The 141,413-nt window shown below is 34.5% G+C and overlaps 15 protein-coding genes, 1 non-coding gene and 2 pseudogenes across 22 annotated transcripts; 10 read left to right on the top strand and 8 right to left on the bottom strand.

Moving 5' to 3' along the window:
- Positions 1 to 17,710: 17,710 nt before the first annotated feature.
- LOC146919861 (methyl jasmonate esterase 1-like) lies at positions 17,711 to 20,581 on the bottom strand. Its single transcript, XM_085713261.1, has 3 exons — positions 20,195 to 20,581; positions 18,240 to 18,374; positions 17,711 to 18,101 (listed from the first exon to the last, which is right to left on the bottom strand). The coding sequence occupies exons 1-3, from the start codon at positions 20,552 to 20,554 to the stop codon at positions 17,814 to 17,816; spliced, it is 783 nt and encodes a 260-aa protein (XP_085569387.1). The 5' UTR covers positions 20,555 to 20,581; the 3' UTR covers positions 17,711 to 17,813.
- A 10,747-nt stretch (positions 20,582 to 31,328) lies between these two features.
- Positions 31,329 to 32,424, top strand: LOC146919862 (uncharacterized; annotated as a pseudogene).
- A 947-nt stretch (positions 32,425 to 33,371) lies between these two features.
- On the top strand, positions 33,372 to 35,640 carry LOC146919863 (norfluorocurarine synthase 1-like). Of its 2 annotated transcripts, XM_085713264.1 has the most exons (3): positions 33,388 to 33,848; positions 34,954 to 35,079; positions 35,188 to 35,640. In XM_085713264.1, exons 1-3 carry the CDS (start codon positions 33,468 to 33,470, stop codon positions 35,470 to 35,472), a joined length of 792 nt encoding a protein of 263 aa, XP_085569390.1. In that variant the 5' UTR covers positions 33,388 to 33,467; the 3' UTR covers positions 35,473 to 35,640. The 2 variants fall into 2 exon arrangements, with proteins under 2 accessions (XP_085569391.1, XP_085569390.1); XM_085713265.1 differs by lacking the exon at positions 34,954 to 35,079 and having other exon boundaries at positions 33,372 to 33,848.
- A 2,066-nt stretch (positions 35,641 to 37,706) lies between these two features.
- Positions 37,707 to 39,594, top strand: LOC146919864 (polyneuridine aldehyde esterase-like). Its single transcript, XM_085713263.1, has 3 exons — positions 37,707 to 38,091; positions 38,695 to 38,820; positions 39,179 to 39,594. The coding sequence occupies exons 1-3, from the start codon at positions 37,711 to 37,713 to the stop codon at positions 39,470 to 39,472; spliced, it is 801 nt and encodes a 266-aa protein (XP_085569389.1). The 5' UTR covers positions 37,707 to 37,710; the 3' UTR covers positions 39,473 to 39,594.
- On the bottom strand, positions 38,366 to 38,447 carry TRNAS-UGA (transfer RNA serine (anticodon UGA)). Its single transcript has one exon. It is a non-coding gene; the product is annotated as a tRNA-Ser (tRNA).
- Positions 39,595 to 42,566: 2,972 nt separating the features above from the next.
- LOC146919866 (Pentatricopeptide repeat (PPR) superfamily protein) lies at positions 42,567 to 45,034 on the top strand. Its single transcript, XM_085713262.1, has one exon. It carries the CDS (start codon positions 42,680 to 42,682, stop codon positions 44,843 to 44,845), a length of 2,166 nt encoding a protein of 721 aa, XP_085569388.1. The 5' UTR covers positions 42,567 to 42,679; the 3' UTR covers positions 44,846 to 45,034.
- A 3,228-nt stretch (positions 45,035 to 48,262) lies between these two features.
- LOC146919867 (hydroxyproline-rich glycoprotein family protein) lies at positions 48,263 to 54,743 on the bottom strand. 2 transcript variants are annotated; one of them, XR_015011619.1, is made up of 7 exons: positions 54,214 to 54,743; positions 53,997 to 54,111; positions 52,430 to 52,897; positions 50,909 to 51,437; positions 50,622 to 50,835; positions 48,958 to 48,992; positions 48,263 to 48,791 (listed from the first exon to the last, which is right to left on the bottom strand). XR_015011619.1 is itself a non-coding variant. In XM_085713266.1 (6 exons), exons 1-6 carry the CDS (start codon positions 54,495 to 54,497, stop codon positions 48,753 to 48,755), a joined length of 1,470 nt encoding a protein of 489 aa, XP_085569392.1. In that variant the 5' UTR covers positions 54,498 to 54,743; the 3' UTR covers positions 48,263 to 48,752. The 2 variants fall into 2 exon arrangements, 1 of the variants encoding a protein (XP_085569392.1); XM_085713266.1 differs by lacking the exon at positions 50,622 to 50,835.
- Positions 54,744 to 59,873: 5,130 nt separating this feature from the next.
- Positions 59,874 to 64,269, top strand: LOC146919868 (uncharacterized). The gene is made up of 5 exons (XM_085713247.1): positions 59,874 to 60,307; positions 60,433 to 60,666; positions 62,737 to 62,820; positions 63,256 to 63,385; positions 63,477 to 64,269. The coding sequence occupies exons 1-5, from the start codon at positions 60,036 to 60,038 to the stop codon at positions 64,008 to 64,010; spliced, it is 1,254 nt and encodes a 417-aa protein (XP_085569373.1). The 5' UTR covers positions 59,874 to 60,035; the 3' UTR covers positions 64,011 to 64,269.
- A 2,043-nt stretch (positions 64,270 to 66,312) lies between these two features.
- Positions 66,313 to 71,087, top strand: LOC146919869 (uncharacterized). The gene is made up of 5 exons (XM_085713248.1): positions 66,313 to 66,806; positions 66,932 to 67,165; positions 69,642 to 69,725; positions 70,150 to 70,279; positions 70,364 to 71,087. The coding sequence occupies exons 1-5, from the start codon at positions 66,535 to 66,537 to the stop codon at positions 70,892 to 70,894; spliced, it is 1,251 nt and encodes a 416-aa protein (XP_085569374.1). The 5' UTR covers positions 66,313 to 66,534; the 3' UTR covers positions 70,895 to 71,087.
- A 2,963-nt stretch (positions 71,088 to 74,050) lies between these two features.
- On the top strand, positions 74,051 to 76,237 carry LOC146919870 (cytochrome P450 CYP82D47-like). Its single transcript, XM_085713269.1, has 2 exons — positions 74,051 to 75,068; positions 75,445 to 76,237. The coding sequence occupies exons 1-2, from the start codon at positions 74,127 to 74,129 to the stop codon at positions 76,072 to 76,074; spliced, it is 1,572 nt and encodes a 523-aa protein (XP_085569395.1). The 5' UTR covers positions 74,051 to 74,126; the 3' UTR covers positions 76,075 to 76,237.
- Positions 76,238 to 76,464: 227 nt separating this feature from the next.
- On the bottom strand, positions 76,465 to 83,150 carry XLG1 (extra-large G-protein 1). Of its 4 annotated transcripts, none has more exons than XR_015011621.1 (9): positions 81,852 to 83,150; positions 81,611 to 81,748; positions 81,389 to 81,493; positions 81,116 to 81,301; positions 80,177 to 80,354; positions 78,215 to 78,456; positions 77,911 to 78,074; positions 76,753 to 77,492; positions 76,465 to 76,591 (listed from the first exon to the last, which is right to left on the bottom strand). XR_015011621.1 is itself a non-coding variant. In XM_085713268.1 (8 exons), the coding sequence occupies exons 1-8, from the start codon at positions 82,965 to 82,967 to the stop codon at positions 76,901 to 76,903; spliced, it is 2,721 nt and encodes a 906-aa protein (XP_085569394.1). In that variant the 5' UTR covers positions 82,968 to 83,150; the 3' UTR covers positions 76,626 to 76,900. The 4 variants fall into 4 exon arrangements, 2 of the variants coding, with proteins under 2 accessions (XP_085569394.1, XP_085569393.1); XR_015011620.1 differs by having other exon boundaries at positions 76,753 to 77,495; XM_085713268.1 differs by lacking the exon at positions 76,465 to 76,591 and having other exon boundaries at positions 76,626 to 77,492.
- A 6,335-nt stretch (positions 83,151 to 89,485) lies between these two features.
- On the bottom strand, positions 89,486 to 91,617 carry LOC146919872 (protein JINGUBANG pseudogene; annotated as a pseudogene). The gene has a single exon (XR_015011616.1). The product of XR_015011616.1 is annotated as a protein JINGUBANG pseudogene (transcript).
- Positions 91,618 to 95,521: 3,904 nt separating this feature from the next.
- LOC146919873 (UDP-N-acetylmuramoyl-L-alanyl-D-glutamate-2, 6-diaminopimelate ligase) lies at positions 95,522 to 97,757 on the bottom strand. Its single transcript, XM_085713270.1, has 5 exons — positions 97,653 to 97,757; positions 97,463 to 97,515; positions 96,125 to 96,325; positions 95,957 to 96,040; positions 95,522 to 95,855 (listed from the first exon to the last, which is right to left on the bottom strand). Exons 1-5 carry the CDS (start codon positions 97,698 to 97,700, stop codon positions 95,687 to 95,689), a joined length of 555 nt encoding a protein of 184 aa, XP_085569396.1. The 5' UTR covers positions 97,701 to 97,757; the 3' UTR covers positions 95,522 to 95,686.
- Positions 97,758 to 101,615: 3,858 nt separating this feature from the next.
- LOC146919874 (wall-associated receptor kinase-like 14) lies at positions 101,616 to 106,764 on the top strand. Its single transcript, XM_085713271.1, has 4 exons — positions 101,616 to 101,881; positions 102,150 to 102,947; positions 105,056 to 105,130; positions 105,231 to 106,764. Exons 2-4 carry the CDS (start codon positions 102,209 to 102,211, stop codon positions 106,520 to 106,522), a joined length of 2,106 nt encoding a protein of 701 aa, XP_085569397.1. The 5' UTR covers positions 101,616 to 101,881; positions 102,150 to 102,208; the 3' UTR covers positions 106,523 to 106,764.
- A 444-nt stretch (positions 106,765 to 107,208) lies between these two features.
- Positions 107,209 to 110,312, bottom strand: HCF164 (Thioredoxin superfamily protein). Its single transcript, XM_085713272.1, has 4 exons — positions 110,062 to 110,312; positions 109,716 to 109,934; positions 107,910 to 108,013; positions 107,209 to 107,765 (listed from the first exon to the last, which is right to left on the bottom strand). The coding sequence occupies exons 1-4, from the start codon at positions 110,239 to 110,241 to the stop codon at positions 107,483 to 107,485; spliced, it is 786 nt and encodes a 261-aa protein (XP_085569398.1). The 5' UTR covers positions 110,242 to 110,312; the 3' UTR covers positions 107,209 to 107,482.
- A 1,179-nt stretch (positions 110,313 to 111,491) lies between these two features.
- YCF37 (homolog of Synechocystis YCF37) lies at positions 111,492 to 112,177 on the bottom strand. The gene has a single exon (XM_085713273.1). The coding sequence runs from the start codon at positions 112,130 to 112,132 to the stop codon at positions 111,647 to 111,649; it is 486 nt and encodes a 161-aa protein (XP_085569399.1). The 5' UTR covers positions 112,133 to 112,177; the 3' UTR covers positions 111,492 to 111,646.
- A 10,292-nt stretch (positions 112,178 to 122,469) lies between these two features.
- On the top strand, positions 122,470 to 126,185 carry LOC146919877 (Tetratricopeptide repeat (TPR)-like superfamily protein). Its single transcript, XM_085713274.1, has 6 exons — positions 122,470 to 122,813; positions 123,782 to 124,038; positions 124,741 to 124,938; positions 125,033 to 125,123; positions 125,317 to 125,539; positions 125,620 to 126,185. Exons 1-6 carry the CDS (start codon positions 122,539 to 122,541, stop codon positions 125,938 to 125,940), a joined length of 1,365 nt encoding a protein of 454 aa, XP_085569400.1. The 5' UTR covers positions 122,470 to 122,538; the 3' UTR covers positions 125,941 to 126,185.
- Positions 126,186 to 130,630: 4,445 nt separating this feature from the next.
- On the top strand, positions 130,631 to 132,181 carry LOC146919878 (uncharacterized). The gene is made up of 3 exons (XM_085711074.1): positions 130,631 to 130,701; positions 130,797 to 131,040; positions 131,132 to 132,181. The coding sequence occupies exons 1-3, from the start codon at positions 130,631 to 130,633 to the stop codon at positions 132,179 to 132,181; spliced, it is 1,365 nt and encodes a 454-aa protein (XP_085567200.1).
- The last annotated feature ends 9,232 nt before the right edge of the window (positions 132,182 to 141,413 follow it).

Below are 141,413 nucleotides of genomic sequence, written 5' to 3' on the forward strand. Positions count from 1 at the left end.
CAAAAAGAAAAACAACAATAGTCAAATAACTGCATCACAAGGTGGAATATTCTAAACAAGCATATAGATATGTCCACTAAGCATGGAAATCGAAAGAAGAAGAAAAAAATTAGGCTTGTACACCTTAAGCCACTACTAAGAATGGAGTTTCACCCTATCAACCATCTAAGTGTTAGATGACTCTTTTATTGTGAAAAACCTGAAGGTTATGCTCCTTCCAAATTAGTTGAAGACAAATGCAAATATCTTTCAAAAAAGATGGACACCATCCAACTGAGAAGCATGCAAACTAATATCTGATGGAAGCGCGCTTGAACCACCAAAACCTTTCTAAAGATCTCTAGGAGATCCAGTCCCATGTTGTCATCACTTCGCCTTGTCCCAAGACTCGTGCTTGGGGGGCTGTGAACCGTCATAATATTCCTAAAGGCTTAGAAGCCCTCCAGAAAGGCTCTAAGACCTCCAGAAGGGCTCAGGCGCCCTCAATAAGGGCTCTTGAGACCTTGGCGCTCTCGCCTTGAGGCACCGCCCTTCTAAGCTTCTAGAAACCTCTAGAAACCACCTAAAATACACAAATACCCCTGTTGCTTGAGAACCAAGCAACCGAAACCCAAGCCCATAGCAGGCTATAAATACTACTCTTGAGAGCATTCTCAAGGCATCCAATAATCAGTCTAAACCCTAGAATCCTAGTATTCCTTACCGTACTTTTTGCAAGTACAGTTGGCGCCGTCTGTGGGAAAAGGTAAAACTAACCTTGACCACGTTTTTGAATCACAAATCGTGATTTGTAAACCCTAAACACGAAATCTGAATCGCATCCTTCATCGCGATTTGGAAACCCCTTTTTTCTCACTTTCTCAATCGCCACGATGACCGATCACGACGCCATCTTGGTGATGAAGATCCAAAGTTAACTTTGCTGGATATCGCCGCTGGAAACCTCAATCGATTTCATCAATAGAAATCAGCTGAAGGGGCTGCACTCAAAGAACAGGTACTGCTGCCGCCGCTAGAAAGAAAGCCGCAAGTTCAATCCCAAGGCGTAAAACTCAAAAATCAGATAAGTTTTCCCTCATGCTTGTCGATTTCAAAGGACTGGTATCATGATTATCGTTTTTTAATGTTTGAAAAAACTTCATAATTAGTATGCATCGATTTCATTATTATCCTAGTACTATTATTTGTTATTTAATTGTCTATCGGTTTATTCAGATATACAGTAGAAGATGTTTTTGTATATAGTTTTACTATAGACTTATCTATTTTTTCTTGATTCCATAAGTCCACCTGTTTATTGGAATAAGGAATTGCTTGTTCTCCCCACAAAATTCAACACCTGTTAATAAGCTTATATTTGACCAAACTTAAATATGTTTTAGAACAATTAGTTGGCGTGTCATGGTTACGAAGAATGTGGATCATCCCAGCATTATATTATAAAAAGAATGCATAAATAAAGTTATGTGACTTAACTCTCTCAATCCCTTTTACGACTTTTATTGCAAGAAATATGCATATGACATGAATCCATGTACACCAGTTAATATTTAATTACGCCGCCAACCATGTAGCATTTTCAGGATATTCCATAACTAATTGATATGGCTCTTACAATATTTATAGGACTAATATTTTCCTTCATCTAGCTAGGATCTGCTGGCCAAACACGCAAGGATACTGGAACAGGATCATGCAAAAATGGGGGAAATACATACATTGGATCTATTTAGCTATGAAAGATCCAACCAACAACCACACCAGGAAGGAGATCAATTCATCACCATCACAGATCCTTGTGAGCAACAACGCCATGGATAACGGTTACAGGAAAACAGGAGACTATCGTCATTCAATTTCAAAGGATCGGCCAAATTTGGAGCTTCACAAAACGCCCCTGAACCTAGTGGCGATCTGGAAAAGATGATGGCCTAAGGAGATCAAACCAACATCAGGCCTCAAATTCTAGGCGACGACATACTCGAAGCGATTCTCCCACCTTGGAGCAATTCTCTTTCAAAGGAATATCAGGTTCTATATTTGTTAAGAAAATATATTATTTGGATAAAATTTATTGCCTAATATTTTTTAAGAAAATATATTTTGTGAAAATATGCTATTTGATTTGAAGAAAATTTATTGTCCAATATACTTCAAGGAAATATACAATCAGTTTTACCAACATCCAGTTCACAAGATAAATGACAAAGCCGCGTCCACGACAACAACAACAAGCAATAATGGGGAATGGGCGGTTAGTTCCAATTTAATAAGAAGTAGGCGAGTTAGTAATCTAATACGAAGTAGGCGAGTTAGTAAATTGATGAGAAGTAGGCGAGCTAGTCCTAGTTTGATAGGAAAAGAAATAGAATCACAAACTATGATTATATTATAAAACAAATTCTCGTTAGGAAAATCGTTGAAACTGCTCTAGGTACCCCGTGGCAGAAAGTAAAGTGTAGTATTGTTAAAAGGTCACATATGAGGGATTCTGGCAAGGAAAGCCTTGGTATTTAAGAGGTTCAAGGACCCACCTCTCTTTCCTGGGAACCCCTTCTATGCACCATTTACTTTGCAAACTGAACTAACTGCTTAGTAGATACATAGATAATGGAGTAATAGACCCAGATTAGACAAAATCGCCCACGTTAGAAGAATAGGATGGAAGAACTAATTTCCAGCTTTATAGGACAAATTGGAGATAGTATAACAAAACTAATCAGTTTCAAGATGAGCATAAAAACAAGAAAATGAATTGGGGGAGTTAGTTCAAATCTAAGAAGGGAATAAGTGGGTTTTCGATTTAAGAGAAGCGACAAAAGTTGAATTGAGATTTAATAAGAAGAAAGAAAAATATTAAGAGCAAGTTGTGGAGTGAGAAAAGCGAAAGAAGAATAGGAAGAGGAGTAAGAAATATGGGCGAGCCAATAAGAGACGAATAGTTAGTTCTCATTAAGTATGATTGCATATGAATATGAGCGAGTTAAATAGTTAGTTCTCATTAAGTATGATTGCATATGATTAAAGGCTCCTTTATTTATGATATTGATTTCTTTGGAAGTATGGAAGAATTGTTATATTTCAGATAAATAAAGCTTGGGAGACAAAACAAGCCCGCCAAAGGCATGATTAATGAAAGGAAAGAACTCGCCAAATAACACGCCAAAGTGAAAAGTAGAAAGAATTAATCCCACCATTTAGAACTCGAAGATGAAACATGGAGTTATTCTAACCTTTCTCGACCTTTGAGATTTGTTTTGCAGGTTTCTAACACTACTTTCTAAAAAATACTCTGCAATTTTCTGTTTGTTATTTTGTTCAGGTGCTACTACAATATCCACGGAATTCTACAAATCAATTAATATCCACGAAAATTCAACAAATAAAATCGCCCAACAAACAAAAATGAAGATGATCCAAAGGATCCGCGAGCCCCACAACGCCAACCTTGATAAAGGCTCTGGCTGGGTCGACACAACAACTCGCCTAACCTTCCATCAGAGTTGGAAGTGTAAAATAAAAGTCTTCCCTCAGAGTGGGAAGCAAAAGTCCTCCTTCAGAGTAGGAGGCGCCTTCCATCAGAGTTGGAAGTGTAAAATAAAAAGTCTTCCCTCAGAGTGGGAAGCAAAAGTCCTCCTTCAGAGTAGGAGGCGCCTTCCATCAGAGTTGGAAGTGTAAAATAAAAAGTCTTCCCTCAGAGTGGGAAGCAAAAGTCCTCCTTCAGAGTAGGAGGCGCCTTCCATCAGAGTTGGAAGTGTAAAATAAAAAGTCTTCCCTCAGAGTGGGAAGCAAAAGTCCTCCTTCAGAGTAGGAGGCGCCTTCCATCAGAGTTGGAAGTGTAAAATAAAAAGTCTTCCCTCAGAGTGGGAATCAAAAGTCTTCCCTCAGAGTGGGAAGCGCCTTCCATCAGAGTTGGAAGTGTAAACTAATAAATCGGACAGCCCGCCATCAGGGTTTCTCTTGAAAACAAAAAATAAACGCCGAAGGAATAAACGCCAGGCGTCTCGACATGATCGCCGAAGTGCTTATGTCAACATTTTAGGACGCCGAAAGGTACCAGTTGATTGATAAAGATTTAATCGGATCTACAAAAGAGACGTAGTCGCTGAAACGCTCACTTTTAAAGAAACGACTCCCGCATCCCATCAACAATCAACCAAAAGCACCAACATGCAGAATGAAATCAAAGCAACGTATAAAATCATAAAATTACTTGACATTCGTGGAAAATCAAGCCACAGAAGAAAGGGATACCGCATCAAACATAGCTTGAATAAATATACAAAGTCACAAACACCAAACAAATGAAGATTAACCGACAAAAGTCGCCAGGACATCACGCCAAATGTTGAGAATCTGAGCTCACACAGTCACCGGAGCATACGAGAAAATAAGCACGACAAAATTCAAATTGTTGCAAATCGCCAAAGCATCAAAAGTAATAAAATCGTTTATGTAAATCTCCAAAAACGAATTCAGCAAACAAAACCGACGCAAATTTAATGAGGAATCGCCATAAAAAAGTAAACTCGTCACAACGATACAAACCACTTCGCCTTGTTCCAAGACTCGTGCTTGGGGGGCTGTGAGTGATCAACCTATAAAAACAATTCGAATAGATACTCCATGGAGGTCTATAAAGAAAACGTAAAATCACCCTAGGGGGTTTCTCCAAGTTCGGACGACAACGCCCAAAGGAAAAAGCATTAAGAAATTCAAACACTTCGCCTTGTCCCAAGACTCGTGCTTGGGGGGCTGTGAACCACCAAAACCTTTCTAAAGATCTCTAGGAGATCCAGTCCCATGTTGTCATCACTTCGCCTTGTCCCAAGACTCATGCTTGGGGGGCTGTGAACCGTCATAATATTCCTAAAGGCTTAGAAGCCCTCCAGAAAGGCTCTAAGACCTCCAGAAGGGCTCAGGCGCCCTCAATAAGGGCTCTTGAGACCTTGGCGCTCTCGCCTTGAGGCACCGCCCTTCTAAGCTTCTAGATACCTCTAGAAACCACCTAAAATACACAAATACCCCTGTTGCTTGGGAACCAAGCAACCGAAACCCAAGCCCATAGCAGGCTATAAATACTACTCTTGAGAGCATTCTCAAGGCATCCAATAATCAGTCTAAACCCTAGAATCCGAGTATTCCTTACCGTACTTTTTGCAAGTACAGTACGGTAAGGAATACTAGGATTCTAGGGTTTAGACTGATTATTGGATGCCTTGAGAATGCTCTCAAGAGTAGTATTTATAGCCTGCTATGGGCTTGGGTTTCGGTTGCTTGGTTCCCAAGCAACAGGGGTATTTGTGTATTTTAGGTGGTTTCTAGAGGTTTCTAGAAGCTTAGAAGGGCGGTGCCTCAAGGCGAGAGCGCCAAGGTCTCAAGAGCCCTTATTGAGGGAGCCTGAGCCCTTCTGGAGGTCTTAGAGCCTTTCTGGAGGGCTTCTAAGCCTTTAGGAATATTATGACGGTTCACAGCCCCCCAAGCACGAGTCTTGGGACAAGGCGAAGTGATGACAACATGGGACTGGATCTCCTAGAGATCTTTAGAAAGGTTTTGGTGGTTCACAGCCCCCCAAGCACGAGTCTTGGGACAAGGCGAAGTGTTTGAATTTCTTAATGCTTTTTCCTTTGGGCGTTGTCGTCCGAACTTGGAGAAACCCCCTAGGGTGATTTTACGTTTTCTTTATAGACCACCATGGGGTATCTATTCGAATTGTTTTTATAGGTTGATCACTCACAGCCCCCCAAGCACGAGTCTTGGAACAAGGCGAAGTGGTTTGTATCGTTGTGACGAGTTTACTTTTTTATGGCGATTCCTCATTAAATTTGCGTCGGTTTTGTTTGCTGAATTCGTTTTTGGAGATTTACATAAACGATTTTATTACTTTTGATGCTTCGGCGATTTGCAACAATTTGAATTTTGTCGTGCTTATTTTCTCGTATGCTCCGGTGACTGTGTGAGCTCAGATTCTCAACATTTGGCGTGATGTCCTGGCGACTTTTGTCGGTTGATCTTCATTTGTTTGGTGTTTGTGACTTTGTATATTTATTCAAGCTATGTTTGATGCGGTATCCCTTTCTTCTGTGGCTTGATTTTCCACGAATGTCAAGTAATTTTATGATTTTATACGTTGCTTTGATTTCATTCTGCATGTTGGTGTTTTTGGTTGATTGTTGATGGGATGCGGGAGTCGTTTCTTTAAAAGTGAGCGTTTCAGCGACTACGTCTCTTTTGTAGATCCGATTAAATCTTTATCAATCAACTGGTACCTTTCGGAGTCCTAAAATGTTGACATAAGCACTTCGGCGATCATGTCGAGACGCCTGGCGTTTATTCCTTCGGCGTTTATTTTTTGTTTTCAAGAGAAACCCTGATGGTGGGCTGTCCGATTTATTAGTTTACACTTCCAACTCTGATGGAAGGCGCTTCCCACTCTGAGGGAAGACTTTTGATTCCCACTCTGAGGGAAGACTTTTTATTTTACACTTCCAACTCTGATGGAAGGCGCCTCCTACTCTGAAGGAGGACTTTTGCTTCCCACTCTGAGGGAAGACTTTTTATTTTACACTTCCAACTTTGATGGAAGGCGCCTCCTACTCTGAAGGAGGACTTTTGCTTCCCACTCTGAGGGAAGACTTTTTATTTTACACTTCCAACTTTGATGGAAGGCGCCTCCTACTCTGAAGGAGGACTTTTGCTTCCCACTCTGAGGGAAGACTTTTTATTTTACACTTCCAACTCTGATGGAAGGCGCCTCCTACTCTGAAGGAGGACTTTTGCTTCCCACTCTGAGGGAAGACTTTTTATTTTACACTTCCAACTCTGATGGAAGGCGCCTCCTACTCTGAAGGAGGACTTTTGCTTCCCACTCTGAGGGAAGACTTTTTATTTTACACTTCCAACTCTGATGGAAGGCGCCTCCTACTCTGAAGGAGGACTTTTGCTTCCCACTCTGAGGGAAGACTTTTTATTTTACACTTCCAACTCTGATGGAAGACGCCTCCTACTCTGAAGGAGGACTTTTGCTTCCCACTCTGAGGGAAGACTTTTATTTTACACTTCCAACTCTGATGGAAGGTTAGGCGAGTTGTTGTGTCGACCCAGCCAGAGCCTTTATCAAGGTTGGCGTTGTGGGGCTCGCGGATCCTTTGGATCATCTTCATTTTTGTTTGTTGGGCGATTTTATTTGTTGAATTTTCGTGGATATTAATTGATTTGTAGAATTCCGTGGATATTGTAGTAGCGCCTGAACAAAATAACAAACAGAAAATTGCAGAGTATTTTTTAGAAAGTAGTGTTAGAAACCTGCAAAACAAATCTCAAAGGTCGAGAAAGGTTAGAATAACTCCATGTTTCATCTTCGAGTTCTAAATGGTGGGATTAATTCTTTCTACTTTTCACTTTGGCGTGTTATTTGGCGAGTTCTTTCCTTTCATTAATCATGCCTTTGGCGGGCTTGTTTTGTCTCCCAAGCTTTATTTATCTGAAATATAACAATTCTTCCATACTTCCAAAGAAATCAATATCATAAATAAAGGAGCCTTTAATCATATGCAATCATACTTAATGAGAACTAACTATTTAACTCGCTCATATTCATATGCAATCATACTTAATGAGAACTAACTATTCGTCTCTTATTGGCTCGCCCATATTTCTTACTCCTCTTCCTATTCTTCTTTCGCTTTTCTCACTCCACAACTTGCTCTTAATATTTTTCTTTCTTCTTATTAAATCTCAATTCAACTTTTGTCGCTTCTCTTAAATCGAAAACCCACTTATTCCCTTCTTAGATTTGAACTAACTCCCCCAATTCATTTTCTTGTTTTTATGCTCATCTTGAAACTGATTAGTTTTGTTATACTATCTCCAATTTGTCCTATAAAGCTGGAAATTAGTTCTTCCATCCTATTCTTCTAACGTGGGCGATTTTGTCTAATCTGGGTCTATTACTCCATTATCTATGTATCTACTAAGCAGTTAGTTCAGTTTGCAAAGTAAATGGTGCATAGAAGGGGTTCCCAGGAAAGAGAGGTGGGTCCTTGAACCTCTTAAATACCAAGGCTTTCCTTGCCAGAATCCCTCATATGTGACCTTTTAACAATACTACACTTTACTTTCTGCCACGGGGTACCTAGAGCAGTTTCAACGATTTTCCTAACGAGAATTTGTTTTATAATATAATCATAGTTTGTGATTCTATTTCTTTTCCTATCAAACTAGGACTAGCTCGCCTACTTCTCATCAATTTACTAACTCGCCTACTTCGTATTAGATTACTAACTCGCCTACTTCTTATTAAATTGGAACTAACCGCCCATTCCCCATTATTGCTTGTTGTTGTTGTTGTCGTGGACGTGGCTTTGTCATTTATCTTGTGAACTGGATGTTGGTAAAACTGATTGTATATTTCCTTGAAGTATATTGGACAATAAATTTTCTTCAAATCAAATAGCATATTTTCACAAAATATATTTTCTTAAAAAATATTAGGCAATAAATTTTATCCAAATAATATATTTTCTTAACAAATATAGAACCTGATATTCCTTTGAAAGAGAGTTGCTCCAAGGTGGGAGAATCGCTTCGAGTATGTCGTCGCCTAGAATTTGAGGCCTGATGTTGGTTTGATCTCCTTAGGCCATCATCTTTTCCAGATCGCCACTAGGTTCAGGGGCGTTTTGTGAAGCTCCAAATTTGGCCGATCCTTTGAAATTGAATGACGATAGTCTCCTGTTTTCCTGTAACCGTTGTCCATGGCGTTGTTGCTCACAAGGATCTGTGATGGTGATGAATTGATCTCCTTCCTGGTGTGGTTGTTGGTTGGATCTTTCATAGCTAAATAGATCCAATGTATGTATTTCCCCCATTTTTGCATGATCCTGTTCCAGTATCCTTGCGTGTTTGGCCAGCAGATCCTAGCTAGATGAAGGAAAATATTAGTCCTATAAATATTGTAAGAGCCATATCAATTAGTTATGGAATATCCTGAAAATGCTACATGGTTGGCGGCGTAATTAAATATTAACTGGTGTACATGGATTCATGTCATATGCATATTTCTTGCCATAAAAGTCGTAAAAGGGATTGAGAGAGTTAAGTCACATAACTTTATTTATGCATTCTTTTTATAATATAATGCTGGGATGATCCACATTCTTCGTAACCATGACACGCCAACTAATTGTTCTAAAACATATTTAAGTTTGGTCAAATATAAGCTTATTAACAGGTGTTGAATTTTGTGGGGAGAACAAGCAATTCCTTATTCCATTAAACAGGTGGACTTATGGAATCAAGAAAAAATAGATAAGTCTATAGTAAAACTATATACAAAAACATCTTCTACTGTATATCTGAATAAACCGATAGACAATTAAATAACAAATAATAGTACTAGGATAATAATGAAATCGATGCATACTAATTATGAAGTTTTTTCAAACATTAAAAAACGATAATCATGATACCAGTCCTTTGAAATCGACAAGCATGAGGGAAAACTTATCTGATTTTTGAGTTTTACGCCTTGGGATTGAACTTGCGGCTTTCTTTCTAGCGGCGGCAGCAGTACCTGTTCTTTGAGTGCAGCCCCTTCAGCTGATTTCTATTGATGAAATCGATTGAGGTTTCCAGCGGCGATATCCAGCAAAGTTAACTTTGGATCTTCATCACCAAGATGGCGTCGTGATCGGTCATCGTGGCGATTGAGAAAGTGAGAAAAAAGGGGTTTCCAAATCGCGATGAAGGATGCGATTCAGATTTCGTGTTTAGGGTTTCCAAATCACGATTTGTGATTCAAAAACGTGGTCAAGGTTAGTTTTACCTTTTCCCACAGACGGCGCCAACTGTACTTGCAAAAAGTACGGTAAGGAATACTAGGATTCTAGGGTTTAGACTGATTATTGGATGCCTTGAGAATGCTCTCAAGAGTAGTATTTATAGCCTGCTATGGGCTTGGGTTTCGGTTGCTTGGTTCCCAAGCAACAGGGGTATTTGTGTATTTTAGGTGGTTTCTAGAGGTTTCTAGAAGCTTAGAAGGGCGGTGCCTCAAGGCGAGAGCACCAAGGTCTCAAGAGCCCTTATTGAGGGCGCTTGAGCCCTTCTGGAGGTCTTAGAGCCTTTCTGGAGGGCTTCTAAGCCTTTAGGAATATTATGACGGTTCACAGCCCCCCAAGCACGAGTCTTGGGACAAGGCGAAGTGATGACAACATGGGACTGGATCTCCTAGAGATCTTTAGAAAGGTTTTGGTGGTTCAAGCGCGCTTCCATCAGATATTAGTTTGCATGCTTCTCAGTTGGATGGTGTCCATCTTTTTTGAAAGATATTTGCATTTGTCTTCAACTAATTTGGAAGGAGCATAACCTTCAGGTTTTTCACAATAAAAGAGTCATCTAACACTTAGATGGTTGATAGGGTGAAACTCCATTCTTGGTAGTGGCTTAAGGTGTACAAGCCTAATTTTTTTCTTCTTCTTTCGATTTCCATGCTTAGTGGACATATCTATATGCTTGTTTAGAATATTCCACCTTGTGATGCAGTTATTTGACTATTGTTGTTTTTCTTTTTGTTCTCTGTTTTCTTGACACTTTATATTGATTCCTTATTAGACACGTCTTATGCTTAACTTCAACTTCTTTTTTTATTTATGTATTGTTTTTGGCTTCTAAAAAAACATATACACACAAATGGTATGTCCACATTATCATCAGCACTGCCAATTTTTAGAAAAAAAAACTAGTAGAGCATGGAAAAATTGTATTCCACATGTTTGCGGTGTAACTCCCACCTCCAATTTATCTCTTTTGGATAGGGTACATATTTTTTTTTGAAGGATTTTGGACAGGGTACATAAACGTAACTTTCGCATGAATGCGATGGTGGTAGCTTGTGTTACATGTATGATACTCTCTCCGTCCCGCAATAGATGACCCATTTGAAAATGTGCAATTTTGACCTAACTTACTTTGACCGTATTTTTCTACTAATATACAAAGATAAATAATATTATAAGATGTCGTTAGATTCGTCTCGATGAGTATTTTCAAAATATCAAAATTTCATAATTTTTTCTAATATATTATTCAAGATATTTAAGCTCAAAGTTATGCATTGACATGCGTAATAAGGTCAACTGTGTCAAGTATTATGGGACGGAGGGAGTACAGAAAAGGAAAAACTGACAGGTCTACCCTACGTGTTCATCTTTTTTTTTTTTTTGTCGTAATAGAGAAATTAACCTTGCCATTTTCAGGTTCCTTTCAAGCTTTTTGAGTGAAAATTTTTACCTTTATTTTGTAGGTATATATTTGATTTTTTTTTATTTTTAATTTTTATCTTTTTGTATATAGTTCTGATGACCTTGCAATGCAATGATTATCTGATTGTACAATTCGATCCAATTAATTTAACAAATTGAACATATTCACTCTTAAACTCCACTTATGTATGAAATACATTTAAATATAGTGAACCACCAAAACCCTCCTACAGACTTAATGACCTCCAGAAGGGTCCGACCCCATGTTGGCATCACTTCGCCTTGTCCAAAGACTCGTGCTTGGGGGCTGTGAACTGTCATAATATCCCTAAAGACTTAGAATCCCTCCAGAAAGGCTCTGAGACCTCCAGGAAGGCTCTAAGACCTCTAGAAGGGCTCAAGCGTCCTCCAGAAGGGCTCCTGAGACTCTGGTGCGCTCGCCTTAAGGCACCGCCCTTTTAAGCTTCTAGAAACCTCTAGAAACCGCCTAAAATACACAAATACCCCTGTTGCTTGGAAACCAAGCAACCGAAACTCAAGCCCATAACAGGCTATAAATACTACTCTTGAGAGCATTCTTAAGGCATCTAATCATCAGTTTAAACCCTAGTATACGATTCTTAACCCTAGAATCCCTTACCGTACTTTTGCAAGTACATATAGTAATTGGATTTAAAGCAGTAAAGCACTGAAACTGCATGCCACCAATTTCCGGTCACAACATATCATTTCCAATTAATGTAGAGGTTTTGGTTGAAATTAAACAATGGAATCAATACATAGTGATTCGTAAAAAAAATTGACATGTAGCTTATTTAGGGAGATTTTGGAAGTAAATGATTTTTTTTTGGTCCATGATCCACGATGACGGCTAATAGAATTTAGACATGCATATACATGTAACAAATATATTGTTGCAACAAAATATATAGTTTTTTTTTTCTAACAAAATAATAGACATATAGTTGCATTTTGTCAAAAAAAAATAAAACAGACATATAGTTGCAAATAAAATATTGTAAAAACAAAGGACAAACCATTTTCAAGGAAATTGACATACGTGTAGTTCACTTAATCATTATTTTAATATTGTTAATAAGTGGGATTTGGTTTGGATTTGTTTATTTATGAAAACTAAATCTATTCACACCACATTTGTTTCTTTGTTTTGATATCATATTGGTAATGACTAGCAAAGAATAATCTTAGTGGGATGTGAGTAAGTAATTGAATACAAATAAATGAGTGAATGTGTGGTTCCTACACATAAATTAAGCTGCCAAAATTGTTCTCTCTAAAATGACCATTTTACTTTCGACAACAGTTAATTGTCGTTCCAACTGTAGTTTAGTGTTGTTCATATCATTCAGTTGTTTGAAAAATTGAAAAGAATATTTAAAACTAAAATTTTTCAAACTAGATTCTTTGGATTAAATTTTGTCACAATTTGGTGTGAATATTTTTGGTAGATATTTTAGAGTTGTTTTGTGTAGAATCTGAGCAAAATCTTATAAAGATTTCTATCTAGTGGGACTAGTGTTTTTTCAATAAGGACCCGTTCAACTTAATTCAATCACCTTACAATTAAGTCCAGTTTGATGGCTTGCTGAAGAAAAAAATTCCAGTCAGATGGGATAGATTGTGGAGAAATTCCTAGGTGGTCTAGGACCAAGAAATTTTCTTTGGTCACAACCAAAGAAAGAAGAGAGAGAAGAGAAAAGAGAGAGAAAATGGAAAGTATTTATTTATTTGTGAAGAGAGAGAGAAGGCAAAAACTCTATGTGTGACCAAACCAAATTTCTTGGTCCTGGTTCACACAAGAGTTTCTCTAGATTGTGACCATCTATCTCACGATACCTTTGCCATTAACTCATTACGTGCCCAAGTTTGTTTCGTCGGTTAAATTCAATGTAAGTCTATCCAAAGTCCAAACTCGTGGACAGCAACATTGGTATCATTGAATAACCTTAACACCCTCGGACCTCACTTATAATAAATAAATCAACAATTATTCACAAAGATTTAAGGTGTTTCCTCATCATTAACCAAAAGTAGTCATAATCATCATAAATCATAATTAGACGCAGCAGAATCACAATTAAAAACAACATAAAGTTATGATCTCAAAATCTCATATACATTGTCTTAAGAACTCTATGGTTCCTCAAAACAGAAATCAACAGATAAAATAAATCTCTGACACATAATTAGAGCACTGCCACTAAGACTTCAAAAGCATAATGATACACGTAGCTTGGATGAGCATGCTGAAAGAAAGTCAAAACGCATTGTCCTAACACATAAGCATAAAAAGGAGGATAAACATCAGGCCGTCCTCGGATACTCACGCCGATCAAGCGTCCTCAACATGTATGTCTACACCACGAGGATGCAGACGACCAAAAAGTCATTTGAGGGTAATAAGCATTCTCACCATTCTCATATATAAATTGCATTCTCATATGATATGTCCTCTCTCTCTCTCTCTCTCTCTCTCTCTCTCTATATATATATATATATATATATATATATATATATATAATCTCATTCAATAAATTACAAAAATGCAACGATTCTCAAATCAACATCATAAGACATAGCAAGTATTCACATCATCTATTTATCACCAAGTCGTTTATGCAAGAACATTCCAAGTTAAATCATTCATGTTATGCTAACTCATTTAATCAAAAATCAAGTTACATGCTCACATACATCCTTATTAATCCAACATGTTATTTCTATGTCAATCATCACAATATTTCAAACATAACAACATCGTTTCACTTGGAAAAAAAAATCTATTTCATTCTAAGCCATTTTCACGTTTCAAGTTCATTCCATTTCGTCTCTAAAATCACATAACCAATTCAATCCTAAGCTGGCATTAAACACATATCAATTAACTATATTCATTATTCATACAATCTCAGTCACTATTACTTTCATAGATATTTCATAGTTCATTGTAAAAGTTATACTGAAATTTCATAAAAAAACGCAGCATGACCCACGTGTATTATTTTGATCATAACTCAAGTTTTAGATGTCAGAATAGAGTCAAACAAAAAGGCAAAGAAATATAACATCCATATCTACAACTTTCATGAAGACACTTAAGGTTGAATCGATTCACATAATATGTGGAACTTGAGGTCAACCATATGGAAAAGACACCACCGCAGCCGGTGAATAGGATATTCATTAGAGCATCCGTGATGAAAAAACTTATTTTTAGGTACTTATAAATGCATATCACGCATACAGATAATTTATTTATAATCTTTTAATAGTAATATTTAATAAATACTCATCTCTCCAACTAACGTCTCATACAAATTTCTTAAACGAAACTCATTAATTATCTATCAATAACTTAATAAAATTGCATTTCAGTATTTCAATCTCAATCTATCTATTGTTACGCACTCAAAATTATTTTTCTCCAATGAAATACCTTATAGGTACCAAGTCTTAAACATGGGAGATCCTCTCATTGATGATGGTCTTGTAATGCTTTGCTTTGCGGCAAAACATTGCGACATCATCTTTAGAGTATACACATTTTCAACCATTTATTGTTTGTTTTATTCTAGTCATGAGAGCTGAACTACAACTAGACTTTTTTTTTTATTAAGAAGAATATAGGATTACAGGGAGAAATTAATTTCTCGAGTTTATGACAATCTTAACATATATTTGAGAAATTTCTTGTTTTGATTTACTAAGTTATTTTCATTTGTGCACATCCCTAACGTAGCGGTTAACACCGCTCAAACAACTCAAAATTGATAGATAGATTAGATAAATAGATTGAGGAATAATTTAGAGATGTAGGTTTTAATAATTTACTGACTAATTTGAAAAATTATGCTAACGAATAAGTCTAATAGGTGCATACATTCTATCGGGTAAAGATCCTCTCCATTTATAACTTTTTCATTTGTAGCAATTTGGAGAGAGATAGCCACAAAAAAATAAGTGGTGGGTCCTATCACTAAGTGGATCCCACCATCATTATTTTTTATGTGTCTATCCCACCTTTTTTATCGCTCATCTATCACATTATCCACACTTTTCTCATCAATTTTTCGTGTCAAAATGCACTTTTTCACCCATGTGTATAATATGTTTGTTGAAATTTTTCAACCAAACGTTTTTTTAGGAGCATTTTGAATTTTAGATTTTCAAAACTTTTTTGTATTGTGTAGAGACTAGGAACAATTTTGCATTTTTCAATGACTTCTACTCAAATATGAGGTCTCAATAGTCCATTTCGAAGGTTCCATTGTTGCTCATATGGTGCAGAAGGGAGTAAGGGTGTTTCTCATTTTGTGCCTCATCTTAAGTCGCTACACCTTTGTACTGACGAACATAAAAGTACACCGAGGAAAGTCCTTGAGAGTGATTGGAGTTTGCTTATGGATTTGGAGGTGACTTTGAGGGTGGCTTAGCAATGAATGTGTATGAGTTTCATGTCATAAGTCGTGCATGTCATCATTCTGATGATACAATTTATGTTACTGCTGAGATAAAGGGGGTTGGAAGTCACATTGTACATAGTTTAAAACCATCGAGAAAAGACTTTGATACTATTGATGTAAAGGAGGGGCTGGTTTTGGATGCAAGGTTGTTAGAGGAAGTCCTCTAAGTACATATCTTGATTTTGAAGAGTATTTCTCATAGTTGTCATCTTGCATTCTCTCATGCATTAAAAGATGTTCTTTATCAGGTGGTTGATGATCCGACATCTATAGCCCCTAGATTCGGTTGTTATTGTTTCCTATTTGCACATAACGTGTGTTCAAGCCTTAGGCTAGGTAAGATCGCAATTTTGGGAAATGACAGTCCTTCAATAACATCACATTTTGGTTTGTTTGGCTAGATGGAGAGAAACTGACAGTCACACCAAGTTGGTTGATAATGTGTTGAGCGGGTCTAGAAATGATGGCATGGTGAATGAAGGGGATTATTTTGAGGAGAAAGACAAAAAGATGGACAATGCCTTCATAGTCTTACCAATGTGAACTTCACATAAGTTTTGTAGGTGTTTTGTCATCTGGGGTATCCCCATATAATGAAGATACCACGGAAATTTTTGGGCTAAAGACGCTATATGTCACCGCCTTTTGTGTCGACCACTATGTTTTCTAAAGCTCCCCGTGTGGTTGATGTTGAGACTGTTCTCAAGAGTGCATTAAATTGTTCCCTTAAGAGACATCTTGTGGTATAGATGGTTTACAGACCCATCACTTATTAGACGTGTTGTGTGGAGAAGAGCCAGTTGTGTCAAGAGATCTTTTATGTGTCATCACTTCAGTGGTTAACTTATGGCTAGAAGGAAGATGTCCATTGAGTTTGATATAATTTGTAGCTTATGTGCCCTTGACAGCGTTGCTAAAGCCTGGCGGTGGAATACACCCTATTGTAGTAGGTAGCATTTGGAGGCATCTGATATCCAAGGTTTCTATGAAAGAAGTTGATAAACATATGACAAAATATCTCAATGACTTTCAATTTGTTGTTCGGGTTTCAGGTGGTAAATAGGCAATTTTTGCACATTGCCAACAAGATGTTGAGCCATCAACATGGATATGGTTTTGTGACTATGCTCATAATAGATTTATCGAATGTTTTAACTTGGTAGACAAGTCAATACCTTGGTGATGGACATATCATGTCAGCCACTAGAGTGTAACAAGACAACCCGTTAGGGCCACTCCTTTTTACTCTTGTGTTACACCCTCTTATTCATCAGATCAAAGATAGTTGCAAGTTTCTTCTTCATGTTTGGTATCTTGATGAAGTGACTCTTGTAGGAGATTCAAATGAGGTGGCTAAAACACTAAACATCATTCGGGAATCTAAGCCAGAATTGGACCTTGAACTGAATATTCGTAAGACTGAAAACTTTTGACCTTCAAGTGATGGTAATAAGAATCATGGGGGTTTGTTCCCTTCGGACATTGGGAGGCCGACTTTGGGGGTGAAATTTCTCGGAGGAGTAGTTAGCTGAGATAGAGGTTTTATTAGAGGTTGACCATGAAGAGAGCTTCCAAGGCTGTTGATTTAATGTATCTTCTTCCACAACTAAGAGATCCTCGTTGTGAGCTTCTTCTACTTCGATCATGCATGAGTTTCACCACACTTTTCTTTGGCATAATAAAGACGTGCCAACTGATTTACATGGAGGAAGCGACTGTGTTATTTGATAGGGAGTTGTGTGGAACGGTTGAGGACATTGTGGTTGGTGGGGGTTCTTTATTTGGGACCTTTAATGGAGGTTGACTTCTTTACCTATTAAATTTGAGGGATTGAGTTTTTCCTCATACGCTTTTGTTATGACCATAAGATAGAAGACAATTTTTGGGTGTTTGCATGCAACATATTCTCATAATTTTCTTCAGACTATCCTTATTATTGATTGGGTATTGAAAAAGGGTGATAACTTAGAGACAAAATTGTAAGTTTGTTGTTTACCGAAGTTCTTGAGTGATGGTACATTGATATTTCAGTTTATTCTAAATTGAAATCAACAAGCATATTAATTTGCTAATAATATGCCCCCGCAATTTCTTGAAGATACGCAAAAAGCTCTTTCGGTTTGGAGAACATGGCCATGTGATCAGCATCAACAATCACTCTGACATCATTAGCAGGGTTTCTTTCAATCATTGATAGCTGAAAATCATGTTTTAACACTTTGTCTTGTTGGCATACAATGTAGACTTTTGCAACAGTTCCATAGTTGTTTTGTGTGACACTTGTTTTCTCTCCTAATAGTTCTTGATCAGCAAAGCTACGAACAGGCCTTATTAAAGACATTGCAAGGGACAAGTCCTGGTTCATATATAACCATTTCAAAAAAATATATATAAGTATCATTTTTTTTTTTTAAAGGAAGTATCATATTTATTTCCCAAAGAATTTAAAAGTATATTGTAAGCATTTTTTGTGTGTCAACATAAGCCAGTATACCTCAGGTGGAGATAGTTGATACAACTTGGTTGCTAAGAATTGTGGTCCAAATAACATGGAACCATTTGGTTTATCATTAGGGCTATCATCAAACATAATCTTTGTGTCCAAGCTGGAATCCAATCTTTGTTGATACTGCAATTTGCAAAATGAAGTTATAGAACAGTAATTGATGAAGAAGAAAAAAATGGTTACTTAATTTTTTTATAGGCTAGTTTTTTTTTATCCTTTTCCAAAATTTGATTTTCTGTTTCTTTCTAAAGTTTTGATTTTAAAATTAGGGGTTATGATGTTAATTTTTTGAACTTTGCTATTTTTTCATGTGTTTGGACTTTGGATACTTTAACCCTTATATAATTTAAGGAAAGGACAAAACCACTCTTTATCTTAATTTTAAATTTCAAGTTAGAAATTTATCTATTTTTTTAAAAAAAATTCAATGTAATCTCTCTTGATCTAATCGTCAATTTCAATGCTACTGTGTGCAAAATTATTTCTGCTTTTGATTAAGATGAATTTCAGATCCCACTCCTATTTGTTTATTAGTGATCGCTTAGAAAAATCGAATACTTGCTAGCTAGCTTTGTACTAGTAAGTTTCAAGACTGGAGTTGGGTTGGGAATAGGCTGTAGAGAATTAGGTTTTTAAAGCCTAATTCTGGTTGTGTCAAAAAATTTCAAGCCAATGAAAGATTTGTTCTCTGTCATATATTTATTTTTAAGTCTAATTTTGACATTCTTGAAAGTTTTTTTGTGAAGGGACATTCTTGAAAGTTGTATGTAACTTTTTTTTTTTTTGAATAAAAGTTGTATGTAACTTGTTAGCTCATTTAAAAATCTATTTTATATGAATATGGTTAAATAAGTAATATAACATACCTTTAAGGATTAAATAAGTGTTTTTAGTTTCTCTAAAAAATTCTTTAAACAATAGTCTTTTAAATATTTTAAGTGAGTAAATTTAGTCCCAGCTATTAAAGCTTTCACATGTGTTATTGTATAGGGATAAAAAAAAGTCTTTTAAATATTTTGAGTGAGTAAATTTAGTCCCAGCTATTAAAGCTTTCACATGTGTTATTGTATAGGGATAAAAAAAATTATGTTAAAAGTCAATTTTTTTTATCCATGCAGTTAAATTTTTAGCTCCTATAAACATACCATCTTTTTATTTTTACTCGTTAGTCATGTTTAACTTATTTTAATAACGAATACCAAATTTGATAAAAAAAAATTTTGGATATAACTGTTCGAAGAAAAAGTTTAGAAAGACTGAAAACCAAAGATTGTATACTTACGGAGCTTAAAAACTTATTTAATTATGTCTTTAAATATACTAACAAGCTGAAAGATCAATGAAATTATGTTGCTTTTGTATATTTGACATGATGTTTTAAAATATTTAACATATATCACATTTCTTTTTTGGCTAACCTATTATAATTATGATCTTTTACCATCAAGAGGTGTCCCAAGGTATTCATATAGCTTACCCTTTGTATCCGTCATGAGACTAATTCTCGAATCGGCAATGAGACATCTAGTTTTTCTATTTATCAAAGCTGAGCTACCTCAACATATCATATTTCGATTCTAGTTTATAACGATGTACTTTAATTCTGACCTGATTTGAAGTTGGCATAGACTATATCATAAACCTCTATCGGTCGGTTTGGTTAATTCCTATCCATAATCTTTATTGTATTTTAGCTAAGGAGCATTCTTTAGATTACTAAAAAAATGAAAATTGTAAAAAGAATTATTTATACTCCCAGCTAGATTATTTTTGAAACTTTTATTTTTTAGTCTTATTCACTTGATTAGCCACATATGCTACGTTATTATGACTTATGTCTTATTCACTAGATTAGCCACATATGTATGCATCATGCTTATGTTCCCAAATTTGATGATAGCTATGAAATATGGGAAAAACACAAAACAGCAATAATTTAGTACCTCTTGGAGAAGAGTCAAGAAGCTTAGATCAGGAGAAGGCATGAAAGCTGCAACAAATACAGCAGCTGCAATTTTGTTAGGAAATAATTCCATGGCCACAGATATACACATCCCACCTAAGCTATGACCCACTAGGATAACTCTCTGGTCTTGTGGCAGTGACCTTAGAAATTCAATCAACGGTTCACAATAATCTGTGACAGAATCCAGCTCATGCACTTGCTTTGGATGGATTCCAGAAGCAGCCATGTCTAGGGTTGTGACTTCGTGTCCAGCAGATTTCAACAGAGCAATAATCTTGTACCAACACCATGCCCCATGGCAAGCTCCATGAACCAACACGAAATGTCTTGTATCCATCTAACTTTCCTAGTCCCTCCTGCTATGTTTATGTTATGTTGCCTTTTGCACATATTTATAATATAAAATAAAATAAAATATAACAGGGGACGTCGCTATCAAATTGAAGGTCTGCTCTAATATTAAAAATAGATACGTAATATAAGTGAGAAGATTCATAAATTCATTTAAAAATTTGCGATAAAAATATAATGTCTTGTTCAGCTATATGATTCTTGACACAGTGTAGAGGATTTCCTAGACTCCACTCATAATCCAACAATATACAATGATGATAACAATAATAATCTGGTCCATCGAAACTTCTTGATTCATCCGCAATTTTCTTGTGTAGTGGCTTCTGTGCTATTTTCCTCTTCTAGAAAAAACATTATACAAGTTATAATTGCTCTCCCCTAAAAAGAAAAGGTTATAATGATATTATTATTATTATTGATCATTATATTCAAAGTCTATGTTATTATCATGTTACATTTGTAATTAAAATTTTCCATCCACATCTTTTGATTAATATATAGTTTTGGAGTACTCTTTTTCTTTGTTATAGATAGGATCATTTACTCATTTATATGGATACTGTGACGATTTTTCTACCAGTTTAATGATTAATAGTTTTATGATTTAATCTAATTCTTCTTTTCATAAAAGAGATTAGCTAAAAAAATATATTTACACAAATGGTCCCTTCATAGAAATCCGATAAAATGGAAACGATACCAAGAAAATTAGCATAACCTTACCCAAAGATGACACGTACAAATCTAAAAATTGATTATTCAAATCTATTTATCAATAAGTACTCAGGATTTATTTTTCAAAAAAGCATAAAATTAGTTAATGCTTTGGATCCGTAGCCGGCATGCCGCTTGCCCACCTCGCTACAGATGAGACATTAACAACGACAATGCTGTAACAAAGCAGCCATGTATAAATATAAAAAAAAAATGGTTAAATATATTTTTTTTTCCTATAAAATGATGATTTTCTAAGTGTAATTTATACTTCATTTTATTGTTTTTAGTCTTTAAAAAAAACTTATGCATGTTGTTAAATCAACATGTATTTTTGAAAGATTTTTTTTAAGTATGCTTAGAATATTGTAAAAAGTTCATCCATAAAGAATGAGCTCAAAATTTGATTATGTCCAGATTTTTCATTACTTTTATTTTGATTTTTTTACGTTTCAAAAATTATATTTAATTCATCTCATATTAAAAAATTCTTAATTTTTAGTAATTGAACTTTTTATAATGTTTCAAACTTGTTTGAAAAAATTCAAGAGAATAAAGATAACTAAACAATTTAGTTTTTTTTTTTTTGACAAACTAAACAATTTAGTTTTAACAGGTAGTAAAATTACAAACATGAAAATATTGTAGGGACTGGAAAAACAATAAAAATTAAATAACGATTAAACTTTGAAAGTTTCAATTTTAGGGAGTAAGAACATATTTAACCATATAAAAATTGAAATAGGAGATTTCGATTTTTATTTTTTCGACTAAAAACAATTATATTCATTGATTTAAATCGGTAGAGTGCATCAAAATCAAACACAAATGCAACATCACTAAAAACAAAAATGATGACTTTGCGAGCAAACTCACAATATCTGAGTTAATAACATATAAAACGACAAAATGTTTTACACATAATGTGACAAAATTAAAATGACTGGAATATCATGTCTCTGAATCTGCAACGTTGACGACCAAGTCAATTGATTGAAATTGATTTCTCAATCTGAACCAAACGAACACCATATCAAGATAGAAAAACAACCAACACCACACCAATACGGCGAACAAAGCAATGCCGCATTTATACAACGAAATCACAAAACAAAACCTAGATTTGTGTGAAAATCACTTATTTAGATTAATAGAGAAAAGAAAAAAAATATATGAAGATGAGTGATTTCGAGTCAAAAAATAACCCAAAACCACCATCTCAATGAAGAAAATGGAAGAAAGATGAACAAAACTTGGGCCGACTATTTTTTGGAGAGATACTAAATGAAAGAGAGATTTCTATTTTATGAGTCTCGCTAACCGGTGTCTCTAGGGCAATGATTAAGGAATCTATAAATATAAAATTTGTCTAGAAAATACATTTTAACTTTTGATTAAGTAATAAAGATGATTCCACATCACAATACTTATTTAAGAAAAACTAAAATTTAAGTCGCAATATAGTATAGAAGATGTAAGATACTAAAAATAATTGTAACTTATTTTTGTCACAAAAGATGAAGGAGAACACATCTTTTAATTTTTGCTTTAGAATTGTTCACTCTTGAGTAAAAAAGAAACATGTACCGTTACTTGATCATTTAAAAAAAATTGTTGAAAGAAGATCATTTCAAACTTAGGATTTTGTTTTTGAACATAATAATAATAATAATAATAATAATAATAATAATAATAATAATAATAATAATAATAATAATAATAATAATAATAATAATAATAATAATAATAATAATAATAATAATAACAATAACAATATTGCATAGTTTTTTTTTTCTTCTTTAACGTGGTAATAGATAATAGATACTTGAAGTAAAGTGACCATATTTTTGTATCAAGCATGAATTTGCTAGATGTTAAAAGTTTAAAATATATATGTATTGCAATAGTCTCACTCGTTGAAAATGACGGAAACAAATATACACAATGAATCATAAAAGTTTGAGAAATTTACTATTCTTTTTCTGCTACACATACATTCCTCCCAAAATGAAATTTCACACGCCCATTTACATAAGGGGTTGTACATACGACGTCTATATAAGTAACATAATCTATTTAAGTATAAGTAACATATATAACCGCTTTTTATCATTGTGGAATTGAAAGGTTGACACTCAAAGTAAGCACACAATAAAATATTAAAAGAGTCCCTAAAAAAAATAAAACATGAAAAGGGGCGCTCCATTTCATCTTTGATAACAACTTTTATAGGGGAAGGCAGAATGGGCATAGAAATGATCCTGCAAGAATGGCATTTGTACAATTACAAAGTGTAACCGAGACATATGAAATGAAAGGCAGTTATTTTGTAACATACAATGACAAAGCATGTCAACTAATATGTAACGAAATTACATAAGGGATGTGGGAGGGCGAAATTGGAAAGAGGTGGCCAAAATTAGAGGGCGAAATAGTCATTTTAGATAATTAGGGTTGAGAATAGGGTTTGCACACTATTCTCCATTTTTTTAGATAGATAGATAGGTATTTTGTCACTTTTGGAACATTTTCCTCGCACAGTAGAAACTCTTTGAATTAATACTCGGTAAATTAATAAACTCTCTAAAATAATAAATTTGTCCGGTCCCGACTTGGGCCAATGTAAAAAATTGAAAAACTCGATAAAATAATAAGATAATAATTTTTCGGGAGATCCCTTTATAATTTTCGGTCCCAAGAAAATCATAAATTAATAATTCATAGAAACTGAAAAAAATATATTAAGAATACATTGAACACATTTGTTCCTCTTGTTTACATTTACTGTACTTCAAAAGTCATTATTGATTTCCAATGCATATGAACACAGTAGTTACTAATTTATGTTGAGTCACAAGGTTCGCTGCAACGTAATTCTAAGAGGCATAGACTAATTTGCCTTTTTGTTTAGTATGTACAATATAATTACTTAAAAATTCTTTAAATTAATAATTATTAATTTATCGATAAATTAATAACTCTCTAAATTAATAAATTTCTCCGGTCCTGACATTATTAATTTATAGGGTTTTAACTGTATTTTTATTGAAACACATCGGGGAGCGATTGCGATTGTGCGATTGCAACTTGGTGCCGTAATCATATTTCTCTCCTAGGATTTCAATTTCCTAGTGAGAAGTCTCTCTCCTTTTGTGAGAAGTTTATCGTATTTCTGCTCTTTCTTTCTGTTACAGTGACAAAAGCGATTGCGATACAGGAAAGCGATATCACCTCAAATTCCAATCGGTGTCGTAATCTTGCGATTGTGCGATTGCAACTTAGAGACAAAAGCGATTGCGATACAGGAAAGTGATATCATCTCAAATTCCAATCGGTGTCGTACTCGTTTTCTCTCCATGGAGCATCTCAGAATTGAAGGTGAAGAGGAGGAACTGGAAATTCAATTCGACGAGAGTCAAGCATCGATTGAAGCCGTTGAAGGGTCGTATGTTCTGGTAGGACGCTTTCTCACAGACCGCCCTGTCCGATCCTATATGATGAAGGAAAAGATCGCTGAATTTTGGCGCCCAGTTTGTCAGATGTCAATTAAGGAGGTCGACCCTAATCTCTACTTCTTCCAATTTTTCCATCCTCGAGACATGGAACGCGTTCTCAAAAAAGGACCGTGGTCTTTCGATGGTCACACCCTTATCCTATGGCTTCTGCAACAAGGGAACACGCCACAATCTGTCCCTCTCAATCACATCCCTTTCTGGGTACAAGTTCATGATGTTCCGGCTGGCTGTATGTCTCAAACAGCAGGTAAACAACTTGGGAATTTTATTGGTGAATATATGGAGTATGATGAGAAGAAAAATTCCAATTTCCTTGCCACTTATATGAGTATCCGAGTGTTGATTGATGTCCGTAAACCTTTGGCGAGATTCAAGAAGATCAAGATTAAGGGTGGTTCACATGAAGTCCGATTCAAATACGAGCGATTAGGATCTTTCTGTTATTATTGCGGTTTGCTCCGACATACGGATGAATTCTGCAGTAGCCTATTTGCACAACCTAATGACGATGGTTCTCGTATGTGGAGTTCTGACCTGCGAGTTCCAATGAAGAAAAATGGCAACAGAGGTTCTAGTTCTAAGTGGTTGCGGAAGGATGGTGGTACGGTTAGAGCTGCTGGTCCATCAGTGTCACAAAATACAAGAACTGCTACACATGTTTCAGGTACTGAAGGAGGCAGTCAACAACATTCAAAGGCTCCACCAATTGTCAATAAATTAGGGGCAACAATCTCTCTTGCTGAAGCTTTTGCAAATCCCTCTACTCTATTCCCTCGATTGCCAAACAAAACAAATATGGCAGTTACAAATCCAGCAGTAAATGATACAGAACTAATGGAGGAAGAATTAGATGGCACATCAAATAAGAGATCTAGGAGCGCTGATACACAAATAAAAAATACAACACTACATGCATTAGATGACTGTGTTATTACACCGTCGGACAAAGCATGTATGGAGGACGTACATCGCACTGAACAGCAGCAGAACACACAACATTTTTTATCGGCAGAGTCTGGTTCCCAGGCCTGCCGGACGAAATGAGTATCTTATGTTGGAACTGCCGAGGTCTGGGACATCCTAAGGCAATTCCTAGTCTTAAAGACCTTATCCGTGTCTATAAACCGGATATTTTTTTCCTTATTGAAACTTTATCGCATTCTAATAAAATAAGAGAAGTTTGTTATTTGCTTGGCTATGATTCCTATTTTACTGTTGATAGGGACGGTCGTAGTGGCGGCCTTGCTGTTATTTGGAAGTCCTCTATTCAATGTAATATTATCAATTATTCATCTAATTTCATTAATTTGCAAGTTTATGACTCAGACAGAGGCAATTGGCGCCTGACCTCTTTCTGGGGCTATTCTAATAATGCTCAGCGTCGACAATCTTGGAATCTCCTTCGAGATCTTGCTGCTATGTCCACGGACCCTTGGTGTATCATAGGCGATTTTAATGATCTCCTTACGAGTGATGAAAAACGAGGGGGATCCGAGAGACCAACTTGGCTTTATAATGGTTTTCGTTCAGCAGTCAATGATTGTAACTTGCATGACCTTCCTTTAGAAGGATATCCTTTTACCTGGTTCAAAAGTCTTGGAACCCCTCGCGCCTTAGAAGAAAGACTTGATAGAGCGTTTCATACATCCTCCTGGCTCACTTTATTCCCGAATGCAAGATTAATTAACCTTGTTGCGGCAACTTCAGATCATTCACCTATCCTTCCAAAACTGGATCCAGAGAGTTATATTCATTCGAAACGTAGCTTCCGCTTTGAAAATTCATGGCTCCTTGATCAAAGTCTCTCTGATATGGTTGACGAGAACTGGCACTACTATCCAGCTAATAATGTTTTACAAAAATTAAAGTATTGTGTTGATGATATGGAAGCATGGAGCAAAGCCAATACTCCAAATTTTCGTCACGAGGCAAACAAATTGCGGAACGAGCTTGCTGCCATTCGAAGTACTAATGATCACACAATTGATGCATCTATTACTAACATCCAAAACAAGCTTTCTTGTGTCTTGTTGCAGGAAGATATTTATTGGAAACAGCGATCCAAAGTCTTTTGGCTCAAGGATGGGGACAAGAATAGTAAGTTTTTTCATGCATCAGCCACTGCGAGACGCAAGAGAAATACTATAAAAAAGTTGCGGGATGCTCATGATAGGTATGTCGAAGATCAAGCTGGTCTGTGTAGCATTGCCCAAGACTATTTTTGTAATCTCTACACACCTAGTGACGGAGATCATTCACCAATTATTGCAACTATCCATCAATGCCTGTCTCATCAAGACAATATGACTCTAACGGCTCCCTTTAAGGAAGAGGAATTCAAACAAGCTATTTTTTCTATGCACCCTGACAAATCTCCAGGTCCTGATGGTCTTAACCCAGGCTTCTTTCAAAAATTCTGGCCTCTTATTGGTAGGGAGATTTTTGAAGCTTGTTGCTCATGGCTTGATGAAGGTAGCTTTCCTCCTAAATTAAATGATACTAACATTGCTTTAATTACAAAAGTAGATAATCCAGAGCGCATGAAGGACCTTCGTCCCATTTCACTTTGCAATGTCATTTACAAGATTCTTTCAAAAGTGCTTGCCAATCGGCTCAAACAAATTCTCCACAAGTGCATCTCTGATACTCAAGCCGCTTTTGTCCCGGGTAGAGATATTCTCGATAATGCTCTCACTGCTTTTGAAGTACTACACTATATGAAATGTAAGACTAGAGGTAAAGAAGGAAACATTGCTTTAAAGCTTGATGTTAGTAAAGCCTTTGACAGGGTCAAGTGGAGTTATTTACAAGCGGTAATGGAAAAGATGGGGTTTTCAAATACCTGGATTAACTGGATTATGCAATGTGTCTCCTCTGTCAATTATCATGCGCTTGTCAACAATGATCGTGTGGGACCTATCACTCCTCTTTGTGGTCTTCGATAGGGGGATCCCCTCTCACCTTACCTTTATATTATTTGTTCAGAGGGCTTGAGTTCTTATATCAGGCATCATGAGAATAACGGCCTCATCCACGGGGCACGCATCTGTCGGGGGAGTTCATCGATTACTCACCTCCTTTTCGCAGATGACAGTTTTCTTTTTTGCAAGGCTACTATCCCTGAAGTGACAACCCTCAAGAATATTCTGGATACTTACGAGGCTGCTAGCGGACAAGCTATTAATTATCAAAAATCCTCCATCGCTTTCAGCCGAAATACAGATTTGACTCTCCGAAACAATATTATTCATCTCTTGGGAGTTGTGGAATTTATGGGGCACGGTAAGTATCTTGGCCTCCCTTCTATGGTAGGCAGAGACAAAAAATCGATATTTATTTTTATTAAAGAACGAATTTGGAAAAATATACAAAACTGGAATGCTCGTTCCCTTTCACGAGCAGGTAAGGAAGTGCTTCTAAAGTCCATTGCACAATCTATTCCTACTTACTGTATGATCGCTTTTTTACTCCCTACCACTTTTGGGGAAGAAATAGAGCGCATGATGAATTCATTTTATTGGGGTTCGAAGAAGAATGGAGGTCGAAGTATTAATTGGTTAAATTGGGATAAGATGACTGCTTGTAAGGATCAAGGTGGTCTTAATTTTCGTGACCTTGAAGGTTTTAACCTTGCCATGCTAGGTAAACAAGGATGGAAGCTCATTACAAACTCTTCCTCTCTCCTCACCAGAGTTCTCAAAGCTAAATATTTCCCTAGAAGCGGTTTTTTGGGCGCCACTATTGGTCATAGTCCAAGTTTCACGTGGAGGAGTATATGGAGCACTATTCCGATGTTATCTCTTGGCTATAGGTGGAAAATTGGTAACGGCAACGATATTAATGTCTGGAAAGACCCTTGGATCCGCACTCGTCAGAATTTGCGGCCTTTCACGATACCGGCAAGTAATCTTACCAACATGACTGTCTCCCAGCTTTTCAACCCAACAACCAACACTTGGAATCGAGACTTTATTGCTTCTATTATGAACACGCAAGATACATTAGATATTTGTAAGTTACCTTTGCACTCTCGAACTGATTCTGATACAATTATTTGGAATGCCTCTTCTAATGGCTCATACACAGTAAAATCTGCCTACAAGATGTGTTTGAATATTTCAAAGCAACGATCAAACTATCATGTCCCAGGCGATTGGAAGTTAATGTGGACACTGCATGTTCCGCCTAAAATCAAACATTTTTGTTGGAGATTGCTTCGTAATTGTTTACCTACACGGTCTAATTTGCAAGGTCGTGGAGTACCTTGTTAGTCAACTTGTGTGACATGCAATAATAACGACCTTGAAGATGAAATGCACCTATTTATGCATTGTAAGTTTGCTATTGATTGTTGGAAATCAGCAAATCTTTGGGGTACGATAGCACCGTACATGACGTCCAACGGCAGTTTTTCCTCTATTATCTTTGCCATACTTCGAGCGCTTGAGGCGGAAAATTGTGCAAGATTTGTAGCTATCTTATGGAGTATTTGGCGCTCGCGTAATGCTTGTTTATGGGAGCAAAAACCAGTCAATGCAAACACATCTTGTATCATAGCACTGGATATTGTTCGAGACTTCAAGTGGTGCAACCGTCCCAATGGTAATGTGCAGCCTGCTACTCCAGTATGGTCTAAACCGCCGACAGATTGGATAAAGTGTAACGTTGATTGTGCCCTTTTTGAAGCTGAAGGAAAATTTGGTGTTGGTATTTGTTTTCGAGACAGCCTTGGACAACTTATCCAAGCTCACTCAATGATTTTTCCCTCTATCCCAACTGCAGCTGAATGTGAAGCTACCGCCATACAACAAGCCCTCCAAATTTCTCTTGATCTTGGCCTCAATCAGGTAGTATTCGAAACAGATTGTCAGCTAGTTGTGAATGCAGTCCTTGGTAATAGCCCCTATGGGAATGAGTTAGGAATCTTACTCTCTAATTGCAGAACTTTACTTTTTTCTAATGCTAGTTATGCTCTAGCTTATGTTAGGAGACAAGCTAACAGAGCCGCTCATAATCTTGCTCGAGCGTCTATATTACATGCTAGTCCCACTACTTTCTATCATTCTCCATATTGTATTCACTCTATTATTTTGGATGAAATGAAATGAGTTAGCTTTCCTTCAAAAAAAAAACTGTATTTTTATTGTGCTCTTATATTATTTTTTCTATTGTTTTGATTTCCGTGTCAATGTTTACATGTATTTCTATACATTTAGTTGTCTCATAAGTTAACTTAAAAATAATTGTTCAAATAACATATCACTAAAACAAATCAGTCACACCTTTTTTTTATGGGTCTTGCTAACCAGTGCCCTCAGGACAATGGTTAAGGAATATATAAATAGAAAATTTGTTTTGGTTGCTTAACCAATGTCTTGAGGACACCGTTTATAAATAGAAAATTTATAAATTTATAAATTTGTCTTATAAAGTTACTTGTTTTTGGTCTTATTAACCAGTGCCCTCAGGACAATGGTTAAGGAAGATATAAATAGAAAATTTGTCTTAAAAATAAAAATTTACTTGTTTTGGTTGCTTAACCAATGTCTTGAGGACACTATTTAACATTCTCTTTTTTTTATTTGACAAACTAATAAGTTACGGTCTTCCCTTTGTTTTTGAAATATACACCATTTTGAGATGTTGGATCACGAATGGAGTTTGGAGGACCATCTAAATTGGATTAATTATGAGCAATCGCACATGACTTATGGTATTGTTTTCAAACCTTAAAATGTGTTTATCTCAAAGTTTTAAAATGTAGCAATGTGAAACTTCAAATTCACATTTACTTCACATTAATGAAAAGGACGACACAATTGCTATAACCAATATACAACTATCAATACTTAAAAAACGGTAAGAGAGGAAGGTTGTGAAACCAACTTTTAAATAACTTGTGAAATCAACCACATTATAAATAACTTTTAAATAACTTGGAACACTGATAGTAAAAGTTGTTAGACAATATGTAATGGGGTTTTGGTTATAATTGGGCTAAGGGTAGTTTAGTCTTTTTAAATGTCTAGTATTTATACTCTATTGTTACTCTTTCTTCATTGAACCAATTGTTATTCTTATGAAAACCCTAGCCGTATTTCTCTATTGTTAACATGGTATCAAAGAGCATGGTTGATTCCCTCTGAATGATGTTGTTGTGCTTCCGTTGTTAAAGAAAAAAAATAGGGAAACGCAAAAGATGTTGTTTGTTTCTTTAAGGTTTGTTTCTATGGATCAAATCTTGAATTGTGAAGGTACGTTAATGTTTTGTCTTTTAGGTGAGAAGAAAAGTATCTTGTTTGCTTCTATTCTAGTATTTTAAGGTTTGCTTCTATTGTTTTTGCCTTCGGATTGCATTGGTGAGAAGAAAATATCTTGTTGGATTTAAGGTTGCCGTATTGGAATTGTTTTTGCCATAGTTACAAAGTGCTTTTGTAGTGTGCTTCAGGAGTAGTATTTTGTTTTTATCAAACCATGTTTGCAATGGCTAGTGGAGTAGTATTTTGTTTTTATCAAACCATGTTTGCAATGGCTAGTGATAAAGATGATTCTCTCCAATCTATTAGTGTCCAACTCAATGGTGAAAATTATTCTTATTGGAGTTGTAGGAAAAGATATGTGGAGTTATATTGATGGAACTTATGTTAAGCCTACGGATAAAAAGGATGTTGATAAGTATGCAGAAGCTTTGAAAACATGGAATAAAAGTAATTCAAAAATTATTACTTGGATCAATAATTCTGTTCCTCAGTCAATAGGTATGCAAGTGGCAAAATTTGATACTGCTCAAGAGGTTTGGGGTCATTTGAATTGTTTGTATGAGCAATCCAATTTTGCAAAACGGTACAAGTTGGAGAGTGATATTAGGGATCTTAAACAGAATAATATGACTGTTCATGAATTCTATTCGGCCATGACTAATTTTTGGGATCAGTTGGCTCTTATGGAATCATATGAATTGAAAGGTGTCGAAGCGTACACTGACCAAAGAGAATAACAACGTCTGGTACAACTTCTGATGGCTCTTCGTGATGATTTTGAGGGACTCCGTGGAGCTATTTTGCATTGTAATCCTCTTCCCAGTGTTGATTCAGTGGTTAGTGAATTGTTGGCAGAAGAAACTAGGCTTAAGTCTCAGTCTGATTTGAATCAAGGAAAAGGAATTATCCCGAATCCTCCATCTGTTTTTGCAGCTCCTTTTCACAAAGGAAAACCTCAGGGGAGGGCTGGTATTGGTAGTGATGAATGTGCATTTTGCAAGGAGAAATGTCATTGGAAAGCACAATGTCCAAAGTTATTGAAGGCAAATAAAACGAATTTTATGGCTCCATCATCCAATGTTGTTTCTCCTATTGCTCCTACTATGGCTGGTACTTCACAAGCATCTGATCTTATTGCGCAATTTCAAAAGTTTCTCTCTACTCAGCCACATGTTATGTCTGCCTCCTCTGGATCCATAATTCAGGAGGCTGATTGGGACATGTCGTAGACCTAAGGACTTTATGTATTGGAAGAGGTTTAATGATTCTTCTCTTTAATTGTCTCTTCTTTGATTGTCTTCCTCTCTTTGGTTCTTTCTTCTTCTGATTGATTGTTTCCCCTATTACTTCTTTGATTGATTGTCTCTCTCCCTTTTGATTGTTTCTCTTCCTCTCCCTTTTGATTCTTCTGTTTGGTTGCTTCTCTCCCTTTTGGTTCTTCTGTTGGGTTGCTCCTCTCCCTTTTGATTCTTCTGTTTGGTTGCTCCTCTCCCTTTTGATTCTTCTGATTGGTTTCTTCCCCCTTTTGATTCTTCTTTGTTTGATTGGTATTCTCCCTCATTGGCTTCTTTTGTTTGAGTTTTCCTCTCTCTATTTGGTTCTTTGTCTATCTCTATTGGATTGTTTGATTGCTTCTTTCTCCCTATTTGGTTTCTTTTGTCTGATTGCCTCTGTGTGTGTTGGTTTCTTCTGTTTTGGTTGCTTCACTGCTGGTTCTTCTATTTGGTTTGGATCAAAATGGTTTGGATTAAATTGGCTTGGTTTGGTTTGGCTCATCTCTTTGTTGGTTCATCTATTTAGGCGGTGCTTCTCCTTATGTTGGTTACTATGTTAGAATTTTATTTTATGTATTATTGGTTCATCTCTTTGTTATGAACATTCAGTTTTTTCTTTTATTTTTAAAAAAAAAAAATCAAGTTTTTTCTTTTATTTTAAAAAAAATCAATTAAAGTATATTCAATAGGAACAATGCCAGCAATAATTATCTGGCTTGAAAATATTGTATAACTAAACTAAATGTGCTATATACAGTGGCGGAGCTAGAAAATATTTTGGGGGTGGGCCAAATTATTTTTTATCCATTCAAGTGACCAATTATTTCATGTGCAAATTTACCGCGTAAAGGAGTTTTATTTTTGGATCAACCAAAACCTAAAATCGACATAAAATTGTATAAAATCTCGCAAAATAGACCTATAATTGAATTATTTAAATTTTTTGGGTGAGCCACTACATCACTTTACGGGAATTTGGATCAACCGAAACCTAAAACCGACACAAAATTGTATAAAATCTCGCAAAGTAGAACTATAATCGTTGATTTTTTAATTTTTGGGGGTGGGCCAGGCCCACCTCAGCCCATGAAGGGCTCCGCCACTGGCTATATAAACAACAAAGACATACCCAAATGTCAAAAGCAAATATGGACCAAAATCAAATGCATTTTGTTCTGGTACATGGTTCTGGCATGGGTGCCTGGAATTGGTACAAGCTTAAGCCACGGTTAGAATCATCTGGTCACAAGGTCACAGCACTTGATCTTGCAGCTAGTGGCATCAACACTCAGGAAATTCAAGATGTTGATACTTTTGCTGAGTATTCTAAGCCTTTGTTAGATTTCATGATCTCACTTGGTCCAAATGAAAAAGTAGTTCTTGTGGGACATAGCTTTGGAGGAATGAGTATAGCCCTTGCAATGGAAAATTTTCCTAGAAAAATTTTAGTTGGAATTTTCTTAGCTGCTTTTATTCCTGATACCCACCACAAACCATCTTATGTCCTACAACTGGTGAGAATTTATTATGGTCAGCTAATTTATACGTACATTTTGCAATATAAATGTCATTTATTTTGTCCAAACTTATAGATGATAGCATTACTCTCATATTAATTGAAAGGGTTAATAGGTCTTTACCTCTGTAATATACACCCTCCAGTCACTATTATAAGCAAAACTTTTATTTTATGTTCATTCATTAGATGATGCATGTGGTCTATAATAAAGATCATACACATCATTAATTGAATGAATCTAAAATACAAAGTTTTGCTTATAATAGTGACCGGAGGGTGTAGGTCATTTTCGATTTTCCCCTGTAAATTTTTTTTTATTTACCCCCTGTAAAAAAAAATTGTTTTGATTTACTCTCCTAATAGGCCAAACAAAAACGAAAATTTCTTGAAAAAATAAAATAAAATTGGTTTTTGTTTGGCCTATTAGGGGGGTAAATCAAAACAAATTTTTTTACAGGGGATAAATCAAAAAAAAATTACAGGGGGGGGAAACCGGAAATGACCTATATTACAGAGGGTAAAAACCTATTAACCCTAATTAAAATTTACATAGATCACATAAAATTTAAACGTAACAACCCGGTCTAATTTGTTAAGAATGATTTACAAAATAGTGATGTCTAGTTGAATTTCAATCAATAAAAAGAGTATATGTTTAGAAGAGAGTGTCTCTTACGCATGTAATTTTAGTGAATGGCATGGCCCTAGGGGCAGGCGGGAGGGGCAGTAAACTAGGGTACCATTTTTTTATGGGCGTCAAAATTATTATTTTTACTTAGTTAAGTCAGTACGACATAGATATATTTCTTTTTAATTCGATTTGATTAATTCTATTAAAAATATATTTTTATAAAACCTTGATTATAAATGAATCTTTTACAACAAAAATGCAAGAAGAAAGACATTTTAATAATTAAAAGAGCACTACTTTATTGATTTGCTGAGGATATAAAAAATCTTTGAACCGATCCTTGTGAATGTTTAGATTTACAGTGAATTTGAAGAAATTCTAACGAAAATTTAGTTTTGTTAAGGCTTCAAAATTTCATTAATCCTAATGTTCATTTTTAATTTACCTGACCTTTGGGTGTTATGGATAGTATATTGAAAGATACCGAAGTATGGGATGGTTAGACTCTGAGGTCTCATTTGATGGAAACAAAACATTGATACGTTTTGGACCCAAGCTACTGTCCACAATGTTCTTCCAACTCAGTCCCAGAGAGGTATCTTTATGGCGTCTAATCATGTAGCTTCATCTCCAACAAAATTAGCTAGACACAACACATGTTATTGATTATTGCTTAAAAAATTGCTTGGTTGGAATTTTGTAGGATTATGAATTGGTCTTGACTTTAGGAAGGAGAACGTCACTCTTTATAGAAGATTTGTCTGAGGCTGAAAATTTCCCAAAAGAAGGATATGAATCAGTTCCTCGTGCTTATATTGTTGCTAATAAGGACTTGGCAATTCCAGTGGAGTATCAGTATTGGATGATCCAAAATGCTGGGATTGATATGGTGAAAGTGGTCGAGAGAGCAGATCACATGGCTATGCTTTCTAATCCTCAAGACCTTTACTTATCCCTCCTTGATATCACTCATAAATACTCTTTCTAGTCATTATTATAAACAAAATTTTAGATACATTAATTATTTAATGTATCTAAAAAGTAAAATTTTGTTTATAATAGTGATAGGAGGAAGTATACTTAATCGATATGGAATATTTCCTCTTGTTTTATAAGAAAAATTTGGATCAACAAAAATTGATGTATTTAGATCAAATTTTATATCAACTTTTGTTGATTCAACTTTTTTTTTATATATATTGGAGACATCTTTGAACACATACAAAAAATTAAATAATAATTTAATAATATTTTAATTAGTATATTTTTTCAATGCACAACTATTTTACATATGCATCACATTATTAAATACATGTGTAAAATAATTGTATACTGACAAAACATACTAATTAAACTCATGAAATGATGTGTAATTTTTAAACAATTACTACCTCCGTCCCTAATTATAAGACCCTTTTGAGAATTTTTTTTGTCCCTTTTTATAAGACCCCTTTGCTATTTCCAACTACATTAATTATTTCTTTACATACATGCCCCTATTTATTATACATCTTTTTCTTCAATCAGCAATAAATAACATGTTGAAAACATAAACCAACTCTCTCTCTTAAAGGATAAAATTGTAAAAACAATAGTAATTACAAACATATTTAATGCAAATATCCACTATCTTAATTCCCGTTATTTTTTCAAAAGGGTCCTATAATTAGGGACGGAGGTAGTATATGATTTGCATTTTTTTGAGTGGTCCAAATAATATGCGGAGATCCTTTTAAGGGGATTCACTATCTTCTGGTGAATATGTATGCTAGTATATATATGTAATGTTAATCGAATAATGTTTTCTTTAAAACTGCTGGAGAATATATGACTTTTTAAGAGTGAAAAATATCACTGAAAAAATATATATTGGTTGAGAAAATTGATATCACATTTTCGTAGCATGTGATATCAATAACTACACTTCTTGTTGTGTTGCTCGCTGATCTAGAATAATCTAAAATGATACGATGGGGTTGTTATTTAGGCTCTGTTTGGTAAAAATAGCGGATAGCTGATAAGCTAGCTGATAGCTTTTAGCTGATAAGCTAGCTGATGACTGATAAGCTAGTTGAAGTGTTTGGTAAAATTAGCGGTTCAATAACTGATAGATGTAAAATTACATAAAAGGACATTTTTATCATATAAATGAACTCTGGTTCATTTTCATCTGTGTTTGTGTTGCCAACACACACGTTCTTCTTTGGAGCATATAAAACATGAAAATTGATTTTTTTAGGAACTATGGGTGAGCTGAATTTGTATTACCCTTGTCAATGCTAGAAGATGATGAAGAGGAGAAGAACTCAGCATTGTTTCATTAATGAGTTTGATTGAAAAGTTCGCAAAGAAAGAAAAAATGGGAAAGAAAGCTAGCAATCAAAAAAGAAGTTGATGTTGTGTGTGACACTGAAAATAATTGGGATTGAGTGGGTGGACTGGTGGAAACTAAGTCTGAAATGAAAGATGAACAAAAAACACAGCAACCCAGAAACGTGAAATGAAAGAGAAGATTAAGGGCAAAAATGGAATTTAGTTAGAATAATAAGGGTAAAACTGGAAATAAAAGTGAGAAGCTATAAGCTCAAACGTTACTTGGAATAGCTTCATGAAAAAAGCTATAAGCTAATAATAAAAAAGTGTTACCAAACAGAGCTACTTTTGTCAAACGAGCTTATAAGCTAAAATCTAGAAACTAGAAGCTCATTTACGTGGCTTACCAAACAGACCCGACCAAAAGACTATTGTCCCAACCACCCCAATTAATGGCACCGTATGCATTTTGACAGATTGTCCAAAAACTTTCCTGTCATGTATACATTGTCTCTAGAAATTACCAATAGGAAGGAACCATTGAGCCAACTTGTTTGACTTGACCCACAAATCGCCTTACCCATTAACAATCCAGTTACTCTCACGAAGACATTTAAGCATATGGTTTAACTTTAAATATAAGCTTCAAATGTTTAGGCCGAAATTGTTAGGCATGGAGATATCTACGGTGTCTTGAATTCTAATCCTAAATCTCTCATTTGTGTGAATTTCAATGGTATATGTCAATTTTGTCTACGAAAAGAAAAACATTAAGATTTTTTTATTTAATAAAATTTTAGTCAATGAAAAGATAACGATAAATGATCCATTAGTCTAGCACGGACCTACCAAACTCATTTTGGATTTGACATCTTTCTATATTTAGCAAAAGAAGGCATAGAAAACAATAATTATGTCTGAATTGAAAATGAACCAAAAACAGAAGCATTTTGTTCTAGTACATGGTGTTAGCGTTGGAGCTTGGAGTTGGTACAAGCTTAAACCACAGTTAGAATCTGTAGGTCACAAAGTCACAACACTTGACCTTGCAGCTAGTGGCATCAACACACACAAAATTGAAGATGTTCAAACTTTTGCTGAGTATGCTAAGCCTTTGTTAGAGTTCTTAGCCTCACTTGATCCAAATGAAAAAGTGGTTCTTGTTGGACATAGCTTTGGAGGAATGAGTATAGCTCTTGCAATGGAAAAATTTCCTGAAAAAATTCAAGTTGGAATTTTCCTAGCAGCTTTTATTCCTGATACTCAACACAATCCATCATATGTTCTAGAACAGGTGAGAATTTATTCTTTTTATATAACGTAGTACTTAAATATTAGATAGAATTATTGTCAATTAATTTGTGTAAGCTGATTAGAATATTGTTAATTTTCTTGGTGGAAATAAGCATGTAATTGATTGTTTCAAACAAAAAAAAGTATCTTTACCATCAAATGTAAACTAGGATAAGATGAGAATATTTTTGTCTTAAAAAATAGAATAAATATAGAAATGTGATATTTAGTTCCTTAAATTAAAAAAATACGTCAACAGCAGGCCTAAAAAAATACGTCAACAGCAGGGTTCGAACCTGCGCGGGCGAAGCCCAACAGATTTCAAGTCTGTCTCCTTAACCACTCGGACATATTGACTGATTATATTTGTTTTAAGTTGGTTAATATTTATTAGTTTAGTTATAATCACTATATAAAACATTGCTCATTGTAGTCAACTTTTCTCTTGATTTATTTCTTTTTTCTTTTTTTGATCTCTATCATTCTTCTCAACACAAATCAGATTTCTCATTAAAACCTTGATAAATTAGATTTATATTTCTTTGTATTAATGTTTATGTTTTATTTACCTGACCTGACTTGGATCATTTTGTGATATGGATAGTATATTGAGAGATACCCGGTTACTGGATGGTTAGACACTGAGTTTTCATTTGGTGGAAACAAAATGCTGTTGTTACCTGGCTCAAAGTTCTTGTCTACTAAGTTCTTTCAACTCTGCTCCATTGAGGTACTTAATTGTGCCATCTATCTTTGCAGTTTTTACATAGATTAAATAGCAAGTAATTTTGTCCTCTAAATATGTAAGACCCTGTCACTAAAGTCTAAAATATATGGAAATTACGCGATTAGTAAAACTGGATAGAACAAAACAAGACAAAATAATACGAAACAAAACATAATTGTATTAGAGAGCTATGAAAGTTATATTTTTTTACGTTCAAATGTAAAAAATGTTTTTTAGTATTTTTTTTTTATTGTTTATATTCTGGACAAAAACTTGTCTTGTAGTTTAGTAACGAACAAGAATTCTTGTTTTTGTCCCAAAAATCATATATTGTGACGGTGCCCCATTGTGGACTTTGCAGGATTTGGAATTGGTGAAGATTTTAATAAGGACAGGATCACTTTTTCTTGAGGATTTATCTGAAGCGAAGAATTTATCCAAGGAGGGATATGGGTCGGTTCCACGTGCTTGTATTGTTGCAAATGATGACTTGGCAATTCCACTGGAGTATGAACAATGGATGATCCAAAATGCTGGGATTGATGCGGTGAAAGTGATTAATGGAGCAGATCATATGGCTATGCTTTCTAAACCTCAAGAACTTTGTTTATCTCTACTTGAGATTGCTGATAAATTTGAACCGAAATTTAACTAGTATGTTGTAGTAAATTGAATAATGTTTTCCTAAGAGACTCATTTTTTTTTAGCACCTAAGAGACTCATTTTTATTCATTGTATGAACTAATAAAATTGAGAATTATTTTACTTGACAAAAAATAGTTCTTGAGCCATCATGTTATATATAAGAGTAAATTACACCCCCTCCCCTCAATGATGCTTGAATTACACACTCATTCCCTTTTATGTTAAAATATACACTATCCTCCTTTGAAAAGAAAAATTTATACTCCCCTCCCCTATAAGATGCTTGAATTACAACCTCCTACCTTAATAATTAAATATGCACTACATTTTAATATATTTTAGGTTTGGTACCACATGCATAGGTTTGGTACAATGTGCATATACTGCCGAGTCTATGAGCATTGCATACATTATTGGGGTTTAGGGTGTTACAGGTTGTCCCATGATACTTGATCTTATGACCACAATAGTTGCATATAGTTGTATTTTCCGAGTTAGGATCTACCGTGAAGTCATTCCAAACAGCAGAACAGTGTTTACTGCTCAGTTACCACTGGTAGCATAGAAGTAGTGTTCTGGACAACTGGTGGAGGAGAAGCAAACAAATCTGTTGACTCAGATTGATCACCTATTTTGATATAAAGTGCAAAATAAAGTAAACAAGTATATAGTTCAGATGAATATTAAGATATGATAGAGAAAAAGAAAATGGAAAAAATAAAAAAGTAAGTTACAACTTAGATAATCTATCAATACAATACGGTGCAAATACTGTTACAATACGCAGATTCCATACTTAGATGATGCTAGCCTTGATTTCATGTATTCAGGATATAATATATCCAATAAGGTTAATATATGTTTACCCCCTCTAATATTAGTGATTTCCTGTTTATCCCTGCAAAAAAATTGTTTAGTTTCCAATTTCCTTTCCTTTCTCATTTTTTAATTCAATATATACACATGTGGCATTTTAGTTTTTTAAAAAATCAATAATTACACACGTGGCATGCCACTTAGGCGTTGACCCAGTCAAAATTGGCCAAAAGGTCACTTTTGCAAAGGGGCTAAAACTTAAGGGGGGCAAAATTTTCATTTTTTTATTAGGGTCCAAAATCGCAACATTGACAAACTTAGGGGTCAAAACTGTAGTTTAGCCAAATAATTACAAATTAAACATATGTGAGTGTCGGTATTGTGTTCGGAGTATGTGTCGGTGTTTGATTTTGACATTTAGGCTTCGTTTGGTTCTAGGGAAAGAGGGTGGAAGGAAAGTAGCAAGGAAAGAAATTTCATTGAAAAATGTGTTTCCATCGTTTGGATGTTCTGTCAGAGAGGAAAGAAAGTGTAATGATTGTGTAATTTAGGTGGGTCCCACGTTAAAAAACTTTCCTCCCTAAAATAAGAAGAAAGCATGAAACAAGAATCTAATGTGGTAAAATGACAATATGGCCCTCACTTTTTGAAGTATATCCACACATGCTTATTTGCTAAAAATTCATTCACGTCAATCTCAAGGCACCTATTGTTTAAAATTTATTTAATTTCATACTGTTACTTTTTTAGCCAATATCGTCCTTTTGTTTATGAAAATCACTATTTTATTTTTTTTTTAAAGGGAAAATCACTAATTTATATTATTTCATTTCAATGCAGGGCATTTTTGTCATTTGATATGTATATATATCTTTCTTTCCTTTCAGTTTCTTCTCACTTTCATTTGTATCAAACAACTAAAAAAATCATCTCACTTTCCATTCACTTTCTATCCACTTTCATTCCTTCAGCAATCTTTCCTCTCACTATCTTTCCTTTTACTTTCTTTGATCATCCAAACATACCCTTAGCAAATTAGTCTTTAGGATGATTACCTCTCCCTAACAAATTGGTCATTCGAAATATCTCCAGGTTTGGGTGGAAAGAAACAAGCTGGACTTCCTTGCTTAAAGGTGGCTCCATATCTATCAAAACCTTTTTGTGCAAAGAAAATTACAGTATTAATAAAATGATAAGTGATAAGAAATGTTTATGATCTTCATTTCCTTAATTTTCCTGCAAGTTCTCATCAAATCAAATTTCTACTTGTTCCTTCGTGATGAGGCATCAAGGAACATCTAATTGCATATGTATAACTCGCGCGTTCCCACATGTTCTTTAGATAGTTGGTCATATGTTAGGTTCAAAATAATTTATCATCCGTTTCAAAATGAGTGTCGCTTTAGGCTTTGACACACAAATTAAGAAATGGAATGAAATAATCATTGGATATAACGTTTTTACTAAATTGCCCTTACTTTATAAGAAAAAGACAAAATTAAAGTTGCATTGAAAATTGTGTGAGAGAAAAGTTGGAGTATTTATTGAGACTAAAGTTGGAAGAAAAAAATTAAAGTTGTGTTGGAAATGTAAAATGACATTCATTTTGAAACAAATTTTTTTGATTAAAGTGACACTCATTTTAAAACGGAGGGAGTAATTTTTATTTTTATTTTACTGATTCATTTTGAAGTGGTTTAGTGTTTGATTTGATTAAAAACATTAAAACAATAATTTGTATTTTTTTTACCAGGGAAAGGTCGTTTTTTTGTCATGAAGTGCAGTGGTTAGAAATTTACTTTTTAATGTGAATAAGTGATATGTGCAGGGTTCGAACTTCAACTTATTTGTATATTATGTAATGTAATGTCCTACTAAAGTTAAGCTCACGGAAATACCATCTTTTAACTAATTGACTAGTGGATAATCTAACCAAAGCTAAGTTCAACCAATGAGAAAAGTATAACCTGGCTAATTAGTTGGTTTGCTATAATAAATTGGAGACTAGATTGTCTTCGTATAAAAATGCTATGAATTAATTTGTGTTTTTTTTTTATTTTGTAAACAAATAAATTGGGAAAATTAAGTAGATAATCCCTATAAATATTTAGAATTTTGTTTTTAGTCCCTATATTAATTAAGTAGACAATCCCTATATTAAGTAGATAATCCCTATAAATATTTAAAAATGCTATGAATTAATTATTTATGGGTTATTGGACAATAAAAACATTTTCCTTTATTTTGTAAGGATTAAAAACGAAATTCTCAATATTTCAAAGGACTATTTACTTAATTAACCCATAAATAATTGTCCCATTGTTCTTAACAAAGAGCCGCAACCTAGTATCCCTGACAAACAAGGCGTTAGTTGAGGCAAGCGTGCGTATGCAAGTGTTTCATGAACAAGCTATGTTTCTCTGTAATAACAGATACTCTTCTGCTCAAAAAATGCAGAATCACAACCTCACTACAAGAAGCGCGTCAACTACACGCCCTTCTCTTAACCACCACCAACGCCTCTGGCTCCAAATCTGCGTTTTTACACAACAACATCATTTCAATGTATTCTCGCTGTGGTTCACTCAAAGATGCTCACCTAGTGTTCGATAAAATGCCTCAAAGAACTCATGTTTCTTACAATGCACTTCTTGCATCATATTCTCGTGTATCGGAACAACACTGCGTTTACGCCTTTAACTTGTATACCCAGATGGAAAATGTGGGTCTTAGGCCTACCAACATGACTTTTACTAGCTTACTGCAAGCAGCTTCATTGCATGGAGATTTGTTGATTGGATTGTTACTTCATGCTAAGAGTTTAAAATTTGGTTTTTTGAATGATATTTGTGTGCAAACTAGTTTGCTTAATATGTACTCGAGTTGTATGGATTTGAGTTCGGCTGAATCGGTTTTTTGTGATATGAATGAAAGAGATGATGTTGCTTGGAATTCTTTGATTGTAGGATATTTGAAGAATGATAAGATTGAGAAAGGTGTTTATCTATTTATTGAAATGATGTGGGTTGGTTTTACACCAACCGTATACACGTTTTGTATGATTTTGAATGCATGTAGTCGTTTGAAAGATTATTTTTCCGGGAGATTGATTCATGCACGGGTAATTGTCGGGAATGTGTCGCCGGATTTACATCTGCAGAATGCACTTGTTGACATGTACTGCAATGCTGGTGATACACGAACAGCGTATATGATTTTTAGTAGGATGGAAAAATGGGATTTAGTTTCTTGGAATTCTATGATTGCTGGGTATTTTGAGAATGAGGATGGAGAGAAGGCAATGAATTTGTTTGTCCAGTTGAAGGCATTGTGCTTTCCTAAACCAGATGACTATACTTATGCTGGCATTATATCTGCAACAGGTGCATTCCCGTGTTTCAGTAATGGAAAACCTCTTCATGCTCAGGTTATTAAAGCAGGATTTGAGAGAAGTGTGTTTGTGGGAAGCACTCTAGTATCAATGTATTTCAAAAATCAAGAAACTAAAGCTGCTCAGCATGTATTTTGTTCAATCGCGGGAAAGGATGCTATTCTCTGGACTGAAATGATAACTGGTTATTCCAAAATGGCTGATGGAATGGGTGCAATTAGATGCTTTTCTGAAATGCATCATGAAGCTCATGAGATTGATGACTATGTTCTCAGTGGGATTTTGAGTGTTTGTGCTGACCTTGCAATTTTAAGACAAGGTGAAATAATTCATTGTTATGCTTACAAATTGGGTTATGATGTTGAAATGTCTGTTTCTGGAAGCCTAATCGATATGTATGCCAAAAACGGTAACCTCGAAACTGCTTATTTGGTATTTTCTCAAGTTTCCCACCCAGATTTGAAGTGTTGGAACTCAATGCTTGGAGGATTTAGTCACCATGGAATGGTGGATGATGCATTGAAACTTTTTGAGGAGATCATTAAACAAGGTCTAGTTCCAGATCAAGTGACTTTCTTGTCTCTATTGTCTGCATGCAGCCACAGTAGATTGGTTGAGCAAGGAAAGTTACTATGGAATTACATGACCAGCATTGGTTTGCTTCCTGGACCTAAGCACTACTCTTGCATGGTATCTTTGTTGAGCCGTGCGGCATTATTGGAAGAAGCAGAAGAAATCATCAACAAATCACCTTATCTTGAGGACAATGTTGAATTATGGAGAACTTTGCTAAGTGCCTGTGTTATAAATAAAAATTTGAAAGTGGGAGTTCGTGCGGCCCAAGAAGTTTTGAGATTGAATGCAGAAGATGGTCCAACGCTTGTTTTGCTTTCTAATCTTTATGCTGCTGCAGGGAGATGGGACGAAGTTGCTGAAATAAGAAGAAATATGAAGGGATTGATAATGGAAAAAGAACCTGGGTTAAGTTGGATTGAGGCCAAGAATGACATTCATGTGTTCTCTTCTGGAGATCAATCACACCCTAAGGTTGATCAGGTGCAGGCTGAATTGCACAGGCTTAAAGGAAATATGATTAGATCAGAAAATGATGACAGTGAGGTACCAAATGCATGCTATGTGGGTTACAGTCTTACAGAAGCTAAGCCTATGCTATAGAGGTGGAATTTAATTAAAATCAAATGTATATAAAGGGATCTTTTCAAAAAAAAAAAAGTATATAAAGGGACTGACGTTTTAGAGGTTAAGGTAGTTTTCCATGATTTGTCACTTATATAATTTTGATTTTCCTAATGTCGAATTGGCCGCTCTAGACAAGTTCATAAATCTTTTTAGTTCTTGCACAAATTTCATCTCTCGACACATCTCTATTAGCTGAATTTGGCTACAAACTAACTTATTTTTAAGGTGCTACAAAAAGGAGAAGATTTCTCAATTCTCAACCAAATTAACATACTTTGTGTCTTGAGCCGATGCGTTTAAGTTATGTGAATAATACACGTTGTAAACATTCGACATATATTTTGAAAAAGAGTGGGTAGATTTTTGTATTAGGCTTAAAGCAATTCAAGTCAAACCTACAAACTTCCCTATTTTCTTCTTTTTGATCGAAACTCTCTTGTATTATTCTATATATACTTCTAATTTTCATAAAACAAATCTGAAATAAATCCTATAATATTATGAAATATTATAGTAATAACATTGTAGGAAAGAGCTAATACAAACGTCGATGCATTTTCAGCTGAGATTCAAATATTGGTTTATTATGATGATAATAGTCTGACCTCAACATTGTTGAGAAATACTATTTAAACTTGATTTAAATATATTGTTCCATATTTTAAGTGACTTTAATTTGTCGAAAAATCAAGTTGGGTAGTTTTAACTAGAAAAAATGTTTGATAAAAAAATAGTTAACGGTAGTTAATTTTTTAATTGCTTTTATATAGTGGGATTAGATTACAGTACTTTCTTGTACAATTTTTATAATTATAATTTATTTTAATCAATTAATCAAACCTAATTCTCTTCCACAACTCACAAATCTTTTTAAGTCACTCACATCACATGGTTTTAATTTATTTTAATCAATTAATCAAACCTAATTGCCCAGCGAGGAAATACGAGGATCGTGCACGAGATGATCCAACGGTGGTCATCGTAACGTACAATGGGGAGCACACACACCCAAGTTTTTGAAGAGACATATCCTCTGAAGGAGTTTTTTAAGGCTTTGTTTGCGAGTTTTGAGGGGAAGGAAAGGAAAGGCTAAGGAGGGGAAGGGAAGGAAAGGGAGGGAAGGGAGAAAGGAGGGAAAACCTTCCCCTTGTTTGTGAGTTAAAAACCAACAAGGAAAGGAAATGGAGGACTTATGTTATAATTTTACTATTTTACCCTTTTTTCTCTTAAAAACAATACATTGTGTTCTACTTTGTAATTTATCTTGAAATTAATTAAAAACAACTTATCTCATAAAAAATAAATTATTACGATCTATTTTTAAAAAACAGCTTATTTATAAAAATAAAAATAAAAAGCTTATTACGATCTCTTTTTTAAAAAACAACTTATTCAAAACAACTTATTTATACAAAACAACTTATTACGATATCTTTTTCAAAAAACAACTTATTCAAAACAACTTATTTATACAAAACAACTTATTACGATCTCTTTTCAAAAAACAACTTATTCAAAATAACTTATTTATGCAAAACAACTTATTACGACCTCTTTTTCAAAAACAACTTATTTATCCAAAACAACTTATTACAATCTCTTTTTTAAAAAACAAGTTATTCAAAACAGCTTATTTATACAAAACAGCTTAATACGATCTCTTTTTCAAAAACAACTTATTCAAAACAGGTTATTTATACAAAACTGCTTAATACGATCTCTTTTTCAAAAACAACTTATTCAAAACAACTTATTTATCCAAAACAGCTTATTACAACCTCTTTTCAAAAAATAGCTTATTCAAAACAGCTTATTTATGCAAAACAGCTTATTACCACGTCTTTTTCAAAAACAAAACAACTTATTTATCCAAAACAACTTATTACAACCTCTTTGCATAAATAAGCTGTTTTGAATAAGCTGTTTTTTGAAAAGAGGTTGTAATAAGCTGTTTTGGATAAATAAGCTGTTTTGAATAAGTTGTTTTTGAAAAAGAGATTGTAATAAGCTATTTTGGATGAATAAGCTGTTTTCAATAAGCTGTTTTTGAAAAAGAGATCGTAATTAGCTGTTTTGGATGAATAAGCTGTTTTGAATAAGGTGATTTTGAAAAAGAGGTCGTTAAAAGCTGATTTGCATAAATAAGATGTTTTGAATAAGTTGTTTTCTGAAAAGAGGTTGTAATAAGCTGTTTTGGATAAATAAGCTGTTTTGAATAAGTTGTGTTTGAAAAAGACGTGGTAATAAGCTGTTTTGCATAAATAAGTTGTTTTGAATAAGCTGTTTTTTGAAAAGAGGTCGTAATAAGCTATTTTGGATAAATAAGTTGTTTTGAATAAGTTGTTTTTGAAAAAGAGATTGTAATAAGCTGTTTTGGATGAATAAGCTGTTTTCAATAAGTTGGTTTTGAAAAAGTGGTAGTAATAAGTTGTTTTTGATGAATAAGCTGTTTTGAATAAGCTGATTTTGAAAACGAGGTCGTTAAAAGCTAATTTGCATAAATAAGTTGTTTTTTGAAAAGATGTTGTAATAAGCTGTTTTCGATAAATAAGCTGTTTAGGAAAAGTTGTTTTGAAAAGAGATCGTAATAATTAGGTTATATCTAAAATTGTCAATTTGAATTATTATGAGGGCAAAATTGTCAATTTGTATGTTTAACCCCCCAAAACCCCCCAATTTGGGGGAACTTTAAAATTGAACAAATGAAGCCCTTCTAAATCCCCCAAAACCTTTCCCTTGTTTTTTAAAACTCGCAAACAAGGGTTTATCTCTCCATAAGCCTTTCCTTCCCCTCCCTTCCCCTCCAAAACCCAACTCGCAAACAAAGCCTAAGAGACATGGGAAGAAAAATTAGTTGAGATGATACTTCATTTTTTTTGTTCATTCTTGCACCAAATGTTGTTGTGTCATTAGCATTTCTATCTTCTTGTTGGATAGAATAGCACTTACAACATAATAGCTTCTTTTGTTAAATTGATTATGTCCTCTATTTAGCCAACAACAAAGTCGGTGGATATTTCACACCAATAACATGGTTATAAAAAATGTGATAACACTCATGTGTTGTTTGTTATATATGTACCTAGGTCAGCTTCTTAAGTAGTTATATGAACCCGTTTGATAATAAAGAATAAGATTACAGTATAAATAAATTATATTAGTTGCTGTTTAAAACGAATTATATCAAGTTTAAAGGATAATTACTCTGCTGCTCGAGAAAAATGTAAACATACAAAATATTCATTATTTAAACGTACAAATACTAGGAATCAAATTAGTTTTTCAAGGAGGTATCGAATTAGTTGTTCAGTAAGTTTGAGATTCCAGGATATGAGCTCTATATCATATTGTATATGTGTGGCGTCAACTACAAGTTTAATTACCATTCCAAAATAAAAATTAAAGGCCACTTATCCACATTGAAATGTATAACTGTATAAGTAAACCGGGGCCATACAACTGACTAGGATCTGATATCTCTTACAACAATGAATGATGGTTCAGTGCTCAAGCAAACCAAGAAAGAAAATATAGCTACAACGTGTCATGAAATAAGCTAGACAAGCTACAATTCAGGAAATTTTATCATTCAAAATCACCTAACCTAAACAAATGTTAAGTAAATCAGTTCAACACTAACCAACTGGAAATGCCTAATGGAAGAACTGACAACGAACTGAAACAAGCTAGAATCCAGATGCCAATATGCACGACTAGTGCCCTCAATGCGGCGTCTACATTCCAAGACATCAATCAGATAATAGCAAAAGTCATTTTAAGACCATCTAACAAGGAAAGACCAATATTTCAAGTGATACATTCATATGTGTTTGGTAGCAGAAAAGGATCCCATCAACTTCATGATTTCAGAAGATTGCTTCTATTAGCGCCGAGCAGTTCTAGATTTCGACCGTGGATTTTTCTGCAACGACATCATAGAAAAGAAGAATTAGAAGGTGCAACCTAACAAGCCATTAATGAAACAGAAAACCAGCAGATCACAATGCTTAATTCTATCAAGGTTAACATTTTTTAACTACTAACAGAAATAGTCTATTTAGTAAACCAGAGAGGCTAAGTTTACTTACAGCACCAAAGCTTGCTCCTGATCCTGTTGCAGCACCTGTGTAAGAAAAAATGGTCAGTACGGTCTGAAGACAAACATTGCACAGGATAAACATTCCACACATAATAGAGGCATGCCGATGGATTAGATCGTAGTGAAAATCATTTCCATGCTTTCACGTAAACTTCATAGTTTAAACCAATTAATGTTATTATATGATTAGAACAGTTTAAATTGTCACTTATTCGGTTGCCTATATATAACCCAAATTCAATCTCACTCCTATTAACATGTTCATTGTAGGACAAATAAGAACTTTGTAATACAAGGGTTTGTCGTCAGTTCATAACGAGATGCTTTCATCTCCTTCTCTTTTACTTATTTAACGAGACTAATATAGGATGAGAAGAAGCTTCATTTCTCTCTAACTAATTTGATGCAGGACTGGTAGAAGTTAAAAAGAAAAATGATAGTTTGAGTACAATAATTTAATATTTATTGTATGTGATACATGAATTTATTTATAAACTAAATATACGTATAGCAATATTTTTGACATGTGGTTATAAATTAATTTAATACAATATAGATGTATGTATATTTGAAACTTATGTTCAACTACGGTTCAACTCCAGCTGAGCCTCAAAACCTAGAACCACTCTCTTTTGCCGGTACAAAGACTGGTTTGGTTATCATTATAAAAAGTGGTTTCGATGACCTAATTGCAAACAAAAATTGCTTCATGGAAACTGTATCTCCCCATCATTAAGCATTTTAACCATAAGCATATAACTGTTTCATTACATAGAAGAAAACTTGAAAAATGAACCTAAAACGGGAACAGTAAACCAGTATTGGGCACATACAAAGCTTAAAAAAAGCCCCTGATGCTGAATACAACCCCATAGGATACAAGATTAAGTTTCAGAAAAATCTAATAATTTGGTTTGAATTTAGTATTAGGATGGAATGCAAGTAATTCTCTTGTAAATTACAAATATGGGTCAGAAGTTGCATACTAAGTTTTTGTATTTTTAGTTCTATGGATGTTTTAGTAATTGTCTATACAGATCCTAAAATGCAACATCCAACTTCATTGGTGTGTGTGATTCCAAAGTTATTATTAGAAGCTGGTCATGTATGCTGGACCTTAAGTTGTGGAATAATTGGTCCCCAAGTTTCACATTTGGTATGCATGAGATATAACCAACTAAAAATATATAACAAATGAATAGATTACTTCAATATGTGATGCGTCTTTCTCTTAGATATGATGCATAAGTTAATTATTTTTACTCCCCCGTCTCGTCCCTAATTATAAGACCCTTTTGGAGATTTCGCTTGTCCCTAAATGTGAACCCTCTACAAACTTCTAGATACATTTATTACTCTATTTCCAAATATATCACTTAATACTACCAATTTGTCTTAGAAAGTGAAAGTCAAACTAAACATATTCATAAATAAAGGGTAATTTAGTAATATGCGTAAACTTTTCTAATTTACACATAAAACAAACACATTAATCTACAAACTTTTCTTAATATGAGTGAAATGTATCGTAGAGTTTTATAAATAGGGACGGAGGGAGTACAATACTAATTTTCCCTTAAAAGTGATGAGAATCCATTTGCTTAGCAGGAAGCACTGAACATTCACCTTATCAAATTCCTAATAATTACTTGCCTGAATATTTCCAAAATTCCACAAAATCCCAATCTTGCAGGTTAACCCGTTATTCTTTTCACTTGAACCACTCTTGTCCCGAAATATTCTTTAGGAGCCCTAACTTCCCTTAACTTCTTCCTTTAGGTATCCATAGAAAACCTAATTTTGTTCTTTTAAGTCCTATATCTTCTGTTGTGCTGCATTAGCCTTGACTTTCAAAACAAATATCCATCTATAACAGCTATGTATTTTGTTAACACTTTGTACATAAGATAACTAAGAAAAAGTATGACCTAAGAAAGTACCTGAAACATAGGGAGATGGAAAGACTGAAGTTCCAGCCGGAGTTGAGTTAAACAATGGCGTACTATTACCGAATAGAGAGGGAGTTGATGTTGCACCAGGTAAGGATGATGAGGCAGAACCAAAAAGTGAGCCTTGAAGCGTAGCACTAGATTGTGCAGGCCATGAGGCTCCTTGAGCAGGAGTTGTTGGTGTTCCAAACAAAGATGGCGTAGTTGATGGGGCTGAAGACGGTGTGCTAAAAAGAGATGAACCACTTCCTATTGACAAAGATGAAGTTGTTGCAGCGGTCTGTTGGGAAACCAATGCTCCTTGAGTTCCTGAACTGGAAAACAACCCAGCAACTTGAGTTGAGGGTTGTGAATTTGCAGGTAAATGCAATGTTGGGTGAACTCTTTTTGATGCTGCTTCTTGTCTTGCAGTTTCTCGCCGATCAGCCTCTAGAAATGGATCATTCACCTCCCCTCGACGGCGCTGATCAGCTAGGTATGCTGTTTTCATGGATTCCATGTACTGGTGAATGCTCTCCACCTGAATAAGCATCATTCAATAACAGGTTATTATTACCATAAATTAGAATTGGTAAATATTTTGGACCATGATTGTATATCTGCGCTTGAAATTTTTGAACAAGAGGACAACCATGTGTTATCATCTCTCATATACCTGATTTCTGTTCTTGTTTGTTACAAAAAACAAGAAATGAAAGATGGTGCAAAGGTATAGCATTTTCATAGGAATTATCATTTTACAGATAAAACAATGAAGACTGGCTCCTTACACGAACAGAAAGAATGGAAATTCAGAAGGAAATATAAGAAAAGCAATAAATCAATGAAGACTAGCTCCTCCAAGAACGGACACTAAGGAAAATGAAGAAGGAAGTATCAGAAAAGCAATGTTTTCTCTGTCCTATGGCATTAGGCCCCCTATGATCAAATAATTATCTGATCCTCCCATTTCTCCAAGCTCCCCCCATGAAATCCCACCTCTACCTATGGGTCCCACATCCCTTTGCCAATATCCTCCCATTACCTGTCCATTTTGTTGGACACCGCGTCACCACCTTTTCCTCATAATATACTTCTCCAAACACATTTTCATTTCTTCCCTTCCACTCTTCCTTCTCTGGTAAACTTGACTTATCCATGACTTAGAGATGCATCATAGTTGCATATTGAGAATATGTAATGACTTCAAATTTAAATTAGTGTGTACTATGCACGTAGATATGAGGCAAATGAATGAACTACAGGGTGGAATCAGTTTTAACAAAAGAGCTCATAACTTGACATAAACAAATGGAAGAAAAAAAGTCTTTTGGCAAGTTAAATTGAAAAAATGATAAAAACAAAGAAAATATACAAGTGATTAAAGTATCAAGATTCAAAAGTTTCATGTCATATTCCAAAAAGTAACCATGAATAGATAGAGTTTAATCCATAAGATTCATAACGAAGTGCATACAATCATAGCTGTATGGTGTGATATCGTTTTAAAAAGATATATTTGTTTCTCTTTACCTTTGCAGCCACGTGAACAAAAAAGTCATGTACATTTGTCATGACTTTGGGAAGAGATTGCAATAACGAGGATCCATTACTGGAAGCGTTTTTTTCAGATTCTAGGAGAAGCAGCTGCTCTAACTCTTGAATCCACTGATGACATTCACCAATATATTTCTCAAATCTAAGAATTGTTTGCTGTAAAAAGGGCGATGGTTTCTTCGGAAGACCACTGTAGAAATCAAAAACGGGCACCATAGATGTAGCTGGTGGTTGGCTGTTCAAACTAGGTGTTGTTGCTCCAGGGGTCTGTGATGGGGCAGTGGCACTTGATGCTCCCCCACTAGGATGATGGAACCTTGGACGTAGGATCATAAAGGATCGAACAGCAACCTCTGTATTACGTAACATATCTTTAACAGCCGACATTAATTCCTGTAACAAAGTTTTCTGCCGTTCCATAGCAGTGCTGATTCCACCAAGTTCCTATTCAACATCAAAAAACATATGTTATTTCATGAACAGATCACATTAAGCACAATATTAAGAGAGAACGGAGCATTTAATCATTTCAAAATATTGGTAGAATGAAAAAAACTGCTTAACAATAAGTGAAAAGTAAACAGAAATAGAACAAAGGATTTCAACCACATCATAAAAAGCCTGCATGCTTAAACATCTCTAAAAAGTAGGCTTGTAAGTCTGGTCAGTGGCATTTGATGCATCTATATCAAAATGCTAATAACCACACGCTTCCATTAGATGACAAACAAGATTAATTCAATGCTCGAAGATCGTGTTATTTGAGGGAACATACATTGATAGGACGGGGGTCTGGGCCTAAGCCCAACAATTAAGCTAAATAAGGAAGTTAGAGAAGGAGTAGCAGTGACATGTCATATGACTCCACCAGAGTGGAATGTCTACACGACTAGAGCAAGAGGGGTGAGGAAAGGCATTGAGAAATATGGTTATGAGAGTTTTTCTCTCTGGTTAGGAGCATAGTGCTCTGGATTTTCTTTCTTCCATTACTTTAAGTGAGCTTCTGTTCCATTTCATACTTAATACAAACATATTATCCTTTCTCAATTCACAGTTCTATCATACCTTCTGCCCAAATGAACTACTAATTAAATTTCATATGCTTCCTTCACAAAATAAGAGAAAGCAAATCACAAAAGTTAAGATCAAACTATCAATTAATTTTGCTATAACCTCCTACCCACTTTATACTATAGAAACAAGAACTAATAGAATTTTTTATTTTTTTTTACTGTGGCCAGCAAAGGATGGTATAGTTAATATGCACGTTGTTGCCGTTATTAACAGACAAATAATAGAAATGGACAGCATTAGGCTCTTATTTAGCTGCACGCAAAACTCTAGTAACAATAGCGATACTGTTAATTGTCAGCAGAACATGTTTAACATATAAATTTAAACCAAATCATACACATTAAATTTACTTCGCCATAACTAGAAAACATTAATCCTTATACTTATATTGTGTCTATTTAGCATATAAATTCGAGAAAAAAAGTCATAAAACTGCACACTTTTTTGGCTATATGGTTTAAGAAATAACCTGAACAATGTGGCTAGCATCAACCTCAAATCCATCGTTGGAAACAGACGAATCATAAAGACGATTACACTGATCAAGTCTTTGACTTTCATCTCTATATTCCAATACCCGTTCTCTGTATAACAACACATAACAGTAATCAAAGAACTAAAATCACAACATAACAATAAAATATGAAATAAAAAATCTAACTTTACATTGAATAATTAAAACATACTCAATCTGAAGTAGAAATTTCTGCGAATCAGGATGTAGATCTGCCCAATTGGTGCTGTAACTCGCAGGTGTTTTATCGTTCGTGAACAAAAACAACTGTTGTTGTTGTTGTTGTTGTGCTTGAAATTGTTGCTGTTGAAATTGTTGTTGTTGTGGTTGAAATTGTGGTTGTTGTTGTTGTGGCTGGAACAAACTACTCTGTTGTTGAAAAGGGGATTGTTGTTGTGGTTGAAACAGGGTTTGTTGCGGTTGAGATTGTTGAGGAGTGGAGAAATTAAACGCCATTGTTAAAATCGAAATCAAGAAGAACCCTAGTTAAACCCTAGAAACAGAGGGAATGAAATTGAGATGGTGAAGAAGCGAGTTAAATGCACGCGCTCAATAACGCGACTTGATATGGATGATTCTTGAAATTTAAGAAATTGTTACGAATTCATGTTGAAGAATTGAGATTGACGAATGAATCTTTGATTCTGAATTATTATGAACCAAATTCTCAAATCCCGCGTTCAGAGTGAAACACTGTCTTGTGTGTTCAAAATTAAAAATTGGTTTTTTTAACGTATGAGTGAGTGAGTCACTTCGCTTTACTTTGAGCCCAAAGACAACAGGACAAAAGAGTTCGCGTCGTCACTTTTGAAATTTAGTATCTTTTTGGCTAAATTACCCTAGGTTTCATTTAAGTTTGAGGGTCTTTCATCTCAAAAATAAAATTTGAGGTTTTTTTAAGTTGTTTTGGTGACACATAAAGTCATTTAAGTTTGAGGTTTGTAATAAGTTGGTTATTTAAGTTATTTTGGTCACACATAAATCCTTTAAATTTATAAACGTTTTCAATTTAATCATTCTGTTAATCAAACATTACAAAAATGTTGATATGGCAGAAAGACTAGATCGAAAATATTTACAAACTTAAAGAATTTATGTGTAATCAAAATAACTTAAATGACCAATCTATTACAAACCTCAAACTTAAATGGTTTATGTGTGACCAAAATAACCTAAAATACAAATATGTTACAAACCTCAAACTTAAAGGATTCCTTGTGTAATTTAGTCAATCTTTTTTTTTACAAAACTTAAAATAAGTTTGATTGGCTAAAAAAGTACCAAACAAAACAACACAATAACACAACATAAGAGCGAATACACAGAACCAGTTTTTATAGTATTAAACAATCTTTTATCTTATAAGATGTTTGACGAATAAAATACTATTTTGATATTTTAGACAATTTATACTTTAATAAAAAAATTGAGATATGATTTAGCAAAAGGCAAGAGCTTCAGCTTTTGTTTCGTCTCTTTGCCATAATTTGTCATATTTCTAAAACAGTTTTACGATCAAACATTATACAACTGAAATTGTCATATCTTATCCTTTATTTAAATTATCATCACATTAACCAAACGTTAGTTAATGAGTTTTATCATAAATGAATCGTTCGATCGAAGCCTTTTTCTTGAAAATTAGAGTATTAACATCAAAAAAATTATAGAATGAACCAGAATTAATTTAAAATGGAGCTTACATATTTTCAACATATTTTGATTTTCCTCTACTAAAAAAACATATTTTGTTTTTCCTCTAAAAATATTTTGATTTTTTTTAGAGGAAAACATATTTTGATTTTCATATAGTTTTAAGAAATTTGGATGTTTGTACCAAATTGACATATTATGTTTTTAGTCCCTATAAATATGTCAACTTTTTGTTTTAATCCCTCTAAAAAATTTCTTCAACTTTTAGTCCTCAAAAAAAATTTCATTTTCACTTTTGGTCCCTCCTTTAAAGTAACCTCATATGTAAAATTCATATTTTTGAAAAAAAATTTGCAGAAAAATTTATAATATTATAAGGATCTCTCCCAAAAAAAATTAGAACTTTTTCCCAAAACATGAATTAAATATGAATTTTTATATTTTTGACGGTAAAATATTCGTATTTAATTTATGTTTTGTTAAAAAAATCTTTTTTTTTTGGAGTGATTTTTACAATATTATATACAATTATGCACAATTTCATTAAAAAATACAAAATTTTACTTAAAAATAGGGACAAAAAATAGTGATTGAAAATTTTATATGGACTAAAAGTTGATGAAAAATTTTAGAGGGACTAAAACGAAAAATTGATATATTTATAGGGACAAAAAATATATTTAACCCTTATTTTTTTTTTGATCGAATGAGAAAAAACAAAAATTCGGACCAAAGAAAAACGAAAAACAATTGTTCTATGAAGTTGTGTTTCTAGAGGACGACGGTTGGTTCAAGCCGTGACAATTCAAGGAGTGTGTGAAAGGAGAAACTATGTAAGTTCTAAACTCGGAAAACCGTTAAATTGATTTTTGTCTTTGTAAGAAATTCTCAAATAAATTCTTTAAAATGTGAATACTAGTCTCTGAAACTCCCAAATAGTTGTTTAAAAATATAAATGTCTTAAAAAGATCTTTGAGACTTTATTGAATTGTCAATTTGGTTCTTAAATTCAATCACTTATAATTAATTAAATTTCAATAAACTACTATCAATTTGGTTCATTTCTTTAATATCTTACTATCAATTTAGTACCTGACATGTTGTTAGAATAACTAATATGAGTAAAATTTATTTGAGACAATGACTTTTTTAAAATATTTGTGATTTAAGAAATGCAAATTTATTCTCATTGCGAACAAATATAAGGAATGCAAATATTCATAATTTAAGGAGCACAGATTTATGATATGATCAAAATTTATTCCGGGAACACAAACTTTGATGGACAAAGGAAGGTACCAAACTGTCAACAACGTGAAAGAGTCCCTTGGAGGAATGTACTTGTGGTCAAACTCCTTGAGAAAAACCTTGGTCATAGCATGCATGTTAGAGAGTGTATGGGAATTCATGGGAGGGATCGAGTTAATGAACGTCAGTCATGCTTTTTACATGGTAAAGTTTGATGGAGAGGAGGGCGAGAACAAAGTCATCATCGTCATCATGGATGATTTATGATTACTACTTGGTTGTTGGACAATGGAGACCATCATGCATTTACTACAAAGATCAACATAACCAGTGGCGGATCTTCCTGGTAGCGGAAGGGAGCCACGGCTCCCCCCAACTTTTTTATTTATTTTTATATATGCTGCTACTGCAGCGCTCTTCCTCTGTAGCGGTATCCCTTAGGTTCATTTCCTTGATCATCCACACAAACTCTGTCGGCAGTTAATCTCAAATTTCTATATCCATCCATGTCGCGTCGATTCGAATTTCGATTCCTTCCTTTAACTCTTGTGCCTTCTCTCATGAATTTCGGTTGCCTTTGATGAGAAAGAATACAATGATTCCTTTGGTAGAAGATGAAAGGGAATCGAACATTATTGGGCTGAATGGAAGAAGCAAACATGGGGTAGAAGATGATGATAATGGAAATGGGTTACAAAAAATTGAAGCGCCCTACCTCAAGGAAGAACCTGACAATGGGGAAAGATTTGACCTTGTTTGCATATTCAAATCAACTGAGAAACTTGATAAAAAAATTGATTGAGAATTGTTTAAGGTTTGAAGGTATGGAGAGAAGGGGGTGAAGAAGACGATAGAAGCTAACCCAGTTCTACTTGCTGTGTGTTTTTAATTTTTTCTGTTTTTTCTTTTCACGATCCTCAAACAGCTAGTTGTAAACTGGAGTAAATAGCAGTAGTAATAGTGGACGTGCAAAAAGTAATTCTCTTATGATTATTATTTGAAAATGGCTGTAAAAGCCCACATTGTGTTAAGTCCAAGAAATGTGTTAAGCCCATATTTTGTTATCTCTCATTTTATACATGTTTTATTTTTGTTTTGTGTTAGTGTTATTTTGAATTTTTAATAAAATTATATGGATCTCTTATGAATTTTGACTAGAATATTTTTGTTAGTATTTACCGCTCCTCCTAATATTTTGGTCAAGATCCGCCACTGAACATAACCATGGTGTGGATAAGAATTCTCATCATCAACCTTGTTTTTTATGATGAAAGTATTTTCTAGGCTCTTAACTCATTGGTCGGAAAATATTGTTAAAGTTGATCTTCACACCTTGAAGTTTGCACGTGGAAGGTTTCTGCACATGTGTGTGAATTTGACCTCGTAAAGTTGGTTATTTGACGTGTAGGGATAAACCGAGAGTGGTACCAAGGGCAATACGAGGGTGCGCGTAATTTGTACGCATTGAGGATGTTACATCTTAAGATAGCAGCATGAACATGAAATATAGAATATGAAAATGACAAGACAATTTAGAATAGAGTTTTGTGTGTTCTGTATTATTCCATAGACCTAGGTCGTGTGTGTGTGTGTGTGTGTGTATATATATATATATATATATATATATATATATATATCAAACTTACATAGGTACACTAAGCTAATCCTAAGGCATGACAGCCATGATCCTCAATCAGTGTGACCTGATTTATTGTGCATTGACAGGAAAATAAATATAGAATCAAACTATCACAGAAGGTAAATATATACACATTAATTCTACAATTATGCAGAAGATATTTCCTAACATTACAACCATGTGACGAAAGATTGTTTTCCTTCAAAAGACAAACTACGAGTTGTGGTGGTTTCGAAAGATAGTTAAGATGTGTTGAAAGGGCTTTGGTTTTCCGATCTAGACATTTTTCTATGAAAGGGCTTTGGCTTTATGATCTTGACGTTTCTCTATGTTTCAAGTTGTTTGATGGGCGTTGATGCTCGATGTTTGTTAGAGTGAGTTGTTGGTGTGTGGATTTGTTTCGCGTTGGCGACTGGGTTCATTCATCGGTCCTCAAGAACTTAATTCGGGTTAACGTACACTTTTGTGTGAATTTACTAAGTCAGATTTTTTGTCCCACGGTCTTTGTATTTCCTTTTTTATTCTAATATGCTTTTCTTTCCCTTAAAAATGCATAAGTTTAAATACATGGTTAAATATGTTTTTGACATACTTTTTGTTAGGGTCAGTCATGTTCAAAATATTATAAAAATCTTCTAAAAAATATATTAATTTTTAACAAAACATAAATTAAATATGAACTTTTATGTCTTTGACGTTTATTCTAATTTTTGTTGGGAGAGAGTTTTATCACATTACAAATACTCATGCGAAGATTTATTCAAAAATCTAAAAGGTACACGTGAACCTCGTTTCAAAAATAGGATACATACAACCTGACTTAAAACAGATACTAGAAACATGAACAAACAATATTTCCGGGCAAAAAGTCGAAAAAATAAAATAGGGAGATTCAAACAAAATAAAATAAATTATTTTTTAGTTGTCAATCGTTACTTAACAATGACTAATCTCTATTAAAAAGAACTGTAGGACACACAAGGTGACCCATTCACTTTCAACCATGTTTTTTTTTTCATATGCATAAATTAGACAATCAAGCCCGTACTACATTTTTTTGTGTAAATCAGGCATCCTCCGCGCACTTGCAGAGCCTAATCCTTTGAGCGTTGTGGGATCCAATTGGGCAGCAAACTCTCCTAAAAGTTTTTGTTGTATGCTCAAAACTGGATTCTAACCCAGGATCTTAATTAAACTAGAAGAGACTTGTATCATTTTATCTAAACGCTCTTGGGTTTTTCCACAAGACTCTTGCGAAACATCTCATCAAAATATTTATAAAAATTAAAAACGTATTTTTACCCAAAACCATTAAATTTGGACATTCTCTCTTCCCTCCTATAGTCTCCTTCACTTCGAAATTCCAAATCAAACCCACTGAACTCGACCGTTGAAGTCTCACTCTCCATTTCACTTCACACTTCAAAAACCTAAGCTTCTATCATCCATCATCAATGCCTCCTCTACAGAAACGAAATCGATCTGAAATCGACAATCCTCAACCTGCAATCACAATGAACAATCATCAACACAAAATATCTGAATACGAGCTCACAAGAGAAGAAAGAATCCGCGAAAATCGCGAAAGAATGGGAAAATTGGGTCTTCTCGACATTTCACTTTCCCTCAAGCTCAAACCTAACCCACCTTCACGCAGAACTCCTTCTAACAACCCTAAATCCCCAATTTCTCTCAACCTCTCTGGCCCATCTCGCCGATCTTCCAGGTTCTTCCATTTTTGCCCTAAAAATTCAATCTTTCATATGTTTAGCTAAAACCCAACATTTTTTTTGTTTGATTTTTGTCTCATGCAAAAAACCCATCATTTTTTTTGGTTGATTTTGTTTTTAGGTTACAGAATGTTGCTCCGATTAGTTACTCTGAAGCGCCAGTGAAGGGAGAAAAGCGTGAGAAAAGTACTAGGATTGTGATAAGAGAAGGTCCTCAACCTGAGATTTACACTGAAGAACATGAGAAGCTTTTGGGGAACACTGAGAAAACTTGGGAGCTTTTTGTGGATGGTGTTGGGAAAGATGGGAAACGAATTTATGACCCTGTTCAAGGAAAATCTTGCCATCAGTGCAGGTAAAAGTTACTACTTAATCTATGACTGTATATGAAATTGATCAGGAATGGTCACCATTTATTTAATTTAATGTTTGAATAGCATTTTCTAGATATAATTTATTGGTATTTTTTTGCTAGAAATAATAAAATGCTACTACTATTTTTTTGTGCTTGTATTTAATGTACTATGTGATATAGTGTAGGATAGAAATGCATCAATTTAATTTCTGTTGGAAAATAAAATGACACTATCTATGAGGATATGATTAGAAATGACAATATTAGAGAGAGAGTTGGGGTAGCACCTATAGTGGAGAAGATGGTGGAAAACAGGCTTAGGTGGTTTGGACATGTAGAGAGAATAAATTAGAGGGAGGATAGTCAAACCACTAGAGGAAGAGGGAGACCTAGAAAAACTATAAGAGAAACTATTAGGAAAGATTTAGAGATTAATTAGTTGGGCCAAAATATGGTTTATGATAGAACATTATGGCATAATTTGATCCATGTAGCTGACCCTACTTAAGTGGGATAAGGCTTGGCAGTTGTTGTTGATGGGTTTTAGTTGGAGTTTTTAGTAAGTGCATTTCAACAGCTTGTAGCAGAGTTTTGCTGGCTCTTGACTCTTCAACCTTGGAATGTTGTTCATAGTTTTATGGAGTGTACCAGCACCTTCTTCAGGTAGAACAGTAGAGTGATAAGTGATAAGTGATAACTGTTATTTGGTTTTCTAAGGATTCTTTTGCAGTACATCTGGTTCTAGTGATTCCAAAAGAGAAAGGATAGTGTACCAGAATTTGTACAACCCACTATTGTTTTGCGATTTAGTATGAAGTGTTGTCAAATAACAGCGATAGTGTTGCAGCATAGCGAAATTTGAAGAAACCACTATTTTTTGCGATCCACAATTGACAACACTGGTGGTTGATCATTTTATTGTCAAGAATTTGTTGAAAGTTTAACCTACTTCGAGTTTAATTTAGCTAAATAATTGTTAAATGTGACCTGAATAAACTTGATTTTTTTTTAAGAAGACAAATAAACTTGATTAAGGTATGCTCGTTTCAATATATGCAACAACAATTCTGCTAACGTGGTTTTGGGGATATTACATTTTTTAGTTTGGAACAAGTGTTCTTTTAAACAATCTGGGTATTATTGCCTACTTTTCATTCCTATTATGTACAGGGTGGTCATCAAATATTTTTATTCGAATAGAAGATAATTTAAAATTCAACCCACTGTAACTTTCTATTACCAGTTACCACCTCATTCTAGCACATTTTTTTTCCTTCTATTTTTGGACTAAATAAATTTTAGAAACATTATTTGAAATATTATGTACCAAACACATTTGTCTATTGTACTTGGAAATAATATTGCTGGTAGTGGTATTATGATCAATTTCATTCCTGAGAATATGAATATGATCCTATAACTTGAAATAAATTTCTCTATATGGAAGACATCTTTCTGGTTTTAACTTTTAAGCCGCTAATATTACATGCAAAAAGAATTTGATATGCTTTTTACCAACTGATAACAATTTGGGCGGTCATGTAGAAAAAAAGTGCCAAACACTTGATCATTGAGTCAGGGGAACATATTGGGAATGTTTATTCCAGCAAGGGAAGTGACATTGACACATGTTGAGGTGTGTGGGACATGGTAGTTATGCTAGAGGGGAGGGGGGAGGGTATTTTTTACAAGGTGGTCACTAAGAAGGGGGTGCTGGAGAGTTAAAAGCAAAGATTTTTTTTATGCCAGAGTGTTCGGCTTTTTGACCTGGGTCCTGAACTCTTTAGAGCTGTGGAGTATTTTGTTATTATGTTCAGAATGTTTTTTTTTTTTTTTTTAAACTGTGGACTTGGATTGAGGCACTTTTGTGAAGTTACATTCATTAGTAGCGAGTTTCCTTTCTTTTTATCCTCAAATCATAAGCTTTGTCCATAACCTTGCCTCATTTATGTGGCCAAGTTGACATAGTCTATTTTTACCATGCCTCATTTATGTGATGAATTAATTATGTGATCTATCCATCTAATTTCTTGATGAACTTGCTCACTAAATGAAAACAATGTTTTGTAGGCAAAAAACTCTTGGTTATCGAACACGCTGTTGCGAATGCCACATGGGTCAGGGGCAGTTTTGTGGAGATTGCTTGTACATGAGGTATGCTTTCCACATATTTCCCCCCTAACATATGTTATGTATGATGGTAATCGATATTTGAGTCTCCCTGTGTTTGATTTGGTTGGATATTTTTTATGGACAAATCAGGATAATGTTGATGCTATAGTTTCTAGGATGATATTTTTCCTATCTTTCTTGATTTCTTGAATAGTAAAACAAGTTGTAGACCACTTTGGTTGGATATGTCTCATTTCAGTTGCACTTGTACACGAGAATGTCTTTGCAAATATGCCATTTGATTTGAACCATATAATGCTGTCTTTGGGTTCTTTCTTGGATATGTTTCGACTCTGGCATAATTATGAATGACAAATACTGAACATGGTTCTAGACATGTTTCCATATGTGTAGATTAGAATTTAATAATACCTTGGACCTGATACGGCGCGTTGTTTTCTTATCATGTTCTTGTAGATACGGGGAGCATGTACTAGAAGCCTTGGCGGATCCAACTTGGAAATGCCCGCGTTGTCGTGGAATTTGCAACTGTAGCTTATGCCGTAAAGCTAAAGGATGGGAGCCTACTGGGAATCTGTATAGAAAGGTTACTCATAATTCTTAGCTAAAATTGTGTTACTTTTTTTTTTTTTCAAATGATTGAGTTGTAGCTAAGCTCAAATATCTCCTTATTTAAGGTATTGCATTTGGGATACAAATCAGTCGCACACTACCTCATCCAAACTCGGCGCTCAGATACAGTTGTTGAGATAAATGATGATACTTGCAACCCAGTTTCAGATACAGATGTTGAGAAAATTGATGATGCTTCCATCCTAGTTTCAGATACAAATGTTGAGAAAATTGATGATGCTTCCAACCTAGTTTCAGATATGGATGTTGAGAAAATTGATGATGCTTCCAACCCAGTTTCAGATACAGATGTTGAGAAAAATGATGATGCTTCCATCCCAGTTTCAGTTAAAAGGTCCCTACCTTTCTCTGATGAGGTCAGTGAGAATAAGCTTGGACCAATGCAGTCTCTAGCTAAAGCTGAAACTGAAACTGATGGGGACGAGGTTGTCGCAAAGAGATCGTTGATTTTCCCTGGTGATCAAGATAAGCTTGAAAAAGTTGAAGGTTCGGATAGCGTGAAGCTACTTGCTTCTTCTACCAAACCAAGCCCAGACAGTATTGCTGGAAGACTTAGGTCTAGGGTCAAAAAGCCATGATGATTATAGTTTCTTTAATTTAACCCGAGGTATGTTAAGAACATTGTGTTTTGAAATTATCTAACTTGATAATTTTGGGAAGATAATCTCTTTTGCCGTAGTAATAGTAGTATCAGCATGTGAAACACTTAAGTACCACTGTTGATTTTAATTGAAGAGTAGTGGTATTATGTGCATTTTTCTTAAAAAATATTTAGCACATCAAAGATCAGTTGCCATATTTTGAATGTCTGGCTTTTTGCTTGAATCCTTTCCCAAACTACTGGAGTTATGTCAAGTGGGCAATTTTTATTTGACATGTTTGATTCTCACGAGAACAATTAAATATAATTATGAAGATAATGTAAACAATTTAATCATCAAGGTCAAGTTATTATATGAAATTAGAACACGCTTAAACCATGATTACCTGGATTCGTCAAGATTTGAGACAAAAATCTTCCTTGTCCTTTAACATGCTCCAGACTACTCTCCCCTCTCAACCAGGGGTGGGTGTTCAAATCCAAACCGTTCCAAATTAAAATCGAAAACTGCACAAAATCGAATATTATTGGATTAATTTAGATGTCATTTGTGAAAACCACTCGTATTGGATCGGATTTTAGATATATTATTTAAAAGGCTTAATTGCATTTTTGACCCCTTAAATTTTAAAAAGTTGCGATTTTGGCCCCCTAATTAAAAAAATAGCAATTTTGGTCCCTTTCATCCCAAAATTGCTGAGCAGAAGCCACGTGTCCCAAAAAAGGGGCCATAATCGCAACATTTTGTAAAGATAGGGGGCCAAAAAGCATATTTCCCTTATGTTAGAGGGTCAAAAGATCATATTTCCGTAAACATGGGGGGTCACTTTTGCCATTTTTTTTTAAAAGGGGGCCAAAATCACTACTTTTGCAAACTTAGGGGGTGAATAGTGCGTTTAAGCCTATTTAAAACTAAAAACCGAACCGAATCGCATACTTATATTTTACTACTTATTTTTTCTTTTTAATTATTTTAATACTACATACTAGTTTAATTTAATCTATTTTGTTATATTTCATATCTTTGAAAGATAATCAATCATTTTTTTTTGAAAAAAAAAAGATAATCAATCATTGTTATTCGGTACTATTAATTTTTAATAAATCATATGTTATATTTTATATCAAACATTTTACCATATTTTAAAATATATTATTAATAAAAAATAGGGTTAATTATGTTTCTAGTCCCTATAAAATAGCGACCTTGTAAATTTAGTCCTTACTTAATTTTAATAGCATTTTTTGTCCCTATAAAAAAAATTTACTTATAATTTTAGTCCCTGCTAAAACAAAGTTTGATTAATTATCATTAAACTCTTAAATTTTTGAACGATTTTTTTAAGACAAGATTAGAACACTATGAAAGGTTCGTTTACTAAAATTTAGAATTTTCTGACATGAAATGAATTAAATATGAATTTTTTAAAACGACAAAAGTTAAAGATAAAAAGTAATAAAATCTGGATGTAGAAATCAAATTTTGCGATAATTTTTTGCGGAGGAACTTTTAGTAGTGTTCTAAACATGTCTGCAAAAAATTGTTCAAAAATTTAAGAGTTTAAGCATAAATTAAACAAATTTGAATTGAGTAGGGACTAATACTCAGTGCAGAAAAACAAAATTAGGGACTAAAAATGCTATTAAAATTAAGTAAGGACTAAACTCACAAGGTCGCTATTTTATAGGGACTAGAAACATAATTAACCCTAAAAAATATTATATTTATAATTTGGATATCCAAAAACCAATTCAAATCAAACCACATTAAATTGGATCAGATCGGTTCAATTTTTTAAAATTAATCATCAAAAGTATAACCGATCCGCATATGATTTTATCTTTGGATCAGATGAGTTTTAGTCTCAAAACCAATCCAAACTGCACCTCAAACAACCTTACTCCTAACCAGTTTTTTTCATACACATAAATCAGAAATTGAACTATTATCACTGCTCAAAGGATTCAAATCCCTTAATACTTAGGCTGCGGTTATGGTGCATAAGGAAAATCCTTATGCACCCTGCATAAATCCAGAAATGGTTTTTGTTCCAAAACCATTCGATGTACTTAATGGTTTCCAGCACTCTGCATAAAATTATAGTATGTTGTACTCCAAAACCATTTTACTGTGAAATTATATAATTCATCCTTTAATTTAATTTTAGGCAACATGTTGGTTTTTTATTTATTGTTTGTCCCGATTTTAGTTCTTTATGTAAAAAAACATCAATATCTTATCATTTTTTATTTCAATAAAATCTGAGTTTTTAGGTTGTATGATGAATATTTGGATTTGTTTTATGAATTTGGTGAGTTTTTGATGATTTTTTTTTATTAATCCGAAACATATTTAAGCCGAAACCATTAATTTTGGACATTCTCTCTTCCCTCCTTGTCTCCTCCACTTTCAAATCAAAACACTGAACTCGACCGTTGAAGTCTCACTATCCATTTCACACTTCAAAGTTCAACCTAAGCTTCTATCATCATCATCATCAATGCCTCCTCTGCAAAAACGAAATCGAACTGAAATCGACAATCTTCAATCTGCAATCACAATGAACAATCATCAGCACAAAATATCTGAATACGAACTCTCAAGAGAAGAAAGAATCCGTGAAAATCGCGAAAGAATGGGGAAATTGGGTATTCTCGACATTTCACTTTCCCTCAAGCTCAAACCTAACCCACCTTCACGCAGAACCCCTTCTAACAACCCTAAATCCCCAATTTCTTTCAACCCTTCTGGCCCATCTCGTCGATCTTCCAGGTTCTTCCATTTTTGCCCTAAAAATTCAATCTTTCATATGTTTAGCTAAAACCCAACATTTTTTTTGTTTGATTTTTGTCTCATGCAAAAAACCCCATTATTTTTTTGGTTGATTTTGTTTTTAGGTTACAGAATGTTGCTCCGATTAGTTACTCTGAAGTGCCAGTGAAGGGAGAAAAGCCTGAGAAAAATAATAGGATTGTGATAAGAGAAGGTTCTCAACCTGAGATTTACACTGAAGAACATGATAAGCTTTTGGGGAATACTGAGAAAACTTGGGAGCTTTTTGTGGATGGTGTTGGGAAAGATGGGAAACGGATTTATGACTCTGTTCAAGGAAAAACTTGCCATCAGTGCAGGTAAAAGTTACTACTTAATCTATGACTGTATATGAAATTGATCATCAATGGTTACCATTTATTTAATTTAATGTTTGAATAGCACTTTCTATATATGATTTATTGGTACTTTTTTTGCTAATGTACTATGTGATATAGTGTATGATAGAAGAGCATTAATTTAATTTCTGTTGGAAAATAAAATGACACCATCTATTTTTATTGTGTGTCAGTCATCTGTATTGTATTTAGTTATTTGGGTTTTTGTTGGGTTGGATGTGTGGTAAGACTAGATGAGATATGATTAGAAATGACAATATTAGAGAGAGAGAGTTGGGGTAGCACCTATAGTGGAAAAGATGGTGGAAAATAGGCTTAGGTGGTTTGGACATGTACAGAGAAGACCCAAGGATTCTGTAGTAAGGAGAATAAATTAGATAGAGGATAGTCACACTTCTAGAGGAAGAGGAAGACCTAGAAAAACTATAAGAGAAACTATTAGGAAAGATTATGGCGTAATTTGATCCATGTAGCTGACCCCACTTAAGTGGGATAAGGCTTGGTAGTTGTTGTTGTTGATGGGTTTTAGTTGGAGTTTTTACTGGTTCTTGACTCTTTAACCTTGGAATGATGTTCATTGTTTTATGGAGTGTATTGACACTTCTTCACGTAGAATAGTAGAGTGATAAGTGATAACTGTTATTTGGTTTTCTAAGGATTCTTGTGCAGTACATCTGGTTCTAGTGATTCCAAAATAGAAAGGATAGTGTACCAGAATCTGTACAACTCACTATTGTTTCGCGATTTAGTATAAAGTTTTCAAATAACAGCGATAGTGTTGTAGCATAGCGAAATTTAAACAAACCACTATTTTTTGCGATCCACAATTGACAACACTGGTGGTTGACCATTTTATTGTCAAGAATTTGTTGAATGTTTAACCTACTTCGAGTTTAATTTAGCTAAATAACTGTTAAATAAGACCTGAATAAACTTGATCAAGGTATGCTTGTTTCAAGATATGCAACAACAATTCTGCTAACGTGACTTTGGGGATATAACATTTTCTGAATTTTTTTTTTTTATGCCCTAGTTGAAACCAAAAAATCAAAAAACACCCTAGTTGAAACCAAAATACCAAAACTGCCCTACTTTTTCAGAGTTGACTGGTATGTCGCAAGTTGGACTTGCGACCTACCTATGTCGCAAGTGGGAATGGCGACATACCCATCTCTCAAATTTTGCAATTTTTTTGTCTTATTGTATGTCAAAAGAGGCAATGGCGACATATTTATTTATTTACATGCATGTCGCCATTCCAAACTGCGACCTATTTATTTATTTATTTATTTGGCATAATAAGACAAAAGTAGAAAGATATAGGTCGCAACTCCCACTTGCGACATAGGTAGGTCGCAAGTCCAACTTGCGACATACCAGTCAACTCTGAAAAAGTAGGGCAGTTTTGGTATTTTTGTTTCAACTAGGGCATTTTTTGATTTTTTGGTTTCAACTAGGGCATAAAAAAAAAAAAAAATCACATTTTCTAGCCTGGAACAATTGTTCTTTTAAACAATCTGGGTATTATTGCCTACTTTTCATTCCTATGTAAAGGGTGGTCATCAAATATTTTTGTTGGAACAGAAGATAATTTAAAATTCAGCCTACTATAACTTTCTATTACCACCTCATTCTAGCCCATTTTTCCCTTCCATTTTTGGACTAAATAAATTTTAGAAACATTCTTTGGAATATTATGTACCAAACATATTTGTGTATTGTACTTGGAAATAACATTGCTGGTAGTGGTATTATGATCAATATCATTCCTGAGAATATGAATATGATCCTATAACATGAAACAAATTTCTCTAAATGGAAGACTTCTTTCTGGTTTTAACTTTTAAGCTGCTAGTATTACATACAAAAAGAATTAGATATGCCTTTTACCAACTGATAACAATTCGGGTGGTCAATTAGAAAAAAAAACAGGTGCCAACCACTTGATCATTGAGACATGGGAACATATTGGGAATGTTTATTCTAGCAAGAGAAGTGACATTGACACATGTTGAGGTGTGGGAGATGTGGTAGTTATGCTAGAGGAGGGGATTTTTTAGAAGGTGGTCACTATGAAGGCTATACTGGAGAGTTAAAAGCAGAGATTTTTTTATGCCAGAGTGTTCGGCTTTTTGACCTGGGTCCTGAACTCTTAGACCTGTTGAGTATTTTGTTACTATGTTCAGAATGTTTTATTTTAACTTGTGGACTTGGATTGAGGCACTCTGGTGAAGTTACATTCATTAGTAGTGAGTTTCCTTTCTTTTCATTCTCAAATAAGCTTTGTCCATAACCTTGCCTCATTTATGTGGCCAAGTAACCCAAGTTGACATAGTCCATTTTTACCATGCCTCATTTATGTGATGAATTAATTATGCTATCTATCCATCTAATTTCTTGATGAACTTGCTCACTAAATGAAAACAATGTTTTGTAGACAAAAAACTCTTGGTTATCGGACACGCTGTTGCGAATGCAACATGGTCCAGGGGCAGTTTTGTGGAGATTGCTTGTACATGAGGTATGCTTTCCACATATTTCCCCCCTAACATATGTATGATGGTAAGCGATATTTGAGTCTCCTTGTGCTTGATTTGGTTGGATATTTTTATTGACAAATCAGGATAATGTTGATGCTCTAGTTTCTAGGTGGATACTTTTCCTATCTTTCTTGATTTCTTGAATCGTAAACAAGTTGTAGACCACTTTGGTTGGATATGTCTCATTTCAATTGCACTTGCACACGAGGATGTCTTATGCCATTTGATTTGAACCATATAATGCTTTCTTTGGGTTCTTTCTTGGATATGTTTCAACTCTGGCATAATTATGAATCAGAAATACTGAAAATGGTTTTAGACATGTTTCCATATGTGTAGATTAGAATTTAATAATACCTTGTTGGACCAGATACGGCACATTGTTTTCTCATCATGCTTTTGTAGATACGGGGAGCATGTACTAGAAGCCTTGGCGGATCCAACTTGGAAATGCCCACCTTGTCGTGGAATTTGCAACTGTAGCATATGCCGTAATGCTAAAGGATGGGAACCTACTGGGAATCTGTATAGAAAGGTTACTCATAATTCTTAGCTAAAATTTTGTTACTTTTTTTTTTTCAAAAGATTGAGTTGTAGCTCAAATATCTCCTTATTTTAGGTATTGCAGTTGGGATACAAATCAGTCGCACACTACCTCATCCAAACTCGGCGCTCAGATACAGTTGGGAAAACTGATGATACTTGCAACCTAGATTCAGACACAGATGTTGAGAAAATAGATGATGCTTCCAACCTAGTTTCAGATACATATGTTGAGAAAATTGATGATGCTTCCAACCTAGTTTCAGATACGGATGTTGAGAAAATTGATGATGCTTCCAACCCAGTTTTAGATACAAATGTTGAGAAAAATGATGATGCTTCCAACCCAGTTTCAGTTAAAAGGTCGCTACCTTTCTCTGATGAGGTCAATGAGAATAAGCTTGGACCAATGCAGTCTCTAGCTGAAGCTGAAGCTGAAACTGACGGGGACAAGGTTGTCGCAAAGAGATCGTTGATTTTCCCTGATGAGCAAGATAAGCTTGAAAAAAGCGAAGGTTCGAATACTGCGAAGCTACTTGCTTCTTCTACCAAACCAACACCAGACAGTATTGCTGGAAGACTTAGGTCTAGGGTCAAAAAACCATGAAGATGATAGTTTCTTTAATTTAACCCGAGGTATGTTAAGAGAACATTGTGTTTTGAAATTATCGAACTTGATAATTTTTGGAAGAAAACCTCTTTTGCCATAGTAATAGTAGGATCAACATGTGAAAGAAACACTTACGTACAAATGTTGATTTTAATTAAAGAGTAGTATTATGTGCATTTCTCTTCAAAAATATTAGTACATCAAAGATCAGTGGCCATATTTTGAATGTCTTGACTTTTTGCTTGAATCCTTTCACAAACAACTGGAGTTATGTCAAGTGGGCAATTTTTATTTGACATGTTTGAGTCTCACGAGAACAACCAAATATAATTAAGCTATGGAGATAGACATGAACTTACTCCGAGGTCAGACCATCTCTGTCTGTAACATGTCTATCCGAACACTAAAAGAACCGTCCTTCAGCTATGGAGATAGACATGAATGAAGCAACTTGAGTAATGCTAGTAATTATTTGAAATTCATTTAAATTAAAAACAGATTTGGGTCTGGTAGAAAGAGTTAGTCTCTTAAAATGCAGTGAATCAAACGAATTTTGGTTCAGAGTGTCTGCATTTAGTGTCCCACACTGCCTCCATAAGATTATTTCCGGTGGAGGGAATTCACGGGAAAGTAAAAAAAGTCATTTCAATATTCGGCTAACACTAACATGACAAAATATTATTATTTTTAAAAACAAAATAGTGTTACTTATTATTAATATGCTTTTTATATTCTTATTATTATTGGCCAAGATACTGCAAGGATCCAATCCTCTACAATTGCTTTATGGTGTAACAATTGTATAAATAGTCTGATTTAGAGAGTTTACCACTCTAGATATAACTAACTATTCATATCGATGTTGCACAATAAAGAAGATTTAAGGGATTCAAATACAATTTGCAAAGTGAGAGCTACTTTTCCCACCTTATTTGAAAGTATACTATTGTTATGATGCATGAGTAAAACAATAGTAAAACAATGACAAATTGTGTATGATACAATGTCTACTTCACTTGTACACACAAATGTTAGTTGTTAAGTTAGTTTTTCTTTTCTTTTCTTTTCTTTATCATGACTTGAACTGTGAACCTTTGGCTCCTCAACTTCTCTAATCTTTTGGCTCAAACCAGCTTAGCGACTCAACCTCCCAAAAACTTTGAAAGTCTACTTTTAAAAATATGTGTGGTTTTGTTTTTTTTTTAAGAATATGTGTCGTTGTTTAGAAGTGTGAGTAAATGGGAGAAATTCCCGGCAAAGTTGGCCTTCGGTTTATCTAGGCCAGCATAGGAGGGTTTTGGATTGATTTAGTGGTTGCTAGGTCACCTCCGTTTTTTCTCATGCACTTCCTTTTTTAGGCTCAAAACACAATAACGTCCAAATCCAATCAACTCAACACATTTCTCAAAAGTTAACTTTGGAAACCCCTACTTGTAAAAAAAAAAACTTACTTTTGAGACCCCTTTCCACTCCCACCTCCCCCATAGGCCCCTCCCACATGCTAGTTATGATCATAACATTTCACAAGTTGTTATGTTGATATTTTGTATCCTCAGTCCTCCATCAGAAACATTCTTCCAAGATACCTCCTACCTATAATACAAATGAGTTTAGGCACTGCACATTCTTGGCCATATGCACATGCACCCCTTATGTGACCAGCAACTAAGATATATATATATATATATATATATATATATATATATATATATATATATATATATATATATATATATATATATATATATATATATATATATATATCATGCTCTGCATTAGTGACACATGTACATATGGACCACCTAGTTCTGCCACATGGACGAGTACATTGAATCTCCATTGAAAATAAGTTATAGGCTAGGTTAGTCTCATATAATGCTCCAAGTTGGAGGGACCAAGAAGTGTTTTGTGAATCCAGCTCTTGGCTCATGCCGACTGTAAAAGACACTTTTTCTATGTGTATCCCAAAATAACCATTTCAAAATACCGATCTCATATGTCTTTTTTGTTTAGATTTACCTAATGTTATGCAGCCTATACTGATAAAGAAATACTTTATGTGCTCTTAAGAAATCAAGCTCATGGCATGCAAAGATTTTGGTTCCACATACATTTATGCTTATAATTGAAAGAATATAATTGAAAATATATGTTAAAACCCCATCATTGTTTCTAATTCATTTTTTGGACTAATTTTTCATTTTTTCAGGGTCGTCCATATACACTCCTTACAACTGTTGTGTCATCCTTGTTTTTCTTCAGTCAAAAATAGGAGTATATGTTAAAATAGTACAATTTCTTTCCTTCTTTTTTTCTAGTCAAGAGTACAATCTTTTTGTAGAGAAAGGTATAACTATTTATCTTTTTTCTTCCATTTCGCTTGTAATTTCCATCGTTTGGTTGCATGAAAGTAACACATTATTTCTTTCTTCTAAAACAAAGGTTAAAATCACAATCATGATTCATGACTCTTGTTGCATAAATAGTCAAGGATAAGAATTTTGTGGCAGTACTTAAGTTGAGAGTGACTCTGTGGACCAAATCATTATCCATATACAGTTCATACTGCTTCATTAATATGATTATATTCTTTGACTGCTTCATATAGGTAGCTTAACTCTTGTTATAATAAAATAATAATAGCAACAACGACAATATAATTATAATAATAAAAAATGAAAAAAATAATATCTTTCAACCTACATATTTGGTTTCATGTTAAAATTTTACTATCATGTAAAATTTTTATGAACATTAATAATAATACATAGGACCTATATACTAATTACAGTCGGCACACAAGGTTGGAAATTTTGCCGTTGTAATGATGTGTCTCTCTAAACAAATTTTTGTTCAAAAATATACATGTCCTCAATTATCCATTTTTATTGATATGATGAGAAATAATGGGACAAATTTATTTGATATGAACTAAAATAAGCTTCCAACTCTTTTTGAAGGGAAAATAACCTAACTTTTTTTTTTTTTTGAGAGGAATAACCTTCAAACTTGAAAGTGTTTTATTTTATGCACTTCCACGATACCAACTTAATTTGAAGAAAATGGGACAAATATGAGAAACCAAAAAAAAAAAAAAAAGGGACACACATTTATCTTTATGTTGGTATTTGCATGACCATAATTGTTGGTATTAATTTGCATGTGGGCAATATAATTCTTATGCAGTCTCTTTATAATAAAGCCTTCTAGCTTATTTGGTACTCAACGAATGGCCATGGTCATGGATGAATTTCTGCTCAAAACTCTCATTTCAAGCATTGTCACCTTCTTAATTGGATTCTTCATTTATCACATAAAGAAAACACATGGTCATCGCCACATAACTGCACCTCAAGCAGGAGGAGCATGGCCTATTATTGGCCATTTGCACCTCTTTGGAAGTAAGCAACTTACACACAAAACACTTGGTATGATGGCTGACAAACATGGACCAATTTTCACAATCAAACTTGGTTCATACAAAGTTCTTATACTTAGTAGCAGTGAAATGGCCAAAGAATGTTTTACTATTCATGACAAAACTTTCTCTACCAGACCCTTAGTTGCAGCCTCAAAGCTAATGGGTTACAACTATGCTATGTTTGGTTTCACTCCTTATGGTCCTTATTGGCGTGAGATAAGGAAGTTAGCTACACTTGAGCTTCTTTCGAATCACCGACTCGAACTGTTGAAGGACACAAGAGTATCTGAGGTAGAAGCTGCAGTGAAAGAGCTTTATAGGTTATGGTCGATAAAGGGTTGTCCGAAAGGTGTTTTGGTTGATATGAAGCAGTGGTTTGGTGATTTGACACAAAATATTGCTGTGAGAATGGTGGGAGGAAAGACATGCTATGGTGCTGGTGAAGGTGAAGCTAGGAGGTATAAGGAAGCTATGAGAGATTGGGTGTGTTTGTTTGGTGTGTTTGTGGTGTCTGATGCAATTCCATTTTTGGGTTGGTTAGATATTGATGGTCATGAGAAGGCCATGAAGAGAACTGCTAAGAAACTGGACACTCTGGTTGAAGGATGGCTGGAGGAACACAAAAAGAAAAGAGCTTTAGGTAACAGTGGAAAGGAAGAACAGGATTTCATGGATGTCATGTTAAATGTTCTGCAGGATTCAGAGATTTGTGGTTATGATTCAGATACAATCATCAAGGCTACTTGCCTGGTATGTTTTGAGTTATAGTTTTTTCCCATGGTTGCTACTGTAAAATATTGCATCTGACTATGCATATTTGGATTGAATGTGAGTTTGACTAAATCACAATGGCACCTTAACTTTGTTGAAGTGTAACTTTTGAAAAAATCACGGTCACACACCGTGATTCTATACTAAACTCATTGTCAATCCAAACATATGCACATGAACTTGGGACTTGTATGAACACATGTTACCGTGTCAACTTCTCCAAATTTGAAGTCCTTTTTTGTCATATATTCTGAATCACTACAACATCCTTGTTTTGTTCAGAAGAATATCTCAGTTTTTGGTACATATTATTACCTTTTCAGTTTGAGAACTAACTTCGAGTATATATTGGCAGAATCTGATTTTAGCAGGAAGTGACACCACCATGGTGACCCTAACATGGGCACTATCCCTCCTACTCGATCATCAAATGGAACTTAAAAAAGTACAGGATGAGTTAAACACTCATATTGGGAAGGACAGGAAGGTGGAAGAATCTGACATAAAGAACTTGGTCTACCTCCAAGCCGTTGTCAAGGAAACATTGCGCCTATATCCACCAAGTCCAATTATCACCTTGCGTGCAGCAATGAATGACTGCACTTTTTCATGTGGCTATCACATTCCTGCTGGTACACAGTTGATGGTGAATGTATGGAAGATCCACCGTGATGGTCGTGTTTGGACTGATCCTCATGATTTTAAGCCTGAGAGGTTCTTGACAAGCCACATAGATGTCGATGTCAGAAGTCCGAACTGTGAGCTCGTCCCTTTTGGTTCTGGAAGGAGAGTATGCCCTGGAGCGTCATTGGCTCTGAGAATGGTGCAATTGACATTGGCTAGACTGCTACACTCTTTCAATGTTGCTTCTCCTTCAAATCAAGCTGTAGACATGACAGGAAGCCCTGGACTCACTAATTTAAAAGCAACCCCGCTTGAAGTTGTCCTTACTCCACGTTTAGATACCAACCTTTACGAGGACTAGATAAGTATCCATTAAATAGATGTGATATCAACTCATTATATTAGGCTGGCTTTCCCTAAATAACGGCAACACTCTATAGGTTGCAATGAGACGTTTGATGGAGCTATAATGTATAATAAAAGTTGATATTTGGTGCAATATGAAGTATTAAGATGATTCTCTATTTTTTTTTCCGGTCAAAAAGATAACTCAATTTTGGTTCACATTCACCGATTACAACTCATGTCTGTCTACACTCTATCACCAAAGAGGAGAGTGGGTGAAAATTTTCATGTATTTTATGCCATTCATAAAGAGGATTAAATTAGAAGCTTAAGCTTGAAGCATCATGTATAGAATACAAAAGTCGGTTTGCAACCAAAATATAAGATGGACAGGACAACAGTGATATACAAATTCAAACATCAAGATATTACTTTACCATGTAACAAAAAATATGAATTTGAACATTACACCATGACCTTTGTGGCATGTGCTGACTGACTCACCAGCATTCCCTAACCACATGAAATCTTACCTACATGTGTCTAGTGCATCATGTAACAGTGATATACAAATTCAAACATCAAGATATTACTTTACCATGTAACAAAAAATATGAATTTGAACATTACACCATGACCTTTGTGGCATGTGCTGACTGACTCACCAGCATTCCCTAACCACATGAAATCTTACCTACATGTGTCTAGTGCATCATACAAGTTGATAGCTTGTAGAAGTTACATTCCCTGTTACACCTAGTTAGCAATATATGTACAACAGTACAAGGACAGAATTCAAGTCATGCATAAGCATGACTTCCAACTCGTGCCTGAACTAGTAATTAATGAGAGAATGAACTCGCCTCAGTGCTATACATTGAGTACTCACTTGCATTAAAGTTTGGTTTCTCTTCACTCCACTTCAAAATTTCCTTGGCATATTTAAGGGACGCATCAACACTATCAGGTTCCAACCCCTTCACCACAGAAACATACAACTTTCGTCCTGTAAGCGATGAAAAAAGCCTTTTAAACTTAACCGCTATGTAATGGGAAGCCAGTTGACCAAGGGAAGGATTATTATTAATGCTGTTGCTATTGCTGTTGGTGCGATTGCGGCTAGTTATTGGATGAAAATCAGAGAACCAGTCACACTTGGTCAAAGGAACTTGTTCGACTTTCTCCTCAAAAAGATCAAATTTATTCAATATCAACAGGAATTCCATTTGCTCAAAAGTTGGATGAGTGGCAATGGTTTCAAAAAATTTCATGCTCAATATCATCTTGTTTGTGAGAGAACCATTTCCATCGACAGAAAACTGATCATAGTCACTCAAGGAAACACAGAAGATGACCATTTCAACATCCTCAAACATCTCTAGCCACTTGCAATTTTCTCCAAGTCCCCTTGCATGCACTCTAATCAGTTGATACCTGCTAACCACCAAAAGAAGTACAAATCATCAGAAACATTCAATAGCAATTGAAACATCTTTTTATCCTCCAAATAATTATAAAGAAAAAGTTACATATCATTTATCCTCCATTGTTTTTCTTAAACATTTTATAGTGAGGACAGACACAACCAGGGCTCAACAAAAGCATTTTAATAGTGAGGTGCAAAAATATTTTTCACCAACTTCATAAGCTTCCAACTACAATTCTACCATAACCCCCGATGTACTTGCATTTACATCCCCATCCTCCAGGCAGTTTTACACGTGTTATTTTCCAAGAGGAAAAACAATCATAACAGCAATTGGGTTAATCAGGACCACAACCCATTCCAAGGATATAACAACAGGCATAAATAAATTTGTTGTTGAAACAAACACAAGATATTTATACCTACCTAGCCAAAGAATCATATTGATCAGTAGTGTCCACAGTTTCCTCAGGAGCTGATTGGGGAAATGAAAACTCCACACAAGCCAACCCATTTGATGAAGTAACTCCTTCAGCATAGAGGATATCTAAATCCGAGGGTTCATAATCTGTCCTTAATATTTTGACAGCCTAAACAAAATGTGTTGTGTTAGATTCATTGTCCCTCAACAGTACAAGATTGTCAAAGATATTAACCCAACAATTACAATTAATTTGATGACAGAACAGATACAAATTAATAGCAACTAACAATAAAAAATGGCCTTTACCCGCTCTAAGAAATAAGTGGCAACACTAGGCAGCATTTCCAATTCACTTCTTCTTTCATATGTTGCCTTAATGGCAGCATCATTCCATAATTCCTCAATCAATGGTGCATATTCACGAGTAGCAGCAGGAAAAATAGCTTCCAGTTTGCCCGATGCCATGGTTTTCAGCAACCAATCAGAGAATGCTTTCAGCCTTGGGCCAATGGAATATACTGTCTTATCATCGGGTTTTGGATTGGTTCCTGTAGTAAATCATAATCATAACCGACAACCTTTTAGAATAAATGGATGCACTAAATTAGCCTCCTGTATTGAAATTTCAATTCATCATCCAATCAAACTTTAGAGATCCTACTATTTTGCCGACAATCATTTAGTTGCATATCAACTTGAGTGTTTGGAAAAAATTAACACTTTTTACCAGTTGAGAGCATGAATTGGAAGTACAATATAATATTTCATTCAAGTTCTAATGAAGATAAATTAATCCAACTATAAAGCGAACTTTAAACATCACACGCAGATCAATAAAGCTACAACAACTCAACAATAAACATACAGATTATGCAATTCTTAGTTAATGTGCAAGGCAAAGAAACTGGTATGAAGAGCATCTCATACTTTCAACAGACCAACACTTTCATAAGAAACTAATCTACTCAAATATCCTATTAGAATAATTATCATTACGAAACCTGGACCTCAAGGATCTTGCACCTCAAGAAACAGTTACTTACTAGTTAATTAGTATTACTTTGTAACTTGGCACACAAGGCTTAGCATTAATTTGTACCTTAACACACAAGGCTTAAGTGTGTGTGTGTGTGTATCTACTCTCTCAATGCAAATGAGACACGACCAATATTTCTATCATGGTATCAGAGTGCTTCGGCCAATATTTCTTCTAAGTTAGCAGTCCAATATTTCTATCATAGATCATATCCAATCAAACCTTGGGAGATCCTACTATTTTGCTCACTATCATTTAGTTGCATATTCCTTAAGTGTTTGGAAAAAATAAACACTTCTTAACTAGTTGAGCATGAACCGGAAGCACAACATTGATAACATTTAACGTTCTAATGAAGATAAAGATACCGAATTACTCCCTCCGTTTCAAAATGAATGTCGTTTAAGGTTTTTACACACATATTAAGAAATCCAATGATTAAAAGAAAGAACTGTTATTTTACCAAACTATCCTTATTAACTATTGGTTAGTTTTCCATTAAAGTAAAAGTAATACTTTGGAAGTAGTGTGCATAGTATTAATTGGAGGGTACAATTGAAAATAAAAAGTTATCATTGCATTGGAAACTGAAAATGACAATCATTTTGAAGGAAAAAAAATTGCTAAAGTGACAATCATTTTGAAACGGAGGGAGTATAAAATAAATTTTAAACATGACACACAGATTAATAAAGCTATAGTGATTCAAAGATAAACATAGAGATTACGCAATCCGAGTTAATGTACAAGGCAAATAAACTAATCTTAAAAGCATCTCATATTTTCAACAGATCGACACTTTTCATAAGAAACCCGTCTACTATGAAATATGGATCAAGCTTATAACGAACATACTACTAGTATATCATATCATTACATAGACAAGAGGATTTCCAATAGAAATATATGACATGTTTTAACACTCAGTCCACAGTAGGCACTTGTCAAAAATAAGATAAGTCAATATTTTTATACCCTAAGTAATATGAATGAGTTGGTTATATTGTGCCACTTATCAAGAGACAGAAGACAACATATAACTATGAGCCACAACGATTCAACCATGCATTCAACTCACATGCTAGAAACATGTAAACATACCAGAAACTGTTTGGACTAACATGTGACAACTAGATGGTGCTTTAAAAGGAAAATAGCATGGTTATTGAGTCAAAAATAATACGAATATTTCAGAAAGAGAAGTGCAAAGGATGGAGACAACACACTCTTACCTGTTGTATCAAGCACGGAAGATTGCCTTTTCGTTAAATCTGCCAATATTTCATCCTCAAAACGCTCACGGCCCTCAAGGAGCATGCCAAGGTAGGTGTAAACATTGCTCTGAATGGTCAATATAATATTTTCATGCTCATCTTCTGAGAAGGGGATGCTTTTGTAAAGAATCTTGGCCTGCCATAAATATTTGCAATACTATGAATACATCACTTATTACTTGCAAATATCAGTGATTTTGTTTTCGATTCTAGAAGTGGGGCTGGCAAAAATTTATTTCAACAATAGTCAAATAGCCATGTATAACCAGATATAACGCCAATCTATGATATTAGTTATCGATTTTTCCTTTAATTCAAAATTTGCTTTGCTGAACATGGAAATACTTGATGACAGAAAGGAATGTATCATACTCCCTACGATCCTATTTATAAAAGACAACTAGGGTTTTTTTGTCCTCAATATAAGAAACATAGCACTATTTAGCCTATTAATTAATTATAGAATTTCCTTTTACATACCTGCTTCATTGTGAGTTTTATTTTAACAAGAAATCCATCTTTTTCATCCAATTAGATACATTAGTCAATTAAATGGATGATTTCTTTAAAAAAGTAGCATTAACTGCCTTCAAGGTGGTTCCTTGTATTTTGGTCATTTATTTCTTATTTATAGACAGGACTTGAGCGAGAAATGATTAACATATATAGCAATTTTTGCAAGATAGATGGCTGCAATATATTATGACTATCTAGGTTACTATTAGAGTCTAGAAAACTCCCAGAGCTTACTCTTATTAATGTTTTCTAAATTAAGAAAAACAAATTTGGGAACCCATGCTAGAATACAATATATTTTGTAAAATAACCAAAAGAAAGTAAGTATTGCTCGCAACTTGATGCACAGACTCAAGTACTCGAATGAGAAACTTTAATCACCTGCTTAAAAATAGTGCTCGTTCCAGATCCACTGCAACCAACCAAGAGAAGCTTCTGAACTATTCCGTGCTCAAGGTAGTCGGGAATTGATCTGCTAGCCAAATTGGAGTGTTGTTCTCCAAGAGAATTCGAGGATTTAGAAGGAACTGGCAGGGACAGGAAAGCGCATACAAGCTTGGTTCCAGCCTAGCAATTGAAATAAAATAGTATGTAGCAAATACCGTTGGGCTAGAACAAAATAAGAGACAAATACACTCCAAAAAGGTAAGTTACCTTTCCCCATATGTACCCTCGTGTATTCTTCTGTCCCTCTTCTTGATAGGAACCATCCTCATTGACCCAAAAATGTGGGTTACCAGCAGTCTGAACTCCTGCCAACTGCACAACCAAAACACAATTCCTTCAACAATTTTGTTTAACAAAAACAAGATATATATAATTCTTAATAGAGGGTCTTTCAAAACTATTTGTGCATATATTAAATCAATTTTCGACCTGCAACATTCGAAGCTCCACTTTTGTTATTTCACGACCATTAACGAAAACCTGCGTGTTTCCGTTGCTAGCATCTGGCTGGATGGGACTTCCAACATTCAGATGGGCACTAATGATACTGGAAGGCTTCTGTCCTTCCTGTGAAAACACAAACCAAAACCAGCATCCATTATTAAGCATAAGAAGCATACAAATCAGAAATTCACGGAGAAAAAACATGCATGTATAAATAAATATCTACCTTCCCCCAAAATCCAGATACTTTATCATACCAATAGTTTCCCGGCTTAAGCTTCTTTGGAGGGTTCTGACAGTTCTGCAAGGTAACTAATTCCTCATAAGAAAGTGGTTTCCCATTCACACAAATGTAATTCGGTGGAAGCTGATTTGCTTCACAAAACTTCTCAGCTTTCATTATCTGTCTAACCTCCAACTGATTAAGCAATCGCTTAAGCATCCGAGAACATTTCCCTAAATTTGCTCTATTCGACTCATCTATAGCAAATCCAATGCAAGTAACACATTTTCTACCTTCTGGCATAGACCCCATTGCTCTAAGCACACAATTACTACAATACTTTGCATCACAAACCAAACAAACCTCTTTATCAGTAAACCTATTCCCCTTAAAACATCGATAACACGACCCTTTCTTTCCCTTGGTTAACGGCTCCCTTTTAACCAGTCTAGCCACGGTTTCCTCAACTTCAAACTCCTCATTCAAATCATCCTCCTCCTCATCAGATTCCACATCAAACGTAACAGCCGGAACACGTTTACCATCACAATCCTCCGCTTTCAACGAAGAAACACGCGTCGATGGATACTCTAAACTCAACACAGACTCAGTTGAACCCCAATCTTGTTGATTCAATTCCATAGTACTAGAGCTTCTAGTTCTACTGCTCGGCAACTCACTGGAGGTTGATTCTTCGAGCAACCTCGAAGAATCACCCAAATCGGAAAACTCGCCGGAGATTTCATTTTCAATTCCGTTTGAGAAATCAAACGGTCCAGAACTACTTAATTCACCGGAAAGTTCGCAGACGTTAATCTGCGAACCACGGTGATCGAAAGCAATAACAGAAGTTGGAGAAACCGTTCTCTCCGAAGCTAATTCGAGTTCTTTGGAAACCCTAGATTCGCCGGAGTTTAGTGCTCTAAGCTCCTTTGCATGGTGCGGTGGTAAGAGAGGTTGCACAACCGGTAAAGAGAGAGTTTCGGAGAGAGGAACCTGGGAAACGACGGCGGCGACCGGAATGTTGTCGACGGTGATGGGAACAGCTCGGGGAAGATCGTAAGTTAACGGTGGTCCGTCGTATTCGACGGCGAAGGAATATTCCGGCGCCGGCAACATGATTCTAATTTAAGAGGAAATGCAATGAAAGCATGAGAGAAAAAAGGAAATGGAATTGTTTTTGTAAAAGATTATTGGAATTTGCGAGAAGGAAGGATTTGGTGAAAGGAATAATAGGTTGTTTGTTCAGTGGAATGTGCAGTGCTGCTGCATAGATTAGGGAAATGAATTTTGTGCGGGTATGAAGAAAGGGAAAAACAAAAAGGTAATTTTAAGGTAATTTTTTTTATTAACAGTGATTTTTTTTTTTAATTACTCTAATAAAAAGTATTGATATTATAGTTTAGAGTTTTTTTTTTTTTTTTTTGCAACCCTCCAATTGTCGAGAGAAAATAGTATGCTAAAATAGACTTCCATAAAGATAGAGACATAAGTAAAGTCTGATAAAGAACTGTTCTATATTGGAATCAAATTCATGTTTGAACAATTTGTACTTGCTAGAGTTCATTTACAACTTGAGCTCATATGTTATAATTCGGAGTTTGATCAAAGGAGTTTTTCTCTAATAAATAAAAGTGAGGTGTCATTTCTTAATTAAAAAAATTATTTTAAACAAAAAGTTTATATAAATTAAGTCTCACATGCTAAAACATGTCTTAATGTATATTACTCGTCAACGTCTTAACCCTAAACAGAGGAGTTGAACTCAGTCGTTATGATGCATGAATCAACTTCTTCCAAACTCAATTAACCTAGTTATAATTTTTTTTTTAAGGGAACCTAGTTATCATTTGGCAATAATAATATTGTTTAATAATAATGTAGTGATAATGATGTAAGGTGAAGGAATAGGGTATAGTGTAGTAGTGGTGGAACAGAAGTGAAAAAGAAAGGAGAACAGGTTACAGGAAAGTGAAACGGGAAATGTGGAATTGGAATCTTTGTGCTTTTTGTTTGGCGAATGTGGGGTTTGGAGTTGCCCACCACTTTTGTCCTTTTGCATAGGTGAAGTTGGCATCCTATCCTATCCAATCTTGTTTTAATGTCTATTAACTATAATTAAGTATAACTACTCACTCTAATCTTTTGATTAGATTTTTTGTTACAGTACTACATTATTTATGTTACTTTATAAGGTTTTTTCTTTTTCTATACGTCTCTTATAGAAGTGGGGGGAAATCCCTTTCATCTAATTTCCTTTTTGAACCAAAAAAGTGTAGAGTGGCCCAGGTTTTGGTGCTACATATATACTCCATCCGTCCCATATTACTTGACCTAGTTGACTCTGTCTCGTATGCCAATGCACAATTTTAAACTTAAATTTCTTTAATAATCTAGTAGAAAAAATTACGAAAATTTGATATTTTGAAAATATTAATCGAGACGAATCTAACAACATCTTATATGCTATATTTTGTTTTTATATATTGGTAGAAAAATAGAGTCAAAGCATGGTACATGAATAGTGCAAATATTCTAAATAGGTCAAGTAATATGGGACAGAGGGAGTATGTACACATTATTAAACCCAGTCACCCACGAACAAAAAGCACTCCATTACCATGACATGTTCAATTATTAGTGAATGAATAAAGGAATGAAGGATGTGTTAGAATTTTTATATTCTATTGTTATACAGTTTTTAATTTTATTTTTTTATATTAAATCAGTTATTCAGTTTTTTTTATCTCTTTGTAGGGAGCAATTAAGCCCCTCACCAATGGACCACTTATTTTATACCATCAGATCCCTTAAAAGAATTTAAAGGTTCAGATTTGTTGAAAATAAAAAAAGTAACACCTATGCCTTCTCCCACTCAATCATTACTCTTATTGTGTTTTTTGGGAAAATTTTCATTGACGGCAGTTACTGGGAGCAAAGAAACTGAACTCACTCATTTACATGATCATTATTATCTTAAATCTTAAAAAATAAAATCCAAATTTCTTTCAAGTTGAATTTCAACCAAAGTTTCAAAGAAATGAAAGTTTCCAACGAAACTTTGCAAAACTAACCAAATTCAATTTTAATTTCTAATTACAATTGTGAAGTTGTTTCAATTGCAACAATTTTTTCTCTCTTGTTGTTTATTTTGTCTTTTCTCCTCTCCTTTTTTTTTTTTTTTCAAATTGTACCAAAGAAAAATCAAGGGGGCGACGGGAGATTGAAAGAGAGGAGAAATCAAGCATTAAAATAAAAAGGAAATTCATGGGAAGAAGATAATGGAAATGATAAAAGAAATTTAAAAATAAAAAGGTGCAAGGATTGGGTGTGGGAAGATATAAATGTTACTTTTTTATTTTCAAACACATCCGAGCCTTTAAATTCTTTTAAGGGTCCACCGGTGAGGGACTTAATTGCTCCCTCACCTTAGAATCCACCCTTTGTTGTGTGTTGTTATTTTGTTTCTTACGTTTTCCTTTTCAAATGTGCTGTGTTACAACTTACAAGCAATAGTTGCACGTTACTGGATTCTGATTCGACCTCTTGATATGAGTTTTTCACCACTGTGTTGCGTGTGAATCCTTCCTCAATTGGAGTCTTCCGTTTGTCATTCGGGAGTTTCAACTTTTTTTTTTAATGAGAAAATAGATTTTTAATTAGAAACTAAAAATCAAGGCAAAAATAAACAAGGCAAAACTAACCACTCTTACATTATATTTTAACAGAAGTTTTAAGGTAGGAGAAAATACATCAAATAAGTTGCAATTAAAAATTTAGAGAAGAGTGTTCGAGACTCGCTAATAGGTCAACACATCAATTAGCTTCATGATACAAATGACAAGCATATGTTCTCCGTCTAGGGAACTAGAGAAGAGAAAGCACCTCTTAAAAGAGAGATTGGATGAACGCATCACGATATATGAGCCTAATGTAACAATATTAACAACTACCCGAGAATCCATTTTAATTTTTTAATATTCAAGTGACTTGACATATCTATCTCAATTCGAAGGTTAGAGTTTTGCCCATAAAGCATAGCAACATTCAAGTCTATTATAGAAGTAACATACAAACTTACCATGAGAATCTCTAATCAAACCTCCATAAGTAGAAATCCTTAAAGACTTTTTATGAGATCCATCAATATTAATCCTGTAATGATCATGCGGTGGAGGTGTCCAAGATATCTCAATGCTACATCCTATGGAATGAGATTGAGAATCCACACTACAGTTGGAAGAGGAGATAATGAAACTAGCTTGGTTTGAAATCAAGAGAAGTTGATTGTCAAGACTTCCTATTGAACACCAAACTATTTCTATCTTTCCAAAGCACATAAATAGCAACTCCAAAAAAAGTGTGTCAATTGTCACTTGTAGTATCAATATTAGGAGTTGTGACATTCCAATCAAACCATTGATGCAACCCAAGATTGAAAAACTTACTCCAAACATCTTGGGAGATAAGATCATTTCCATAATATTTATGCTTCTTCACAATCTCTTAAACCATGAATAACAGTTTTAGGGTAGTCTCACCACGTATAGGACGTAGTTTATCTCTTGTCATGCATCTATGAATACATTTCTTAATTAGTTAAAATTTTATCATGAGATATTTTCCACAAAAAAGATTTGTACCTGTTTGGACCTTGTCAAGACCAAATGTGTTGAAAAATATCATGGTTTGTTGGAAAGCAATGATGTTTACTATGTGTGGTACAATATGCATATTTGAGAGAAATCTCCATATGTAGTAAGGTTCCATCAAGGAAAGTTTAACTTGTTATTAGACGGATGTTTAATTGTTGTAATCTTCTCACAAATATCTTGAGGGAAAAAGTGATTGAGAACTTCGTAGTTCCATTGACTATCCACAATGTAATAAGAGGCAGTAAATTCCACTTGACCAAGTAGGACCCCATCAAGGAAGAGATTAAGCAAGGGCTCGTTTTCCCGAATCCAATTATGAGAAACTCTTGTGTGAACCAGGACCAAGAAATTTGGTTTGGTCACACATGAGTTTTTGCCTTCTCTCTCTCTTCACAAATAAACAAATACTTTCCATTTTCTCTCTCTTCTCTCTTCTCTCTCTTCTTTCTATGGTTGTGACCAAACCAAATTTCTTGGTCCTGGACCACCCAAGAATTTCTCTCCAATTATATGTCCAAAAGTGAACATGGTGATCATTTTGACTGCACCAAGTTATGTTGCTAGAAACATCTTCCCATACACAAATAAAAATATAAAATTACGTCCAAAGGCAAGGGGTCTTCGGTGTTTCGGTGCAAGGGTTGTATATTGGCGTGAAGATAAATATGGAGGAGAGGGCAAAAAATAAAATGTAAAATATAAAATTTGTTTATCTTCATTTCTTTGCTATTTGGCTATTTGGCATGAGAAAATCATTTTCTCTCCCCTACCTTTATCTTCCATACTTCTCTTAAAACAAACACAACCTATATGAGACCGGATACTCACATTTAATGCTTCATTACATCATAAATGTTAAATGTGAGGGACATCTATCTATACATACTTATATTTTAAACTACATTCTTGCCAATGTGTCATATTTACAAAACACAATTGCTTATGTGTCATATATACAAAACTTCCCTTTTTTTTAATCTAATTCTATTCTATTCTATCTATAAACTTGAGTTATTGTTTTTTTTTACAAGAAACTTGAATTATTGTTGAAATGTTTAATAGATCATAATTTATTGAAGAATGCTAAACAGTGCCTTCAGGGTATCAGTTAATTCTCTCAAAATTATAAAAAAAAATTGATGACGACCATACTCTCTCTGGTCTCATAAAAGTCAAATAAAAAATTAATTTGCATGCCTTAAGAAAAGTAGTTAGTGTCATTTAATTTTCTCAAAGTTATAAAAAAATGCAAGTGTAATTTCTAAATTAGTCTTTCCGTTCTAAATTATAAACAAAAAAATCATTTCACACTTATTAAGAAAACTAAAACATAGTAATTTGTAGTATAATTTCTTGTGTTATTCTTGGAATAAGTTTTATAGAAAGATATAAAAACAATTTTCATTGATTATTAATTATAGAGAAAATGAAAGAGAGAGCAAAATGAATGCAATATGCATTTAATTTCTCTTTGGAAAAGATGATTTTTTGAAATAACATAATTAAATACGATAAAAGTTAGACTTTTTTGCTTATAATTTGGGACAAAAAAATGAGTTTTTTTTCTTCTTATAATTTGAGACAGGGGAGTACCTCATGGGAATTTGTTCCATGAGAAAAAATGTTTTATTGAAAAATAAAATCTACATTAATTGAAGGGTGTTTTAGGAATATCAGCATTAAATAAGATAGAAGTAGTGAACCTTATCTTATATTTGAGAGCATAAAAATATTGTTGTTTATATTTGAGATCGGATGTAGTAGCCAATTTACTACTATGGAGGATAATGTTGCTACTCCATATGGGTTGGTTTACCTGCAAGGACTCCAGGGCATATGTACTTAAGAGTTTTAGGAGAGTCAATATTTAACCACAACGAGAGAATGCACATTTCATAGGAGGCCAAATACCTCCTTCAAAAAAAGGAGGCTAAATATGTTGCGAGAACACCTTAGGGTGTGTTTGGATTGAGAGTTTAGGAGGGGAATGGAGGGGATGACTCATTTTTTTTTTAAAATTACGAACAATGTAAAATGTTTTTTTTGAAGTAAATTAAGTGTTTTTGAAGTATTAAATTATTGTTTATCATGTTGTTAATTCAATTTTTTTAAAATCATTTTATAATGTTTGTAATTTAAAAAAGAAAATCGAACCCTCCCCTCCCTTCCCCTCCTAAACTCTCAATCCAAACACGCCCTTAGTGTTTAGCCTTTTGGATTAGGGGTGCACTTGGAATGAACATTGACCTTGATGGTTATATGAGATGTATTTCTTATTGGATTTTCATAACATATGATAAAATTGAAGTTAGAGATGTGATGATTTCTTCATTGTCTTTCTTTATTGAATATATTTATTGGAGGACAACGCATGAACACACAACAAGGCAATTTTTTATGGCAACAAAGATCTGTTTCATTTTTGACAAGACAATTACTTTCATTCATTCAAAATGCTAAAATAAGTAAAATACAATAAAAAAAACATAACGAGTTAGGCCATTCCTAATCTATATTTTGAGATTATAACTAATAATTACGATAGACAGACACACGCTAATAATACATATTAAACTTGCAGAAGCCAATACAACAACGTATACATGCCAAAATCTTAATCCTAACGATCAAACTAATATCTTTTACATATGATCGAATGTCAGTAAGTAATGATGTGAGATCCACATTCTTTAATACCATCCAACTACAAACAAAGATATTTATAGGTGTTCGCTCAATTCGGCTATAAGTGATCTCTTGTATGACCAATTTCACAAAGATTTGTTTCTTATGGATGATGCATGGGTGACTAGTAATTGAAAAGAGAGGAAAATAGTAGTTTCTAACGCTTGTGGAGAATGTAAGTTTGAGAAATCAACCTTCCATGCACTACCACATAGCTAGCTCTATATGCACATAATTAATTGTAACCCTTGAATATTTACTTCTATCATCATACCAACATTCAACAACAAAACCAAGAGAAGAAAGTCATAATTTACATTTACAATCAAGACAAAAAACTTATGAGTTAGCAATATAAACATGAATTTAACCTCTATACCCCCAAAGACTAACTAATTAATTAACCAATCTAGTACATACATTTGCGCATTAAACCCAGCAACAAATAGTTCCAGTAATCAAATAAAAAAAAAATATGCAACGTCATCTTTCATTCAATCATGAACACAAATGCTAATATCTTCGTGATCCCATTTTTCGCAACGACGACACTCTAGGAAAGTCACCACTACTAACACTAAGCCGTGGTGCTTGTTGGTGAGTCTGTTGTCCGGGGGCCGCATTCTCCTTAACCTTCCAAACCTTAACGGACTTATCCAAACTCCCACTATACAAAATCCACTTTCGCTCGTGTAACATCACATCGAGATCCTTCTCAGCAGCGAGACACTTCACCGGTCCAGTATGTCCACTCAACACCGAGATACATGTATGTTCATTAGTAATCGATCGTTTCCACACACAAATTGCCATGTCAGCAGAACCACTAAACACCAAACTTCCAGCCGCGGCCAAACACAAAACCGCCAATTTATGACCCCTCAAAATTCCACAATGTTCCAAATTCGTTTCACGGACCCAATAATTAACCAACCCATCTGAAGAACCCGCGTATAAAAACGTCCCATCAGAATTTAATGCTAAAGCTGTTACTGCACATTCTTGTTTCAACAATGTCTGTGAAAAGAAATGTTTTGTTCCTTTTCCTTGCATCTCACGCCTCCAAATCTTAACTGTTCCATCAGCTGAACCGGTAAAAACCAAACCATCAAATCCAACAACTAGCGCGTTAACAGCGTCATCATGAGCTGTCACTGATTCTAAACATTTGTAATTTGAAGCACGCCAAACCTTAAAAGTCTTATCCCACGAAGCAGAGTAAATTAATGAAAGATCTTCTGTTAAACTTAAACATGAAATTGCATCATAATGTTTAATCCACAAAACATTACGGTGTCTTCTAACCTCAACATAATTACTCGGTTTCATTGAACATTTGATATAGTTTCTTAGCGTAGGCAATGTCGCGGCTCTTCTATAAGTTTGTTCATTCTTGTTTGAAACTCTCCAAACACGAATTCTTCCATCTTGATGGCCGGTGAGAATCTTCTCACCGGCTATAACAATTGCTTTAACTAAACCACTATTTGATTTAAACCCCGCAAATTCCTTTTGATTCTTCCAAACACGAATGTTTTTGCTATCAGAACCGGTATATAATAAATCTTTTGTCGCTGCAAGAGAATAAATGTGACCTTCTTCGCGAACTAATGAGCCAACAAGAGCTTCTTCGCTAGACGAAGCTTCTTCGTTAACATGCCATGGTGATTTTGATAATGGTGAAAGAGATGCATCATAAGGTGAATTATCTGATGCCATTTGAGGATCTAAATGGGGTGCATCAGTTGTTTTAACAGGGCTGTTTTTTCGAGGATGATTGTCGGAGTTGTAACCGTCAAATTCGTCTTTTTTCAATTTGCCAAATCTTCTACCGTGAACGCTTCCTTCATCCAAGAATGTATGTCCTTTTCTTGATGACCCTGTCATTGCTAATAATGTTGATCAGTTATTATTATTCCTTACTTCCTCTCATGCAAAGTTAAATAAAAGAAATGATAAATTATATATATATAGTAGCTTTGGAGCTGGATAGAATAAAGAGGATAAAGGAAAAAAGAGAAAATAAGGTTTTGTTTGTTTTACATTACATGAAAGGAAGGTTGAGAATAGACAATATGGTTTGGTTTGGTGTAAGGAATGAATGACAGACAAGGTGGTTTGTTAGGCATGTAATTGTGTTATGCCATGTCATGTTGTGTTAGGATTAGGTGATAATTGAATGACTAAACTAGGTAATTGTATAAATTTAGATTTGGAATGAGTCAATGGGATTATTTGACCCGTCTAAATCACATTTGATTTGGTCAATTGACTAAAATTGGCACTTCTTGTATTTTTAGGGTGTGTGATAATTGGCTCCTATTGTTCTTCATGCCGCAAATATTCCCTTCATACTTAATTTGGTTGTCTCATGTTAGAGGATTTGTTTCTGAAAGGAGAATATGTTTCATTTTCAAATATCAATAAAATATTCCCCTCAAAAAAAATATTAATTATATTTCTTTTAATTTTTTATTACGTGTTTCATTCTGAAATACTAATTTCTCTCATTATAGTTTTATATCAATAAAATATATTTTTCCTCTAATGTATCACTAGTTGTGGAGTAGTATATCTTAACTCACTTTAGGAAATAATTAAGCATGTAGCAAGTATAGTCTCATTTTGATATCAAAATAAAAAAGTTCATTTTGTGTGTCCGGATACTCTACAACTACAATATCATAATGACGCGGTTGTACTGTTAGATTTAGAGAGACATAAAAACAAGTTCAATTGGTGAAAAAGTGATAGAAGTGGAACAATAACATTGATAATATCAAAAACGCAAATAGTCATAATTCCAATAAAAACATAATGGAATGATGAGAAATCGAGCATAATATTACGTCTAGTTAAGTTCCTACAATTATTTTTGTCAAAAAAAAAAAAAAAATTCCTACAAGCACTTATGATCCAGTACAAAAAAAATATACTCATGAAAAGTTTAAGATATAATGATAGAAAATGGTCCGATTAGGCATGACGATTTCCAATATTGCCAAAAGATGAAAATAATAGACGTTTTGTTAATCTTTCTATCAAATAACATTGTCAAATGGAGAAAAATATGTTAGAAAATGACTAGTTTATTCTAGATATTTAGATAAAGTGTATTGTTTTGGTATAAGTTATTTTCTTCAAATAGTCAACTAGTAAATGAGGTGAGTAGAGATTGGAAAAATCTTGGTTTCGAGCTTAAAAGTCATGTAACAAACCATGAACATTTTTTTTAGAAGGGAACAAACTATGAACATGTAATTAATATAAATGACCAAATGGAATAAACTAGAAAAAAGATGGAGAAGAAAACAAATATCCACAATAACAAATTACTAAAGAAAATGAACATTGGAAAAACTTCTACTTATGATATACCATAGCTATACTATAACTATGATCAAACTTCTTCAAAACATGGGTTATGCCAACAATTATGATATACCAAAAAGGTCTAACGGCGCAGCTTGTTGCCCGCTTGCCTTCTATTCAAGTGTAAATAATGATATATATATATATATATATATATATATATATATATATATATATATATATATATATATAAATCCTTTGGACATTCTTTAACATTTTCCTTTAAACAATAACATTGCTTTTCGTGGAACAAAGAAACAAGTATCCATAAAATGGCAATGATATTTGTTATTCTTACGATAAAATAGTTTCATTCAATGGCTAATACCCTGCTATTAGAATGATTAAACTATTGGGATTTTGGGTTTAACGGAAAGTGCTAACTAGTTTCTTACAATATGACAGATCAATGTTAGAATTTCAAGTGAGTGAGATATCCATATTTAATATACAATGTGTCTCAAATAAGGTGAGGGAACCTATGGAAAAACAAAATGACTAAACATGGTTTTGCCCATCCACTTTAAGGGAAAAAGGAAATATCAAGCGATTTCTTATGTTAGAAAAGACAAAACCCAAAATTATCTTTTTTTTTTTTGAGAGGAAAAGATTTATAGCATTTCATTACTTAAAATGTGTTCAATACAATCTGGTATAGTAACCAAAATCTGGAAACTAGCTGATAATGTGACCGCCTTAGATAATACATGAGCAACCTCATTTGCTTGTCTCCGAACAAACTCCACACTAGAGTTTTCATAATATAAACCGAAAAGAGTTCTACAATTAAACCCAAAATTATCTTATTACTGCATGGAAATCTCCATCAAAATTCACAATTCAAAATTTCCAATATTATATTCTGGCATGTGATTTATATGTAGCTCAATGGATATTGCTGTAACCTGAAAAAGTATACTATAAAATGAGAAGGACATTAAAAATCTAAGGAGAATCCCCACAAGCCAACTTGGAAAATGAAAACAGCTTACTTTACCCATTGTTTTTCTCCGCTGTTTGTCTTCATCCAAGAGTTATCTTGAATTTCAATCGATTTTAATAATAGTGACAGTGCAAGAATTTTAATAAGATATACGATAGCATCCAAGTAAAATTCCAACATCCTCTAAAAATAAAAATAAAAATAAAAAGTAAATTCCAACTTCCATATCATTCCGTCACTTATTATCGTTTTTTTTTTTAACAAACCTCACTTATCATCGTTAGAAATAATAGAAGACACTTTTTATATTTGTCCGGTTCTTTTTACAGTGATATTTGTATAGCTCTGAATAGTTTGATTTAAGAGTTTTTACAATCTTTTACAGTATAATATAATATATCAATAAATAAAAAGTAACATTACCTCTAAAAAAAGAGTAACATTAATTTATTAGGGTTAGCTATTCTCTCTGTCGTTTTTATATCGATATTTCTTTTTACAAAACTTATTTTACATTGCTTAAATGTGTTATTTTATTGCAAAAACACTCGAATTTATTTTAAAAAAACAAGAAAAATTAACCAAATGATTGAATTCAAATGATTAACGAACTTCAATTAGGATGAATAGGTTAAATGAGCAAGATTTTAAATCCTAATTGAAGTAATCTTCAATAATAATTACTTACATCTCGACCAAACTTCTTCTACGAAAGATAAATTTTGCTCTCTCGTGTAGATTGGTAGAAAGAGTACAATAAATTTTACTCTCTTGTACAAAGAATAAAATAGTGGAGTTTTTTTAGAGGCGGATAATTATGAAAGCAGTTAAAAAAGATTAATGCATATTATTAACAAATTTATTTTTATAAACTATTTTTTTACAGATTAATTTTACAAAACTAAATTAACTACTTTTCTTAACACAGCAAGTTATAATTAAGTTTTATATTATTAAGGGAGCGATTACCTAATTATGAATCATAGGAAGTGGTAATCTGTTTATCTATTGGATGAAATCCCACTAGACAGCCAGCTGAATCACTTTGGTGGTTTTCATGGTAATGTCATGAATCTTATTAGTCCTTTTTGCAGTTGCCACGCCCATGTACTTTTTGTCCGTTACACGTTACTAGTGTTTCTAGCCCTTGTTTGGGAAAAACAACAGGCATTTGCAAAGGAAGATACCCTAAGCTGAGAGTGAAACTACTTCCCATATATCCTGTCCTATAATAGAAAAACAACTGGCCTCACATTTATAACTAAATTATTAAACTATAAAAGGTTGGTGATATCTTTATAAATTTGAAAACATCCATTAGCCTCAGCAATTTTCAACACTCTAGCTTAAACAAAAAGAGAAAGAAAAATGGCTTTCGTAATTTCCAGAGCTGAATCAGAGACCAAGAAGGTTGGCCTTGATCACCAGGAAGACAAGAACTCTGCAAGAGATAGTGCTATCTCAAGTGAGCTCCATTTGAAATCGTCTTTGTCGTCCAAATCCTCATCACAAACCCTGGACAAAGAAGTAGTCCTCCGACGCATTCGCCATCAGAAGTCCCTAAACAGAATCAAAAGTATTTTTGAGAGTTTTCAGGGCTGCTCGGCTTCAGCCCAAGAACAGAAGTGGCTCCAACAAGATGATGTTTTTTCTTCACCTTAAACATATGCAAGCCACTAGTTTTCAGATATGAGCAATATGCCTATCGACTTGTTGCTAAATGGCTTCTAATGTTATTTTTCCAATTTATGTGCCATCATGTATCAGGTTGACCATCACAAAATATTGCTTACAATTCAAATTATTTGTCGTTTAAGGTTTTTTCACAATGATTCGAACAATAAATAACTTAATAATGGAACAATTTCACTAAATTGCTCACGAACATAATAGCCATGTTACTATAGCTTCTTCTTTACTACTGTGCACACCACCCCTCCCCCTTTTATCAGTGTTATCATTCCCTTCTCTGAAAGTATTTCAGGGTTTGGAGAGGGAGTTCTATGTGGCAAAAACACTAGTGCATAATCAACTTCAACTAACATGGATTATATAGTAATGTTACAATTTAGTCCAGTACACCGACAGAAGCAGCAAAGACGATTGGTTAAAAATACATGTTGCAACATTGACGCCTCACCTTGGCCAAAAAAATCTATAAATTTATAAGGGAATAAAAATCCTCATTTCTGGCGTATGATCCCGGAACTGGAAAGTAGACGTAATGCTTGGTTGGAATTCTTCAAAACAGCAGACGATCTTGGAACTGACATTTTCCTTTCTTTCAAGAAATCCAAGGCAGTCTTTAAGCATTCAGGAGGAGCTGGTTTGCTCACAATAATAGGTTCAGAACTGCAAATCACAAAGGAAATATATATAACTACAGGATTAAAAGCAGCATGAAAGCATAATTATAATTGCATAGAAATAGATAGGATGAAAACCCTACTAACCCTGAATCCTTGGATTTTCTCTTCCTTGAAGTGGTAGCCTTTAATTTATCTTCCTCCTCATCAGTCTCAGTTAATAAATTTTTTCTACAAACAGATTATAGCCTCTTAGAGATTTATCTAAAGAATCAAGCGTAGTTAGATAAGAGAGAAAGAGAGGCCAATCATTACTTCTCCTTAGCTGCAAGCATTTCAACAATGCTTTTGGGAAGAAATCCCACAGCAGTGTTTGGTTTTTGCTGAGATTCAGTGTTTGGTTCTTGCTCAGATTCAGTGTTTGATGTGTCCCTAGATTTTTTAGTAGCTTTGGATGGTCGAGGTGTTAAATTTTGAGCCCATTTTCGCCGACGTTCTTTCTCTTCAATATTAACCCTGCCATGTAAAGTCATATTAGACATCACTATATGTGGTTGTTATGCATGAGTCCAAAATAAAGCCAGGAGAGCGTGCAATTGGATCTTAACCCATAATTATGCAGTATAAGAGAGAATAAAGGAATGTTGCTATTTGCAAAACAACAGATCAAAAGCCATATGCTAGCTACACCCATCTGTGCCATTCAGCGGTTAGCCCATAATAATTTATGAAACTAACGACATCCTGAGATAAGCACTATCTCTCATCTCATGAATGTTTTTGATGAAAAACCTTTTCATATGTTCCAGTGTTGTTAAAATTTAAATAACAGCTATAGTGGCGCGGTAGCATAGCAGAATTTGAACAAATCACTATCGTTCTTCAATATGCTATTTAGTACGAATATTTGTGAAATAGTGACTCTAGCAGCGCTATAGCACAGTTGAGAGAACTTGACCAGAGCACTATTTTTTGCGATATGCAATTGACAACACTAAGATATTCACTGATCAGATCTCATATTGTTCAAATTTACCAAATCTTTTATCAAAATTCTTAAAAAACCATTAAGCACCGTAGTGCCAACCAATTAATAATCAGCAAAATGAGACACTCACATAGTCACATCTTTCTATAAAACAATGTTTATGAATGAGTGAATTCACTCAGTTAGCATTTTCTATCCCTACTCAAACCCGAGATTATCCAATAATCTATCAATGTTAAAAAAAGTTCTGCCAACGTAACTAATGTTGTCGATCACAAACAACAACGGAAAATAGCAGACTGTTAAAATTCCACCATGCAAAAGTGCTAAAGTGCAACAATATCAGCAAATTAACAACATTTTGTACTGAATAGTGTGTGGCATAACAGTAGCAGTTTATCCAAATTCCGCTACGCTATAACTGCAATATAAAACACTGCAAGACCTGAGCAGCCACATCAAGATTGATCAATATCTTAGTGACTGCAGTACAGCTAAAAATTCTCTGAATTATAAAGTACCCCAACAAAAATAAGATTGAAAACTTAGTAATTTGTATTGATGAATTTTTAAACAACCCTAGTTACTTTACTCATTGCAAAAACAACATCACAGAAATTCTCAAATTTTACTTCCAATAACTTAAATTAACCTCATAACTAAACCTGATTTTGTTTTCCTTTTTAATCTTTCGAATCTCTTCGTCTAGCTGAATACCCTGCAATACACACTCTTAGATTAAGTATTCATACTTAAAATAACCTCAAAAACAAAACAAATTAAAGATTGTAAATTCGATTTGATTCATTGAAACAAATAAATTGGAATTGGAATTGGAAAATGAACTGAAGAAACCTGTTCAGCTGTGAATTCCTCAGGGGCATCAGAATCGTTGTCTGACATGGATGCGATTTTGATTATCTCTCTCTTTTTCACTTTCGTAATCGATTCAGAAAATTTAGGGTTTAAGCAAATTGGCACGGGTTTTGTGTTTCTGCCATAGCCGTGAGTTTTTTTTTTTTTTTTTGCACGATGAAGACAAAGGCCCAAAGAAGAACTAAACGGGCCTCGTGACTGAAATATTCGTGAAAATTTCTTTTTAGCCCCCTCAAATTTCTAAGTCCCCTCGAATTTCCGATTTTACCCTGTCAAGCACATCCGTTACATAATTACCGGTCGCGCTCCTTATATATATATGATAGAACACGGTTGTTGTACTTTTCCTCTTTTGCACTCAAGTTGAAATTTCTCCTAAACCTTGCGGTTTTTCAACGATTTTGGGTTTTTTCATCACATTCATTCCAACAAATATGATCAATCTTAACTCAACTGCGATCAATTAGCATGTAAAGCTTACTTCTTCCTTTTACATTCAGTTTTTGCATAGTTTTTCTGGTTTTTTTTGTCAATTAGAGCTTCCATGAGTTACCTCTCGAACCCACTTAGGGTGGCCTAATGATGTTGGCTTGAGACCTTGAAATAAGCTCCTCTCAATCAAAGTCTTAGGTTCGATTCACCCCGGTGAAAATTTAGTGGGCTAGTTTGACTTCTTTAGCAAAATAAAAACAACTTGATAAAGTTTTTGGTTTTCTCTAGACCTACCACTTAGTTCCCACTCAAGATGCAAACTTAGTCTCGGAACAAAAGACCATTTTTAATGATTATCAAACTTAAAAAATCTTCCAAAATGCCTTACATGGTAGTTCGATTTTTTTTTTCCACACAAACATCATAATTATTTTGTCTTTTATAAACGGTAAAACCTGCTTTATATTGGATGTGATGAATCTTTTTGGAATGAATTTGGAACATATTTTTCCTTTCATGGAAGGCAAATTTATATTTGTAGCTCCACACGGGCAATGCATCATGTACGTTGCATCTGTCAAATGCAACTTGAGATTCGACGATATAAGTGGTGATAACTTATCATCATTTTGAACTGCTTCTTGTAATTTATTCAAGAAATAAAATCTAATATTTCCTTGGTTATTTCTTACGAAAGGAAGCAAGCATCTGCAATTCAATTATGGTATAACAATCCACAAACAATTTTTCCAAATTCACATTTCATTTCTTGAACTCTAAAAGCTAACTCATAAATAACTCTCTACCTTGTGTCACATGTTGTCTCTTCTCATAAAGGTATATCCTCCTCAAAACATTTTCACTAAGAGGGAAGACTAAAAGATATTAAAGTGGCAATGTATAAAACATGTGTTCATGCAACCTTCTCATTCACTTACTTACATAGTCACAAACTATCAATCGTGAAACCTCATCAACCATTGATATATTGTGTATCGTCGAATCTTTCTTCTTTTTACATAATAAACATGAAGCAAGCTTCGGAGGTTGTTCTAGTTCAACAATATCACGAATCTTCTGAAAAGATTTGCAGACAGGGTTGCAATCATTCAACATATTTTTGAGATTTTTCACCAATGAAAGATCAAAACCCTCGCTGGATTTACAAGCATAGGCAAATGAACAACAAAATTAGATGTTATAAAACTAAAATTAATGACATCGTAAAGTATAAACCATTAAATATTATAGTCCCTTAAAACAATTAAACAAAAATTGTGAGTAACGTACCCAAAACTGTTAGTTTTATTATGAATTTCCTTTTGGTTGTCATAGACGTGCCCATAAAACAATTAAACAAAAAAATGTAATGAACGTTTAAATATTATGTCTCATAAATATTTAAAGTTTTAAAATTCATATGCAAACCGACTAAAATTGTTCAATTGAAGTAAAAAGAAAAAATAAAGAAATAAGTCAAGGCCACCAATTTAGTTTTTTCTATTTAATAAATAGTTAGTTTTGTCAAAAATAAAACATAGAATTCATTGTTTTATACATTCAGATTTATCAATCAAAAGATGTAAAAATTTCTTGAAAAAATCGAAGTAACTATTTTATACATCTGGATAAATCCTATCCAAAACTGGTTAATTTGAAAAGAGTCAAATTCGACAAAAAAATTGAGTGAATTTTAGAGTGAATAGCCAAATACCCCCCGAAATTGCAAGGGGCGTCAATTACCCCCCTGTAGTTAACGAAATATCAATTACCCCCCTGAAATTGATAAACGTTAGTCAATTACCCCTCTCCGTTAATTTCATCCATCCAACATGCTGATGTGGCAGTTAACTGCCCACGTGGCACTGCCACATGGTCAGAAAAGGCATGCCACGTCAGAGGGGGGTAATTGACTATAGGGGGGTAATTGACTATTTTTTTTTTTGAAAAAAATCTGATTTTTTTTTTTTCTTTCTGGTTTCTTCATAATTTTCTACCATTATTTTCTTCATCTCCTCTCATTGACCACCTTAGGATACAATGATAATGATTGTGTGGCAGGTTTTGAAATTGAAAACAATGATTTGATTTTGTTCAACAAATCAAAGATTTCAGGTAACAATCTAACAGAACCCAACTCAACAACACCAAAATCAGTAGGTTAAATGGTCAAGGCCAAAAGAAGTACATAGAAGCTGGAGAAATATAAGCAGAAGCTGGAGAATTGAAACTGTTTCGAATTAAGCAGTTTGCTGCTACAAGAGATTAAGCTGTTCCTGCATGGCATTGTGATGATTATATTAAGAATGGTAAGATTAAGTTGTTGTATGACTAGTTTTACAAGTGATTAAGCACGTTTGGATAGATGGATGGGCTGAAGCTTGGGTTGAAGTTGAGTGGGTAGAAGTGCTTAAACTGTAAATAAGCTGTTTTAGGAAGTTTAACTTTAAGCTTAATTCTGTTGATGATTGCTGGGTGTTAGAGGCAACAATTTAAGGAATCACGAGTAGTGACAAGTTGTTAAAGTGTGGTAATAAGCTGATTTGGCATGGGAGTTGAGTCATAAGCTAAAAATTAGAGCTTAAGCTGCTGAACGAACCAGAAGTGCTTAAGTGAGCAAGAATCAATTTTTGAGAGGGAAATGTTTATATATGCTGATTGGTTAGAGCAAGAGTGGAAATAAAGGAGTTAAGCTGTTTTGGGAATTGGCGGAAGCTATAAGCTGAAGCTTATGCTGTTTGCAAAAGCTTCCAGAAGTAATTAAACTGTCAGAAAATAATGGTAGAAAATTATGAAGAAAGCTCTGGCACCAAGAACAACTCCAACCATGCTTTTCTATTCTTCATTCCATATCATGCGCCTTATTGATCCCATCTCAAAAACAAAACTAACCAAGAATCAAAAATCAAATTTTGAACATACCCTTTTGCTGCAATCACAAAATAATGGTAGAAAATTATGAAGAAACCAGAAAGAAAAAAAAAAGAAAATCAGATTTTTTTCAAAAAAAAAAAAAATAGTCAATTACCCCCCTATAGTCAATTACCCCCCTCTGACGTGGCATGCCTTTTCTGACCATGTGGCAGTGCCACGTGGACAGTTAACTGCCACATCAGCATGTTGGATGGAGGAAATTAACGGAGGGGGGTAATTGACTAACGTTTATCAATTTCAGGGGGGTAATTGATATTTCGTTAACTACAGGGGAGTAATTGACGCCCCTTGCAATTTCGGAGGTATTTGGCTATTCACTCGTGAATTTTATGAATGTAGGAGAGGAGAGATTTTCTTTCAAATGTAGGGACATGAAAACAGATAGTAATATATTTCCCTTAGTCAAACATTGTATGATTTGCCTTTTGTTGACTATACATAAAGCGTTACATCCACTAACAGGTAATTTCCTATCAAGACAAGGGCTTTTAGTGCAAAAGAAAATTCATCCAGGGGCATATCCGCCATTACACACATAAAAAATCAAATAAACATGTCGATGTACACGCATTTTCCATTCTAAAATCACTGAACATAACCCACCAAACATGTGTGAATGAGTCGAAGTTTCTTCTCTCTACCCTACAAATACAAAAATAATACAACTTGTTCATGTTACTTCTTCCTTCTATTGTTTTCAAACCAAAATAATGAACTTTATGTTAACCTGACACAAGTCACAATTCATTTTCCATTTTCGTACTACAAGAAGTTGTGCTGAATTTACTCCTCCAACTGCTACATGAATATTAATTTCAACCTTAGCATAACAACATTTAAAGGTATGTGTGCATATTTATGCCTAACAATAATACTAATTCAATTTTTCAAATTTTTGTTACCATTATTAATGTCACTGATTATTTTTTCTTCTAGTATGAACAAACATTAATTAATATAGATGGCTACCCAACTAAATATTTCACAAGCTTTAACTTCTCATTTAATCCATCACCTCAAAAAATAAACATCACTTTGATTATATTTTTCTTAGTATCTTTATAAAGATCATATTTTTGAACTAAACTCTATTTTTTATATTCTTTTCAGGGTAATGATCTTGATCAAAGATTACCAACTTCAAATTCTTCAATCATCATCTCAAAAAAATGTTTCTTCATCTTCATCTTCATCACATGATAAACTTTCTCATCATGATCATAACAATCTTCTTATTGAGCAAAACAAGAGCACAGAACAGCAACAATACAAATTGTTTGAATCGTTGTGGAGATGAAATTCTTCAATATCCTTTTGGAATCTCTGAAGGTTGTGGAATCAAACTAAACTGTACCGACAACAAAGTCCAAATTGATGAGTTTCTGATTCAAAACTTAACAAAAAACAGTATATTCATCTATCTTCCTGCAAAATGCAACCGTAGTATTGCATCTATTCGACCACTTTTCAATGATAATTTTGCTCCAACAAGAAACAATAGTTTTCTAGTTCAAGATTGCTCAGCTTCTTTAGGTGGATGTGTGATTCCAGCTTCAAGTTTTGTTGGAAATCAAATTGAAGTTGAAAGCTGTGATAGCAAAAGTAGTAATATTAGTTGTTTTACTCAACAATATCATGAAGGAGATGTTGATGTTTTGAGTTATGATGAATTGAATAAGACTAAGTGTAACTATTTGTTCTCAGCTATTGCTGTTGAACAGAACAAAGAAATTTCTTTGCAGTTTCAAGCTATTGAATTAGGGTGGTGGCTTCAAGGTTCTTGTCAATGTTCTAACAATGCTACTTGTTCAAGGGTAAGTTTGCAAGGAAATGGTTCTGGATTTCGGTGTCAGTGTGATGATGGTTTCCGGGGAGATGGATTTGCTAACGGCACCGGTTGCCGGAAAGGTCAGTTTAATTTTTTTTACTATGTGCATGTTTAGTATCACGGTGGCTTTGCCAGAATCACGATAACAAACCACATATTTTTGTTTTTACTTATTTTATGTGTTTTTTAGAAATGGGATTTGTTTTATTATTATACTTTGATTCTTGTTCTTAGAATAATTATAATGCTGCATAAAAATAATGATTATGATGCTTTATGACAAATTGGTTTGGTGCTTCTTTATTTTATGGCCATTCAAGTTGCTGCACTTCAATTCTGTGTTGTAGAAAAAGAAAGATTGCACTTTTGTTCAAGTTTGCTAAAAAGCTTAGTCAATTTCAATACAGAAGAGCAGTCAATTTCGTCTGCTAAAGAAATATTATCTTAAAAAACTGAATTTAAAGATGCAAATTTAATACTGTATTTCTTTTAGCCTTTTTTCATTATAATTTTAATTAATTTGGGGTTGATCAAAAGGTTGGTTTGTGATTTTGTTAAGGCTCCCCTTATATGGAAGTTCTGTTTCTTTGCTGGCAAACTAGGACTTGTATCATATTGTCAAGTAGTAGTGGATCTTTATATTTTTTATAAGCAAATTCGTGGGAAAAAGAATTTGTTAGTAGGAATATCAAACTTTAAACAAAAATAATATAATATTCATTTGGTGTTTCAATTTTCAACTCATACCACTAGAGCTATTACTTTGAAAATGTAGTGGACCTCAATTGATAGATAAAGATCAGCAACTCTTATTTTCAGATGCATTTTAAAGTCCATTTAATGAAATTAGAGCATAAGCTAGCTAGCTGTCTTAGTGCATGTTTGAATTTGTGTTAAGTTTGACCGGTTGCGGTGAGTCATAGTAATTTTATAAAAGTTACAGTTTAAAGTATAAAATTATGACGCGACTATGATTTCATCAAACTGACGATCATTCCAACCATCAAAATCATTCTATTGTGAACGTGCTTTTCCAATGCGAAGTTTTGTCCCACAAATGTTCCACACCAAACTTTTCCTTTGTGACAAGTAACAAACTAGTACTCCCTCCGGTCCTATTTATAAGAGAAAATTGGGTCAACAAAACTCAATGTATCTAGACTGAATTTATAACCAGATACATTAATTTTTGTTGACTCAAGTTTCTCTTATAAAGAGGATCGGAGGGAGTATATTTTTTTAGTTTGTGGACCTTGAGGGTCCCATTAGGCTCCTTTATTTTGAGTTGATACATGGAAGTAAAGCAACTATTGATTGCTTGGTTTCCTTCTTAATTCTATGCATACCACCTTTGATGCTTCTAGTAATGAAATTCATTGTCATGGAAAAGAGGATGAGGATGTATGCGAAATGAATGTATCATGTACTCATGCGTGTTCTTATCTTGTCTTGAATTAGTTGTTTTTGGTGTGCTATTTGTTTTGAATGGGAACCTATTAACAAAGAAAGAATCCTTCAAAAGTCAACATCAGTGGCTGCACATGTGTGGTAGCTAAGAATAAGATTGCCCTGAATTTTTTTAGTATTGATGGTGGTCAAAAGAGAGAGGTGGTGATACATTAACAATAATAGGAGTTAAGAGTTAGGGCATGACCTTATATAAATATTAATTAATGTGATTACTTCTAAACTTTAAGCATGAGGACATCACCGACAGAACAACTTTGTTACCTTTTCATACTTTGCTGACAGAGGAAATTGAGTCTCATTCGAGTTTCTCAATTAAACAAAATAAACATCTAACAAACATACTAGTAAGAACTAAATGTCAAACGTTTGCTGAGCTGTGCCACGTTATTTGCATCAAATTTATACTTTACATGAGTTTGAATATTATCTTATTTTATTTAAAATGGTTTTTTATTAAATTTTTCTAGAAGTATTTTATCAAAAATCTTAAAAAGTTAATCAAAACTAAACATACATTTTGTGATCAATGGATTGTGTGAAGTTCTTTTTGACTTATTCAACAAGTAACATTTTAGATACTGCACATTCAAGTCATCCAAATTGGTTGGTTAAAAATAGCTATTGATGTAACAGTGATTAATTATAATATTTGTTGGTCTGTTCCTTTAGTAAATATTGAAATCTTTTTAACAATTTGCCTATGGTTGCTTTGTCTCAGCTCCAAGTTGTAGTGCTTCAACAATAACATCCGGGGGATGTGGGAGTGCAACTAAAATCGGCGTTGTTGTCGGAGGTATAACCATTACTTTCATTCCTCGTATCGATGTAAATAAGTTTGATTATTGCTCCATGAATAATTTTGATTAATGTTACATGATTGTCACATTTAACAGCGGTTGTAGCCGGAGTTGTGATCGTGGCTGCTCTCATTCTTATATGGTACTGTGCCAGGCGCCGTTTTACTTGGTTGAGAAAACATACCAGAGTAAAGCGCCTACTACGTGAAGCTGCTGGAAACTCTATTGTGCCTCTCTACGCTTACAAAGACATAGAAAAAGCTACAAATTCTTTCTCTGATAAACATATGCTGGGAACCGGGGCTTTCGGTACAGTCTATGCTGGAAAACTTCACAATGATGAGTATGTTGCAATAAAGAAGATAAGGCATAGAGACACCAATAGTGTTGATCAAGTCATGAATGAGATCAAGCTCCTTTCTTCGGTGAGTCACCCGAATTTGGTTCGCCTCCTAGGTTGTTGCATTGAGGAGGGAGAACAGATACTTGTTTATGAGTATATGCCACATGGAACACTTTCTCAACATTTGCAGAGAGAGAGGGGTAAAGGTCTTCCGTGGACAATACGACTCACCATTGCTTCTGAAACTGCTAATGCTATAGCTTATCTCCATTCTGCAATTCATCCTCCAATTTACCACAGAGACATAAAATCCAGTAATATACTCTTGGATTATAACTACAAATCTAAAGTAGCTGATTTTGGACTTTCTAGGCTAGGCTTGATGGAGACGTCACATATTTCAACTGCACCACAGGGGACTCCAGGTTATGTGGATCCTCAATACCACCAGAATTTCCATCTTTCTGATAAAAGTGACGTATACAGTTTTGGAGTGGTTTTGGTAGAGATAATAACTGCGATGAAAGTGGTTGATTTTGGCAGACCTCAGAGTGAGATTAATTTAGCAGCACTTGCTGTTGATAGGATTAGGAGGGGTTCTATAGATGAGATTGTAGATCCCTTCCTTGAACCAAATAGAGATGCTTGGACTCTATATTCCATTCATAAGGTGGCTGAGCTTGCATTTAGATGCCTTGCTTTTCATAGTGACACGAGGCCAACTATGATGGAAGTTGCTGAGGAGTTGGAGTACATCAGACGCCGTGCATGGCAAACCATGGAGGAAGCCATATGCTTGGGTTCATCGGTTGGATCTGCGAGTTCATCACCTCGCTATGGAAGTGAGAAGTCGGTGATTGGTATTAATTTGAAGAAAGTTGGGCAAGAGAGTGAGGGATTGATTGTTCCACCCAAGCATGAGAACTTGTTGCAGTCTATGGAAATGGAGGTGAAGGACAGCTCCCCTGTATCGGTGCATAATCCTTGGTCGAGTGGACCGAGCTCACCTTCAACGAACAGCTTGTTGGGAAACGTCGTTCGGTGACATAAGCCTCCAGCAATGTGAATAATACTAAAGCCATATATATATATAACAGCTTTATTTTCTCTCTCAACTGTCATTGATATAGATATTTTTATGTGTGATTAAGATTCTGGTTTACTAACAATTTCCAAAAGCTTATATGCAAAAATAATCAGCAGTAGATATACAAAATTTTCTATGCAGACAAGATGTAAACCATGAATAGTTATTATATATTAAGCGGACAATTTTCTATTAAGCAAGAACACCTTTGTTGCTTATTGCTTTTTATTTTCCCTCTAAAATATACTATCTCTATTAAGAGGACAATGTTTCGAAATAGCACGTGGCTAAAAGTTTCAGCTATGTTACTTCTGGAAGGTTATTTTAAAATTGCTGAACCAGAAGGCATAGGCACATAGACCCCTAGAACTGGAAGATTATACAAAGAAAAGTGCCTGTAGTGAGCAGCAAAAGATAACCACTCGATTGAGACTTGCGTCTTTAAAATTAATACAACTAATCATTTTATCAAGAATCGTGCGCAACTCATATAAGAAGTTTATAATGAGACGAAGGGAGTAATATAAGTATCTCAAGTTTTTAAACACATCAGTATAAGTCATTTAAATTTCATAGTTGTGGGTTCTTAATTCTAACCGAAGCAGCACAAGAATTTTGTTTACACTAAAGCAGCAATTTCTGAGTGACCAAGAGTTTCGTGAATTTAGTATTGGACGGTAGACAGATATACATTGTTTAAACATATCAGTACAATGAGTAGAGTAGCAAACTTATAAACATTGAAGTGCTGTATGAAAATAGACATTTGAACTAACAATTGCCATTGATATCTGGTTTTAGATCCTAATCTATAACAGGCTTGTACAATGTTCATAATTTGTCTGACGAAATGTTGCTCATTGACAAATCTAACAATTTACTGTAAAACAGTAAGAAGTAAGTATTGTATGTTGTTATCTAACCATGACTTCTTGGATCAACAACTTGATGCACCTTTCTTGCTTCAGCACTAGAATATTGACCCACAACACGTGCATGAGGCACCGATGTTTCACCACGAGCAAGCGCGTCTACATTTTCAAGCAAGTACTGTCTTGGAAGTCTACCTACTACATTGCCCTCTTCATTCCCTTCTTTATCAAGGAAAGCAAAGTGTGGAATACCCTCAACACCGAACTCGTCAAGCTCTTGCTCCCACTTCGTGTTATCCACATTCAACATCACAAAGTTCACTTTATTCCTGTTTTGAGAAGTAAAATGGTGTCAATATTGAAAACTAGTACACACCAAAAATCATAAACTATATCAACCTTTTATAAAGTGTAGGTAATTAATTTTCCCTCAAAATAAGGTATCAAAAGAGGTGATAAATAAAAATGATTACTTGTATTGCTGCTCTATTTTGTAGACATCAGGAGCTAATTCCCTACAAACTTCACACCAATCTGCATAGAACTCCACGACAGTAGGCTTCCCATTCGAAAGAGCCTGGAACAAGAAACATCCAAAACCAAAGTACAAACACTATCAGAAAATATATAGCTGATAAAATGTAACAATAACAACCTCAAATTGTTCTTCAGGAAGAAAAAAAAAAACCTCAAATTGTTAGGTATCGGGTTTTGGCCTAAGCCCAACTAATGTTCTAAATAGGGGAGTTGGTTACATTTGCTCACGTGGCTAGTTTGTTAGAGGGGAATGCCAGTTATATGAAGGACATGGATAGCAATAGAGGGGCATTCATTACTTCTCAGTTACGACCTTAGAAGATTTGGGCAGAGAAAGTCATTCCTCTGAAGGAGCAATGCTTTGTGGTTAGTTAGGGATTTTCTTCCCAACTGCATTTTATCTTCTTCATCAATAATACAACCCTCTTTTCATCATTCCATGCATTATGACTCTTTCCATTATTATTTTACTCTGTCAAATTTTAGTTTTGCAACACATATGAACTTAAAAAACCAGGTGAGTAGATTAGAAACATATAATTGGATACAAGAAATTACCTTTCAAACCATTAGTTTTTCCATTTAAGATTGTCACTCTTCACTTCTTCCCCTTCAAAAGTGAATAATCACTATAAGGCCAATAAATCACGCCTTCAAAGAAAGACCCTTTTTTCAGTGACAGAAACAGTTAGGTTTTGTGCACAACCAACCCTGATTAAGCGTATCTTTTGAATTGACTTATTTGAGCTTATAACTGTTGAGTATGGCTCATACATACACAGAAGAGAGGAAAGGGGCGGAGAAGGAGCTGAATTAGTGAGCGTTGCAATGCTCCCACCACCCCTGCCCTTGTGTTTGGCCCAATTGTTGTTGGGGTGGCGACTGGGGGGTGCAGGGGGCGATATTCCCTGTGATACAGTTCAGGGGTATTGTTGTTAACTGAACCGAAGTATTATATATATATATATATATATATATATATATATATATATATATGGGTTTTGCTAGAAGACACCTTTTGTGAAGGTGTCTTTTAGCAAGTTACTCTATGAGCATTTGCGAAAAGACACCAACTTACTTTTATGAAGGTGTCTTTTAGCAAAGTTATAACTAAAAAGTGAAAATCACACCTTGAGGTGTGACTTGCTAAAAGACACCACCAAAGGGTGGCTTCTAGCAAAACTATATATATATATATATATATATTGGTTGTAACCCACTAAACCATAAATCATGAGCAATAAACGGAATTATAGCCGTTCTATAGTCGCAGAGGTAGGCACCAGTGACCGAACTGCGTGAACAAAGATCGTGTCTCATTGTCTTTCGATTTTCGTTTTTTCTTATACTTCTATACTGGTTGTTATTCTAACAATAACATAAGCACTTCTAAGTCTATTTGAGAGAGCTTGTCAAAACAACTTATGATATGTCCATAAGCTGTCTTCAGCTCATTGACAGCCTGTTTGGATTAGGTTATCTGAGCTCATCTACTAGCACAAGCACTAGTGCAATTGTGGGAGTGCTTATGGAAACAACTTATGATATGTCCATAAATAATTTTCACCTTATATCAATAAGTCCTTCAGAACAGCTTAGTAAAACAGATTAATAGTTTAATTATGTTGAAACCAATTTGACTTTATTTTATCAAGTTATACATAATGTAAAAGCACTTATATGATAAGAATTAATGCTATAAGCCGTTAATCCAAACAAGTTCAAGATCTTCTTCAAGATACCTGTTCATAAGGCAATGCAACAGCAGAGAGATCTTTCAAAGAAACACCAAAATCCAATCTAGCAAATACGAAAAGTCCCAAAGCTGCTAAAGTAGAAGCAATAGCGATTTTTCTGTTGATATCTTTACTTGGCAATTGAGGAAGACCATTAGAATCAACGGCTGAACTTGTCGTGGGTTTACTGCTACTAGTGCTAGGCTCAACCACCACTTTTATTTCCTGTGTTTGATAAAGATCATTAATTAGTTAAAAACGAAGTTAATCAATGAAATGAAATAATTAATTAGTTAATCAATTATAGAAGTAAATAATAATAATAATAATGGAAATGTTTTTTTTTTTTTACCGGTGTTGTTGAGGTAGTGTTATCTTTTTCGTTATGGTTTGGGTCTGTTTGGGAAGCTAAGGTGAGGAATCTGATGCGACGGTGGCGAGGAGGATATAGGGTGAATTTTTGAGAAGGTTGAAGATGAAGGCATGGTTGGAATCTATGGAGACCGATTGGATTTAAAGATAGACGAGCCATCCACGGGGGTGTTCAAAACAAATATCTTTGGTTGCTTGGTGAAGGAAGTAGCAGTAAGCAGGGCATAACTTGCACTTCATTCCAACTGCCACCGCTATAATAAGAAAAAAGAGATATTTTCTTTCAAAAAAAGAGATAATTAAAATAATAAAAAGGATATACATTATCCATTTAATTAATTTAGGATTAAATATGTTTTAAGTATATACATGTTCTTTCACACAAAAAATACTACCTCCGTTTTTTAAACTCTTGAAATTTTAATTTTATATTCAGTATTTATATTGCTCTATGAAACCTAAATATTTTAAAGGTTCACGTTAACTCGTGTCCTAAGGGCACAAGTTAAGAAGTTAGAAAAATAATTAATCAATAAACACACAAGTTAAAGAGATAAAATTGAAAGCTTTCAAAATTAAGAATACATAATTTTTAAGATTTAATTTTTACTTTTGATTTTTTATCTTGTATCTTTATGGCACAAGTTAACATTTTGGAGAAATGTTTGCATCAGACATGTATGAGATACCTCGACAAATATGTGTGAATGCGTGTCTTAGAAATTCCACAATTCGTATTTCATAAACCATCCTTCCTTCGTCCTCCTCATAGAAGCTTGCTCGTCTTCTCATCTTAGCATCGAGTCTCCTTTTCATCCCTTACATCTCAACCACTAGTCAATGACTTCTTAACACATTGTGAGTATGTCCCTTAAAACAAATTTACCATCATGGTGTTGTCAAAAAAGGTCCCTTAGATATCGGCACTGTGTTGCTTCAAATAGTTATGTGATTATTCTCACTTATATGTTGTTCAAAGTTTACTCTTCGCTTCAATGTAAAACTTCTAGTTTACACTTAACACACAAACAACTCGCACTTTCTCTAGCAAAAAATCACATGTTTGAAAGTCTTTTACCTTTGTTTTGGGGTATATTCAAATCCGGTATTGTAACTTACACGCATTTTTTGTGTGTTTTGAGTTGATAAAAATATTTATGATGAGATAGATGAATTGTCTCAACTTAACGGTTATTTTTCTAGTTGAATGAGATCATAAACTGGTAACCAAATTAAGTGAGAAAATGCAACTCCCATTCAAGGTGCTATCATGGGATTGCCTTTTTTGCTGTCCTAAACCAAGTTGATCAAAATGTATGTATTGTATTAGACGGAATTAGTTCATACATTCTACTAACAAGCCAATTGTTATAGCTCTGACATAAGATGCATTCATATATCACATAATCATACAGCCACAAAAATAAACACTAAAATGCATTAGTATGTAGAAACACAAAATGTAGGCACATTCTTACAATTACAGAGTTATTGCATGATCACTTTTCACACAAACATACAAAATTGAATTGAATTCTAATAAACTAAGACTATACTGTCACGAGTCATGACTTAGAACCTTCAGGCCCCAAAATACCATTCACCACCGCCGAAGCAACCAAAAGACCAAAAACCTCTGCTCCGGCCACCACAATCGCCTGTGCCAAACTCCCAAGCCCCACTCCCGCCTCTATCTCCTTCTCCGCCTCCTCCAATCCTACTTCCGCCTTCTCAAGTCCTTTCTCCGCCGTCTCCAATCCTTTCTCCGCCGATTCAAATCCTTCCTTCACAATCTCCTCAGCTTTTTCTTCTGCTTTCTTCAAACTCTTCCGTATCCCGAACAGAGGAATATCCTGCGCCATAGACACCGATTCCCTTGCCGTTAAAGCAGTAGACGCCGTCAGAAGAAACAGCAGCTCCCTTCGCCCGGATGATGGAGACGCTGTTACGGAGTTTGTGGCTTTCGCTTTGCATGAAAACGACGTCGCATTGCGAGCGATGACACGTTGAAAGGAGAGAGTTGGGAACGACGAGATTGCATACCCAACCATTGCTTCACGACACACTGATCCTCTGCGTTTGTGGCTACTGATTCTTCATTCTTTTATTTTTACAAACTTTAACGAAGTTTGATAATTACCTAAATACCCTTCCTTTATCAACCGTTGTAAAACCGACGCGTGTATAAAATAATCCAAAACACTGTCCAGGTTTTAAAATTGGTTCATTCCGTTTTGATTTGGGTTTCTAAATCCAACTGTTTTTAGAATAATAAATTTGTAATATACCAAAAAAAAAATTGCCTATGAAATTGTAACTTGTAAGGGTCGGGCATTCACCTCTTGAAGTTTGCAATAAAAAAACGTCTAATTTTGAGCAAAATTTAACAACTTGGTCCATTTTGTTAATTTGTAGTAGGTGATATAAATCAAGAACTAATTTAATTTGTTAGCACTTCCTTCGTTTCAGGTATTTCAGTTGTGTTTTGCACACTTTTGAAGATAATGACTAGTTGTTTTGATTTTAATGATAAGATGGTTTTTATTTATTAAAATATTTTTATTAATAATAGTTAGTGAAGTTGTTGAGTGAATTAAAATACAACAAATAAAATTATATTGATATTGTCTTTTAATAACAAATGTTAGTATGTTATATGATTTGAACTTTGAACATTTAACTACTCAACTTTTTTGATACTTTTTGTAACCAAAAAAAAAACTTTTTTGATACTTCACCTCAAATCAGTTGACCTACCAAACTCTGCTTGCTGTATTGATATTTTAAAAGAACAGATCATTTGAGACGTATAAATATTGCAAAATGGACAATAGTTTGAATTTACAAAAAATGTTGGTTGGATTGGAGCAATGTTTCATTTAATAGTGAGGGTGATGGTTACAAACACTCTGCCACTTAAGTTAGTGAAAGAGCGAAAAGTGAGAGGTTAGGGTCCGTTTGATGGTCAGGATATGATAAAGGCAGGATATGATATAAAGCTGGATAGAGATAGGATATGATAAGAACATGATAAACATTAATCCTATCATGTGTTTGATGCGCACATGATAACAAACATGATATCATTATAATTAAATGAAAAAATTGCTCTCATAATTAATTAAATATTATAAAAATGACATTTTATTAATTATAATAGAAAATACATGCTATCATTATTTTAAAATGACAATATTTTAAAAATGGCAGAATATCAGGATAATAAATAAGAAATGATCTTCTAATATCATCAGGATAATTTCTAACCCAGCATATGTTGGAGTAAGCCCTAATATCCAATCAATATTGATTGGGTTTGGCTTTGTATCATGATATTGATATAAATATATATTGTGAATATATATAATAATAAGGCATTTCTTTATTGATTTTGTTATGTTTCAAAATAATAAAGTCCCTAGAATAGATAGTTCATGTAATGGAATATTAAGTGTGACTTAATCATGAGATTACATTATGTAAAGAACGTTATTCTTAAACATATCCATAGTCAAGCTTTAATATGAATTGGGATAATAATAAAGCATAAAGACTATTATGTATGTAGACTGATGACCGCATCTCATGGGTCATTGATATTGAGATATTAAGTCTATACATAGGTATAAATATTAGGGGTAATATTTATACTGGATTGACCCACCGTGAGAATACTACATAGTATGTTATGAAAATGTCATAAGATATTCTCACAATGATAATAATGTATATCGCTCTTAGACCTGAAACCACTATGATCCCTAGATGTGGACTCAAGTGCTTTGTTGCCATTCTAACGTTGTCTGCAAAAGGATAACCATAACGTTGGTTGATGGGTACTTGATGAATCATGCTGAGGGACATGAGTGTCCTAGATGGGATTTGTCCCTCCTCATAAACAGGAGATATATCTTTAGGCCTCTTGATGAAATATGACTGTAAAATTGCATGGCCATGCCGAACTAAGTCAATATAAGATATTGGACTTATTCGTTATTCAGTATATTTTGGAATCAAGAAATATAAATATTGATCTATACAAGGGTGACAATAACTATGCCTTGGGATCAATGAAGATATCGAGACAAAGGAGTAAATATACACATGAGTGTTATCATGGAAAGGTTTCGTCAGATCACTTGACATTCTTGTCACTTGGGTAGCAATGATGTGTTGCTAGATACCGCTCATTGTTTATAATATTAAATATTAGATTTAATATTATTGCCAACGTGACTAGAACCTATAGGGTCACACACAAAGAACAGTCAAAAGAGAAATATATAAGTATGACTTATATAAGGGGTGCGTTTAGTAAATAACGCTAATTAGTTAGCAAAATTACTAAACTCGTTGTTGGGCTTACTGAAGCCCAATAGTGACTTATGACTTGCAGAGCACACTAGAAGTTCTATAAATAGAACTCTGGTGCTGAAGTTTTAGGTTACACGTTTTGAAGCAACCCCTTTCTTCTCTGCACTTCCAATTCATTGGCTAGCACCGAGTTTTGGAGGAGCACTGTTCGTGTGGACTTACTAGAGGCTTTGCTACTTTGCTTAGCTGTGATCGTGATTCAGAACAGAAACTATCGAGGTAACAATCGTATCACTGATTCATGTCAAATTCGTAATGATCCAAGGAAAGAAAATCGAAATTCTTCTTCTTCTTCTTCTTCCGCTGTGTATGATATCTTTCGATTTTCCTTCAGTGGTATCAGAGCCAATTACGAAACCATGAATCGGATTGCTTTGTTACTGCTTTATGTTTTAATATGATTAAACATTTTGAATCGGAATTAAATAATAAAGAGAATTAAAATTGGCATCGTATCATGTTTTCTGTGCATGGCTTTTCGATTTGTTTGATGTTTCAGAAACTGTTTCTGGTGAAGTATCGACATATCGATTATACATATCGACGGGAACATGATTGGAAACAAATCAAATTAGATTATCTTTTAAAATTGTTTTAAGAGATAATAATATTTTCGCAAATATTTGATTTGCTAATATTTTGATATTCTATAAGGAATTAATTTGGAATGCAAATCCGTTAATAAAATAGAATATTAAGTGTTAATATTTTATTATTTAAATTTAAATATTAATTAAAATTGATTGATCAATATCATATATGTGATATATGATTTTAATACAACATCATTATATGTGATATATTGATGATATCATTCGTTCAATAGGTTTTATATAATTGATTGTGAATTTGTAGTCAACTCGTGAGATTGAGCTTCGAATACCGATTCTGGTGAAGCATCAAAGATCCGGTTGTCCATACTGAACAAACAATTGTTAAAACTATTGATGTTTGATTGTTGTATTAGGATACCTAACTATACAAGCGTTGTATTATTATGGTTGTATCATTCGATCAATTGTTTTCAAAGAGATTGTTGTGAATTTGAACAATTCGTGAGAGTGAGCTTCAATATCCAAATCTGGTGAAGCATCATAGATCCGGTTGTTCATGCTAAACAAACAATCCTTGAAAATATTTATGTTTAATTAATTTATTTATTTGGAGAAAGGTAGTAAATTTAAAAGATCATGATTTTGAAAGAGTTTCAATATCAGATATGATTTGATTTTTGAATTTGGTAATAAAATATTTGCTTAATTTTAGGCCAGTATTTTGTTTTGGAAACAAATTGATTGCCTAAATAAAGCAGATTTAATTATAATAATTATTGAGTGTCAATATTACTATAATTAAGTAAATAAAAATTCTACCTTTTGGATTGTTTTTCAAAAGTTGTTTGAAAGGTAATAAACGATCCTAAATTGATAGTTAATTTAAAAGATCATGATTTTAAATAGTTTCAATGTCATATATGATCTTTTGAAATTATTTAATCGATTTGCATGACTTTAACTTGATTTGTTTATAATTTAAAAGAATCATGATTTGAAAGAGTTTCAATATCATATATGATCTTTTGGATTTGATCATAATATTTGCCGAAACGATTTGGGTGTTCATAAACGTGTCAAGTGTTGATGCGAAATACGCAATCTAGAATATTTTGGAACACAATCTGAGATATTTTGGTATGCAATCTAATATATTTTAGTACTTGATCTGAAATATATTTTGGTACATAATATAATATATTTTGGTACTCAATAAAATATATTTTGGTACATAATATGAGATATTTTTGTACTTAATATAATATATTTTGTACTCAATATAATATATTTTGGTACTCAATTAAACCCCCAGCTAATCTGCGTAGTGTGATCGTATGTCAAATTTTAATTTAATTTATTTAATTATAAGGTATAATTAATAATAATAAAAGTGTGTTTGTTATTATTATCATGTGAATGATTATGGCCTTAGTCCTTTTATTTTATTTCTTTTGGATTTTGAAATACGGCATGCGTGTCGTGCCTCTCTCTTATATCTCTATTGTACATTCTCTTCTCATCCACTCCCTCGTATGTAAAACGAGTTTTCTTTCATATGTAATGTAAATAGAATACAAAGAAGTAATAGGGCTCATGACGTTAGGATAGTCCTGGAGGTCAAGCTTGGAGAAGCAAGGTCGTTTCTAGGATTAGTTTAGATTCTCTCATTGGCTTGAGAGAGTCATAGCGTTAGGATGGCCATAATCATGTCACTTTTATTATTGTATAATCGTTATGCATGTTATGATTGGAGTGCGAATATATATGATATATAAGCCGTGGTGAGGTGAGATCAAACTTAATAAAAATCCTTCAATTCAAAATATTAAGTTTAATGCTTTCCAAAAGTTTAACACCCTTCAAGACTAATATCGAAATGTGTAGGTTTCGCCTCCGCGAGGTGCACTTTCTATACTAGTAAGTTGCGGTGCGGTAATCCAATTTACCCAAGTGTTATTCTTTTGGGTTTAACTTAACTAAATTAATTTTAATAAGATTAAAAAAAAATTTAGAAGCAATGTTTGGGAACATCTATATGATAGATTAGAGTAAGGAGTTATTCACTCAAATGATTTGAAAGTTGTATGAGATACAATTGGAAGGAGTTCCTACCTAAATAACTGAGTTTTGAGTACAGCCCCCGTTGACTTAAAGCAAGGTGAAATATGGATTTCAACCCACTAGAAAATCTTCCAACGGGATTTTCCGAATCAAGTGTTTTGAAGGTCATTTGATTTGAGTAAAATAGTGGGAGCGTATTTAATTAAAGACCTATTTAAATATGTTTTAAATCATGATACATTTATTTATTTTCTGTATTTAGAATTTCTTTAGCATATAAATTTTATTATACTGTTAAAAGTTCTTATGAAGAACAAAATTTTCAGAAAAGAGTTTCTGAATTGGTACAAAATTTAAGAATTGTTCTTAAGAATGAGAAAAATTGTATATTCTCGAGCAGTTATTTCCTAGCAACTTTCTATGTCTATATTTGAAAAACAACGCTTATCAGAAGCATTGGGTCAAATGAGTAGATATAGGATATCTTATAGTGGTAACGACGATGGAGAATGATATGATCATTCAACCTCAATGTTATAAGATGAATAGTTTAAGCCTATCAAGTAGATGTACATGGATAAGAATAAAATTCAAATTCTGTTTTTCTACCTTTGAAAGGTTAAACACGGTTGCAAAAAGGGGAAGCAATTATTTTAAAAGTTGAAAAACAAAAATTGCTCGTAGTTTTGAAAGGGTCAAAATATAAGATAGAAGTAAGACTTCTTATCTACCCATATAGTTATAGAAAGTTAAATTTCTACTTCTGCATCATAAGTATATGATATTTGATGATTAATCTCATATTTGTTGAAATATAGAAAGTTTTAAAGAAGCAGAACATTAACTATAAGTGAAGTTCACCTACGTCTGGAATGGAACAAATTGTTTCATTGACTATAAGAGCTTATGCTTGGACTTAAACTTAACTTGATATGGAACCAAATAATTGTTATTAAATTCCATATAAAATAGAAACATTAAATCATAAATCTTGTATTGACAAGAGAAGGATTATGTAGTTGAATGATAGACAAATATTGTCCTATTGTCCTAATAATGTTTTCTATACAATGTGCTAATCAAGTAATGGATTTGAGTTCCATGATCTTGATAAGCTAGTCTATAACATATGAGAAAAGGATCAAATGAGATTTGAACCTTTTGTATATCATTGGCATCACTGTTTAGTACAAACAAGTGTGATTCACATTTCCAAAATCCATGGATATGGACTATTGGACTCATTTGATTTTATATCATTTGAAGGACGTGAGCCCCACTTTTCAAAATAGATTAATGCACCGGTCACCAACAAAGGTGAAAGGACACATAATTAATTTGAATTGATATACATATGAGATGTATATGGAGAACTAAACATATTTGCTAGATATTGTTTCTATACTTCATCTAACATTACTAAATCATTTAGTAGATAAGCAAAGTGTATTTGACACGATTCAAGAAAACTTTGAAATTGTTCAAAGATTTTAACAATGAAGTAAAAGGAATAAGTTTGAAAAGTATAAAGACTATACGAGTAAGTCGTGATGGTAAATGCTTGATTAATGAGTATAAATTATTTATATCGCTTCACGTTTGACATGACTCGATCTAAAATAGTTTGATTATAACTCAATGACTCTTGAAATTAATTAAATTACAGTTATTCTTCACCCACAACAAAGTTCCAATTAAGTAATCATAAAGACACCATATTAGATATGGAGGTAAGAGTACCTAGTTTTGACTTTATGATAATTTTAGGTTATATGGTTTATTAGATAAACTAAACTTCGAATTTAATGAATGTATAATTGTGTAACTATCCTTAGGAAACTAAAGGATGTTATTTTTTTACATCTTCTTCTTTGACAAAATTTGTTTGTCGCTAGAACTGGAGTATTCCTTTTCAAGGAGTATGTCTCTACAGGAGCCAGTGGGAGTGATGTAGAACTTGAATTAAGTCAAGTAACACAAAATACACATCTCTCTAAGAATGGAACACGAGTTGATTCAACAAACGGTTGTTGTTAAATCATCAGTTTGAGTAGCACAAGATCTAAATGGCTTGAACTTTGAGAAGTGACTATATGCCATGGGATCTTATAAAGAATCTATGTACACAAACCATATATGGATATTGGAATGTGATTTTTCTTTTAGAAAACTGACATGGATGGTATTATGAATACCTTTAAGATGTGATTGATTGTAGAAGGTTTCATGCAACTCGTGATGCAAATCATGACGAAACTATTACATCATCATAATGCTTAAATCTAACGATCCCACTTGTCATTATTGTATAATGCAAATTCTAGGAGATGGACAACGATGTTGCATTCTTTAATTAGAATGACCTTGTATATGTATTTGACATATATGTAGGGTTTCGTTAATCCAAAGGATGCTAGAAAGGTATATATATTACAAAATTCATGTATGAATTGGAGCAAGCTTCTTGAAGTTGAATTATTTGTTTTATTAGTGAAGTTTTATGAAAAACTTTGATTAATAAAAATCTATAAAAATCTTGTGCACACAAGGAGAATAGTGGGAGCATTGATATTAGTTTGGTGGAGTATGTGGATGACATACTAGTCACCAAAACAATTTATCTACACATGTGAGACATGGTTAGAAAATTATTTTCAATATGTACCAAAATTGATTGTAGTTCGACACTAGAATACTTTCAAGAATATCCATGGATGTCTTAAAGGACTAAGGATTGTTTCTTGAACACGGATTAAAGGAACATTGTAAAGAAGTTACAATGATGCTGACTTTAATATCGGTGTACAGTATATCCAAATCGCAATTTGGAATAAATGCTATGCTTGGATATCAACTATGAAATTTGTAAAAGTACAAGATTCAAATAGTTGTTGTTTCTATTACAGATGTCAAATATATATGATTTGGATTGTTTAGCTCATAACTGAGCGAAACCATGTGTCTCTTGCGTTGCGGATTCCATTGATCCCGTCTGAGGTGAAATTGGTTTAATCTTGCGAGCAATGAATACTTGATCTCACCAATAATCCAAATGTATACTTTGACACTTCAATTTCTTTTCGATGGAAGATCGAAAGTGGAAATTGAAAGAAGTGTAACCTACCAACATAGGAAAGAGTTCCTTATCTACTAGAATAGTATCATGCCCAGGGTGTGCTTGATGCTAACACTTGATCAATATATATTGAGTTAATATTTGATTGGCTTTTAGTGCTAGTGGGAGATTGTTGGAGTAAGCCCTAATATCCAATCAATATTGATTGGGTTTGGCTTTGTATCATGATATTGATATAAATATATATTGTGAATATATATAATAATAAGGCATTTCTTTATTGATTTTGTTATGTTTCAAAATAATAAAGCCCTAGAATAGATAGTTCATGTAATGGAATATTAAGTGTGACTTAATCATGAGATTACATTATGTAAAGAACGTTATTCTTAAACATATCCATAGTCAAGCTTTAATATGAATTGGGATAATAATAAAGCATAAAGACTATTATGTATGTAGACTGATGACCGCATCTCATGGGTCATTGATATTGAGATATTAAGTCTATACATAGGTATAAATATTAGGGGTAATATTTATACTGGATTGACCCACCGTGAGAATACTACATAGTATGTTATGAAAATGTCATAAGATATTCTCACAATGATAATAATGTATATCGCTCTTAGACCTGAAACCACTATGATCCCTAGATGTGGACTCAAGTGCTTTGTTGCCATTCTAACGTTGTCTGCAAAAGGATAACCATAACGTTGGTTGATGGGTACTTGATGAATCATGCTGAGGGACATGAGTGTCCTAGATGGGATTTGTCCCTCCTCATAAACAGGAGATATATCTTTAGGCCTCTTGATGAAATATGACTGTAAAATTGCATGGCCATGCCGAACTAAGTCAATATAAGATATTGGACTTATTCGTTATTCAGTATATTTTGGAATCAAGAAATATAAATATTGATCTATACAAGGGTGACAATAACTATGCCTTGGGATCAATGAAGATATCGAGACAAAGGAGTAAATATACACATGAGTGTTATCATGGAAAGGTTTCGTCAGATCACTTGACATTCTTGTCACTTGGGTAGCAATGATGTGTTGCTAGATACCGCTCATTGTTTATAATATTAAATATTAGATTTAATATTATTGCCAACGTGACTAGAACCTATAGGGTCACACACAAAGAACAGTCAAAAGAGAAATATATAAGTATGACTTATATAAGGGGTGCGTTTAGTAAATAACGCTAATTAGTTAGCAAAATTACTAAACTCGTTGTTGGGCTTACTGAAGCCCAATAGTGACTTATGACTTGCAGAGCACACTAGAAGTTCTATAAATAGAACTCTGGTGCTGAAGTTTTAGGTTACACGTTTTGAAGCAACCCCTTTCTTCTCTGCACTTCCAATTCATTGGCTAGCACCGAGTTTTGGAGGAGCACTGTTCGTGTGGACTTACTAGAGGCTTTGCTACTTTGCTTAGCTGTGATCGTGATTCAGAACAGAAACTATCGAGGTAACAATCGTATCACTGATTCATGTCAAATTCGTAATGATCCAAGGAAAGAAAATCGAAATTCTTCTTCTTCTTCTTCTTCCGCTGTGTATGATATCTTTCGATTTTCCTTCAGCATATACTCAGGATATAAATTACAAAGGAAAGTCAGGATAGGATAGGAAAATGATTTATTTTATCCTATCTTTCTGGTGCATCAAACATGAGATTTAAGCAGGATATGATTAATGTATCATATCCTGTCTCCCTATCCTGACTATCAAACGCACCTTAAAAGTAGAAAATGTGTGTACATTGCATTGAAGTGAGAATGAGTAATACAGTGCTGGAGTAACTGTTGAGAAGTAACAGAGTTGTTACAAACAACGTTTTTCAATGAGAGTTGTTACAAACAACGTTTTTCAATGAAGTAAGTGAGAGGTTTCAAATTCAAACAAAGGAAAGTCAGGATAGGATAGGAAATAAATTACAAACAATGTTGGTGTTTTACCATCAGAAATTCAAACAATGAAGTAAGTGAGAGGTCTCAAAACCTTTTTCATCGTTTTGAGGTTTTGATGGATTAGACATTCTAGTTCGGTCTGAAACATAGTTGCTTATAATGAGACGAAAGGAGTAAGTGATATAATAATTCAATGACTAATTAATAAATTGATATATGTGATAAATCAATCTAATTAAAAATGATATTTTTTTTCTATTCACGTTTCATGGTAAAAGCTCCACCTTTACAATTTCAGAGAGCCGGTAGTTTTTTTCCTTAATTTCACTTTCATTTTTCACATTTGCGCCATAAAGAAAATCTTAAAACCCCAAAACCCAAACCCTCATTGAGCAAATTGAACCAAAATCTCAACTTTCCCTCTTCTCATTTTTCTCTCTCGCGAAATTCTCCCAAAATCACCATGGTTGAAGAAACTCCAACTGCATCTGAGACTTCCGTCACAATGCCTCAACCAACCGAACCTGTCACAGCCGTCGACGGAACCCTAAACCACGACAAAAACGGAACCACCGTCAACCCCGCCGTGGAATCCGCCGCAACTTCCGCTCCGGCGTCCAGCGACGGTCAGAAGTCTCTGGACATGGCTGATGAGCTGATGGAAAAGGGAAACAAGGCCATGAAGGAGAATGATTTTGGTGAAGCTGCTGATAATTATAGCCGTGCTCTTGAGATCAGGTTCAATTCGTGGAGTAACTTCTCTTTGATTCGTTTTTCTGTAATTTCATTGTAGATTATTCTATTGATTTTGATTGTTTAATTGTTCATATGCGTTGAGTTTGATCTTTAGGTTAAATGATTGGGAATTGAGTTGGAAAAATCTTAGTATGCATGTTCGCAGTGTTTTATGGATTAGTCACACTCTGACGAGTTTAAACCCAGTTTCATTCACAATTAAGCTGTGTTACCTTTAAAATACGAAAGCATTGGAACCCGCGTCAAAACAAAACGTAGGGCCTGTTTGGATTGTTTGGGAGACTGTTCATAAGCTGTTTTCAGCTTTTTACATAAACTCTCCAAGATAACTAATGAAAACCACATAGCTTATGCAAAAAAAAATGTAACTTATAGAATTTAGAAATAAATTTTACATTAGTGCTTATCATGATAAGTGCTTATGTTATAAGATGCAAATTAAGTTGTTTATCCAAACTGGGCCATGCACTATAGTAAGATGTTATTGTCTTGTTTTGGCTAATTCTGTGCTAGGAATGGTTGACCTGCTTAATTGCTTGATTATAGACATTTTATTCTCAAAAGGAGCATGCAATTATCTAGTGCAGCTTCACTTCTGCATTTTCATATATTCAAATTCAAGAATATTAATTGATGAAACGAAATGGTATTATATTTTTTTAATATCTGAAATTTGAAATAGGTCAGGGGTTATTATGGATGGCATTTGATGTCAAGTAGTCAACTATGCTTAGTTATCATAACAATATTGGGAAACTCTTTGGTTGATATGAAGTATGAATGTATGATGTAGTTTTGAATCCCACCAGCAGAGATTTCATTTTTGTCAACCTGATGCTCTTATAGGACCCATGTACAAATCAATTATATGTCCACACAAGAACGTTTGAATGTTTTCTAAGCTTCGTTTATCTCTACTCACAAAGTTCTGAATGAGTTTTAATCAACAGAGTTGCCCATTATGGTGAACTTGCTCCCGAGTGTGTCCACACATACTACAAATATGGTTGTGCACTGTTATACAAGGCTCAGGAGGAAGCCGATCCTTTGGGTGCTGTTCCCAAGAAGCAGGAGGAGTCTCCACATGGCGCCGACAAAGATGGACCTGTGAAGGGTGCTATGAATGCTGAATCATCCACTGCATCTTTTGCAAGCAATATTGAGCAGGACGTGACTTCAAACAACCAGGAGTCAGAAGTGGATAATGGTCAGTACGTTGCTTCTGCTGTTTTTTGCTTCCTTCACTAAAATGAGAACATTTTACGGAATTTGGCTTGCAAAAACATGTATGATATTAATCTGCGTTGGCTGTCTGCGTTATAGTGCCTTCTACTCATCATGTCAAATAATAGATAGAAAGTGTTTTATGGCAATGTTTTTAATGAAAGGGAGACTATGTCATGTTCCTTATTCTCTATTTATGTGGAATTGAGTTACCTTGAGTTATCAACTGTTTACTCAAGACATAGGATAGGACAACAAAGTGTTCTATGTTTTCTGTGCCCTAATCAGGGAATTTTTTCCTTCTCTTTGATACGTGTGCATGAATGGCACTTATTGTGGGGTTTAAAATGACTCGAGTCTGTGACGTGTGCGGACTAAGTCCGTGGGGTACAAAAAGCCCATGGTTAAAGCATTTTACGTATGAAGCTTGTGACACTACCTCCTGAATTGTTGTTAAAAAAAAAAAAAAAAACCTCCTGAATTGTTGGGAGTAGACACTTTGTTTCACAATGTCAACTATAGTAACCATATTTGTGATAGCTAGCAAAGATCGTTGTTGTAATGTAAATGTAGTGCACTATTTCTTTCACTTTTCTTGGTAAATTTATAGCTTCATAATCACCTAAGTTGTAGTTTGGCGAGAAAATAATTTCTCATTGTTGTGTTCTTTTGAAATGTGAAACAGTGTCCGGTAAGAACGACCAGGAAGATGATGAGGATAGTGATACTGAAGAGTTGGCAGAAGGTGATGAAGACGAGTCTGACCTGGATTTGGCATGGAAAATGCTTGATGTTGCTAGAGCCATTGTTGAAAAGCAATCTGTCCATACTATGGAACAAGTTGATATACTATCAACATTGGCAGATGTTGCTCTGGAAAGAGGTATTTTCACCATCTTACATTTATTTTAAATTTAGCCAATTCTCTCTACCCCAGTTCTAAAAGTTGAATTGTTTCTGGGATCTGTTTTTTCCAGAGGATTTTGAAACATCTCTCTCTGACTACCAGAAGGCTCTATCCATCCTAGAACAGCTGGTTGAACCAGATGATAGAAACATTGCTGACATGTATCCTTGTCATGATTATTATTTTGATGTGATATTACTTTTGTTTAGACTTTAGCCTGTTTAAATGTTAATAAAAAATGAAACAACATACGAGTGGCATATAATTGCTTAGTTCACTTATTAATAATTTCTCCAATTTAGGATGACCAATTGTGCTCTTCCACTGCTAGACAGCCTTAACTTGTGAAATAAGAAATTTCCGTATATGCTTGTGTTTGGAGGTTAGTTCAAAACCTGAGGAAGCCGTTGCTTATTTGGAGAAGGCTACATCTGTTTGTAAGGCACGCATAAATCGTCTCACAAATGAAGTGAAGAGTTTTTCAGACTCGACATCTTCCGAGACTAATAACTCAATTGCGGATAAACAAGCAGAAATTGAAACTCTCGCAGGTCTCTCAAGTGAACTGGAAAAGAAGGTAAATTTTGTTTAAAAACAATTAAGATGCGTATTTGTCTTATGTTATTTTGATATAACATGGAATGTATGGAATTGCAGCTTGAAGATCTACAACAGTTAATTGCAAACCCAAAATCAATTCTCGCTGAGATTCTAGCATCTGCCAAGGCAGGCAGTGGAAAGGAACCATCTCTAGCAAGAGTGAGCTCCTCACAGTTGGCTACAGAGAACAGCAGTGGAAGTTTTGACTCTCCAACCATTTCAACCGCTCACACCAATGGATCTGCTGGAGTCACACATCTTGGTGTAGTAGGGAGAGGAGTTAAGCGATCATCAAATGCCAGCGTGGCAGAAGCAAGCATTTCAAAAAAACCAGCATTAGAAACAACCGAAGAGAAAAGTGATGGTGGCAACGCATGATTTATACTGGTCTCAGTTCTTTTGTATGGAATGATGAGTTTGGCGACTCTTTGAATTATGGATAGGACAAATTCTTGCAAATTCCATGGTTGATTGTTTTCAGGAAAGTGTTATGCCATATTTTTCATCACTGTAGGTTTATGTGTAGCTAAGGTTATCTCGTCACAAGTATCAAAAGACTTAAATGTATTTCCTAGAAAAACCATGAGAATTTTTATGGATTTAATCACTGTCCGTTAGTATTATATGCATGTTCCTTTAAGGTTTGGCGCTGAATTAGGTTGAATATGTACTCCATCCGGTCACATTTATAAGCAAAAAACCACTTTTTAGGTTCATTGAATACTTAATGTATTTGGTATATATTATAGACCAAATACATTAGGTGTTGAATGAACCTAAAAAGTGGTTTTTTGCTTATAAATGTGACCAGAGGAGTATTACGAAATGATGATTAGATGATTAGGAATGAGTTGGGATCCTCTATTTAAAAATTCAAATTAAGTTTGCGGAAGATAAGAAGACCACGTGTCAGGCTTAATAAAATACTACTCCCTCCGGTCCTTATTATAAGAAAAAATTGACTTTTTAGGTTCATAGAATAATTAATGTATCTTAGTGTAAATATAGACTAGATACATCACTTACACAATGAATCAAAAAAATCAATTGTTTCTTATAATAAGGACCGGAGGGAGTACTCTGGAGTGGGTGCAAAATTCAATATATAAAATTGAAGAACCGAAAAAACTATGTAAGGCGTTATTATCTTCAGTAGCGAGCCGTCCCTGCTGGTAGGAGACAAATCATAAACAGAATAACAAGAAAAGGTTGATACCATCGAAGTGCTAGAAATCATAGGAATATAATATATTTACCCCGTAGGTATAAAATCAAGATAGTTAGATCGTTTAGCTACGAGTGAAACAACATCAACAATACTCAATTCTGAATTGAGGGGTTGCAAAAAAATGTGTTATAGGTTGGAATGTGCTACCTGTGGCAAATATACATGGGGAGGATGTGGTAAGCACTTGACCACCCTCTACAGAAGTATTGATGAAGGAATGCACTGTATGTGCCGCTCCTGGCCTGGCGTTGTTATACCCTTACAGCAACGCACGGCCACAACCACGGACCAACCATCAACTTCCAATAACTCTAATGGTACAATTTCTTTAATTTGGTCTTTTTCTTAATCTTTTGGTTATGTATTGCAACAATTGTGCACCAACTTTGCCGATAATTAGTCACTGCCTGAGACGAAATTTTACTCGGATCAATGAAACATCTGTGTTTAATTTCATCTTTTGGTTTGGTCTAATTTTACTCGGATCAACGAAACCTTGGCGTTTGATTTGATCTTTTCTAAAAGGTTAAAAATTGTTTGTTTAGACATTAACTGTGATGTTTCTTTTTACAGATAATACAAATTCTCAAAGTTCTTGAATCTATGCTGACCTGCAGCCAGCAGTAATTTGCTTTTGATAAACATGCAGAGGGAAAGCGGTTGATATTGTTGGGTTCCATTATGTGTATGTTTGAATTGACAACGAGATTGACAAAATCATGAGCCACCGTGAAATTGTGAGATTACAAAATGTAGTTTTTGGCAAAATCGCTGTGGCTCACCTTTTTATTCACTCGATCTCGCCTTCAATCCAAATATACACTTCACTCTAATGTTATGTTATAACAAACTGTCCATTGCAGAAAAAATATAAATAATAATGTAATGTAGGATTGGTGATCATGTTATAGTGACCAACATTAACCTGCATTCTTTTCTATATTTGATTCTATTAATAAAGAATAAAATTCCTCTGTTCCTTGATTTGTGTTCCAAAGCTTCAATTCGATAAAGCATAAAGTTTTGGATCTAGAAAATTTTGTTTTATGTTCTTTGTCATGGGTTCATTGTTATTTGATCCCTTTTTTAACCCATATTTCGTAAATCGTATGATAGTGAGTAACATAACACTTGAAAAATCATTACCTGATTAGAGAAATTTCTAAACCAAGTCACATCTCAAATAATTAGTGTAACCTAGTAATCCAATTGAAAGAATTTGAAACCTTTCATCTGAACTTTAATGCTATTGTGGTAACTATCTTGTTGCCAGACTTTTGATAATTCTTGTGTGTCTGAATTTGAAAACATGAAAACACCCCAAATCACTTTAACATGTGGGAAATACTTCAGTGACATTAATGTCACGGTACCATTAAATCCTAGCCATACAAAGGTGACATTAATGTGTGTTGTATGGCCAAGATGCTCCCCATGATGTGTTGTGTGGCCAGGATTCAATGTCATGGTGCCATTAATGGCACCCAAGTGCTGCCCTTTCAACATAGAAACAATTCTTAATTGAGGACATATAGAATAAATACAATCAATAGAAAGCCTGATATGCATTAAAAAAGAGGAAAAATGTGTTCATTAATAGTTAAGAATTATTATGACTTACAATAGTTTAGTGTAAGTTTGATTTCACTTTTATAAGGATCAAAATTGATTCTAAAAATGTAGAATTGATTTGGTAATATTAATTAGACAAATTAAAATGATCTGATCTATTTCATATAAGATTTATTAAGAATTATGACTAGGCCAAATATAAGTTATGCCTAAAACTTCATGTTGTAAATTATTAAGGACTAAAATATGTCATTTGTTTATAAAGACGAAATACAAAATTTGATATATTTATAAAGATAAAAAACTTAGTTAACCCCATATTTTAACTAGGTCCATCACACAACATGCTTTAATTTATTTTATTTTGACACCCAATGTCATGAAATCAAACGTTTTCTATACAATTCATTGAGGCAAATAAGGGAAAATTACACTCACCTCCCTTAAAGTTTACTAAAATGACACCAACACCCCCTTTAGTTTTAAAACTTACACATACCTCCCTTAAATTCTTTTTAAATAGACAAACACCTCCCTTTTCTATTAACACCGTTAATTTTCCGTTAACCTTTTTTCTTTTAGAAATTTTTGGTCAATATTTAATCGTGATTCTTGAATTACTAGGGAGATGAAAAAAATGGCAAAAGCACCGTAAACACAGTTGATAACCATTTCATTGTTGTAATCAACCAAATCCATGATTGATAAAACTAAAAGCACCGTTAGGGCAATCAAACACAGCCGGTATCAACATTTGTAGCAATTTAATATAGAAAGAAAGCGTACAGTAGCAGATGTTCAGGAAGCCAAACACCGACACAATTTCTCCATTGCAAATCAAAGTTATGCATAAAAGTAACTCAACACAATTCAACAAATTCCCATACTAAAACAGATTTTTACTCGTATTTAATTTGGTTCAACAACCTTCACTGGGGAGTTTTTTTTTTTTTTTATCCAATTACTTGTATTTAGATTTAGTTGATTATATTAGTTGATTCATAATCAATGGTAAGTTTAACAATGAAGTTTTTTTTTCCTGGAAAATTCCCTCAAAAAATAAAGATAATGGAAAGTTAATGGTGTTAATAGAAAAGGGAGGTGTTTGTGTATTTGATGAGAACTTAAGGGAGGTTAGTGTATGTTTTAAAACTAGAGGGGGTGTCAGTGTCATTTTAGTAAACCTCAGGAGAGGTGAGTGTAATTTGCCCAAATAAAAATAATGTCTGCTTCCTTAATACCTTAATTTTGTTCGAACAAATAAATCCCAAAATACTTCATTTTAATCTTTCATTTGCATCAATATTCTTTAATTACAAATATTACAAAAGTGATAAATTTATAAAAACAGCAAAAAATCATTTTTTTTTTTTTACAAAAACAGTGGTTGCAGCACACTTCATCGCATCCCATATTTTCAACGACATTCCAACTTTACTTTATTAGATGCTTTTTTTTTTCTCTCCATTTTAAATTTTTAACCCACCCTGTCTTTATTTTGTCTTACTCCTCTTTATATATACTAAATATGGTTAGAGCTTTCACCAAGAATGCAAGCAATCAAAAGTGCTGCCCCTTCATTCCTCTTCAATCACTGCAAAACAATTTTTCTCTGTCAAAGCAACCACAAATTCAGTTTAGAGCACCATTATCGGTGGTGTCTTTTGGCTATCAAAGTCCACGTGTTGCTACTGTGTCAGGAAGGCATGAATAATTGCACAACAGTTGGTATCTTTTCTTGGCAACCGGTTCCAAACTCTACCACCGTGTCTTTCTCTTTCTCACACACTTTTTTGATATAAATCAATTAAACAATATCATGTAAACTATAAATCAATGGGACCCATTGTAAGTTTTGGAATATATTGTAAGATTAATGGGACCCATTGTAAGTTTTGTAAGAGTGGTATGGATATTTAGAAAATGTAGTTGAGTGGTTTAAATAATTGAAAAGTGTGAAGTAATATAAAGTATTACATGGGACCCATTTATACCACCCATGTAGAGTGGCATGGATGTGGGTGCTCTTACAAATTATCCAATGGACATAAAGATTTCTTAGTAGAGCCTATAAATTGAGAAGAAAAGCTAAGAGCACCATTATCGGTTGTTTTGAGCAAGTATCTTCACAATAACCAAGGCTAATGTGTCAGGTTCCATGGATAATTGGAATAAAAGTTGGGTAGTATTGCTTGGCATCGTAGCATTGCATTACCACCGTGCCTTTTAGTTGAGTTGCAATAAAATAATACTATATAGAATTAAAATATGAAAAGAAGGGAAGTTAGGAATGTGAGGGGTCTCGGGGGTTGGAGAAAAGAAGGGAAGTTAGGAATTTGGTGGGTGAAAAAAGGCCGTTTATGTTATGTCTTCAAGAAACAAAATTATCTGTGTGTGATGTAACTTTATGTAACTATTTGTGGGGTGATTTCAGTCATGAGTTCTCTTACCGACCGTCGGTTGGGGCGTCGGGGGGAATGTTAATCTTGTGGGATTCTTTGGAAGTGGAGGTTTGGTCGACGGTCAGCCAGGATCATATGCTTCTAGTTCATGGCAGATTTATTCGTTTCGAGGAAGAATTTTATGTATTTAATATTTATGCTCCTTGTGACGGGTCAGCTAAACAGGATTTATGGGCATCTTTGTCGGTGAGATTGCAAGCTTTAAGGGGTAAGAAAGTGTGTGTGTGTGTGTGGGGACTTCAATGCGGTTCGGTGTCTAGAGGAACGTAGGTCCCTCAGGGGGGGCGCAATTGCAAATGATTTTCAGTATTTCACTGTGTTTATTGATGATAATGATTTGGTTGACTTACCTTTATGTGGTCGACGATACACGTGGTTCAAAGGGGATGGTACATCTATGAGCAGGATTGATCGATACCTGCTTTCTGAAGAGTGGTGTCTGCAATGGCCTAACTGTATTCAGGTGGCCCTTCTCCGGGGTCTACCTGATCATTGTCCGCTCCAACTATCAGTCGATGAAGAAAATTGGGGCCCGCGTCCGGTAAGAATGTTAAAGTGCTGGCAAGATATGCCGGGTTATCATCAGTTTGTGAAAGATAAATGGAACTCCTTGCAGATTGAGGGATGGGGAGGATTTGTGCTTCGTGAGAAACTGAAAATGATTAAAGGTGCACTAAAGGAGTGGCATTTGGCTCATTCAAAAAACATTTATGGTAAGATTGATTCCTTAAAGCTTCGGCAGGCGGATTTAGATGACAAGGGGACTGATGACGGGTTGTCCGCTGAAAAGTTACAAGAATTGCGAGGAGTAACTCATGATATTCATGCTCTGGCGCGTGTAAATAATAGCATTATTTGGCAGCAATCAAGGCTTCACTGGTTAAAGGATGGAGATGCCAATTCTAGGTATTTCCATTCGGTTTTGTCTAGTCGTCGCAGACGTAATTCAATTGTAGCTCTTTCGGTGAATGGTAGTTTTGTGGAAGGTGTTCAGCCTATTCGGAATGCGGTTTTTACTCATTTCAAAGACCATTTTGCGGCTCCGATTATTGTTAGACCTGGTGTGGAATTTTTACCTTTCAATCAGTTATCTTATGCGGAAAGTAGCAGCCTAATAAAACCGTTTTCAGCTATTGAAGTCAAAGAAGCAGTGTGGGGTTGTGATAGTTTCAAAAGCCCCGGTCCAGATGGGGTTAACTTTGGTTTCATTAAAGAGTTTTGGGAAGTGTTGAAGGATGATGTTATGCGATTCATTTCTGAGTTTCATCGGAATGGTAAATTGACGAAAGGTATCAATCATACTTTTATAGCTCTCATTCCGAAAATTGAGAGTCCGCAATGTCTTAATGATTTTTGACCTATTTCTTTGGTTGGTTCTTTATAAAAAATTATTGCTAAGGTTCTAGCGAATAGATTGAAAGAAGTCGTGGGAACAATTATAGCGGATTCGCAGACAGCTTTCATAAAAAACAGATAGATCCTTGATAGAATTTTGATTGCTAATGAGGTGGTCGATGAGGCTCGAAAGGGTAACAAGGAATTGATGCTATTTAAAGTAGACTTTGAAAAAGCTTACGATTCTGTGGATTGGGGGTATTTGGATGCGGTGATGGGGAAAATGGCGTTTCCGGTCTTATGGAGAAAATGGATAAAGGAATGTGTGACAACCGCGACGGCTTCTATTCTAGTTAATGACAGCCCCACTGATCAGTTTTCTATGCACCGGGGGTTGCGTCAAGGGGACCATCTCTCTCCTTTTTTGTTTCTTCTAGCAGCTGAGCGGTTGAATGTAATGATGAAGTCGGCGGTTACAAATAATCTGTTCACAGGGTATTCAGTTGGTACATCTTCCTCGGTGGTTGTGTCTCACTTGCAATTTGCAGATGACACTCTGTTACTTGGTACAAAGAGTTGGGCTAATGTGCGCGCCTTGCGTGCGGTGTTGACTCTGTTCGCGGAGATGTCAGGTTTGAAGGTTAATTTTAATAAAAGCATGTTAGTGGGCATTAATATTCAAGAGTCTTGGTTGTTTGAGGCGGCCTCTATCCTAAATTGTAAAGTGGGTAAGGTTCCCTTTCAGTACCTGGGCCTTTCTATTGGAGGTGATCCGCGGAGGTTAGCATTTTGGGATCCTGTGTTGAAATCCATTAAATCTAGATTGTCGGGGTGACAAAGTCGGTTTCTCTCTTTTGGGGGCCGGTTAGTTCTTATTAAGTCTGTCTTGACCTCTCTGCCTGTCTATGCTCTTTCCTTCTTCAAAGCTCCGTCAGGTATCATTTCTATCATTGAATCTATTTTTAATAAATTTTTTTGGGGTGGGAGTGAGGAGAACAGGAAAATATCCTGGGTTGCTTGGAGCTCTATATGTTTATGTAAGGAGTATGGAGGTCTGGGGGTTAGGCAGATGAGGGAGTTTAATATTGCTTTACTAGGAAAATGGTGTTGGTGGTTGTTGGTGGATAGAGAAGGTTTATGGTATAGGGTGTTGAGGGCGCGTTATGGTGAGGAGGCAGGGAGGTTGGAGGATGGGGGCAGGAGTGGTTCTGTTTGGTGGAAGGGAGTAGTGAAGATTAGGGACGGGATAGGTGATGGTGAGGGGGGCTGGTTTGCTGAGAGGGTGTCGAAGAGAGTGGGAGATGGTTCTAGTACTCTCTTTTGGCATGATAGGTGGTTAGGTGATGTTCCTTTACGTACACGGTTTCGTCGATTATTTGATTTAGCAATTAATAAGATGTGTACGGTGGCTGATATGCATGCTTTAGGGTGGGAGGTTGGTGGAGAGGCGTGGAGATGGCGGAGGAGATTGTGGGTGTGGGAGAAGAAGTTGGTCGTGGAGTGTAGTCATTCTCTTTTAAATGTTGTTTTGCAGTCTGATGTTCTTGACAGGTGGCAGTGGGACCCTGACACTATAGGGGGTTACACGGTGCGCGGTGCTTATCACATTTTGACAGCTCAAAATGACCCTCCAGATATTGGGTTGAATGATCTTGTGTGGCATAAACAGGTTCCTTTGAAGGTCTCCATTGTTATACCCTAATTTTGGACCTAAAAATACTAACTCAATTCTCCTTTTCTTGCATTTCAAGTCATTTGAACTATCTCTGATCAATTACATCTTTCTCTGCATTTTATTTCAACATTACTTGCAAAATTCACATAAAAGGGCATTTTAGTCATTTCCTATGTTAAAATATCTTTCAATCTTTGAAAAATTGTGTGAGTCTTTTCAACTGGTTTGAATAAGTCCTTATTTCAATTCTATGTCAAAATCCAGTTCAAAAATTGCATTTGAAGTCATTTTGAGTCAGTTATGCCCTCAGGGGCATTTTAGTGTTTTCATGTGTCAAGACTCTGTTTAAACCCTTAAAATTGTCTCTGAGTCTTTTAATTTTGTTTGTATAAGTCTTTGCTTCAATTCCTTGTTAAAAATCCATTTTAAAAATTCATCTGAGTCATTTTTAGTCGTTTTAAGCCTCCAGGGGCATTTTGGTCATTTCACATAAAATTGCTGATTCATTTTGATCTGCTTTGTTGCGTTTAATTGTCTCGCTTTACGTTAATTTTCAATTTATTACTTTCAGTTCAATTTTAGTTTTAATTTTCATTTTGGTCCTTGTACTTTTGTTATTTGCATTTTAATCCCTTTTTAAGTTTGTTAGAGTCCAAGTGCCATGTGTCCAAATGCTATTGGTCCTTAAGAGTTTGTTACAAGTCTAGTGCCACATGTCTCATTCCAATTGGCCCAAAGCTTACCATGTCACCTATATAAGTCAAACCCATAGTCAAAATTTCACATTCAATCATTTTCCCACAAAAAAATCACAAAAAAATAACAAAAATCCATTTTCTTCCCTCTTTTCTTTTCCTCACGTGTCTATTTTCTCACCACCATAACAACCACTCTAACCACCATAACCACCCTAACTAACTCCATAACCACCACCTTCAACCTCTTTCCACCACCACAAACCACCACCATCTTCATCAATCTTCATCCCTAACCTCCATAACCACCTCTATCCAACACAATCATCTACAACTTCACAAAATCAATTCAAGCTGTCAAAAAAATCAAACCAATCGGCCTCATCACATGAATCCATCACCACACTAGTTAAGATCAAGGTTCGTTTCAAGCACATAACAGCAGGTTCGTGTTCTGATCCGAACTCAACCTTTGAATCGATCCATCACAATTCCAGTCACGGTCCAGCATCAGAAAATCAAGAACGAACCAAATCAATTTCGTCACCAGCTGTAGCAGCGTGAAGAAAACGTGCAGAATCACGCACAAACCGAACCGAAAGGGAAAGCAATTCGTGAAGGAGGACGAAGTGGATCCAAAGTTTCCGTCGATTCACCTTTTCCTCCGATTCAAACGCCGGTAACGTGTTTCAAGTTTTTAATCCAATTCACATGTTTGCGGTAATGGTTGATGATGTTAATTGTAAAGTTTTGTGAAAATTTTGCTGTAATTTGCGGATTTAGGCTTTGTGTGTTGCGATTTGACTAAAAGAAGAAGAGGATTCGGTTTAATTGAAAAGTTTTAAAGGAAAAGGAAGTTAAAACCTCCGGCGTGGCGGCGCCGCCTCTCTCGGCCGACCACCACCGCGCCGGAGCTAAGCTTCAAGGTGAAGTATTCATCTTCCTTTCCATTGTTCCAGATCGCAACATACAGGGAGAGAAAAGAGCAATTGTTTTGATTGTGTTGTTACCTTGCATATTCATGTTTTTATGCTAACCCATGGGTTTTGACCCGTTTTGGTACCCATTACCCATAACCCGCTCCATAATCTTACCCATACCCAGCCTCTTGTAGCCCAGTTTCGTTTTCCTGAGGCCCAATTGCCATGGCTATGCTGGCCTGCTGCTCGCACCCCCCTTTTCCTGGGCGTTTCCTTGTTTTTTTTTTTTTTTTGCTATTTTCACCCCTTGCGCATGAATTTGCTTTTGATAAAATTCCCAAAAAATTCCATTGATTTTCTTGATGGTTTTTGTTTGTTTCTTGATGTTTCTTGCTTGATAGATATTAGGAAAATATGTGAAAAATATGTTGTCCTTTTTTAATGCATTTCTTTCAAATTTTGTTGAAAAACCTTGATCAAAAACTTGTAAAAATTTGGGTGAGCTTTATTGCGATAATCTTGATCAATTTAGGATTGTTTCTTGTGCATTTTGAAGGCTGGAAATTGATGGAGGAATACATGGGAAATTGTGTGGGTTTGTGTTGTTTTTTTGTCATATTTTGTGAAACTTTTTGCATATTCTAATTCCAATATCTTGGCTCATGATAATTGGTACTTGATGGGTGATCTTAGGGTGTTATTTGTTGCATAATATGTAGTGTTTGGTGCTGTTTTGAATGGGTGATAATTGGTTGCTTAGTTAGCAAGTTATTTGTCATTTTAATATGTGAATTGGTGCAAAAATAGGCCTAACTTCATATCATGATTCCTTGGCTTATAATTTTCTTGTAACTCTCATATTAGGGCTGACCCCAAAACTCTTTAAAAAAAAATGTTATAATGTGAGGGTTATAGGTCTTTTGTTTGCTTGGGATTTTGGTATTTTTTTAGGTATATTTTGTCATCTTTCTTTGCCATTTTATCATGTTACCATGCTTTATTTCCTTGTCAATTTTTTCTACCATACTATGCCTATTATCACTAACCCTTTTGTCCATCATTTCATAAGCTTTCCCATCTCATCTCTTATTCACCTTTATCTTCTTGCAATTTAATTTGTACCAAGGCTTAGAATGTAATACTTAGGAGCTTTTGTAATATTTTACTTTCATGTCATTTAAATTCTTGCAAGACCATAGAATGTAAACTAGGGCATGATGTAATAAGGACAATGGACTCTAATAATGTACACCGACACAAGCACCGACACATGCACACACTTCACTTTAGGTACATAGCTAGAATATGCATGTTTAGATGTATGTTTAGGATTGTATGCCTAGATGAATGCCTAGGATCTATACTTAGAAAAATCAATTTTCCAAAAAAAATATGAACAATATCACTCAAATGTTTTTCTTAATAAACCTTGGGATCAAAATCCCATTGATTTCCCTTTTATTTTCTTAATCAAACTTTAATGAATTTTAACCATACTTAGACCACATTTTGCAAAGTAACTAATTCCACCTCACCTTTTTTCCAATCTTATGCCCTTGAGGCCTCTCTCCCTCATTCTTCAAAATTCCAATTTTCAAACTTAAAATCAACCAACAAAAACAAAAAACATTTTTGGAAGAGAACTACGATGGATTTGATCCCTTAAACGGGTACGTAGGCAAGGAACAAAATTCCTTCAATTCAAATAAAATAAAAATTCAAAAACATTCTTCTCCCTCCAATTCTTCACTTAGAAACTCTTAGGCTTAATATTTTCTTTCAAAATAGCATTTAAAAATAAAGCGCGCGCGTAGAAATTAAAAGACGGTTCCTATAGGATACTATAGTCGTTATGGGTGCCTAACACCTTCCCGTAGCGAAAACAACTCCCGGACCTCGATTCTCAAGGGTTTTGCTTACTTTTTCCCTTCCCAAGAAAAAATAAGATATCACCGGTTAAAAAGGTTCAAACGTAATCAATGTTTGACACCCGAAAACCAAGATAAAACAGCTGGCGACTCCGCTGGGGGCATTCGAGAGTTACGCCTAGTCTTTATTTCCACGCTTGCGCTCTTTTTACTTGTTTCTTTTACTTGCTTTCCTATGTGAATAAATGTTTAAATTCGTGCAAACGTGTGGGGTGAGAATATCAAAAGTCCTGCACCCGGGCTGAGTGAACTTAGGATTTAGGAAGGATATAATCGACAATTCATTCCGGGGGTTGCCTCGTGTTTTGGATTATGCGATCAATCCCACATAGCTGAGGCATTTTAGGGGTGATGTTGTCGGCGCGTGTTGTCGCGTTTAGGCACTTTACTTCTAATTGTTCTATGACGCTATGAACCGTAGATAACCAAACCCATCCATGGCCATTTTCTAAGACGTAGTGCGGAGGCTAAACCGAGTGTTGTCTCGAGTTTTAGTCGTCACGCGATACTACACTCGAGTTAGACGTTCCGCGGATAATCATGGAGCGAGTGTTGTCTCGTGACACCGTGATATACGTCGGAGAGGTTGCAACTTGGGAACCTCTTTAGAACCCAGTTACTATTTCCTAAAGCCCTAGTTTCACCGGACACCGTGTCCACCCATGACTCCTCGACTCTGGACCTCAACCCACCATGTTTTCTCCGAACTTGAACATAATCATGCATTCATGCATACATGCATAAACTTTTTTTTCATGCATTGTTATCGAAGGGCTTAGACAAGTTGAATTTGTAAACATTGTAGGAATGAAGAGGACTAATTCCTACAAGTTCAAGGAAGTGGATTTGGCTAGTTTGAGAGATTTGGCACTCAAGGTTAAGGGTCCGACTGGTTTCCGACATCGTTACGGGGCTTTACTTACTATTCTCCAGACTAATGTGGATGAGAAGCTTGTGCACACTCTAGTGCAATTCTATGATCGGGACTATCGGTGCTTCACTTTTCCGGACTTTCAGCTGGTGCCTACTCTAGAGGCTTATTCTCATTTGATGGGTCTATCTATTGCTAAGGGGGTACCTTTCTCAGGACTTGAGCATCCTCTTACTCCATTGGTTATTGCTAAAGATCTCTATCTCAAGACCACCGATGTCTCCAAGAATCTTGTCACTAAGGCACGCATCCGAGGGTTCACTTCAAAGTATCTACTTGAGAAAGCCAACCTCAAGACCACTTGTCAGGACACTCTTAAGGCTATTCTTGCACTTCTCATCTATGGCCTTATTCTCTTTCCGAATCTTGATGACTTCGTGGACATGAATGCTATTATGATCTTCCACTCCAAGAATCCGGTTCCTACCTTGCTAGCTGACACTTACCATGATATTCATGATCGTTCCGGCAAGGGTCGTGGATACATTCTTTGTTGTGTGCCTCTCCTCTATAGGTGGTTTATTTCGCACCTTCCGGAGTCTTTCCACGACAATCCGGAGAATTGGTCTATTTCACAGAGGATTATGGCTCTCACTCCTAATGAAGTGGTTTGGATTACCCCAGCTTCTAGAGTCAAGGAAATTATCTTTGGTGGTGGAAAGTTTCTTAATGTACCTCTTCTTGGTACCCGGGGTGGAATCAACTATAACCCAGAGCTCGCCTTGCGACAATTTGGTTTCCCGATGAAAGGAAAGCCCATCAATCTTGCTACAGCTCCTTACTTCTTCCACTACTCCAATGCTCCCACCAGAATAAGAGAGGATTTCATGGAAGCTTGGTCTAAACTGCGAAAGAAAGAGGTGAAGAATATGGGTGTAAGGTCCGGTGTTGCTCATGAGGCCTATACGCAGTGGGTGATAAATGTAACGCCCTCCTTTTTATTTAATTATTTTACTTAGTTTTAGAATATATTTATGTATTTATATGATTTATATGAGGGATATATAATTTATTGAGATTAGATGTCTTTTTATAATTTAGTTAATATATTTTGTTGAGTGATATTTTGTTATGTTATATGTTTGTATTTACTAGCATAATATATATGTTATTTGGTGTAGAAATATATTTTTTGTGTAGAAATATATATGTTATTTGGTGCAGAAATATATTTGTTATTTTATGTGGAAATATATTTGTTATTTGGTGTATTATTATATATTTAGTAGAGAAATATTATTTATTAGAATATGAGGATTATTAGTGTGAGTGGATTTGGGGGTTAGAATAGAAAGAAGAATAAGTTGTTAGGCCTAAATAGATTTGGAAAGAATATTTTAGTATTATAAATAGAGAAGCTTAGGTTAGAAAGAGTTTACCGGAAACCGCTTTTTGGAAAAGAGGAGAACAAGAAAGAAGAGAAGAGGAGAGAAAAGTCAAGAGAAGAGGAGAAGACCCTAGGAAAGAAGAACGCTGCCGCTGATTCAGGAATTAATCTAAGGTGAGGGTGAGACTATCTTGCATTAATATTAAGTTGTTAAATCATTAGATTGCATCTAACAAGTTGGGGAAAGTTTGTGAGAATTTGAGAATTAGGGTTTTGAGAGAGATTTGATGATTAGATGATGAAAACTTGTTGAATTGATGTAGAAATTGTATACAGTCCTTAGATAACCCATAGGATGATTATTGGATGTAGTTTTGAGGTTAAAACCATGGAATTGGATGAGATGTTGGTGAGTTTAAGAATTAGGGTTTAATAATTGTAATAGGTTGTTAATAGATTTGAGAACCCTTTGAATTTGCATACAGTAAGTTGATGAATAATTAGTGTTCTAATGATAGGGCAATCATAGGGTAAAGATTAGGGTCAAGTTTGGAGAGTATTGGATCGAATAAGAAGTGGAAAAGATTTCCCCAAAGCGAAATCGCAGCTGAACTGCGATTTTGCTGTCAATGTGCAAAACGCGTTTTTATTGTCTCAGTTTGACAAGTTTAAGTTCCGAACTGGGTTTAGGTGTAAACACTAAAGTTGTAGGTATGGGTGTTAGCTTTCTAATGCCGTTGGTCTCACGTCAAAACGATTTATAGAACTTGAGTTATGGTCAAATTACTGCACGCAGGTCACAGTGAATTTTTATGGACTTTCAGCACAACTTTTCCGAATTTAAAATAAAAACTGGTATTGATCGGTACAGAATTGGTCTTAGGAGTAAACATGAAAGTTTTAGATAATTTTGTTAGCTTTCTAGTGGCTTTGGTTTGACGTGAAAATGATGCTTGGTCTGTGAGTTATGATGAAAATACTACAGGGAGGTCTTAGCAAAATTGTACAGTGACAGCATTCTCTGTTTCATGTTTTTGCGTTTTGTTCATATGTTTTTGTTTTGAATTGATCTTTGTTGTAAACATGAAAGTTGTTGATATTTGTGATATCTTTCCAATAGTTTTGGTTTGACATGAAAATATGTTGTGGATAATTTATTATGTTTTTACAAAGATACATAGTGAATTATTGTTGATGTTTAAATACGATGTTATATGAAGTTGTTTATGATTGATGAATATGATGTTTTAAGATGTTGTTTATTATCATTTGATATTGTTATATTATGATATGACATGAATTATTTATGTGATCCATATGTTGTCAAGATGTTAAGATGTTAAGACGTTAAGATGATAAGAGTTGTTAAGTCGTCAAGTCGTTATGAAGTCATCAAGTTATTAAGATGTTATGTTGTCAAGATATCAAGATCTTAGGATGTCATAGATGTTCATGAAGTTGTCTAAGTTGTAGGAAGTTGAGTCCATTGCATACTCATTAAAGTTGGGGGCTTTAGGCCCGGCAGCCTTGTGCTCATTAAAGTTGGGGGCTTTAGGCCCGGCAGCCTTTGTGCTCAAACTACGTTGGGGGCTTTAAGCCCGGCAGCTTTATGCTCACATGTTGAAGAGCCTAATTACGCTCATTTATGTTGTTGAATGGTACCACATGCATTTGCATATCAAGAAGTTTTAAGATGATTTAAGATGTGAAGTTGTCGAGTTGTTAAGTTGTCAAGATGTTAAGATGATTTGAGATGTTAAGAGTTACATAGTCGAGTT

The sequence above is a fragment of the Medicago sativa genome, chromosome 5 (assembly GCF_051527215.1).
Source record: "Medicago sativa cultivar Bolivia chromosome 5, Bolivia_mono, whole genome shotgun sequence".
NCBI lineage: Eukaryota > Viridiplantae > Streptophyta > Magnoliopsida > Fabales > Fabaceae > Medicago > Medicago sativa.

Excerpts from the sequence above, each read along its gene's own strand:
- LOC146919864 (XM_085713263.1), top strand. The coding sequence starts at position 37,711 with ATGTCTGAATTGAAAATGAACCAAAAACAGAAGCATTTTGTTCTAGTA. Across the intron at positions 38,092-38,694 it reads CATCATATGTTCTAGAACAG|TATATTGAGAGATACCCGGT; the intron begins GTGAGAATTTAT and ends TGATATGGATAG. Across the intron at positions 38,821-39,178 it reads TTCAACTCTGCTCCATTGAG|GATTTGGAATTGGTGAAGAT; the intron begins GTACTTAATTGT and ends TGGACTTTGCAG.
- YCF37 (XM_085713273.1), bottom strand. The coding sequence starts at position 112,132 with ATGGTTGGGTATGCAATCTCGTCGTTCCCAACTCTCTCCTTTCAACGT.
- LOC146919873 (XM_085713270.1), bottom strand. The coding sequence starts at position 97,700 with ATGTCAGACAACGATTCTGATGCCCCTGAGGAATTCACAGCTGAACAG. Across the intron at positions 97,516-97,652 it reads AGGAATTCACAGCTGAACAG|GGTATTCAGCTAGACGAAGA; the intron begins GTTTCTTCAGTT and ends TGTGTATTGCAG. Across the intron at positions 96,326-97,462 it reads AAAAAGGAAAACAAAATCAG|GGTTAATATTGAAGAGAAAG; the intron begins GTTTAGTTATGA and ends TTTACATGGCAG.
- LOC146919874 (XM_085713271.1), top strand. The coding sequence starts at position 102,209 with ATGTTTCTTCATCTTCATCTTCATCACATGATAAACTTTCTCATCATG. Across the intron at positions 102,948-105,055 it reads CGGCACCGGTTGCCGGAAAG|CTCCAAGTTGTAGTGCTTCA; the intron begins GTCAGTTTAATT and ends GCTTTGTCTCAG. Across the intron at positions 105,131-105,230 it reads AATCGGCGTTGTTGTCGGAG|CGGTTGTAGCCGGAGTTGTG; the intron begins GTATAACCATTA and ends CACATTTAACAG.
- LOC146919868 (XM_085713247.1), top strand. The coding sequence starts at position 60,036 with ATGCCTCCTCTACAGAAACGAAATCGATCTGAAATCGACAATCCTCAA. Across the intron at positions 60,667-62,736 it reads AAATCTTGCCATCAGTGCAG|GCAAAAAACTCTTGGTTATC; the intron begins GTAAAAGTTACT and ends AATGTTTTGTAG. Across the intron at positions 62,821-63,255 it reads GGAGATTGCTTGTACATGAG|ATACGGGGAGCATGTACTAG; the intron begins GTATGCTTTCCA and ends ATGTTCTTGTAG.
- LOC146919878 (XM_085711074.1), top strand. The coding sequence starts at position 130,631 with ATGAAAAGAAGGGAAGTTAGGAATGTGAGGGGTCTCGGGGGTTGGAGA. Across the intron at positions 130,702-130,796 it reads GAAGGGAAGTTAGGAATTTG|TCATGAGTTCTCTTACCGAC; the intron begins GTGGGTGAAAAA and ends GGGTGATTTCAG. Across the intron at positions 131,041-131,131 it reads AAGCTTTAAGGGGTAAGAAA|TATTTCACTGTGTTTATTGA; the intron begins GTGTGTGTGTGT and ends AATGATTTTCAG.
- LOC146919867 (XM_085713266.1), bottom strand. The coding sequence starts at position 54,497 with ATGGCGTTTAATTTCTCCACTCCTCAACAATCTCAACCGCAACAAACC. Across the intron at positions 52,898-53,996 it reads ATGCTAGCCACATTGTTCAG|GAACTTGGTGGAATCAGCAC; the intron begins GTTATTTCTTAA and ends GATGTTGAATAG. Across the intron at positions 51,438-52,429 it reads TTGTTCACGTGGCTGCAAAG|GTGGAGAGCATTCACCAGTA; the intron begins GTAAAGAGAAAC and ends ATGCTTATTCAG.
- LOC146919863 (XM_085713264.1), top strand. The coding sequence starts at position 33,468 with ATGTCAAAAGCAAATATGGACCAAAATCAAATGCATTTTGTTCTGGTA. Across the intron at positions 33,849-34,953 it reads CATCTTATGTCCTACAACTG|TATATTGAAAGATACCGAAG; the intron begins GTGAGAATTTAT and ends TGTTATGGATAG. Across the intron at positions 35,080-35,187 it reads TCCAACTCAGTCCCAGAGAG|GATTATGAATTGGTCTTGAC; the intron begins GTATCTTTATGG and ends GGAATTTTGTAG.
- LOC146919877 (XM_085713274.1), top strand. The coding sequence starts at position 122,539 with ATGGTTGAAGAAACTCCAACTGCATCTGAGACTTCCGTCACAATGCCT. Across the intron at positions 124,039-124,740 it reads GGAGTCAGAAGTGGATAATG|TGTCCGGTAAGAACGACCAG; the intron begins GTCAGTACGTTG and ends AATGTGAAACAG. Across the intron at positions 125,124-125,316 it reads GATAGAAACATTGCTGACAT|AAATTTCCGTATATGCTTGT; the intron begins GTATCCTTGTCA and ends TTGTGAAATAAG.
- LOC146919861 (XM_085713261.1), bottom strand. The coding sequence starts at position 20,554 with ATGGATACAAGACATTTCGTGTTGGTTCATGGAGCTTGCCATGGGGCA. Across the intron at positions 18,375-20,194 it reads TCTTGACTCTTCTCCAAGAG|TATCAACAAAGATTGGATTC; the intron begins GTACTAAATTAT and ends TGCAAATTGCAG. Across the intron at positions 18,102-18,239 it reads ATCAACTATCTCCACCTGAG|GACTTGTCCCTTGCAATGTC; the intron begins GTATACTGGCTT and ends TATATGAACCAG.
- HCF164 (XM_085713272.1), bottom strand. The coding sequence starts at position 110,241 with ATGGCTCGTCTATCTTTAAATCCAATCGGTCTCCATAGATTCCAACCA. Across the intron at positions 109,935-110,061 it reads ACACTACCTCAACAACACCG|GAAATAAAAGTGGTGGTTGA; the intron begins GTAAAAAAAAAA and ends TATCAAACACAG. Across the intron at positions 107,766-107,909 it reads AAAATAGAGCAGCAATACAA|GAATAAAGTGAACTTTGTGA; the intron begins GTAATCATTTTT and ends TTCTCAAAACAG.
- LOC146919866 (XM_085713262.1), top strand. The coding sequence starts at position 42,680 with ATGAACAAGCTATGTTTCTCTGTAATAACAGATACTCTTCTGCTCAAA.
- XLG1 (XM_085713267.1), bottom strand. The coding sequence starts at position 82,967 with ATGTTGCCGGCGCCGGAATATTCCTTCGCCGTCGAATACGACGGACCA. Across the intron at positions 81,302-81,388 it reads GAGGGTACATATGGGGAAAG|GCTGGAACCAAGCTTGTATG; the intron begins GTAACTTACCTT and ends TTCAATTGCTAG. Across the intron at positions 80,355-81,115 it reads CGAGCACTATTTTTAAGCAG|GCCAAGATTCTTTACAAAAG; the intron begins GTGATTAAAGTT and ends TATTTATGGCAG.
- LOC146919869 (XM_085713248.1), top strand. The coding sequence starts at position 66,535 with ATGCCTCCTCTGCAAAAACGAAATCGAACTGAAATCGACAATCTTCAA. Across the intron at positions 67,166-69,641 it reads AAAACTTGCCATCAGTGCAG|ACAAAAAACTCTTGGTTATC; the intron begins GTAAAAGTTACT and ends AATGTTTTGTAG. Across the intron at positions 70,280-70,363 it reads CTGGGAATCTGTATAGAAAG|GTATTGCAGTTGGGATACAA; the intron begins GTTACTCATAAT and ends TCCTTATTTTAG.
- LOC146919870 (XM_085713269.1), top strand. The coding sequence starts at position 74,127 with ATGGCCATGGTCATGGATGAATTTCTGCTCAAAACTCTCATTTCAAGC. Across the intron at positions 75,069-75,444 it reads TCATCAAGGCTACTTGCCTG|AATCTGATTTTAGCAGGAAG; the intron begins GTATGTTTTGAG and ends ATATATTGGCAG.